This window comes from Cupressus sempervirens, chromosome 2 (assembly GCF_028749045.1).
Source record: "Cupressus sempervirens isolate cs-2001-9-10 chromosome 2, ASM2874904v1, whole genome shotgun sequence".
NCBI classification, from domain to species: domain Eukaryota; kingdom Viridiplantae; phylum Streptophyta; class Pinopsida; order Cupressales; family Cupressaceae; genus Cupressus; species Cupressus sempervirens.
The window spans coordinates 170,986,449-171,130,627 of record NC_143119.1 but is presented as its reverse complement, the minus strand read 5'-3'; the positions used below and the strand labels follow the sequence as shown (position 1 = coordinate 171,130,627).

General features: G+C 33.7%; 1 pseudogene; it reads left to right on the top strand.

Annotated features, from left to right (window-relative positions):
- The first annotated feature begins 39,779 nt into the window (after nucleotides 1-39,779).
- Nucleotides 39,780-100,096, top strand: LOC149571609 (serine/threonine-protein kinase Aurora-2-like; annotated as a pseudogene).
- Nucleotides 100,097-144,179: the final 44,083 nt, after the last annotated feature.

The window sequence follows — 144,179 nt, the reverse complement described above, 5'->3', positions numbered from 1 at the left end:
TCCTTCAACATATTATGCATTATCACATAAAATTTTTTCTGTAAGCTTCATGGAACCTTTTCCTTTGATTAGACATGGAGCATCATTTCCAAATATAACACTATTTCTATCATATTGAGTTAAGGTAACAAACTTAGTTTTATCTCATGTCATGTGATATGAGCACCCACTATCTATGATCCACCTGTCATTTTTGTTTACACAAGTTACTAGTGTTGTTAGCTCATCTTCATCTAACTCATCCTTCATGGTTACATAGACTACCTCATCATCATTTTTCTCTTCAACAATGTAGCACATTTTTCCTTTGTCTTTTTAGTCTCTGCTATCATCTTCTCTTTTGATTTTTTACTTGTTGCCTACTCTATAGTTATTTTCCTATGTGCACCTTGCATCAATATGTCCTACTTCATTGCAATAAAAACAAATGATAGGTAGCTTACCTTTGAATTTACCTTTACCTCTGTGAAATCTTCTAGCCAAAAATGCTTCCAATTTTTCCACATCTTCTTCACCTATGCTATTATCACTGGATGCATATTTTATCTTTCTTTTCTTCTTCTTTGATTTCACCTCTTCAATGTCTTTCAATAATAGCTTGGCCTTGAAAGTAGATTCAAGATTCTCATGTTTGTAGTTATCAAAGTTGGATAACTCAAATGTAGTAAGTCTTCCCACTGTATCCTTACGAGTTAGTCTATTTCCTATTGTCCATCTCAATTCTTGGATGGCTGATACTCTAATAGCATAAATGGGAACAAAGTTTCTTAAGACTTTGCTAATAATAATTTAATCATCTAAATGAGCATCTGAACTTCTAATTACACTTACTACTTCCTTTATTTTAGAGGCATATTGAGAAATGTTCTCACCTTCCTCCATTCTCATGTCATTAAAATTTACTCTGAGGCTTTCTCTTTTTTCTCTTTGGACATTCTAATCTCCTCCATGAATATCTAACAAGGCTTTCCACATCTTGAATGTAGAGGTACATCCATTAATATCATCAAATTCAGCATAGCTAAGGGCAAAGGAAATCTCTAGCATTACCTAATTGTGCTCCTTCTTTTTCTTCATATCTTCTATAGTAGGGACACCAACTAGATCAACATGTTCCACTTCAATTGAGGTTTGTGCATGATCACCTATTGATCCAAGGTTCAAATTCATTAAACATTTCCATGCAACAAAGTTATGTTTGTTGAGCTTGGGAACTTCTCTCTTAGACATCTTAATCTTTTTTTCTTCTAACATTTAAACTAGATTATTAGATGGCTCTAATACCAATTGTTAGAAATGCTTTAGAATAACTGAGAGGGGGAGGTGAATTAGTTATTCAAGGTTTAGATGTCCTAATAGAACTTTTTCACTAAGTATAGTGAGCCCATTCAAACTAACTATGCATCCAAGCTAAAAATTCGTCATAGCAAGTTATTGATAAATCAAAATGTAGGAATAAGACATGAAAGATCAACACATAACAAAATGATTTATCTGGAAACCCAATTTGGTAAAAACCACTAGTAACATGCTACCCCATTCTCACACTTCTAAAGTGATGTCTTATGAAATAGCTGCCATGTTAAAGGCTACAAAACAAATTATTAAGAGTGACATAGTTAAGGGATTTCAACCACCCTATTAGAAGTGGTCTTGGTTAAAGAACTTTAAATCATTCACTTGGAATGTAACACTATTAAAGGATTTACAAAATGTTTGTTAAACCAATATAATTCCATAGGATTTTTCCCTAATTGATATAATTACTAGAGAGTAACAATAAGGGATTTTGATTTGATACTACTCACAACATAACTTATAGATTTTAGATCTCAATTTAGTTCAAAAATTTGCCTAGTTTTGAATATATATAGCTCTTATAGCATGTCATCATTTCAAGCTTTGTCTCCTTGAGTGTCCATGCTCATTGTGCCAATGCAATCACATGTGTGGTCACCTATCAAAGCAGAGTCTTTGTAATCTATTTCTCCATCTTGATGCCTTCTCCTTGACACCACACACTCTCTCCAACCACCCTTGCTTCTTGACCTGTAACTCCCTAAATAGAAGTTTGGAATACTTTTTGTACTCTAATCTTCCTGCTCTTATTTTGGATTTGAATGGATTAGGTAAGATACAATGTATCTTCCCCTTATCTTATTTTTTTTCTAAAAAACATCATATAGAATCCACCTGTATTTTCCTAAAAATGGTTAACATAGAATTCTGTGCCACTACTCATCATCTTTATCTTCTATTTAATTCACAAAATTCAAGGTTACAAACTTGTCAGCTTAGATCTGGCAAATCTTTGACTTTTCAAATAATGCAACATCTCAATACTATTGACTTTCTAATTCTCAACACATACTGTGTTACTTGACACCTATTGTGGATTTACTTGGCATCAATTAAGTTTTACTGATGGTTGACACCTACTGTATTTTTGTCTAGCTCGACACATGAACTTTCTCATCTCTTTCTATTTCACTTGGCACACACTACATTTTACATTTTCTCAAAACTTACTGATATTTTTCTCAACATGAACTAACTTTCTTGTCACCCATTGACGAATTTGGTCAAGCTTTGCAAAAAGTTTTGTTAGAACTTATTCTTCCATAATTTCTAAGTGTGGCCAATCTATGTGTCTTCAAGTGTATTATCAATACATCATTTTACCATTGTCCTAATAATCCTTGTACTTTATTACAAAACCATAACTCAACCTTTCCCTTAGGTACTTTTGTTACATATTGTTGATTGAATCCTCTTCATCAATCAACTAAGTGATAGAACTTGGATCTTGTAAGAAATTGTCATTCTAGCAAATAGAAAGTTTGACATTAGTGACAAAACAATGATTGAAAACATTCTTTATCAAAAATCTCCCTTCTTCAATAATGATTTTTTCAATTAGATTTCAATAGAGCACTAGTGGCAGAGCATTAATTCTTGGTAAAAGACTAGTGTCTTGGAAAAAAAGGAAGCATAATTGTATTTCTTAGTCTACAATAGAAGTAGAGTATGTTGCAGTAATAGTCAATTGTTCCAATATTTTTTCTTTCAAGCATTTGTTGGTAGGCATTAAGGTAGATATCAAGAATCCAATGGTTATCTTCTATGATAACACTAGTACAATTAATATATCAAATATTTATATAGTGCATACCAAGACAAAGCACATTGCAATAAATATCATTTTTTAGAGAATTGGTGCAAGATAAAGATGTAAGATTGAAATATGTGAATACCAAATAGCAAATTGCTGACATACTCACTAAGCCATTACCTAAGGATGCATTTTTGTTATTAAAAGATTTAAATTTGTTGATAAAAGATTTAAGAGTTCATGTTTTATAATGATGAATAGTTTTGTAATTTTATAGTTTAAACTATTAAGATTTAATTAATAGTTTAAGATTACAAAATATATAAAGTATATGGAAATTAAAGTTGGTGGAAACATTATCTAAATATTATAATTGGAAATTGAAGTTTACAGGGAACTTTTAATCTATTCAAAAATAGTACATGGGGAAAAACGTACATAAGGGATTCTTTAAATTCATTCTCTAAACTTGGAAACATAAACTGAAATTTGGAATTTGAATTTAAATTTGAAAACTTAGCAAAACCAAAACATGTGTTTACATTGTGTATTCCTTATGTTAATGTTTTGGGTTTTGGGTTGACCAGTGTTGACCAGTTATAGGATGTCTACCAGAGGCTTGGGGGTTATGTGATTGTGATGTCATGATGATGTTTTATTTCTCGATCTTTATAAACCCAACCATGATTATGTGATGGAATGCTCTATGTATTGGTTGTGTATACTGATTGTTATAGTTGAGAATCTTATGTTTGAGACCCTTGACTTAACCATTATTTTTGGTCATCGATCAGTTATCCTTGGATATATTCTAGTCGCCATGATGGGACTGATATGTGGATTTATTCTTGATGATGTCATGTTGTGACATGTATGACTCAAGCATTTTGGATTCTTCGATCAGTATGTTCTGAGATATTCTTGGTTGCTTGTTGAGAACCAATGGATATGATGATCTATTTTGAGATATATTCTGGTTATTAAGAACCAATGGATACTTTGATTATCAGTGATACTTCAGTTGCCAATAGAGAGCTGTTGTAGTCATGATTTTCTATGGATATTGCTCATGGAGACTTGATGCTTTTATGCATATATGATGATTTTATCATGGATATTTGATGATTTTTATTGTGGATATTTGATGATTTTATGGACTTTCTTTATGATTATGATACCATGAGCATTAGGGTAGGATATCTACATGTAGTGTCAGGAAGTGGCTTGCAATGGGGGCTGGGGCCCTAAGAGGTTGCCAGGGTAACTCATTGTAAGTTGGATTAATAAGTGATAACATTCACACTTAATACTAACTAAATGAACCTAAAAAGATAAGAGTTTTGGTTCTCGCCCATGCCTTGAGTGTGTGTATAGGCTAGGATGGGAGTAGAGAGAATGCATGGTTGCGACCTTGCATTCCATAGTATGCCTTGTCAGTATGAAAGGATACTAGTGGCCACATGAGATCTGTATGGACCCGTGGAGTTTAGCTAACTGCCAGGGTAACTTGTACGAGATAAATGTGATGACACTTTCCCGCTTGCATAGTAGGTTCCTACATGTCATTGTGTGCCTCTGGGAAGTAGATGTCTATTTCGTGATTGGAACCTTTGAGTTAGTATACCTGTACTTTAGAGACTTGTGCTATGGGATTTTTGATAGCCTATTTGGGACTTGAGATTATCTCCTCAGCACGGTGGGAGTGGACCACTTAGGTACCACGCGGTCGGGTGGTAGTGTATTTTTCACTCTTATCATTTGAGATTCATTGAGACTTCGTGGCTGATATGTCCTTCATGATGGTGGATATGTATCCTTTCATTGATGATTAGTATATGTTAGATGATGTTATCTTATGCTTATATCTGCATGTTAGATTACTTTCTACATATGATGATGTTTTATTAGGAGTGACATTCCTACTATGTTAATACCGATGATCTCTTCGGTGATTTGGGATGTTACAAACAGAGGGATGGCTAGGGCCCACGATGGTCTAATGATGCTATTAATGGTTGGGAGGAACTGTGCACTTAGTTTATTTTATTTGATCTTTATGATGGATGTAAATGACTTTTATGATGATGTATCATGAGTATCATGTGATTATCTTTACTTTGATGTATCATGGATTAGAATAGGATGATGGACCTTATTCTACATATGTATATTCTTTTAAGCCTTCATACCCTGTGACATGTACAATGGATGAATGAGTAGTTGGATATGTAATAATTGAACATTGGACTTATCATTATTATTTCATGTGGATGTTGTAATCATGTATGCAATTCACGTTAAGGGATCTTAAAGAATGTAACCTTCTGTGCATATCATGTTTACTCTTTAGATGGACATTGTTGTTGCTTCTGTTAATGTGAATAAGTTTTATGTGGTATTTACTTTCAAAAAAAAAAAAATGTTACCAAACTTAGTGAAATTCTAGGTTAATTCTTTGGATCCCTTGGCGGGGCATTACAAGGGGACTGAATTTCAAACCCTTCTTTTCACCACTGAACCAATCTAGATTTAGGGTACTTTCACTGCCAAGAGTATTTAGAAAGCCTATGAAGTGGTTAAGCCCAAGCTTTGTTGGGATGGTAATGGCTTTAGAGATGGGTTCTCCATGAACCAACATAATCTCTGGTGGTCCCCTCTCTTTTCTATCCAAGATGTTCCCCTAACTAAAGTGCATTGGGCCAATGCTCTCCATTTTTTCAAACATGGCATATGGAACCTTAAAGATATTTTCTCTAGGGTTACTATGAGTTTACGGTCATGGGAGGACATGGAAGTACAATTCTAGCTTTCTCATCCAAATCACCAAACTGTTGATCTTCTAATTTCTATGGTACCTCCACATTTATTACACAAAGTGGACATTTAGTCTTCTCACCCTTGGTGGCAAGACTAGAATTGGTATCTAGACACCCCAATAACCAGCTATAAACCTTGACTGGGCTACAAATGGCTAGTTCCTCACTTGCCCATAGTTGTATTTCTTAACCAACATTGCCATTTGCAATCTTCTCAACACACTTGGGCTTATAGATTCTCCACTATCTAGTCTACCATTACTAAGCCCAAAATTACTCATTTTATTGAGTCTATTCTTTTCTAGGGCTTGCCTTTGGGCCCTCATTTATGGCACTTTGGATTTTTTGACCCTTGATGCCCTTTCTACGGTCAACCAAAGACTTTTTTGTATATTTTTTGGTTTTGTAGGTGGGCTCAGTGTTTTTGGCAATGGATCCATGATCTTTTTTGCCCCTTCCACATAGAACCCTTATCTTGGCATATGGTTGTTTTGGGTGATAATACTCTGATACCTTTCAAGTACACCTAGATTTGGCATGATTTTAGATTTTAAATCTTATTTACTATTTGGAAAAATCATAATTTAGTTATTTATGCTCCTAATATGCTTGACATTAATGTAACCATGTACATTAAAGCATGTATTTATAATAATGTCATGTTGCAGATTCAAGTACAAACTGATAAGGTTGCTTTGGAGGTTGCTCACCTTCAAGAGCTTTTTTCTCCTTGGGGAAATTCTTCCTATATAGTTTATCATGTTCCACCAGAGTTGGCTTCTAGAGACTATACTCCTCCTCATGGTCACTATCGAGGATGTAGCAATTCTATCTATCACTGACACACACCTCACTCTAAGCCTCACCACTCTTCCAATGGTGGTGCTTTTGGTTGGCACCGCTCTTCTAGAGGTTATGGTGGATGGCACTACTTCGCTTTTCCTCCTTGGTAGGCTAGTTAGGGGTGGTTCCTAATGGCTCCTCCTTTTGCTCCTACTTTTGGTTGGCCCTTTGAGCATTCAGACCCAAAGTTGGTGTTTCCTCGATTGGACTTAGTTATATCCCCTCCCAGGCCTGAGGGTGAGAAATGTAAAGATAATGTTGATGTTGATGATGGTTGGGCTCCTCCTGAGAAATCTACTCACCCATCCCTTGGTTGGGGTTCCGATGATAAAGATCATCCTTGCTCCACTCGTGCTACGCAAGATGCTTGAGGATTTTTTGTATTTTCTATACATGTTTTTTATGCTTATTTGATTTTTGGCATGTGGCCATCCAAACTCATGGGGTGATCCTATTTCCCATGACTTGTTTCCTGTGAATATGTAACATTTTTGTATTTAATATAAGGAAGGGACTATTCATTAAAAAAAAAGATTGTCATCTAGATTTTTATCAAGCAAATAATTGTATTAAATTATAATCTATCATTATAGAATTTCAATATATATTACTTATTTATGTATTATTTTTATAATATTAAAATATTTAAAATAATTATTTTGTTTATTTTTAATGAGAATATACATTCTTTTTAAAAAGTTATTAGTAGCTATGAATAGTTTAGAGAAAAAGAAATTAGGCTTCAAGTTTGAAACAATTACCTTTTTGTTTGTAAATTAATCAATTACAAAAGACAACATTTTTTTATTTATTTTACTCATATTAGGATCATAATTAATCAAGCTCACTTTTGATCATTTTGGTTATTTAAACACAAAATTTCACCTAAATTTTTAGTTTGTGTAATTAAGAGATCACATAAATGTTACTTTTCTTGTTCGCAAGCATTTTTATCATTTAGTGTGACAATTCATTGCATTGCTATCCTATAAAAGGACTACATGCACATGTATCACCTAAAATCAAATCAATGTTTCTCATACAAATAATTGTGTTTTAATACTATAAGTATTCAATGGTCATCCAAGGTAAACTTTTGAACATTTAGGTGACTCAATGAGAACTTAGGCCATGTAAATAACTTCAAACTTCTATTCTTAGACATTCATTGTTATAATGATATAGGAGAAACTTAACTTTAAAAACTACTAAATCATACAGAAATATAGTGTAAAATATTTATTGAAATTTTCAACATTTTTCTTTGTTTCCATATACTTACTTTTCATGGTGTAGATTTATTTTATGTACCATCTCCAAATAAAGATATATAATCAGTTATTCAATCATGCAATAGTACATATTCTTTGTATTTAGTTTTCATAATTGTTAGCATCGTGAGCATATCAATATGTGCAAATCATTTTTCAAAATTTAATTTTCATTGAATCATATGTACCTTGAAATATTTGAACTATATGCCAAACATGAGATTAATTGTTTTATTATTGCAACAAAATGTCAAACAGACTGAAAGAGAATCTTGATGGAAAATGCAAGATTTCCAAGAACATAAGATGCTCTTGTATTAGACAACTAGTTTTAATAAAAAAGTGAACCTTGTACTTTTGTGAACCAAAGAATTCCTCAAAATTCATTTTGACCTTCAATTTTCTAACCCTTATGTGGTTAAGAACATAATCTTGTAGAACACAACTCTCTCACTTCTACAATATGATATGTACAAGCTTTGTATAGAAAATATTGTAGCATATCATATTATTTATTTTATATTTATTACCATTATTTATTAAATCCTATTTCAAAAGGTGACATACTTTCTATAATATTGTCTTTTGAAATTCATTTTATTTATTTATTCATTCATTGTAAGGTAGTATTATTTAATTATTATTTAGTTTTAAATTTTATTTTATTGATAATATACCATATCATAGTTTTTCTATTAAAAATATAAGGTTAAGTTATATTACCATCAGGTTACAGTCTATGAAGGATCAAAACTAAGGAATGAACAAGTAATAGATCTATGGTTTGTACATATATTCATCAAACCAATTTATAAAAAAATAAAAAATAACTTAATGTTTATTGAATACAAGTTAAAAACCATTCTTTCTACAACCTATCACCTTTAACTCTTCATCCAAACCATCCAAGGTAATAGCACATTTGACCACTTGAACCTCATAGCTCCATCACTAATCATTGTGTTTGAATCTCTCATAATCTGTTGCCAAGGTAATGCTAGTGCATGGGGAGGTGCACTAATCAAGAGGGATGGATTTCTATGCTCATTGAATTCATCTTTGTTTTCTATAAAAATGAAAATTTTTGAGGCATCACAACATTTAGCAATTCTATTTATCATTCTACATAACCTAGTTTTCCTAGGGATTGGACTAGTAACAACATCGTTATAACTTGCTTGACCTCCACTATCTCCATCTCCTTCTATATTTTCAATAACCTTCCTTAGCTTGATTTTCTCCATGATTTTTTTGAGAGTACCCTTGAAAATTTTTGGATCGTAAGTCTCAACCTCTGCATCAAATTGCATTCCTCCATCTTTCAATATTATAGAGCATGTATTGGTTATCTTTTTTTGCCAAGTTTTGGTCTTACCCCTTTGAAAGCTTGAAGTCTTCGGCATGGAATTGAGGGTATTTTAAGTATGGTCTCTAAGTGTCTATAAGTAACTTATATCTCATCTTTCCCAAGGAACTCTACTTTCTTTGTTTGTCAATTTCCCTTTGCATTACCTTTACCCATCGCCTAAGCCAGTTTCCTTTTCTCCAATACATGCAAGGTCTACATGATCTAGGCATCAATGGGATGTGTTTTGGTGTCCTCTATATGCAAAGTGATTTTGGTCACACCTCATTATCTATTATCTTGCCCTAATATTCCATGTCCCATAGATTCCTAGATTTTGAGCTAATTTTCCCCTTGAGCAAACTGCATCGAGTGTAAATCTGATGGATGAAGCCATGACAATGATTAATAGGATGTGAATATATTTTTTCTAATTGCCAAAGGCCTAAAAAGCTTTGGGTAAAGGCCACAGTGTGTCTCATTCAAATTTGTGGAGATATAAAGTATTATGAGGGAACACAAGTCTATGTTTTTTATTTTGTATATTCATGGAAATGAAGTTGTTTAGTTCTATTTTTTAAGTTGTGTGGATGTAACCCAAATCTCAGCTACAATGATGAAATAGTGTGAGCACAATATTGAAAGAACTGTTTAAAGGCTCATAACTAGTAAGGCATGCTTGAGTTTTAACATTGAGGCTATCAAATTGAAGTGAAAGGTTAAATGTTGTTTGTTGTGTTTTAGTCTAGGAAATATTTTTCAGAGGGGTTTTTTGTTCCAAGGCAATGACAAAGGCCACTTCTTTGGATGTTTCAAGAATAGAGAGTCAAGTCACTCTAAAATACAAATATTCTTCAAAGATTCTTGAAAGATACTTTTAGAGATGTTAGTGATGAAAGTATGACCCTGATATAATGGAAATACAATATTAAATTCCTTAGGTAGAAAGTGGAAGAATGGAGTGCACAAGCTAGTAAAAGGATTACTACCCATTTTGCAATTCTAGATAGAAGGAACATGTATTTGTCGAAAACATAAGCTTCCCTCTCCCACTTATCTTGACATTATCATGTATATCAAAATTCCAAAATCTAAAGCAAAATAAGGCACTTCCTATAAAGCTAAGCATTTATATTGTTTAGTGATTCTTAGTCATATAACTTTACTTTAGTTAAAGTAAGAGATATTCTAATAACTTAGTATGTTATGTGCAAATGAATGAAAAGTTTAAATAGAAATTACTGATGGAACTAAATGAAAATCTTGTCATTATAATCATTGACCAAACTTAGTTTCATTCATGTGACATCAATGTTCTAATTCTTAAAGCTATTTCATTGAAGTTGCATGCAATTGGTTTATTTAAGTATATTTAAATATCTATTTATCAAAAACTACATCATGTTCAATCATAGTGTGTGGTAATCAGAGCTACTAGTTATGATAGGCTAATTGGCCTAGAGAGTGATTTAAAAGAGCTTATAGACACATCCTTCAAATTCTATAATTTGGGTGATCTCTATAAGAGACTTAATTCTTAACCCATTCACCCAATAATTCAGAAACTCAAAGATAGTAGAGAGGTTGAAGTAGCTAGTTTTCCTATGGATGTGCATGCACCTAAGGCCATAAGGGAATACATAGAAAGATACAACACAGAAATAAAGAAGATTTTATTTCCTAACCAATATATTCTCATATCAATCAACAATGAACTAATGCAGTCCACATTTGGGATTTGTATGAAGGAGAAAAATTGTGATATAGATTATAGGACTTCTATTTCCATATTCAATGAAAAGAAAACCCTTAATGATGTATCAACTTGTAGGAGCCATAACTTTTGACTCAAATATGGGTTTTGGCTAAAAATTTATAGGCAGATGTGTGAGAAGGAGTTATTTGGATTTCAGATCTAGCTTAGCTCAATAGGTGGCTATTTGGACATATTTTTGGGAGCCTTAAATTTCATCTTGCCCTTTCAAATGGAGTTCTTGTGTTTTTTTCCAATTTTTTAAAAAGTTATTTTTTTAATAAATCTGAAATCATGTTCTTGATTTCGTTGATTAGTTGGGAATTCATCTTGCCTTAGTTGGGGGCTTTTCTTGGAAAAAAATGAGATTCATAGGATGGATTTTTGAAATTACCAAAAATGGAATTTATTTTCTTCCAAAAATCTACCAAATATGGTAATTTTTAGAATTGTAATCAGCAGGCATTTTCTTTCATTGTAAGGTATAATAGAGTTGGAGAAGTTGAATGAATAATCTTGTGTTCTAAAAATCTGTGGTGTTATTATTTTCTACTATTATTTTAAAAGGTGTTTGGGCTGCATCATTTGGTATCAAAGTAGGAAGATGGCTGGGAGAGGAAGAGGAAGAGGAAGATGAGGTGTCACTCCAATGCAAATATTTATGTTGGATATGAAGAGTTATATTGAATGGCTAAATGAGAGAATGGATAATCAAGGAATACCAACAACACAAGGAGAGGATGGATCAGATGAAGACATAAATCAAAGAGGTGTTAATCTAACTGAAGAAAATGAAGAGGAACCTTGGAAGAGTTGATGTATGAAGATAGAGTGGTTTGGGCTTTAGAAGGAAAAAATGAAGGGATCAAGATCAAAGTCTCGCACTATTTTGGTAGTCTTTAGCCAGAAGAGCTAATAGACTAGCTAAATGAGATGGGTAATTTTTTTGAATGGAAGCCTATGGCAAAGGGAAAGAAGATGAAGTTTTCCTACAAAAAATTAAAGGGACAAGCAATGATATGGTGGGATCATCTCTAGAAGGAACGAACTAGAAAACAAAAGGAAAAGATCAAAACATGGAGAAAGATGGAGAAAAATATTTGGGAAATGTCCTTACCATTAGACTACTCATAGACCCTATTTTTTAAGTCCCAAAATTTGAAGAAAAATTTATCTTTTGTACAAGAGTAAAAAAATGAATTTTATAAGTTATCCATGAGGATAGAGCATCAAGAAGATGATGATTAGGTGGCTATTAAATATATGAATGGCCTTAAATTTTATATCTAAGATGAACTCAGCATGCATCATGTTAAGAATATAGAGGAAGCCTACCAATCAACTCTAAAGGTTGAAGAAAAGTATAATCAATAGTATAATCAAATGAATAAAGGAGTTTCTAACTATGACTGAGGAGAATCCTCCCAAGGATTCAAAAGAAATAAAAACTCCAAACAAGATCTTGCAAAATAGGAAAGAGGAAGGGGATTTCAGTGAGAAAAAGGTTATGGTAGTGGAGGAGGATGGGAAACCCAATGAAGGCCCTTTACCTATTTCATATGTGGAGAAGAAGGAAATAGAGCCCTTGAATGCTCAAATTATAACATGCCATAAATAAATAAGGATGATAGCCTAGAGTGAATCAAGCTCAGCCAAAAGAGTAGGAGAAAGAAGTCTCACCAAATGTGGGAGAAACCCTAATGATGAGGAGTTCAATGATCATAACAAAAAAGGATGAAGTTCTTGCAAAGAACTTTGATGATTTGTGGCTTCGAACCAACATTTTTAGAACTAGATGCACTTTTGGTGGAAAGGTATGTCAAGTTATTGTTGATAGGGGTAGTTGTCAGAATATGGTGTGTAGAGAAATGGTAGAGAAATTAAATTTGCAATCTGAGAAGTACCCTCACCCTTATTGTATTTCATGGTTTAAGAAAGGAAATAAAGTAACAATTGATTAAAGATGTTTAGTCATATTTACCATAGGAAAAATTTATAAGGATTAGATATGGTGTGATGTTACCCCTATTGATGCTTTCCATATTTTTTTGGGAAGACTATGGTAGTATGATAGGAAGGTCATGCATGATGGGGAGAAAAATACTTAAATTTTTTGAAAGGATGACTCTAAAGTGGTTTTTCTATCCCTTAAGGATGAGAAGAAGAATGAAACCATGTTGCCTGCATCAGAAGTTGTCAAAGAAATGAAAGTAACATGTTGGTCTTATGCACTAGTACTAGAAAGAGGAGAAGAATAAGAAAATGTAGTACCACTTGAGGAAATGAAGGTGCTAGAGGAGTTTGTTGATGTTGCTCCTAAGGAGCTACCTAATGGTCTTCCACCCAAAAGATATATTCAACACCATCTTGATCTTATTCTTGGAGCAACTTTTCCTAATCAAGTAGCGTATCAGTTGAATCCAACAAAACATGAATTGTTGAATACATAGGTGATTGAACTAATAGAAAAGGGTCTGGTTAGGGAAAGCATGAGTCCATGTGTAGTACCTACATTGTTGACTCCAAAGAAGGATGGCACATGGATGATGTGCACTGGTAGTAGAGCAATCAATAATACTACCATTAAATACTAATTTCCTATTCCTTAGATAGAGGACATGATGGACAAATCAGTGGGGGCTAAGTACTTCATCAAGATTGATCTTCAAAGTGGCTACAACTAGATCCATATTTGAGAGGGAGATGAATGGAAGACAACATTTAAGACCAGAGATGATTTTTATGAATGGATAGTTATGCATTTTGGGCTTTTGAACACACCTAACACATTCACATGGTTGATGAATATAGTTTTGAAACCTTACATTGGTAAGTTTGTTTTAGTTTACTTTGATGATATCATGATCTATAGTAGAAGCAAGGAAGACCACTTACAACATCTGAGGATCATCTTGAGTGTCTTAAAGAAGGATAAGCTCTTTGTGAACTTGAAGAAGTGTAGGTTCATGCAAACTAGTTTGACCTTTCTAGGCTTTGTCATTTCTCAAGCTAGCATTTAGATGGATCCAAAAAAGGTAAGAGAAATCCTAGAATGGCCCAATCATGGATTGGAAACATTCTATCAAAATATTATCTAAAATTTTAGTAGTATTGTAGCGCCCATAATAGACTATACCAAGGGAAGGGAGTTTACATTGACATGAGATGCTGAAGAGAGTTTTAAGTTCTTGGGAAAAAAGGTAATAGAAGCTCCTATATTAACACTTCCAAATTTTGACAAAGTTTTCAAAGTAGAGTGTGATGCCTGACATGTTGGGATGGGTATTGTTCTTAGCCAAGTAGCTAAGCCCATGGCCTTCTTTAGCAAGAAATTGAATGAAGTAAGAAAGAATTATTCTACTTATGATTTAGAGTTTTATGTAATTGTTCAAGTATTAAGACATTGGCGGCACTATCTAGTATAGCATGAGTTTGTGTTGTTTGTTGATCATATTGCTCTAAAATATATCAACACAAAAATGAAGTTGAATAGTCAACATGCCAAGTGGGTATCTTTCTTATAGGGATAAATTTTTTTCTTGAAGCATAAGTATAGACAACAAAATGAGGTTGCTAATGCCTTGAGCAAACACACTCTGTTATTTATCATAATGGAAACCAAGGTCATTGGTTTTGATACTATTAAGACCTTGCATGAAATTGATGATGACTTTTGGGAAATTGTAGAATAGCTAAAGAATTCATCTTTGAGTAAGTTGGATCACGTGAAAGGTAACTATTTTATATAGGATGGCTACCTCTTTAAGTGTAAACAACTCTGTATACTAGGTGGGTTCATGCGAGAAAACATTATCGGTTAATTTCATAGTGATGAACTAGTTAGACACTTTGGAAATGACAAAATAATACCCTTGGGTGAAGATAAATATTATTGAGCCAAGATAAAAAGGGGCATCACCAAATATGTAGCTAGGTACAGAATCTATCAAGAGGCTAAAGGACATTCGTAGAATACAGGATTATACATGGCTTTACCAGTACCTGCCAAATTATGGACTAACACAAGTATGGATTTTGTATTAGGTCTCCCACACAATCAGTGAGGCAATGATTCTATTTTTTTCATTTTTGATCAATTTTCTAAAATGGTCCACTTTATTCCTTGTAAAAAGACCAATGATGCAACTAGAGTAGCATAAATTTTCTTCTCAGAAGTTGTTCATTTGCATGGCCTTCCAAAGACCATTACCTCTGATAGAGACACTAAGTTATTAAGTTATTTTTGGAAGGCTCTGTTGAGGAAATTAGGAACATAGTTACAATTTAGTAGTGCTTATCATCCTCAAATGGATGGACAAATAGAGGTAGTCAATTGCAGTTTGGGAAATCCATTACACTACATTATGGGGGAGAAGCCTAAATAGTGGGACATGGCATTTCCCTAGGCAAAATTTTCCTATAATAGTTGCATTAATAGATCCACTGGAAAATCTCCATTTTAAATTTTCTTTGACCAAAATCCTCAAGGTATTCTAGATCTTGTGTCACTTCCCTTGGGAGACAGAACTAGTGATGATGGAGTTGCCTTTGTTGAACACCTTCACCAGCTCCAACAAGATGTTAGAAAAAAGTTATAGGATAGTAATGTGAATTACAAGATTTCTACAGATGCTAATTGAAGACAAAAACATTCAATTTTGGTGACTTGGTGATGGTTTATTTGAGGAGATAATTGTTTCATATTGGTACCTATCATAAATTGAAATATAAAAATATTTAGCCTTGCAAAATCATCAAAAATATTAATGATAACACTTACGAGTTCAGCTTACCATCAAATCTTGACATTTCCCCTATTTCTAATGTTTCTAATTTATACACATTCCATGGAGATGTTCCCAATATAGATGAGGTCTAGGGAGTGGATTGGCAACATCACCTCCCCAATAAGAAGGAAAAGATTGCCGAAATTCTTGACAAGCAAACTACATCCACAAGGCATGGTCATCATAATTGATACCTCATACAGTGGAATAGGTTACCTAAAATAGAGAGTAGTACATGGTTATCTAAGTGGGTAGTCATGTAGTTGGATCCAATAAAATTGTAGCAATTTATAGATAGTCACTTGCAGGAGTTGTGTTTCTTTCAAGAAGGGGAGAATAATGTATCAACTTTTGGGAGTCATAACTTTTGACTCAGATATGGGTTTTGGCCAAAATTTCACATGCAATCATGTGAAAATTATTCGGATTTCTGGTCAAAGGTTAATAGGTGGTCATTTCTACATTTTTTTAGAAGCCTAAAATTTCATCTTGACCTCTAAAATTGAGTTCTCATGTTTTTATTTTCCAATTTTTTAGAAAGTTGTTTTTCTAATAAATCCAAAATCATACTCTTGATTTCATAGATTAGTTGGCAATTCATCTTTCCTTAGTTGGGGGTTTTTCTTGGAAAAAATTGGGACTCATAGGATGGATTTTTCAAATTACCAAAAATGGAAAATTCTATTTTTTTGAGAATCTACCAAATATGGTAATTTTTAGAATTGTAATAAGTAGGCATTTTCTTTAATTGTAAGGTAGAATAGAGTTGGAGAAGTTGAATTAAGAATCTAGTGTTCTTAAAATCTGTGGTGCTATTATTTTCTAAGTATTATTTTAAAAGGAGTTTGGGCCACATCATTTTGTATTAGAGTAGGAAGATGGCTGGGAGAGGATGAGTATGAGGAAGATGAGGTGTCAATTGAATGCAAAGATTTATGTTTGATATATAGAGGCAAATTGAATGGCTAAATAAGAGAATGGATAATCAAGGAATACTAGTAGCACAAGGAGAGGATAGATCAGATGAAGAGGGAAATCAAATAGATATTGATCAAAATGAAGAAAATGAAGAAGACCCCTTGGAAGAGTTGAGCTACAAAGATAGAATTCGTCAAGCTTTAGAAGGAAAAAATGAAGGAATCAAGATTGAAGTCTTAGACTATCTTGGTGGTCTTAAGCCAAAAGAGTTGATAGATTGGCATAATGAGATGGGTAAATTTTTTGAATCAAAGCCTATGGTAGAGGGAAAGAAGAAGAATTTTTCCTATATAACATTGAAGGGATATGTGATTATATGGTGGGATCTTCTCCAAAAAGAACCAATAGAAAGGAAAAGTAAAAGATTGAAACGTGGAGCAAAATTGAGAAAAAGCTCCAGGAAAAGTTCTTACCGTTAGACTACTCATGAACCCTATTTTGTAAGTTCCAAAATTTGAAGCAAAATCTATCTTTTGTATAAGAGTACACAAATGAATTCTATAATTTATCCATAAGTATAGAGCATCAAGAAGATGATAAGTAGTTGGCTGCTAGATATATGAATGGCCTTAAATTTTCTATCCAAGATAAATTGAGTATGCATCATGTTAACAATATGGAGGAAGCCTATCAATTATCTCTAAAGGATGAGAAAAAGAAGAATCAACAGTACAATCAGAGGAATAGAGGAGGAAGAAGGGTTTTCTTGACACCATTTTGAGGAGGTTATATCTATGACTAAGCAGAATCCTTCACTGGATTTGAAAGAAATCAAGAATCCAGAAAAGATCCCACAAAATAGTAAAGAGGAAGTGGATTTCAGCAAGGATGAGGTTACGGTAGTGGAAGAGGATGGGAAACCTGACAGAGGCCCTTTGCATATTTTAGATGTGGAGAAGAAGGACATAGAGACTTTGAATGCTCAAATTATAACATGCTAGAAATAAATCTAGGAGGATAGCCTAGAGTGAACCAAACTCAACTAGAAGAGGAGGAGCAACAAGTCTCACCAAATGTGGGAGAGAAACCCTTACGATGAGGAGATCAATGATCACCCCAAAAAAAGATGAAGTTCTTGCAAAAGAACTCTGATGATTTGTGACTTTAGACCAACATTTTTAGAACTAGATTCACTTATGGTGGAAAGGTATGTCAAGTTATTATTGATGGGGGTAATTGTGAGAATATGGTGTCTAGAGAAATGGTAGAGAAATTAAATTTACAATATGAGAAACACTCTATCCCTTATTGTATTGCATGGTTTAAGAAATGAAATGAAGTAACAATTAATAAAAGATGTTTACTCAAATTTACCATAGGAAAATTTTATAAGGATGAGATATGGTGTGATGTTATCCATATGGATGCTTGCCATATTTTTTAGGGTAGTCCATGGTACTATAATAGGAAGGTCATGCATGATGATGAGAAAAATACTTAACATTTTGGAAGGATGGCTTTAAAGTGGTTTTGTTGCCCCTTAAGGATGAAAAGAAGAATAAAACCATGTTGTCTACATGAGAAGTTGTCAAACAAATGAAAGTAACAAGTTGTTTTTATATACTAGTACTAAAAAGAGGAGAAGAACAAGAAAATGTGGTATCACCTAAGGAAACAAAGGTACTAGAGGAGTTTTTTGATGTTGCTGCTGAGGAGCTACTAGATGGTCTTCCACCTAAAAGAGATATTCAACACCATCTTGATCTTATTCCTAGAGAAACATTGCCTAATCAAGTAGCCTATTAGTTGAATCCACCACCACATGTAGATTTGAATAAACAAGTGACAAAACTAATGCAAAAGGGTATGGTTAGGGAAAGCATGAGTCTATGTGCAGTACCTACATTGTTGACTCCAAAGAAGGATGGAACATGAAGGATGTGCACTGATAGAAGAGAAATCAATAAGATTATCATTAAGTACCAATTTCCTATTCCTCAGATAGAGGGCATGATGGATAATTTTGTGGGGGCTAAGTACTTCAACAAGATTGATCTCCGAAGTGGCTACCACCAAATTTTCATTCAAGAGGGAGATGAATGGAAGACAAAATTTAAGACTAGAGATGGTTCATAAAAATGAATGATTATTCCATTTAGGCTTTTACATGCACTTAGAACCTTCATGCTATTGATGAATACAATGTTGCAACCTTACATTGCTAAGTTTGTTGTAGTTTACTTTGATGATACTTTGATCTATAGTAGAACCAAGAAATACCACTTACAACATTTGAGGATCATCTTGAGTGTCTTAAGGAAGGATAATCTCTTTGTGAACTTGAAGAAGTGTAGGTTCATGCAAACTAGTTTGACCTTTCTAGGTTTTATCATTTCTCAAGCTAGTGTTCAGATGGATCCAAAAAAAGTAAGATCAATCCTAGAATGGCCTAGTCCTTCTAGTATAATAGGAGTATGAAGTTTTCATGGATTGAAAACATTCTATTAAAAGTTTATCTAAAATTTTAGTAGTATTATAGCACCCATAATAGATTGTACCAAGGGAAGGGAGTTTACATGGACACTATATGCTAAAAAGAGTTTTAAGTTCTTGAAAAAAATGGTAACTAAAGCTCCTTTATTGACACTTCAAAATTTTGACAAACTTTCTGAAGTAGAGTGTGATGCCTCACATGTTGGGATAGGCCCTATTCTTAGCCAAGAAAGTAAGCCTATGGCCTTCTTTAGTGAGAAATTTAATGAAGTGAGAAAGAATTATTCTACTTATGATTTGGAGTTTTATGCAATTGTTCAAGAATTAAGACATTGGTGACACTATTTGGTCCCACATGAGTTTGTGTTGTTTACTAATTATATTGCTTTGAAAGATCTCAACACACAAAAGAAGTTGAATAGTCAACATGACAAGTGGGTATCTTTCTAACATAGATAAAAATTTATCTTGAAGCATAAGTGTGTAAAACAAAATTAGGTTATTGATGCCTTGAGTAGGTGCACTACGCTATTAATCACAATGCAAAATGAGGTCACTAATTTTGATGCTATTAAAACCTTGGATGAAACTAATGATGATTTTTGGGAAATTGTAGAATAGCTAGAGACTTCATCTTCCAATAAGTTGGATCATGTGAAAGGTGACTATTTTATGTAGGATGGCTACCTCTTTAAGGGTAAAAAACTATGTATACTAGGTGCGTCCATCTAAGAAAACATTTTTTTGGAATTTCACAATGATCAACTGGTTGGACACTTTAGAAAGGACCAAACAATACACTTGGTTGAAGATAAATATTATTGGCCCAAGATAAAGAGGGACATCACCAAATATGTAGCAAGGTGCAGAATCTATTAAGTGGCTAAAAGACATTCACAAAATACTAGATTATACATGCCTTTACCAGTACCAAGCAAACCATGCACTAACATAAGTATGGATTTTGTATTAGGCCTACCACAAAGTCAGCGAGGTAATGATTCTATTTTTGTGTGTGTTGATCAATTTTTAGAAAATGGTCCACTTTATTGCTTGTAAAAGGACCAATGATGCGACTAGAGTAGAAGAGCTTTTCTTCTTTGATGTTGTTCATTTGCATGGCCTTCCAAAGACCATTACCTTTGATAGAGACACTAAGTTCTTGAGCTATTTTTGGAGGACTCTCTAGAGGAAATTAGGAATATAGTTATAGTTTAGTAGTGATTATCTTCCTCAAATGGATGGAAAAATAGAGGTAGTCAATCAGAGTTTGGGAAATTTGTTATGTTGCATTTTGGGAGAAAAGCCTAAACAAGGGGACCTTGCATTGCCTCAAGAAAAATTTTACTATAACAATTATTTTAATAGATCCATCAAAACATCTAAATTTCAAATTTTCTATAATCAAAGCCATCAAGGTGTTATAGATCTTGTTTCACTTCCCTTGGGAGATAGAACTAGTGATGATGGAGTTACTTTTGTTGAACACCTTAACCAGTTCCAACAATATGTCAAACAAAAGTTAGAGGATACTAATGTGAATTACAAGATTTTTGTACATGCTAGTCAAAGAAAACAAATATTTGATGTTGGTGACTTCATGATGGTTTGCATGATGCATGAACAGTTTCCTATAAGAACCTATCACAAATTGAAGTATAAAAAGATTGGGCTTTGCAAAATCATTAGAAAGATTGATGTTAATTCTTATGAGGTCAACTTGCCATCAAATATTGAGATTTATAATATTTTTAATGCTTCTAATTTATATACTTTTCATGGAGATGTTCCCAATAAAGATGAGAGCTAGGGAGTGGATTGGTAGCATCACCTCTCCAATAAGAAGAAGGAAAAGCTTGCCAAAATTCTTGACAAGAAAACTACCTCCACAAGGCATGGTCATCAAAATAGATACCTCATACAATGGTATGTGTTACTTGAAACAAAGAGTACATGGCTATCTGAGTGGTTAGTCATGTAGTTGGATCCAATAAAATTGTAGCAATTCATAGACAGTCACTTGTAGTAGTTGATTTTCTTTTAATTTGGAGAGAATGATGTGTCAACTTTCGAGAGTCATCAATTTTGACTTAGATATAGGTTTTGCCTGAAATTTTATAGGTAGTTGCATGAGGAGTTATTTGGATTACCAATGGAGCCTAGCTCCATAGATGGCCATTTCAACATTTTTTTAGAAGCCTAAAATTTCATCTTGACCTTTGAAATTGAGTTCTCGTGTTTTTTTCTAGTTTTTTAGAAATTTATTTTTTTAATAAATCTAAAATCATACTCTTGACTTCATAGATTAGTTGGCAATTCATATTGCCTTAGTTGGGGGATTTTCTTGGAAAAAATTAGGATTCATAGGTGTTGAACCTAAGACTAGGTTTTGACTATTTCATGTGAACACACTTAAGATTTTTACTAAGTTCATGTCGAGCTAGTAACACATGCCAAGTAAAATATGTATAGATGCCCAATAAATAATTGATGTCTGTCATGTCCCCTTTTCAAATAATTAAAAATAATAATCTTTGCTAAGGCACGCAAGCCCAAAAAGGTGAAGTTTCAGAAAAAGGGGATAATCTTTGGAAGCTAATGGAATAATAAATGAAATTATTTTTAAAATATGTTTTATTAACCCCTCTTGGACGTGAGTTAGGGTTATGCCCTCTTTTAAGGGGTTTGGAGGCATTTTGGGCTCATTCCAGAACTTGATTTTTGCGCATTGCTTTGTTGTTCTTCAGAGGCTGCCAAACCTGTGGAGAAGGAGACCCAAGAATGGGAGTTTGAAATTTTCTAGGAAGGCTAAGGATAGGAGTTTGAAGCCATTCCATGAGAATGCTCATGCAGAGTTTGCCTTTGTGTTGAACAGTGTAGATTTGTGGGCTTTCGGGTGTGTTTTTTGTAAGAGTTTGGTGTTTCCAGTTGAGTATTTCATATCAGTTTGGGTTTTTTTTTATTTCAGAATTTTAGATGTTAAAATATATTTGAACATATTTATTTTGATATGATTATACTTTTGTGATAGATTATTAAGTTTTTGTGGTGATTCCAGGCTATTTTGTGCTATTTTCGGGAGCCCGATGAGCATTGTTTTGTCCTTCGTTTGGGAGCTATTGTGTGCATGTTATAAAGATCTAGAAATGTTATTTTATATGCTTTTATGCTGCTCAAATTTCTATAAAAATTTCCACTTTCAGATTTATTAATAATAGGTGAAGCTGTGAAGCTTTTGGTACTATTTCTGGCATACCCGATTTGGGGTTATTTGAGAAATTGGTGGATCTTTGAAATATTGGTTGTTTGATTTTAAAGATCTGATTTGAGGCTTGAAATATCATATAAAATCAGAAAAGGGAAATCTCAGTGGTATCAAAGCTATGATCTTGTCAGCTTGAGGGTTTGTAGAAGTTTGCATGTCAGTTTTGACAACTACCCAAATCTTGCATGTCAAAATTTATGGTTGCATGCTACTTCTAATCATTTGCATGTTAGTTCTTGGTGAATTTGGTGGTTCAATGTTGCTTCTAATCAGCTGCATATCAAAATATATGGTTGCATGCTACTTCTAACCATTTGCATGTTAGTTCTTGGTGAATTTGGTGGTTGCATGTTGCTTCTAATCAACTGAAGGTCAAAATCTATGGTTGCATGCTACTTCTAATCAATTGCATGTCAGTTCTTAGTGTTTGAAGAATTTATAACCTATTGGGGTTACACTCTAATTTATCCAGAATGGAAAGGTATAGTACAGAGTCTCAGAGGACATGATCTTGGACAATTGATATTCAAAGTCAGAATAGTAGAAAGGATGGTTATTTAGACATTCGAGATAAGCTTAGGAAAATAAGCCATGACATGTTTGAACAGTTGGTTGAGCACCACCGTATAATGAATTACATGTTGCTCGACCCAGCTAAGGTGGATAAGTTGACTGGATTTCTATTTCATAGATTTTCTCATAGGGCAGATGACACAATTATCAAGAACTTGCATGAGGAGTTTGGGAAACTAGCTTATAGCCAGGCTGATGTCTCAGATTCTACTCTGCCACAAGAGGTAGTGAGAAAGGATATTACATAGATTGATAGTAATGGTCAACTTGATACTCAAATTGAGACAATTGTATACAGGTCATCAAAGGGTGATGTCATAGGTATTCAGGATGGTATAGTTACAACAGGTAGTGACTACAACGTAGTGGGTTCAGATAATGATTATGAGGATGTTGTTGTGAATGATGGTGAGATACTTGGTAGAGATGAGCAAACATTGAGCATTCATGACTTTGCTAAGAAAGAGTACCAGGCATAGTTAGATGCTTCGACACATGAGGTTGAGGCTAGTAGTGCTTCACATGATTTGTCTAGCTAGTTGGAAGTGAACAAAGATAGTATTGTGACTTCATTATCTCATCATGATAGGTATGTGGAGTTAGTTGGTATTGGTCATATTACTCAGGTGAGGAGTTTTCTTGAGTTACCAGCTGATTCTAGTTTACAGATATGGACTCAAGATTGTTAGATTGGCATTTGGGATTTAGTTGACTGGAGATATTTAACACTTTTTGGTAGTAGTGTTTGTTTGGGTGCTATCATGGATTTGATTAGTAGATTGCACGGTGTTGTCTTTTCTTGTGCCATCAGCTTGTCCAATGCTGGTATTAGTTTTTATACAACGGTGTTGGGCTTTGTTCATATATCCAGTCGACCATACTTGCTGGAATGTGTTTATGATCTTTCATATTTGGTAGTGTGTACAAATGAGTCCCAGGATCATATTGGCATTGATGACATCCAAGAGGATGCAGTGGGTAGTTTTGAAGACTTAGTTTCCTTGGCAGTTTCTTTTGGTACAAAGGAGTTAGACATCAGTGCTACAGTTTTTGATACTCCATATGTTGATATGAGCTTTGGAGTTGATTCACAGAATATGGATGGTAATACTCTAGAGAATAGTAATTTTGAGGATACTCCTTTAGAGAGTGTATCAGAGGAGTTTTATAGGAGACAGTCTAGCCAGTGCCATCATGTGTCTAATCAGTTGAGAGTTAGTGAGCGAGACATTACTATCGCTTGCCAACATTTTGATGCTGCTCATCAGTTGTTAGCCATTTATGGATGGGGTTCTCCTACTAGTGATGAGCAAGGAGGCAGTTATCTTTCCTTGATAGAGTTCCACTCTTTATGGGAGGTTATCTAGATTCTGAGATAGGATTATATGTAGTTGGTAGCCGATAGAGATTATCTTATGGAGTGGGGTAGTACAACATATGATGCATTATTGGCCAAGGAAGATGAAGTGAGTGAGCTTACTCAGTAGCTTGAGGTGACTTCTGAGATTCTTGAGAGTACATAGTTGGATTTCAAGGAGTCATAGTTTCATTTGGCTAAGGTGACCATGGAGTTAGAGCAACTACAGTCTTTACTAGATTCTATATAGTCACAAGCTATGTTGTCTGGTGATCCGAGGATGTCCATGGTTGAGATTGTCAAAGATAGTGGAGATGGGGATGCATCCATCCTTGATACTAACATTGGCATATCAGGTTTATCCCCACTAGAGTCAGGTTCAGTTAAGTTAGGTGCTGCAACAGATTGTTGTGGTATGCCTGACATGGTGGTGACCTACTACTAATGGCACGAAGACTACAAATGATGTATCAAAGACCATGTGTGATGTTGGTGAGCCGACAGTTGGCATGGTTCCTGTTAGTAATACTACTCTCTTGGTGATGTCTTTAGAGGTAGTATTCAGTTCCAACTTGGTTAGTGATCAATTGTAGTTAGTTACATCTTGATTGTAGTCTAAGCAACTGACTGAGATTGGCGTATTCTATCGACATTACATTGTGAGGTATGATCATCAATTCACCTTTGATGACCATGTTGATGAGATGATGATATAGAGATGTACTTTGGTTCCTAGTGCTTATCATCAGTTATGGGATAGTTTGATGCCTCGAGATGAGAGTTGTGATGGGCATGACATGGTGATAGGTCATACAGTTGATAGCTTGATAATACATGACTTAGAGTAGGAGTTTTGGAGTGATGCTTCAGCAGGTGTTGTTATTGATTCTACTCCTTTGGCTATGACATCTCCTGAATTAGCTGGTGATCAGTCATAGTGGGTTGTATCACTTGTTCATGGTCAGTTTTTGACTAAGGTTGGGTTTTTTTTTCAACATTATATTGCAAGGTATGTACATCAATTAGCATTTGATCCTTGTGCTGAGGAGTTGATGGAAGACAAACTTGGTTTGGGTTCCATTTCTTGCTATTTATCTTGTGATGGCTTTTCACCATTAGGGGTGCATGGGAGTTATGGTTATGAGATAGTGGCCGAGTATCTATAGAGTTTTGTTGATTGTAGGAGTTGAACAGTGTGTGGATTCTCCATACTTGGTACAATTTCATTCGGGAGCGTTCACCATTGTTGCAGAGTTGGATTGTACATTCAGTATAGGCTAGTGGGATGCATTGATGGTATTTACTATATTGGCAATTTGATTTTTCCACTTTACTTGAGTTTTGATGTTCTAAGAGTTTGTGTCTCGTGGGTTTTTGACTGTGGAAGTTGTGACTTTGGAGTTTTGTTGAGCAGTAATTGTTAGTTTGATTATGGATTCCTCTTGGTTATATTGCAGAGGATATTGCAGGAGCCTGTGTTAATTGAAAATAGTATAGTTCATGACTACATTTGGGATCTAGGTCGATTGATTGGTCTATTTTTCAGCCATTTCTTGAGGACAAACAATATTTGGAAGGGGAGGACTTGTCATGTCCCCTTTTCAAATAATAAAAAATAATAATCTTTGCTAAGGCAGGCAGGCCCAAAAAGGTGAAGTTTTAGAAAAAGGGTATAATCTTTGGAAGATAATGGACTAATAAATGAAAATTATTATTAAAATATATTTTATTAACCACTCTTGGACCTGAATTAGGGTTATGCCCTCTTTTAAGGGGTTTGGAGGCATTTTGGGCTCATTCTAGAACTTGATTATTGCGCATTGCTTTGTTGTTCTTTAGAGGCTGCCAAACTTGTGGAGAAGGAGACCCAAGAATGGGAGTTTATAGATTTTTAGGAAGGCTAAAGATAGGATTTTGAAACCATTCCATGTGCATGCTCATGCAGAGTTTGCCTTTGTGCTAAACAGTTCAGATTTGTGGGTTTTTGGGTGTGTTTTTTGTAAGAGTTTGGTGTTTCCAATTGAGTATTTCATATCAGTTTGGGTTGCTGTTTTATTTTAGAATTTTAGATGGTAAAATAGAGCTGAATGTATGTATTTGGATATGATTATACTTTTGTGATAGATTATTAAGTTTTTGTGGTGATTTCGGGCTATTTTGTGCTATTTTTGGGAGCTCGATGAGCATTGTTTTGTCCTCCGTTTGGGGGCTATTATGTGCATGTTATACAGATCTAGAAATGTCATTTTATAGGCTTTTATGCTGCTCAAATTTTTTTAAAAATTTCCACTTTTAGATTTATTAATAATAGGTGAAGTGATGAAGCTTTTGGTACTATTTCTGGCATACCCAATTCGGAGTTATTTGAGAAATTGGTGGAATTTTGATATATTGGTTGTTTGATTTTAAAGATCTGATTTGAGGCTTGAAATATCATATAAAATCAGAAAAGGTACACTTCAATGTCAAGCTACAATGTGTGCCAATCTAGAAAGAACTTTAGGTCATAAGCAATCTTCAGGTGCCGAGTAAAGATTCAAGTGCCAAGAAAAGTATAGGTGCCAAGTGACTATAGAAGCCAAGTGGAATAGAATTGCTATAGGAGCTGAGTGAGCTAGCTTTTCTATATGTGTTGAGCATCAAAGGTAGCAAGTGCTGAGTAACACAGAAATCAATATATGATTTTTTGCCTTCACAAACTCAAATGCAAATAATTTTTTGAGCTAACATAGAAGAATCTTGAAGGATATTAAGGATAAAAATGAATCTCTTGCATTACCTATGCAATCATCATGCAACCAATAAGAAAAGTACATGAATTGAGAAAGAAATAAAGATTTAATATCGATTATAGATTCATACCTAACCCTAAGTCTTTGAAATCTTTAAAAGGATGATGAAACCCCATTGAATGTGTTGATGAATGAAGTGTATGGGTGAACTATAGTGTAATTCACAAGGGTTAGAGACTTAGTGAAGAACAAAGCAACATTGTAGCATCTAATTGTTGAAGAATAGAGTATCAAAACATAACAAAGTGACATATCAAATCAAGCAAGGATCAAGTTAGTTAGAGTGTAACAAAGATCTCAAATTAGTAATTGAAGATTGCAAAGTTATTAGGTCCAAGATTTTCTAATATTTTATAGCAATTGTATTAGATATGGAAATCCTATGGACTTAGGTTGGCCTAACAGCCATTTGTAAATCCTTTAATAGGGTGGCACTCCAAGTGAATGTATAGAAACTTCCTTTAACCAAGCCTACTTTTAGCAGGGTAGTGAAATACTTTAACCAAATGTAAAATTCTTTAACAAGATAGGGCTTTCACAGGGCAGACCATTGGAAGTGGTCAAACATTGTAACATTGAATAGTTAAATATTGTTGTAGTGATATTTTATTGGTGTCATCCACCCCTAGTTTTACCTTCTCATTTTAGAGGGTTTCTGGGTTACCAAATTTGTGTGTTATCTATTTTCATGCATGTATTTAATTTCATGTTTATTAGATGGATTGGATGCATGTGAATGATTTTAGTTAAAGGAATTTAAAAGGGTTAAGGTGAGTTACTTCTGATTCACCCCCCTCCTAGAAGTTTATCTTTTGACTTATTAATTCCAACAATTGGTATCATAACCTAGTTCTCACAAAAAAGAGCCTTATAGCTTCGAGAAAAGATCTATAAATGGAAGTATACAAACTAGGGAAGATCTTAGAGAATCAAGCAATTGATATACAACTTTCTTTACATGCTCTGGAAGAAGCTAGAGGAGAATTAAGAAAATCCTTAAAAAGAGGAAAAGAAATTGTAATAGCTGAAAATGACACAAGTACAAGGAGATTGACAGCTCAAAACTATTTTTAAATGGAGATTCCAAAGAGTTTGATGTAGAAATAGCAGACCTAATGGAGAAGAATAGAGCTTAAGAAAAATAAATTAGAATAGTCAAGCTTGAACAAGAATCACAAGCCATAATGCTTTGTGAGGTAACTAAATAGAAGGAAAGAGCCATAGAAGAAAAAGCCATGATAGAAGATGAAAAGAGAAATCATACCAATAGACTAGAGGAAAAGACAATTGAGTCTGAAAGAATTTCTAACATGTAGCTAGGCACCTTAAGCTAGATGATGAATGCACATCATGAGCTAAATATGAAAGATATTGAGACCTCTACACTAAAAATGAAAAATGAACAACTACAAAATGACTTGAAAAGAGAAAAGGAAGTTGTAGAGAGGTTCAAAAAACCTAATGAGGCAATCAAGTACTTTGTGTAGCTATTGAAATCACCCAAGGCAAGCAATGATACTTCAAGACTTTATTACACCAACACTAAACAAGGAGAGTCCTTCAAGACTACATAAGAAAGGAATAACAAAGGTTAGAAAATTAAACCCACTTGTCATTTCTATGGTAAAAAGGGACATACCTCTAATGTATGTAGGATTAAGAATGCCTATAACCACAAAAAACCTAAGAATACAAGTAATTGTCATAAGTGCAAAAATCAAGGACATCAAGCATATAATTGCAGCACTAGAACTATTAGGACACCAACATTTGAAGGTCACTACTAAAATTGTAAGAAGTATGGGCATAGAGTTTTTGAGTGTAGATCAAAGCCTAAATGGACACCTAATCATCCTAAAAAGGGAAAAAACCATTGACATCACTACAATTGGGATTACAACACAAGATATAGTTGTCATTACTATCAGGAATATGAACATCTTCCTGAAAATTGAATAAGGATACATTTTAGAAGGAATTACAATAGATGGTTGAGTCAAAACAAATGTTTCGGTTGCTTGAAGACTAGACATATGAGTAGAAATTTCCAAACAAATATCAAAGGCACCCAAGTTAGAAGTCAATAGAGGAAAAGATAAGGTAGATGTTGAACACATCAAAGGAGAAATAAACAAGACATGGAAGAAGAAAGATGAGGTTAGCACATCAAATGAAGGGATCACTTTACCTAATAGGTCAAGTGATCATACTTCATCAAACTAAGAAAGTGAAGGCATAAGGGATTGATTTACAAAGTTTCATCATGAATCAATTCCTAGAAAAGATAATACTAAAAAGAAGAGATCAACATGATTAGAGATGCAAAGTTAAAACTCTAGTTTTTACCAATGTTGTTGACCTGTCCTTAGATGTTGAGTGAATTTTAGTAAATGTTGAGCTAATAGTAGGAGTTGACTAATTGGTCACAATTGAGTTGGAAATGGGAGCCAAGTAAAGAGGAAATCTAGTTGGAGTTGAGTGATGAGAAGTCAATGGAAGTTGAGTTATGCTAAAATCCTTAAGGAGCTAAGTGTACAACTATATACACAATAAGCATATAATGCTATGTTTTGAAGAGTATAAGGTCAATTTTTGATCATTTCTCATCATTCAAATGTAGAGCACATAAGTGATTGACAAATAATAATTGAATCTTTTTCATAGATTTTGAAAAAGATCAAGCACCATTTTTATTGATCTAAGGTATTCCTCAAGTGTCGAGTTGCACAATTATAAAGTTTAATATCTTTTGAAACCCTAGGTTTGCAATATGGCCTCAAGTTATAAAAACCCTAAGGAAAAGGAATTTTTTTAGGATTAGTTAGTTAGAAATGAGGTTAAACAACCAAATTTTAGGCTGATTCCAAAAGTTGCATATAAAAATGACCTTACTGGTAGACTATCCATTATTCCACCCAAATTTGTAATGGCGCAAGATGCTAGGAAATGTTACAATTGAAAGGTAGGAGCAGTAGCAGACATGGAGATTCATCAAGCATATGATAAACTATGTGAAAATAGAGTATTAAAGGAAGAATTCCATATAGTTGAAAGAAAGGGCTTAACCCATGCCCTAGATTTCCACAAAGTATTCAAAATATAATGCATAAGAATTTTCCTAAGTAGGATACATGATGGTTGTTTATGGTTAGAAGGAGAACCTATCAAGATAACAAAGAGAATCATGCATAGGGTTATAGGTTTTCCAACCCTAGATCAGTGCAAGACCCTATGAAGTGATTCTAAGGAAGCTATTGAAAAAAAACAAAAGGGGCATGACTATTGATAAAATAATGGATCCCCTTTAGGACTTTGCAGTAAGAATCATATCTCACAAGTTCTATCAATCAAGAAGATTGAATAGTGTTTTGTGCATTTTCATGGATGTGGCTTACAAAATTGTCAAGAAGGATCATACATATGATCTAGCAAAAATGCTAGTACAACAAATCATGGAGAATAAAGGAGCAATAAGAAGATCAAAAGGTGCTCAATTTAAGGTTGGATCAGTTCTGACCTATATATTTTTCTATGTTATGGAAGAATTTCCCTCTTTTGGAAAAGTAAACTAGAAATCGAATAAGTTAGCTATTACTCAAATCAATGAGTACATTGAGAAAATGGGAGACAATTTTGAATTTTAATGACTAATTACTTTGAGGATTTCAAGAAATCTATGAAGTAAAGACTAAGGATACTAGTTTCCCTAGTGGAATAGAACATCAATGATATTTTTTTCTTAGTTGATTTTGATTGTACTTATATCCAACCAATAGTTCCATGGGATAGATGGATAAGATGATTAGGATATGAGATTAACATTTATGAAGCATCAGTAGCAATCACACCATTTCTTACAAAGGAAATTGATAAGAGTGCCCAACCTTTTGGAACATATGATGTGGTGCAATCCAAAGTGGATATGGAATTGAAGACTACTTCCACTATAAAGAAGAAAGACAAGCTTCTAAAGAAGCTCAAAGAAAAGTTTGGAGAAGGCACTACAAAAGAAGTAGAAGAAGAGGATGCTAATGCTAAAGAAGATGATGATGATAATGAAGAGGAACATCAACCTCTTGCACTAACACAAGGCTTAGGTGAGGATGAAGAAAATGAAGAAGGTGCAAAGGAAGAAGACATCAAGAAAGCACCAGCTCAAGTCGAGCCTAAGAAGATAAAGGCCAAAACTCAGCCTACAGCCTAGCCTAAAGAAAAGAAGGTTCCAAAGATAACCCAAGCCAAGCCAACTCTACCAAAAACAAGAGCCACCAAAAGTTCCTCAACTCAAAAGGTCAAGGAATAAGACAAAGAAAAGAAGGCTACTGAGTAGACTAGTCCTATGCAGAAGAAACTAAGGAGAAAATATGTTGCACAAATAGAGTCAGATGATGAGGAAAAGATAGAATCTAAAGATATCAGCCAATTTAGAGTGGTAATCCATGCTTCTAAGTCAAATGTGGATAAAATTTGTGATAATATTAGAAAGAATGCAAATTTTTCTAAGTTGAAAAATATTTATTTTAATAAATTAATTACAGAAGATTATAATAAAGTTGAAGAATCAATATATGCCATGATGGCAGAATTCAAGAACACTCCTCTTGAATTAGATAATACAATACCTAAGGAGTTTTATGAAATTGTTTAAAATAAGTGGCATTATTGTTTAAAAATGGAAAAAGAAATTAGAGAATCCACATTGGCATAGGTAATGCCAAAATTGAATAAAGATCAAATAACTAAGGAAAACAAAAAAACATGGGAGAAAGTTTGCACCAAAATATAGAGCCTTCAACATCTTGTAGAATAAAAATGAAAAAGTTGTCAATAAATCAATAAGAATGTGGAAGTTGATATATGAGTTGACTATGATCAAGGATGGAGAAGAGGATTTCTTTAAGGGACATAAAACTGAAAAGGATAAAGATGCAAATAAGGATGAGGCCAGTAAGAAACAAGAATAAAGAGAACAAGAAAAGGATGAAGGATAAAAAGAGCCAAAAAAAGAAATAGTGGAGGATGAAATAGAAAATGAAAATGAAATGGCAATAGCTAAAGAGGAGTAGCAAACTGAACAAGATGTACAAGATACAAAATTGCCACCTCCTAGTCCTCCACATAGAACACCATCAGTTACAGTCATTGTAAATGATGTTCCTAACACTTCTACTTAGAATATCAACCCTTTAACTATAGAGGATCTCAAGAAGATCCTTTACCAATCAACACTACAAGCACAACTATACACAAATCTATTATTGGTGAGTGTTGATGAACTACAAAAAGCTATAGTAGAAATAACAAGGAAGAAGGAAACTAGACAAGAACAATCCTCACAACCTCCCAAAACTATAGTAGATAAACCTAAAGAGCAAGAGGCACAAGAAATAATTGCTAAGGTTGATTCTACAATAAAGGTGATAACTACTACCGAGGATCCTACAAAGGAAGCAACAAGACAAGATGTTCTTGTAGCACAAACCCTATGTGCACCTCCTCAAATTATCATAATTGACCAAGGTAGTAGAAAAGAGGAGAAAGAAGTGGAGAGAATCCTTAAGGAGCGGGAGGAAATACAAATGTTGGTGAACTTGCCTATCTTGGGGACACCTCAGAAGTAGTCAAGCACTAATGCAATGCCACTGCAAATCTCTACACCAGGCTCAAGCTCTACTAAGGTTAAAAAGGTACTTCGCTATGGAGATCCTACATTAGAGGAAGAAATAGTCATACCAAGCTATGACTCAAGGACAATGAACCTACCATAGATATTTGAAGTGCAAGAGGCAATAGAAAAGAGGAAAAAGACTAGATACTAAGAAATGAGTATAAGTAGAAACAAGCACTAGTAGAAATAAAAGAAATATTTCTTGATTCATTCAACTTGTAGACACCTAATGAAACCAATCCTATATTGGAACAACTAATAGGTATTTTAGAATAGATGACTAATGAGGACCAAGAAACCAATGTGAAACTCATGGAATGGTTTGAGAGGAAATTTTGAGGAAAAGTAAATGAAAAGATATCAAGTGAAATAGCACTGGCATAGGTTGAGTTGGTGAAAAATATTGAAAAAGTGAAAAAGGTACTTGAGGATGTATTTTCATTGTACAAAAAGTAGTGTGATTTTTCATATTTCACATAGGAGACAAGCCAAAGAATAATGAGCTTGGAGAAAAATCTAAATATTTCAAACACTCAACTCCCAAAAGATCAAGCTTAAAGTGAGATGCATTTTGCTCAAACACTTCACACATAGAAAGAATTAATAGTGTTGATAGCTGAAAAGGCCAATATCTAGGGCAAATTGATGCAAATACAGTCTTCCAGAGTCCCACATCTATAAGTGCTACATAAGGAGTAGGCATATGCAAAAAAGTGTTGAAGAAAGGTCCAAATCTTTCTACTTTATAAGGCCTTGTTCATCTTGCAACAGAGACAGCTATCCAACATAAATTATTGAAAATTTCTTTAGACATTTTGGATGCATCTCTCAAGATGATTATGGAGGTCAATAAAACATTTTTGGCAAAATATGGTCTTAGCCCTTAGAACTCTTTGACATAAGTGTCAAAAAGTGGGAGATATAGCAAAGGGGGAGAAATAATTAAGAGGAAGATATATTGTTTTGGGAGAGTTGTAAATGAGAATGGAAGATAATATAGATATAGAATACATGAAGTAGAGTATAGGGTACATAGATACATCAGCTTAGGGGGGGTTACAAAACTTTTGAGCAATATATATATATATATATATATAGGTTTTTACAGAAGTTTTGAAGTTTTGTATAGAAGTTTCGTATATATGCTAAATTGTATGCATATTTTACTTGAGGAGATTAGACTTTGATATACAACTAAGTGTTTTTGACACTAATGTCAAAGGGGGAGATTGTTGAATCTAAGACTAGGTTTTTGACTATTTCATGTCAACACACTTAAGATGTTTACTAAGTTCATGTTGAGCTAGTAACACATGCCATCTAAAATATGTATAGATGTTGAGTAAAGAGTTGATGTCGAGCTACAATGTATGCCAAGACAAACAAAACTTTAGGTGCTAAGCAATCTTCAAGTGTTGAGTAAAGATCAAGTGCTGAGAAAAGTATAGGTGCTGAGTCACTATAGAAGCCAAGTGCAACATAATTGCTATAGGAGTTGAGTGAGATAGTTTTTCTATATGTGCTGAACATAAGAGGTAACACGTGCTAAGTAACACAAAAATAAACATATGATTTTGTGCCTTCACAAACTTAGATGTAAACTATTTTCTAAGCTGACATAAAAGAATCTCAAATAATATTAAGGATAAGAATGAATCTTTTGCATTACCTATGCAATCAGCATGTAGCCAATAAGAAAAATGGAGAAGGCATGCAACCAAAAAGAAAGGTACATGAATTGAGTGGGAAATAAATATTTAATATGGATTGTAGATTCATACCTAACCCTAAGTCTTTGAAATCTTTAAAAGCAGGATGAAACCACATTGAATGTATGGATGAATTAAGTGTATGGGTGAACTATAGAAAAATTCATAGAGTTAGAGACTTAGTGAAGAATACAACAGCATTGTAGCATTTAGTTGTTGAATAATAGAGTACTAGAACATTGCAAAGTGACATATTAGATCAAGCAAGGCTTAGGTCAGTCAAAGAAAAACAAGGACCTAGAATTAGCAATTAAAGATTACAAAGTTATTAGGTCAAAGATTTTCTAATACTCTCTAGAAATTGTATTAGATATGGAAATCCTATGGACTTAGGTTGGCCTAGCAGCCATTTGTAAATCTTTTTATATGGTGGCATTCCAAATGAATGTACTGAAGTCCTTTAGCTAGGCCTACTTTTAGCACAGTAGTGAAATCCTTTAACCAGGTTAGTTTTGACAGAGTGTAAAAGTCTTTAACAAGATAGGCCTTTCATAGTGTAGACCATTGGAAGTGGTCAAACATTGTAACCTTGAATAGTTACACATTGCCATAGTGATATTTTTTTGGTGTCATCCCCACCCCAATTCTACCTTCTCATTTTGGAGGGTTTCTAGTTTACTAAATTTGTGTGTTATCTATTTTCATGCATGTCTTTACTTTCATGTTTATTAGATAGATTGGATGCATGTAAATGGTTTTAGTTAAAGGAATTTAAAAGGGTTCAGGTGAGTTACTTCTGATTCACCCCCACCCCCCTACCAACCTTAGAAGTGCATCTCCCCACTTGTTAATTCCAACAGTAGGAAGGATTTTGGAAATCACCAAAAATGGAAAATTCTATTTTTTCCCAAAAATCTACCAAATATGGTAATTTTCAAAATTCTAGTAAGTAGGCCTTTTATTTCATTGTAAGGTAGAAGAGAGTTGGAGAAGTTGAATGAAGAATTTGGTGTTTTAAAATTTTGTGGTGTTATAATATTTGGAATATTATTTTTAAAGGGGTTTGGGCTACATCACTTAGACAAGAAGACATGTAGAGTGTTAGTCTAAATTTTTGCATAGTAAAATTCCTTTGTCTAGGTATAAAAAATTCATATTAGGATTCATTAATGATGAGTGGGGTTTCTAGCTAAGTCATCCTTTTGTTAGCCTTTGAAAAATCTTTGTTAAAACCCTATGTCTTGTTCCTTTTTAAATTTTCCTTGGCACGAAAGTTTTAAAAAAAGATAAGCAAATATTCTTTTCCCTCCCATGTTGAGGTCATTGTTCAGTCCTTATGAAAGAAGTTTTATCCCACCATTAGATCTTATTTGAATCTACGGTTGTTGGATATTCGCTAAAGCAAGATGCTCGAATGTTATGCCTAGCGAGGTAGCGACCATCAGATAATTGTGACTGTGTCTGAAAAATGAAGTTCAGTGTTGAGAATTGTGACATTATGACCACATGTTATGTCCCATGGTTGCTAGTTTTTAGAAGAAATGCATGTGTAGAAACCTATATATGGTGTTACTGGCATCCAAGTTTCTCTAACAATTCACTAAGTCACTATCAAAAAATCCATGTGACTTGTCAGTGGTGACATAGTGAATTCCTAGTTTTTTCAAAAGGCCATGTTATTTTAAAGATTGATGTGATAGTGGAAATTCCCTTGTGGTCTTATAAATGTGCATGACCATCTTCTCTGACACCAGCATTAATTGGTAGGTTTTTCATCAATGTGTTTTTTGTTATATCACTAACTAGAATAACATCATTTTTTCTAGTAGCGACATGGCGAGAGCTCGATTATTGCAAAAGATGGTGTTCTTTTAAAAATTAGAAAATGATTGTGAGGGTCCCGAAGAAAATATGGTGCAAGCTCTACTTTTATTTTTGTGCAAGTTGTGTTTTATTTCCTAGTGTCAGTTTTGATGTTTACCAAGAGATTGCTATATTCTTAGCTAGATAGTTGGTATTTTCAGTGGTAGCGATGTGGCGATTGGTTAGAAAGTGGTGATGTAACAGAAAGTTCTCAAAGGTGGAACCTAAATGAGTGACATGATAAAGATGAGTTGTGTAGATAAAATTGCAAAGTGGCATCCTACTAAGTATTTTTTTAAGTTGGAAAATTTTTATTCATTGAAACTCGCCATATTGCTAGCCATATAGTTTCTATTTTCACCGGTAGCAATGTGGTGGCCCACATGTGGTGTCTTTAAGAGATTAAAAATATATATGTGTGCCAACATGTTGAGCTAGCTCAGCAATAGTAGTATCCTGGGCCCATACCCCCCCATGTATAAAACCTGTGAAGAATTTTGATCGTTAGATCAAACTAGGATCAATAATGATTGCTACCTCACTATGGAAAAGTGCTTGGAAGTTAGGTATAGCGAGTTAGAGAATAAAGGCCCAATACAGTTGTAGTAATACGTTATCCACAAGATCAAGTATGGATCAACGATGCTTGTTAATTTGCTATGGAAAGATGTGAAAAGATTAGGTATAGTGAGTTAGTGAGCGAGGGACCCACCATTGTCTTCTTAAAAATTATTTTAAATATCTGCCACACGATCAGAGCAAAATCAGTGGTTATCACTAGCTCAGTTTGGAAAAGTGCTTGAAAGTTATGTATAGCGAGTTAGTGAGTTGATGACACATGTCCTTGGTAATCTATGGGCCTAGTTTGAAATGCCAACATTGAAGGAAAGGTATAGATGTAGGCAGTTTATTGGTTTGACTACCAGCGTGCTAAGAAGAAAATTGAGTTAGCCTAGTTTTCATTCTTGGATCATAGGATTTTTCAAGGATCAATGGCACAAATTTAAAAGAAAGTTTGATGCTACTCTATTTTTCTATTTTGTGCATTTATGATGAATGAAAGGTTCACGTGTGTGAGAAATAGAGTATAATACAAAAGATTTTCATTCATTCTAGTCCCATGCAAACAAACATTTCATGTTTTCTGAGCACAAGAACATGTTCATCACATTGTGTAAAGCTTGGTAAAGATGTGAAGTTATTCCTCATCTATTTGAAAGCAACTGCAAAAGTTTGAAGAAAAACAAGTCAGGCAAGTCAAGTAAGTACTCATATATAACCTCTGTGACATTTTAGTTCCTATTGTTATGATCAAGATGCCTCCTAAGAAAGAATTCTTTGGGCAAGTTAATTATATGGATAGGAATGTCCACGATGATTTGTTAGAATTACTCCTAGAATCCACTACAGAGCCTGCACAAGTTAAAAGGTTAACTTCCTTAAATCCTAGGCTAAAAATTGTTGATGGCTTATATGACAAGGGGAACTAGGTTAGCGATGCAATAATTACTCAAACTGGCCTTGTTTTGTTTAAAAAGTGGTTTTTAGAAAGGAAGTTGTTTTCTCCTCATGCTAATATTTGGAATTTTGATTTGGGAAAGCTAGTAGTTCCAAGTGTTTTCATGGATTATGATTTGCTAGAACCCATTGCCATGAATTATGACCAAGCTATTAGGGTTGTGTGAAGAAATGATGGTGTGCCTCTGGTCTCAATTAGCCTTGAAGAAATTAGAGAGGTTTTTCACTTAGAACCATTGTTAGAAACATTGGTACTATAGGAACTCTGCCAGTAATTATTGCAGCCTATAAAGAACCTTTCAAGAAGATTCTTTTCACTTCTTAGGCTATAGAGATATACAGGACCCTGTGCCATGTTTTTGGTGAAGATGAGCAGGATTTTATGCCCATTGGCCTTATGTATATGATGGTTCAAATGGCTTCTTTTAGTGTAGATTTTATCTTTGATTTCGCTTCCTTTTTGGCTAAAGAAATTCATATTAGATTAGTTGAAATTGCAAAGGGCAAAGTGGAGAAGACTTTTGGCCACTATTCTCTATTAATGCATATGTTCTTGTTCAAGGGGGTGACTTATTTTGGTAATGAGATAGAATTGAACAGAGATGAAGATGGGGAAGTACTGCCAGTCTAGTTGTGGAGGGAAGATATGACCTGGGATGTAAATAATTCTAGTTTTTTTAGATTTGATAGATATTTTGCTTCTAAGTTCAGATGCCTCATATTGAGTGACAATCCCAGAATCCATAAGGTACTGATGAGTCTCATCAAGCCTATGGATAGCCCCCATGATTTGAAAGTTTCACATAATTAGGGAGATATCATTCCTTACTATGTTTCCACTATTTTCAAAATTTATGGTTTTAAAGGGAGTCCTCATCTCTTGCCTTACCAAGTACTTTTCATGTTAGGAATGGCTAAAGTTTTATGGAAACTATGAGGAGTAGAGGAAATGTTTTTGTTGAAGAGGCAACTATGATCAATTTTTCCTACCCACATAGTGGCCCATCAATTTGTGATTACAAAATGGGGTTGGCTCTTTTTGCATAAAATTTTGGATCAGTATATGATGGCTGTCTCTCATCCCTATTTTTGTGATTTTGAGGGATTTTTCAATCAGACCTTGAGGCATAGGATTAAGCTAGAATAAGTCAAACATGATTCATATTATCTAGAGAACATTATAAGGAATGAATTCTCATTGTAGGAACAAGAAACTAAAAAATAAAAATGTTGAGTTTACTCCAGCATCCTAGAATTCATTCATTATTTTGATAAAAAATATAGTCCTTTAGATAATGCTAATACAAAGGCTGACAGAATAAATAAGCTAATGAGCAACTTCCCTAAAATGATGGAAGCTATGAATGAGAAGAATTTTTTTTTTATTGATTCTTATCCTGATAAGGCTAGAGAAGTCACAAGGAGGTTGGCTTTCACTCCTAATATAGGAGCTAGTCAAATAATTGTATAAAAGAAGCTTGGTTACACTATAATTCAAAATCAAAGGGCTCTTATAGATAAGGGCAAAAAAATAATGGGATCCACCAGTACAACCCTGGAGGAGATGCCTAATGAGCCTAGTCCCAAGAGACAGAAGGTAATGAAAGAAGAGAGGCCTCAAGTTGAGGAATATTCGTCCACTCGATCCTTTTTGAGGATTGGAGATGAATATCTTACAGGTGAGAAAATTGAGGAGATGGGATCACGGGGAGGTATTTTTGTTACTCAAGAAGAATTGGATGAAGGTAATCGTCTAGAACCTCCCCTCCCAAGTCTGGACCTAATAATAGCTGAGTATAGAGGCAACGAATTGGACCTTGTTTTAGAACAGGCAAGTCATCAATTTTTAGCTGATGACAATTTTGTGAAATCCAAGGCTTTTTAGAAGTTTGCCTGGAGGGAAAAGATGAATATGTTTGAGGGAAAATGTAAAAAGTTGAAAATAGAGCATCCAAAAATGGATGAAGCCTCCATCCAAAAACAAATAAAGGAACAAATGATGAAAGAGTTCTAGAACATTACCTGTGAAGAGGGAAGGCAAATGGTAAAGACATCTAACATTTTATTATTACGTAATTGGGATATTGTAGATCCATTGATTTTCAATTATGTTTCTAATAAATTGGTGTTGCAAGACCAAAATAAAGGGGATTTCCAAGGCACTGCATTCATTGAGGATCAAGCTGCATTGGTAAGTTGGTCATTGAGAAGAGGATGTAGAGCTCCATCATCACAGCTAGATGAGTCTGGATTGATGGGAAGCATAATTGTAAGAAGAGTTGCTAATACCTCACATTTGTAGGCAGCACATTGGAATGTGGATTCTTCCAAATTTCTTTTGGCCACTACTAAAAAGGATGAATAGGCTATGTTTGAGTTATAGAATAAATATGAGATAGTTGTGTATGCCTACAATAAAGAGGTAAAAAGGAGATTTGAGCTTGAGAACAAGCTATTGCGAAAATTCACTAGGCCAAGAATAACATACCCTTGCCCCCCAGTTGAGCCCTTCAAATTCACCCCCCTCATAGAAATTCCAGATACACCCCAAAGGCCATAGTACTACACTACTGAGGATTTTGAATAAAAAAAAGGGTAAACTATGGGCCTTACATGTAGAGCTGGAGTCAAAATATGAAGATAAACTAAGAAAAGTTCTCACATATTTGGGGGACAAAGTTGAATGACCACTAATTCATGATCAATTGGCCAAGGTTATTAGTATCTGGGAGGAGTTGAAAGCCAATGATGAGGCTTTAAAGCTTGTCATGAATAAATGGGTAAGAAGGGAGAAAAAAATGACATTTTTGTGTTTCTCTATCATTAATAATTCTTGTGATCAAATTGAAAAAACCTTTGATATTGTTTTTGATCTTGCTAATTTTGACAACAAAAGGATTCATTTACAAAGAATAATAGTAGGCTACTTGAACAAATATAAGAGCCAAAAATTTAGTTTTTTTCGTCGTGCCCTGGACAAGAAAAATAATTTAAAAAACAAAGATGAATGGGCAAAGTATCTTGATGATTTATTCTATTTAAGAATGGATCAAGTCATAAATGAAATAGGGCAATCATGGTGGGCTGCCACAATAGAAGAAATGGTGAAGGCCCAGATATTCTTTGATTCTTTAAAACATGATTTTGTTGATATTGATAATAAGGCTGAGTATATATTAAATAGATAGAAGGATATTTTGCAATTCAATTGGCCAGATGATACATTGTTTGACAAGTGGATGGCATAAATAGCTCTTGATGAACATTTTGGTGAAGATGAAACTAATAGTGATGAGGTGCAGGGTGAGGAGATCCAAATCATTGACACCATCACTACTCAAGCCCAACTAGAAGAAGAAGACAAGAATATTCGGTCACTTTTAGTTGCAAGCCTAAGAACACAGGATGTTGATACAATTGAAGAAGAGAAAAAGGTAGAAGTTACTCCCACCATATAGGATAAAGAAGATGAAAACCCAGAGGTGGAGGTTAATATACCATCATCAGAACAGACTTCATCATTGGCTAATTTGGCTATTACATACAAAGTAGGATCAAAATAGTAGCCAACTTAGCAGCGTTGGAAGATGTGATAGAAGTTGACCCACCAAAAGGAATGTTTTGATTTGGACATCTTCTATTACCCACATTTTTGTCTTTTTGTGATGGGTCTATATAAATATTTCTTGTAAAGGACACCTATCACTTTCTCTTAGCCTGAAGCTTGTTTGATCTCACACAATATAAGTGGGATTCCAGGGCTAGAGAAAGGGTCTAATTTCTATTGTGTCTAGGTGATATACTTATTTTTGTTCTTGATGCAATTTTTGGAGAAAATTTGTGGTGTATGTTCTCTGCCAGTTCTTGAGAATATATGAATATAGAATGATCTCTATGTTTCTTCTTGAGGTCATTTTGAGTTTACTAATAATGTATACAAATTTTCAAGGAAAATGAATACAAATTATGAGCTGTCCCCATATTAGTTCTTTTTGAACTATCTCCTTTTGATTACTTGGTTACCTTGATGTTGTATGAGTAAAGGCTTGTGCAATTGAATCTAATCCAGTTAGGTTGTATATCTATTCATCATTGTTATTAATTCAATGGATTAATTAAAAGCTTTGATGAATTTAATAAGGTTTCTATTGTAGTAGAAAGGATTATGAATGATGAATTCTGATAAGAATTTATGATAATATTTGTTGTAAGGCAACAAATTAGATCTAAGGATTTGTTGTAGACTCTAAACCCCAATGGATTAGGCATTATCAAATTAATTTATTTTAAGGAGAAATATGTCATAAATGGTTTTGAAATGTACAATTATAATCAATTTTAATTTTATTTTTATTAGATCCTCAAAGGTAGCCAATAATTGTTTGCATGGAATGTTTTAGCTTCATTTAGTTACTATTGCTGAGAACCTATGCAGACTTATAGAAGATTTTTGGCCAAATATGTTATATGAGATGTGTTTATCATAATGTCATGAATTATGCATGTATTTGAGGATTTGAGATGAGAATTAGAATGAAACTAAAATAATACTCATATAGTGTTTCCCAGTCTTGAATCATCCCTGGGTATACCCACCCTGGTTTTGCAGAGCCTAAAGAGTAGAAAACCACCCTTGGTTTTGTTAAAGTTGGGTCCAAATGGTTTGGACTCATAATTTTTGAAAGGAACTGGATAATCCTTAGATTATGTTAGTGATGTCATTATGGTATTGAGCATTTTCTTGTTTAGTAGTTTGTCAAAACACCAACATAGAGGACCTACTTCTAGACTACCTGCTTAAAGAAGAGAAAAATATTCCAAAGACTCCATTTGGCACAAATCTAAAACAATAGACTGTGGATATCCTTTCTCTTCTCCTTATACCAAAGGGAAAAGAGGAGATTTTGGAGTTCATTGAGCACCATTTCTTCCTAGTACAAGTAACCTATGTTGAGGATAAACAAATCAACTAGGTACAGATAATGTATGATGAGCTCACATTATGGTTGAATTCAACCAAAAGATTTAAGCAATTCTACATGTCCTCTTATCTGATCTATGCTTTTGTAACTCACAACTTGTGGCCTGGCCTCCCTAGCATACCAAATTATTATGAGCACAAAAAAGCCTATGACTGCTACCCACATCTATAGTTGGAAAGAAGCTATGAGGAGTACACATTTTTCAATGATGCTTTCAAAATGAGCTATGCAAATAATTGCAAGGATGACCTTAAAGGAGATTCCTACTAGAGGTAATTTTGACCATAAGCCAATGCAAGTGCTCATTCATCTAGTTTCTTCCTATTTGCAAATAGGATCTTATGATGGATTTCCTAAGAGGATTTTGAGGTATCCTGGATGCATGGCGGTCCTCGTCAAACTATGTCTACAAATCCTAGAAGTGAATACCTTGTGCTTCAACATAAAGAAGATAGAAAAGATTCCCTTCCCTATAGTGGTTGGCCTATATTTATGTGCTTCCAGATTTAATGCTCAAAATTTGGTGAAGAGATTTGAGAGCAAGATTAATTTGTTAGACTATGAGGTGTTTAGGCCTCAATATGATCTAGTTAACTTTGTAAGGGATCATTTGATGTTGGGATATGCCTACAAGCATGTTGTAAACATTGGTGACTTCTAGTCTAGGTGTACTAATGAGTACCAAACTTGGGAGATATTTTGTTCATGGCTAACCATTGATGAGATAAAATTATATAATGATTATGTTGATGTTTCTAACCTCGTAGATGATGGACACTACATGCACCCCACATTTGACAAGAAGATCAAGGGAACAAAAACATTGTCTGCCCCACCTACAGATCTAGTTATTGACACTATGGAGGTTCTCATGCAAGGGATAATAAAAAGAATAGAAAAATGGGTGGAGTGGACTTGAGAAAGGAAGAAAAGGACCAAGAGCACTAGTTCCACAAGTGTAGTATCAGTTGAAATAGCCTAGTACCTAGTAGAAACAACCACTATATCCACTACATCAACATCTATATGGCCATTATAGTCCATTGGCCAAGGTGGAGACTAGCCTTAGGAAAAGAATGTACTACTCACCCCTATCTATGGAGTTGGCCCTATTCTAAATATTAGGATGACTAGGGAGACAGAAGATGATAAGGACAAGGGGAAGGAACAAGAAAACATAGTGGCCAAAGCATCTTCCACTATTTAAGTCATTAATTTGGATGGTAACACTAATCCCATGGATGGTATAGAACAAGAAGCCTCTTAGAGAGGGGATACTTTATCCCTTTTAGTAACCAAGGTATCTATCTTCCATATTGTTCCCAAAGCAAGCCAACTCCATTAATCCCAAGGAAGTTGTTTGACCCCATTATATTGCAATCTACCATCAATGTAATCTCTATAGATTCATGTCTCGAAGAGACCATTGATAAGAATAATAGAAGATATGGGGATGCAACCCCATCAAAGGACATGATCATAGAAGTCACCTCCTCTTATCCATCCAAGAAGAAAAATAAAAAGAAGACTATTGTTGCACTATCTATGGATTCAACAACTAGTCACATGCTAGTTGAGATTATTGAGCCATAGAAAAAGGGCAGATTTCATGAACTCTTAAAATATGATTTCCAAATTAGGATAGTTAATCTTGGCATCCTAGTTCATGAGGAGAACAAGAACTTACTCCTAATGGTGTAATAAGAAAGACAATGCATGTAGATAGGCTGAGCATGGTTAGATCAGATGAAGGCTCAAGGTCCCCCATCGGTTGAAAACTTGGGAATCCTAGTATTGAATGCTCACATGCCTAGGGAAGTGGCTTATAATCATAAGAAAACCATACAAAAGTTAGAAGATAAGATGATAGACGAATTGACCCTTCTATAGGAAGTGATAACATGAATCCAAATGTGGTCATTGCTCACAGGATCCTTAAGACTAGTAATGACTCACTATTTAACTAGAAGAAATCCTTGGACTTTGTCATAGGAAGCTCCATGAGATCCAAAAATGAGCTCAAGCATGTGTAATATGTATTTCAAAAGATCATTGAAAATTTATTTCAATATTTGAAGATCTTGCACAGAGTACATCAAATCTACTAATGACATGTTTGTGGACATTGAAAGAATAAAATCAAAGTTCTTGACAATTGTTGATAAAACTATTGAACTCTCGACTTCCAAGTGTCCAAGATGTAGGAACTCTTAGCAATGGTTGCAATCATAAGGAGAGAAATGGAGAAATTATAGTCAAGGGTGGCCAAAATATATGAGTTGATAGAGATACATGACAACTAGATCATCTAAGCCAACAATATCATCATTCTAGGTGTCAAAGAGTTTGACAAAGTAACTGAAGCCATGAAAGCTTACTGAGCTAAATTAGTTACTTCTAAAAAGGCATGATGATTTTGATGCTTTTTTAGAGATATTTCATTCTCCTTCTTCTATTCTCAAATTTTATTCATTCTTCAAATTTTGTCAATCTCTATAAGGTAAAATGATTAAAGCTTTCCCTATTCTTAGCCTTTTTGTTTAGACATGCTCTGTAAAGCAATAATCCATGTAACTAGCAATTTTGAGAAGGCCTATAAATACAATCTTTGATGAAGTTAATAAGGTTGGAAAAAATTACTTTGGGAAAACCCCTATAGCTAGGACTGCTATGTGTGACTCCAAGTCTATTTTAAGCTTTCTTGTTCATTTTGTTTAAAGTAGAGTATATGGAATGAATTTATTAATTTTGAAAGATGAATAAATGTGAATGAACTTTGTTTTTTTTTCCCTTTGTTTGATAGATTGTATATGATACTTTCTACAACATTAGCATGTATTTTGTTTATCTCTCTTGTATGCCTTTGTTCATGTGTTTAAATGCATAAGGAATCCTAAAATTGGTATGTGGAGTAGATGTGAGATAGAAATTTTGGATATTATCAAATCATTAGCTAATTATGTAATCAGGGAATTACTTATTTCACCATCTTTTCTTTTTTTCTTGATGTGTTAGCTAGTTATACATATTTCCATTCATTGCATACTAGGTCATAATAGATTGCATTTTGTGAGTTAATACCACTTCATTTCCCTAGGTTGTTTAAAGTGTTGAGAAACTTGGTTTTTGTATCTTCTGCTCTTTAGCTAAGAGCATACCCTCAAAATCCAAAAGGCAAAATTCATTACATATCTTACATTCATAAGGGAGATGTACTTTTCAATTTAGGGGTCTGATAGATTACTACATCGAACCATTTTGTTGTTAACTTCTTTGTTTTCCATAAGCCATTGGGTAGTCAAAGAGTGAAGGTATAAATCAAAATATCAAGGAAGACAAATGGGTAACCAATAATTTTTGGAAATACTACTGGGGAATTACTCATACATACTAAGTTCTCTAAATTAAGTTTGTGTATGGCTTTACTAAGAAACCTAGAGATTATCTTTGTGGAACTCAAATAGTTGAGTTATGTATAGCAACTCTTAAGGAGAAATTTTATTGCCTAATGAGGGACAAATCCCAATAGTGCAACCTAATCTTAGTTTCCAAGATGAACAAGATGATATCATAAATTAGTAGAATACCCTCACCTAGAAAAGTTGAAAGTCCCTTGACTAGTATACAAGAGTAAACTTCACCCTCAAAAGAGAAGAAGCCAATGTTGAATATTGGGAGGAAGTTTTATAGGAAAGAATATTAAGAGAATCACATTCATTGTAAGCAAAGATAGTTCACCAAGGATTCTACATATACCTGCAACACTGATGGTAAAGGGAAAGTCGATGATATCCTCAAAGGATTATAGAAAGTAGAGATCCCTATATTAGAAGATCCTATAGGAAGAGGGAGAACATGCTCTAAGGATCCAATATATCAAGGTATGAGTGGTTATCCTTTTAAACCACCTCTGCCTATTGCCTGGATACATAGCCATTAATCTTTGCCTCCTTTTTTCCACACTCAAATCCCATAAAAGTGCAATGCCCTCACTCTTTATGGAGTCATTACCCCTACTACTATCACTTTTTAGGCTATACCAATAATCCTCACTACCTCAATGGCCTTTCCCTAGGGTAATGCTATTGTTCCTTTATGCCTTGCTACCATTAATGACTTTCCTAGAGCTTCTAGAAATAATTTCCAAAAATTCAATGGTGATGGGAAGGTCTCTACTGATGAGCACATTAAAGCTTTGTTTATTGCATGGAGTGTCATTTTTCCTTAGCATGAGGATGTAGCAGTGATGATATTTATTGAAACCTTTGTTGACAATGCAACTAACTAGTTTTAAAACCTTCTAGTAGGATGTATCACAACTTGGGATGACATGAAAAAACAATTTGAATCACACTATAGGAGTACAAAGGATGAGCATATTCTTTTGACTCAACTTACATAGATAAAGAAAAAATTCAATGTTCATGTGAGAGAACTGATTTCCAAATTCAATAAGTTGGTCAATAGGATCTCTACTAAAATAAGGTCTCCTACTAATAACTAGGAGATGTTCTTCATTAGCTCCATGTTGCTTTACATAACTTTTCAAATAAGATATACACAAGTCACTGATCTATTGGCTTCTTAGACCTTGGCAATCAAATTGGAGGATAACTTAAGTAGCTAGGAAGTGAAAAAGAGAGATTTAGAGTGGAGCATCTACAAGCTCTACCCTTGGTGTAACTAATAGTACTAAAGCAATGCTTCAAAAGCTCTCTCATAAAATGATTTCCATGAAGAGACAAATGGGAAAACCTAACTCTTCACTCCAGGAACCATCTCAAGATATTCCTCGAAGGCAACATAAAGGAAAACCATTATAATTGCCTTCTACTTAGCAAAAGCATTCTATTGAGGCACCTCCCACGAAGAAAAATATGTGCATATTTCATCTACAAGCTAATCATGATGGTGATTCCTACCCATAAATGAATAGATATAAGTAGCTAACTACTACTAATGATCTAACCATCAAGTATCCTGAAAGTGAAGATGATTCTAATCTCCATGATGACTCTTGAACATTATTTTTATAGTATGAATTAGATTTAGAGCTTGGAGGTGACATCTTCATCACCTTAGATAGGATTTAGATGACTATAGATACAAGAAATTAGAGAGATAAAAACCTAGTGAAATTTGTTACTTCTTGGAACTTAGCCACTTGCCCTTCACTAGCTGTAGTTGGAGCATCCTCTTCCTTGTTATAGAGGAAAGAGTAGTCAAGGTTTGATCCAGATGGTAAACCTCATTCCTAATTTGATATTATAAAATATTTTAAGGATGATCATATCTAAGTGTCTCCCCTTGACTATCTAAAAACTCATCTTGCTAAATTACAAAAAGCTAGTAGATTATTGTAAAAGTGATCGCAATGCCAAAATCTAGCCCAATATCAACTCTACCATTAGAAATGACCAGCCCTAGTTGGATAGTGGACCACTAGCTAATGAAGAGTTTGTTTTTCCTATTCTCTTCAAAGAAGAGGTGTCACTTTTGGTTACCTCCTCTGGTCAGATGCCAGACCCACTCTATGTGTCCTTATAAGTAAACTTGCATAAGCTTAGTAACTATATTGTTGATTCTAGAGCATCTAATAATGTCATGCCCTCTTCAATTGCATATTCTTTTGGATTAACCCTTACCAAAACCTATGGACATTTTAATTCCATGGATTCAAAGAAGGTGCCTCTAATAGCTCAAGTGAAAGATACAAAAGTAGCATTGGATGCTCACCCTACAAAGAGAATGAAACTAACCATCCTAGTAGTAGATATTCTGGCTAGCTATAGAATACATTTGAGTAGAAGATTTTATAGAGACATGAGAGGTAGAATTAATATGGATTGGTCTCATGCTATTATTCCTATGGGGAATAAGTTAATCAAACTAGAACTTGAGATAAAGGTCGAATTCATAGTTTTAATAAAATTTTGATAATCCTAAGTCACAAATCCTATATCAAGAAATGGAGTTCAAAAATTATGTGATGTTTTCTAACTTTGATTATTTAGAAGAACAACTAGATCATTGTAGTGATCTAGGGATCTAGACACTGGAGTTTGATGGCAGTTGTGCTATTCTCAGGTCTAGAGGTGATGCAGGGCTAGTATCTCCAAATCAAGATGTGACTCAAGTTGCATACAAGCTACAATTCAAAAAAACCAATAATAAAATAGAGTATGAATTCTTGTTGTTGGGTATCACCATTGTAAAGTAGAGAGGAGTTAACATCTTAAGATATCAAGGAGACATAGAGCTTATAATGAAGAAAGTTAGAGCTCAATACACTATAAAGAATGCTAGACTCGAGAATTAACGAAATGGGGTTTGGGATGAGATTGAGCACCTCTACACTGTCTCAATTCAAGCTATTCCAATAGAAAAATATGCAAGGGTGGACATGTTAAACACATCCGCCATGTTGCTACTACCACATCTAGGTTTCAAAAACAATCAATAGGATGTTGAAGTCTTGTTTAGGCTGAACATACCTAACAACATTGTGACTAGGAAAGTGTTCAATGATAAGAAAATATAGTCTTTCATAGAAGGATCTGAATGACATTCAATGAACAATACTTTGAAGGGAGTGAAAAGCCTATAAGGATTTCTCCCCTAACACCAAGAAAGATTTGGAGCTTAGAGATGAACAACTCAAAGGTAACAAGATCCCTCAACACCAATTTCACTTGAGAAACTATTTGATAAGCAGGATGCATTTATCAAAAGGGAGAAGGGAAGAAGGTCAAACTTATGGGGAATACAAAGGGATGAATATTGGAATTGAATATAAACCAAAGCTAGTTAATATTGGTCATAGTTTCTCAAAAGAAGAAAGGGAAAAAGAATTTTTTATGTTGACACAATACCAAGATGTATTTTCATGGGGATATGAGGACCTAAAGACCTTTAGGAATGGTGAATTCAAGCACAAAATTCCCCTCAAGCTTGAGGCAACTCCCTTTAGACAAAACTAGTGTAACTACAACCCTATGGTTTTAGATGCCATCTTTAGGGAGATAGCCAATATTTTGGAAGCTAAAACTATTTACCCTATACATCATTCGATGTGGATAGCTAAAATTGTCCCAATCCAAAAAAGGAGTTGGGAGATTAGAATTTGCATGGATTTTATGAATTTAAATTAGGCATCCCTAAAAGACAACTACACCTTTCCTAATATGGATAATTTACTACGAATAGTTGAGGGCTCCAAAATGATGTCCATGGTAGATGAATTTTTAGGTTTCAACCAAATTGAGGTAAAATTGGAAGATTAGTTCAAGACTATGTTCACTCCTTGGGGAATGTTTTCATATAACAAAATGCTCTCTAGGATCATTAATGTTGGCACCACCTTTCAATAGGCTATGACTTTCCCCTTCATTGATCTAAAGGATAAGATTAGTGTTATCTACTTGGATGATCTGACAGTCTTCTCCAAGAAAATAGAAAATCATCTAGGAGATTTGTAGAAAGAATTGGAAAGATGTAGAGAGCATGGGATTTCACTCAATCCCAAGAAATCAATCTTGTGTATTAGAGAAGGAAAACTACTTGGTAACATAGTTTTCAAGGAAGGGATTAGGATTGACATAGAACATGTCATACCCATCATGCAACTAAATCTTTTAGGAAGCAAATCTAGAGTCAAATCTTTCTTTGGATAGGTAACCTTTCTAAGATGTTTCATCCATGATTTTTTGGAAATCACCAAATGCATTGTTGATATGATGAAAGGGAGTCAAAATTTCAATTGGAATGATTCTATAAGAAAGGATTTTGATCAAATTAAATATGCCATATCCAAAGCACTCATGTTGGTCCATCTAGATTACACCATGGAGTTCATATTGTTCTACTATGCCTTAGCTCATACACTATCTACCATACTCATTCAAGAAAACAAGGAAGGTATCCAAGCACTAATTTATTTCATGACACTAGTACATTTGACCCCATTTTTAGACCAAAATATTTGAGCATCTTTTGAAATGTTTTAGATTGGTTGAATTTGGCCATTGTGAGCAGTATTTGGTACATCAATTTTCTTACTATTTTATTTGTCACTGTTCGCATGATTTTGATGAATTTTTATAATTTATGGCCTATTATTTTATGATGAATAGATGACCTTGGTCACTTGTATAACCCTATCAATCATGATGATTTATCTTTCTTCCAGGCTCTATGATTTAAGCGTAATAAGCAATGCTATTGTATATTCAACATTCAATATTTATGAAAAGGATTGAGGAATTCATGTATAATTTATGAGTTAATTCATTGAATTTTATGGATTTCATAGCAATACCCTATATAATTTAATGTGTATTCAACTCAAGGGTTTGTAGTTTTGGTGTTAAGTTTAGATTTGTGGGTCAATGTTTCATCTATGAATTTTATTGATGGTCCTATGTGTGCACATGCCTCTAGGGTTTAAGCTTCAATTAAAATATGTTTGAATCACCCCTACATTTGAAGGAGCAACTAGCAGATTCAATGAGCTTCTTGAAAGGGGAAAATATTTGAAGATGGAAAAATGAGTTAATGCATTCAACTTTTTGTTGTGCTCTTCATTCTTCAATGCAAAAATTCTAATCCATGACTCAATGTGCTTTCAATCTTCCATCTTCGAGGCTAATAAGGTCATGCTCCTTTCATTGCCATTGATATCCCATTTGGAGATGACAAAAACTCTTTTTTTAATGCTTATCAGGACAATAGCAAAATCTCTAACTTCTCTAATTTGCATATGAATGGTTGGGCAAGCAACATTAGCTAGTATAATAAAAAAACCCTAAAATGATTTATCACTTTCTTCCCATTTGTGTTCCACTATTAATCATTTTACATTGATGCATACAATGATATCTTTCTTGAGTCCTTGTTCTTTATGAAATAATGACATCAACTGCAAATTCACATTCACCAGGATTGCATAACAAAAAAAACTCCATCTTAAAAGACATGTGTGACAATCTATTCTTTGTAATGTTCTACAATATAACTTTCTCCTAGCTTTTACATCAATGGTTTAGCTATATTCTCAAGTTGGCAGTAGCATTTTTGGCAATTTTGGTTTTTTCTTTGATGAGGCGGCCTCGAATCTATTGCAACCACCCATACCAAGTCCCATATGGACTCCCCATGTGAATTTTGCACAATTTTTATATCTACAACCTTCATTCCAATTTTTTTAAACTCACACATGGGCCTTGGTTCTCCTACTATGTTGTTCAAGGCCCACTCACATGCCCTAGTTTTGTGGAGTAATTTGGAGCCTTCTAAGTCTTGTCCACATGGATTTTATACTTTGAACAGTATGCCTTGTGTTATCTCTCATACATGCAAGCTTGTTTATGCTCTCCTAGTGATTGTTGGAGGTTACCAATTGTTTGGAGGTTAGTATTCCTTATGATCTAGAATTTTTTCTTTTGCACTCCCATGCACACATGTCCTTAGAGACCATCATCTTTGTTCCTTTCTTGGACTAGGATTTGTGCAAAACCTTGGGATTCGAGAGCCATATCAGTAATAATATGTTCTTATTGGATATTGGTGATGATTTCCTTATTTATAGTGATGATTATGCCATGTTCATTAATGAATGCATTATTTTGGGGCTGACTGTGTCTTTGACAGTGCACAAATTTTATGGTTTTATTGCATCATGCCACCCCCATTTTTGGGATTGATATCCACTTATTTTGTGGGGGCACACCACTCATGGCCTTGGGAAGGCCATGTGGGAGCACCTTTTTTGTGGTCCACACTCTCCTTTTATTGTCATTTTTTGATTGGTGGTGGCAATTTTCATAAATTAAATTTATTTCCCATTTAAATTCCCTTGAGCAGCTGGGAATTTTGACATTTCTTGATTCCAAAGAGAAGCAACTTGGAGATTCATTTCCTTCCACTATTTAGACAACCATCTTCTCTGTTTTAGTCCATGTAGGCATCATTTCCAAGCAATATGCAAACTCACCTTGGTGTTTGGATGAGCTACTTCTCATGCAAGAAAGTGAGGCAAAAATTATCCCTGTGTTCTACCAAGTTAAATGTTCTAATCTCCACTACATAGAAATAGGAATAAATGTTAAACTTTCATTAAATATAAATAGAAGGGAAGATACCTTGAGAAGGTTTACCAATGGAAGGAATCCCTTTGATCTCTTTCACTTACAGCAAAGGAAGAGATGAACTAGCAATATTTTTACAATTAATATAGTCTCCTAAATTTCAACAACAAAATCTCCAAAAAAACATTTTTGCATTCATTTTTAAATCTTCTATGGAATCATATTTAAACATGAAGAAAAATATCGTAATTGTCTTTGTCACATTTAAAAGTCAAAAAAATGATTATAGAAATCAAGGCAAGCCTTACAAATCTCATCAGAATCATAAGACACTCCACCACCACTCTTAATTTCTTCAATCTTCTACAATTTCTACTTATTTCTGATTAGATTGAAAAAATAGTCGGTTCCTCTATCTCTCTCTTTTAACAAATTCATCTCAACCCTAATTCTTTGCCCTTTAAGTTTGAAGTTTGGAACCTTTCTGAGCTCCCCTCTAGTCTTTCAAAGCTAATTCTTTATCAGAGTATCATGTCTATCATCTTACAAAAAGGCCTTTAATTTGTATAAATTCCCTTGAAATGCTCTATCTTCCTATCACCCACAAATTAAAACATCTTCTTTCACACCAAAAATTAAGAAAACATTTTATTGTAGAAGTTAGTCATGAAAATGGCTACCTTGATAATATCTACATCATCCTCATCTTTAAGCAAGGAAGAATTCAATTAATTGCTTCCCCCAACCATCAGAGAAAATAGAGACACAATTTATACTGATATGAGCATAATAGGGAGTGTTTGGATATGGAAATATTAGCACTTATTTATCATTAGGTGTTTTTTTTCTTCCAACTTGAAATATGGCAATATTAGCACTCATTTATCAATGGGTGTTTTTTTTCTAGTTTTCATAAAGTTTTGTTAAAGCATTATGGAATCTCCCCTCCATTTCTATGAATGGTTTTAGTCTCCATTCGATTGTGAGAGAAGTTGCCTATCATCAATTTTTATTTTTTCCTTAACACTTCCAGCTAGAAATGAATCCTTTATTAATTTTGTCTCTGTCATTCTTAGTTCATTATTAATTGTGACTATTGTCTTATAATATCCTCATTGTTTTTTACTTAAAATAAATTTTACAAATTTTTGGTTAAGTTTCTTATGTAATTTTGTTGTTTTAGTAATAGTGGCCAAGGCCAAATTTTGAGCTTTAAGCCTTTTCTAAGCATTGGCATCATTAGGGGTTTCTTGGTGATTAAACTATCAATTTCAACTTTGTATCTCATTATGAATTTCAAAACTTTTGTACACAATTTTCCCAAAATGTTATTAGGACAATGCTTAAGTTATAAGTTATTATAAATAGTACATTAACATAAAAATTTGGTAGTGTTGGTGTTCTAATATATTATAATAGTAATGTGTTAGTGTTCTTAAGATAGTTTTAAGTTTTAGCCTCTCAATGAACAAATCAAGAAAAAAATAAACCTAGTGCTAAAATTTTACAACCTCACTTTTTAACATTGAAAACTAAATAGGAAAGTTAGTACATTAAGATGAAGTTATCCAACTGTTGCATTTGATGTTGTAATCCTTTACTTCTAGATGTGATAAAATTATGATAATAGTTGGTGGAAAGAATATATGGAAGAATAGAATGGATTTGAATTTTTCTATTTATTTTAAAAAATTAACCCTTCTTATTGGTATAAATTTATAAAATAGTGAGAGTGGCTCAATGATTTCCCTTTAATTTTCTTAATACAATCCCGAATATTGATTCATGCAAGGTTAATTGATCATTACATGCTAGGAGGCACTTTGGTCTTTCAAAGGCATTAGGCAACCCACTATCTAATAAAAGATAAAATAAAGATAACAATCTTGAGTATTAGACTACACTAAATATAAAAAGTCGTACTTAAGATGGCCAATAAAAACACAAGTAAAAAAATACCCAGATTTTAAGTATTAATTAAGCTACTTGTGGTAAATATGGAAATTGGGGATGAATTTAATTGCATATGAATGAGCAGAAAGGCACAAGAGGCTAAACCAAAACATTAGATTTTTGAATAGTTATTCTCATATTCTCTACATTCGGTTCTTTATAGAGAGCTCAAAAATTCTACTTTATAAATAGTTCAGCCTACAAAACTTAGGAGAATAACCATCATGAAACCACCTCTAGTTAGACTTATGAACATCATTACAATGGATACATGATTATATTAAAATCTTGTTTGCTTAACTGTTGAGCCTATTTAGCAATAAGCTTATTTTTTTCTTGATTTGTTCATTGAGAGGCTAAAACTTAAAATTATCTTAAGAACACTAACATGTTATTATTATAATATATTAGAACACTAACACTACCAAATTTTTATGCTAATGTATTATTTATAATAACTTATAACTTAAGTGCTGTCCTAATGTCATTTTGGGAAAATTGTGTACAAAAGTTTTGAAATTTATAATGAGATGCAAAGTTGAAATATCAGTTCCTTTCAAGCATCTATGCTAAAGACCACTTATACAAATCAAGAGTCAACTTCAACATTCACTTATTTAGAAGCCACCTCCTCACTAGAAGTCAACTATGTAGAACCTGGAGTAGCAACTTAATATTCAATATTATATGACCTTTTGGAAGTTAAATGATGCTAGAATAAATACCACTCCCAATTTGGACCTTCAATCTCAAACACAAACACAAAATATTGGAAAAACTTCTCAGCTTGCACCCAATACTCAAAAAACATAATTACACATCTAAAATCTATCAAATTATGCTAGACAATTCGGGCCTTTTCATCAGCCTTGCCTCTTCACAACAATACTATAAAAAAAAATACAATTCTAATCTTTTACAACTACTGACACACTAGAGGTTGACATAATGATGTTGACATCAATGACAATGACAACCATCAACCTCACATTCTACCAAAGCTAAACCACCTCACTAATTAAACAATACACTCCAATAATTTGTTTTCTAATTCTCTGGTTGAAATTGGTAGATGAGGGAATGCATTGGATGATTTATGAACCAACTGTTAGGAAAATATCCATTAATTCTACATTAGCTTGTATATTTTTGCTCTAGGCTATTTAGATGTTGTGCATTATTGCTCAACCACCTGTCTATTTGTTGGGGTAATTTCACCTCATCCAATGACCATTGTTAAATTGGTGTAAGCGATTCTTGTCTTATCATTTTTGGTAATTAACCTTTTTGCATTGCTACAAATCTTTGAGGAGTTCCATATTTGCAAGGAACATTTACCAATCATGACCTTGGTCACATTGATATGGGCCCCTATACAACCAAGGACTTGATTTTGGAAGAAGGGAGTTATAAGGGGCCATTTTTCTTCCTCAAAATCATGCTGTAGTTAGTTGCATCCAAATCTTGGAATTGATGCTTGGCATTGCAAATGTCCTTTGGATTTTTATTTCAACTCGATGGACACATTTAAAAATAACATGGTTAAACATTTAGGAGAACACATTTGACTTTTCCTTGCATCTTATTTGAAGCAAAAAAACCAAGTATTCTACTATATTTGGCAATTTATATCAATGGGAAATATTATTTTCTCTATCTATATAGAATTTGTGGACATCTTCTAGATAGGCATATGTGGTTTATCTCACACAAACATTGTAGTAGTCTTGAATATGTGACTAGGTCAGGTCTTTTACCTTCATCCCCATGTCATGTTCATGGTTTTTGCTTATATTTCACTGGCTACAACGTGAGTGTTTTAACTTGAGTCTCATTATTGGTATGTAATTAGATTCTTTTAATGAATTTGCTAATGTCCACTCCTCTTTTGAAGCATTTTTTTTAGGAGGCCTACAAACATTGTGTTTCATAGAGGCCTCGATCTTCTAGCTATGAGGATTACATATGTTACCACTTACATATGAATAATAGTTAAAAGTATGATCAAAACCACTAGCTATTTTGCAGAGGGCATCTAGGTTCTTATCAGCACAAATGACATTAACCATTGGCTAAGGAGGCTATAGAGTGAGAAATGCAAAAGATTAAGGGCATCCTCAGTGTCTTGTATGCATTCTCTAGGTATTTTAATATTATGGTTTTCAATCTAAATACCTCTCTCTGTCTCTAGGGTTTACGGTTTCCTTGACCTATGGCTTCTTTTGTACTTATCACATTGCTTTACCATTGGTTCGAGTTTGGGGTGTGATATGAGTTCTATAAGTGATACACGAAAATAATAAAATAGAGAGTAGTAGTCTTTTCCAATTTAAGAGGAAGTTCATCAGCAATAGGGTAGCATTATAAAAAATGATTAGTTTGAAGTCAGTTAATAAATGATTAGGAGCCTAGTGTTGGGATTGACACTAACTTCGTCACTTTAGGTTTTGGCATGACAAGTTAAAAACTATATTTAAAGATAAATTATTTTTTCATAATTTTCAATTCAAAATTATATCAAAAATATGAATAAAAAATGTAATTCTTCTCGAGAATCTAGAGCAAGTTGCAATTTTTTATTTTTCAATGGACTAGTTGTCGTGTTGCACTTAGGAAGATAATTCAAGAATTGCTTGTAATACAATGAATTTGACATCATTTATAGATTAGGGATTGGCACTAATTTGGTCACTTTAGGCTTTGACATGACAAGTTAAAATCTATATTTCAAGATAAGTTGGATTTTGATAATTTTCCAATTGAAAATAACATCAGTAATATGAATAAAGAATGCAAATCTTCTCAAAAATCTATAGCAAGTTGCAACTTTTTAAATTTCAATGGACTAGTTGAGTTGCACTTAGGAGATACTGAATTAGAGAATTTCTTGTGATACAATATATTTGACATCATTCATAGTTCAAAAAATTTACAGAGAATATAAAGAAGCTGCTACTGAATAAATAACCATTGATGATGAAGATGAGTGTTGTAAGTTTTTTGTGTTTTGGAATTTTATTTTTAATAATGTCTTGAGCTACTAAAGCAAGTTTAGTCGAAGATTAATAGAGTCTCAGACAAGTTTGACCAGAAGAGGCAAAAATTTAGAAGCCTTTGTAGGTTTTTGAATTAATATAGCAAAACTTTGGCTACTACATCAGATCAGGTCTTTTCAAGTCTACCACAAATTTTAATAGTGTTTCTTTGAGTTTTGGAGATAGACAGATTGGTTTTAGACATCAAAATATTTTCTAGATTTATAGATGGATGTAAAAATAAGCTATGAAGATTAATCATTGATTTTTGAGAAAATTCATTACAAAAACTAGTGAAAGAGCCACGATCTATGATTTATTTATGTCCACACTTTGAATAAAAAAAGCTAAAATTTGTATGTTGTACTTGTGTATAGAATTCTTGATCATAGACAAAATCTTAATGCTTTAATCATCTTAATATGGAATTTTACCATTAATCCAATTTTTTTTATGTTGCCACACCCCAGAAGTCAAATTCTAATGAATGACCCACAAACCCTAGGGATGTGTGCTTATTGTACACATGTTTAAGAACACTACAATTTTGATAGCTAATGCATCTATGACAATACTTATCACCCAATGTACTACCTCTTTGTAATATCTTGTGGCAAGATTCTACAAACTCTTTCCTAGTGTTACACAAGTATGTAGTGCACACTTATATTCATCTGACAGTCAAAGCCATTTTCATTCTTTGTTATCATATAGTCAAAAAAATTTAAACATGATTAGCTAATAGGCTTTCCTCTAATATTTTCCTTACATACATAAGTAGTAAGCCTGACATCAATTGTCTCATGCCTACTCCCATGGCTTTTGAAAACATTTCACGGTATTAGAAATGGCCTAGGACTTTACAAAACAAGCCCCCATTGTTCACAATCAGTGAAGTCAATGAATTCAAACAACACCTTACTTGAGTTTCTAGCATTGAGGATATAAAGGGTAAGACTCTATCTAATAGAAATAGGTGTCAAATAATTTATTTTAATAAAATATATTCTACTTGTATTTATCAATAGGTATATACTATTTGATACACCAAAAGTTTCATATCATCTTGAGAGATTAATTTTCACCAATTAGTAGTCAAGTATTTCATTTGACTTAAGCCACCATTTAAAAAGTAAAATTGGAAATAGTACCACATTTTAAATCTTTTTCCTCCAACTTGTCAACAATTTTATAATAGTAGTTCTTTCAATTGAGAGTGTAAGCAAGAAAGAAATATAATTAAATACTAATTAATCTTATATACAATATGAATAGAAAATATATTCTCCTCATTCTCAAATAAAATATGATATACACACAAAAGTTTTCCAAATGCTTCAACCTATCCTTTATACTATATACAAAATTATCCTTGTGTTTAAGCCTTAATCTAGTGAGAATGATGAAAATAAAAGTTTTAAATTCAATTTTACAATTTATCTAATACAAACATTATACAATTGCATGTATAATAAATCTTGTCAACTAAAATAAAAGTAAACCCTTATTCTATTGTAATTTCTATTCTTTTATTAAGATTTTCGTGTGTCCTAAAATCTACAGATTTTGTATTTCATTTATTGTAATTCAGTAGTGTGACTACCTTAAGACTCATTTGCATTGGTCCATGTAGTAGCACATATTCAAAATAGCCTTGCAAAGGTTAAAGAGAGGCCAAATATAGGCAAGGTATATCTCCCTGTCTAGCTAAATATACTTATGTTTAAATGGTGCATGCTATTTGCTTTCCAATTCATTCCTATTAGAAATTCAGTATTCTAGACTTCACTCTAGCTTTCTCTTGAACTTCTTTTGTTTTTGCAATTCATTATATATAGTCTACTATCATATTTTTATATAAAACTCACACATAATCATTGATCAAAAATTAATATGTATCTTTTTGTTATATGCTACCAGCACAATTCATAGTTGAAAAAAATGCATAAAGAGCTAATTAGAGATAGTGAATCAAACTCTATAGACCGTGTACTAGCTAGATATCATAGATTATTGAATTTTACTTTATTTCATCTATTCTTGTAATTCAATTGAACTTTCTAGTCTAGTTAGAAACATTATTTTCTATTAATATTTCCAAGCAAAGATTTGTCGCAACATTTGGTGTTTGGAAACTTTGCAACAAGAAGATATTACATTTGCATAATTAGAAGATACTACAGGTACATAGTTAGAAGATACTGAGCACTCTATTTCTTTTCTAGTCTAAAAGTACTAGCATCAAATAGAATCTTAAGTTCAAAGAAAATTATTACTTTTTGTAATCAGGATTAGTCAAGGCATGTTGTTGATAGCACCTAAGAAACATTCACCTCGTGACATCTCTTCAAGGCATTTTGCAAACATCGAGGCCTTCTAGAAATTATAGGATTATTTTAGTTACATTTGAAAACATTAAACAATTTCCATATGTGCAGATATAAACATTAACTACAACATATCCAATTTATTTGTAGATATATTTTCCTGTGAAGATAAATTATGCTTGACAATATGAACCCAAGACAAAATAATGATGCAATGGTTGCATTGTGTGCTCAGTTCTGAAGAAAGCCTAATAAATGGTATTGTCCTTGCAAAAAGTGTAAGGGCTTGAAGAATCAAAGAATTATAATCACAACAACCCAGAGTCATTGTAGGCAACATGGTCACATTGAAGGGGGCCACAATTTTTGTCCATTGTTGAATGTGGATTTCTTACTAGAGGAACATGGAGGTGTGAATATCCAAGCTAAGGATAACACTCCCATAAAATAAGATGATAATGTGCCAAAGGACATGATTGAAGAAGATTTTATTGGGGCAGGTGATGAAGAGGCTCATAATGATGGTACTAATGATTCTATTAATGATGATAACGATTGTCTTGATATACCTTTACTTGAGAAGGCACATGACCCCTTATACAAAGGCTCCCAAACAACTCTACTCTTGGCTATAGTGTTGTTGGTGAACTTAAAGATTATGAATGGTATATCTAATGTAGCAATGCCACATATGCTAAGGTATTCCATTTTTGTCATCTTTAATGTTAGCATACAATTACTACTCATTATATTAACAATGCATATTTGTTGTTGTAGGTTGATTAGTGAGTTTTTGTTACCACCATTAAAATTTTTGCCTTTTTTCTACCGAGAATTATCTAATATTATGAATTATATTGGAATGAAGTACCAGACAATAGATGCATGTCCCAATGATCACATTCTATATCATAACCAACATGAATTTGAAACAGAATTCCCTAATTGTCATATTAATAGATATCAGTCAGATCAAATAACAAAAAAGCTGCCTCATAATGTTCTTTGATACATTCTCATTATTCCACATCTTCAACGATTATTCAGCTGTGCTAGCTTGGCACAATTTATGGATTACTATGCATGCAATAGAAATCAAGATGACATTATGAAAATGCTTGCTAATAGTTCTCCATTTAAAGAGATAGAAGAAACATGGTCACACTTTAAAGAAAAACCTCATAATCTGAAGCTTTGATTGGCAGCATATGGTATGAATCCATATGGAGATATGAGATTTTTTTACTCAGTGTGGCCTATTTTTGTTATTAAAAGTAACATTCCTTCTTGGTTGTCCATAAAGAGGGAGCACATAATGTTGTCAATGATTGTGCCAAGTAATTTTTCATTTTATAGTTATCTAAATTAATTTATAAATAGTGCATGAAAATGGTCACAATAATTATATAATGTTTATGTTCATTCAATTACTAGTTAAGTACCAAGTTAAAGATATGAATGTGTATATTGAGCCCATAATTGATGAGTTGTTGAAGTTATGAAATGGTGTCACTATGTATGACATCTATAGATTGATAGGACACTGACAATTTCAATTCCATGCAATGCTTGTATGGACAATACATGATGCCATTGGGCTAACTCATTTTTGTGATATGTTATATTGTTAAGACAACATATTTTTTGTCTGTTATAGTGTTTATACATTACTATTGTATGCTTAAGTTGTGCATGATAATTTTAAATGATCTTTTAGGTCTTTAGACAAAGGGAAAATTTGTATGTCCAATTTGTGGTTCAAAGATGAAATCTTGTCATTCGAGAAGTTTAGGAAACTAGGTGTTGGTGTTTGAAAACGTTACCCATTTCCAATTACCCTGATGAGAATATGACACATATAGGGGTAGCTAACTCCCATTATCAACACATCCATTCAGACACCAGGCCAACTATAAGGCATGACCCTTCTTTTTCTTCAGTCTCTGCAAAACCTAGGCGGGTGGACCTATAGATTCTTTATATGGTACTAGTTGTCAAGGCATACACTGAATCTATTAAGAAGCAGATAAAACCCTTATTTCTCTTGATAAATCATGAAGTGACATCAATCTACAGTAGCTAAATGTAGATCTAGGAACCTCATAAGCTGAGTGAGGGCATTCTATTATAGCTCTTCAACATGAAAGGGAAATTCATTTGATTAAAGATGTTGATTCAACAAAACCTCAAAAATGCAACAGTATAACCAGTGATCCTATAACTGATCAGTGCCTAATCCATTGGGCGATTCCATGAATTCAAAACATACATCTATGACATCAAGATGTATCTCATATACCCAGACATCAGATCTATCCAACCACCTTGTGATTTAGACATCAGTGCTCATTCAGGTCTCATTCTCACAAAATATCCTTCTCAAACAACCAGTAACCTTGTTTAAACATATCGAGCATTTACTTGGCCCTATGGTCCAATAGAAAAATACATCAAACATACAACCTGAAAGGGATGCAAATTGGTCTCAAATCTTTATTTCAAAACCACATAAGACTTACAGATTACTGAGACAGGAGACAAGAACCAGAACAAAACTAGTGAAATTGTTGTTCATATGTATTCATTTGCTTGAAACTATACATTCAAATGCATAAAATTAAAACATGAAACAACCTAATATCTCAAAACTATCCATATTATCTTTACAATGTTGTTCACATGAGAGTTCTACTGAAGAAAATGGTGTCATAGTCATGGAAACATGTCAAAATACTGGAACCAATGGTCTCACAGTGCAAAAACTGGAATCCCAAATGGTATCACAGCAAAATGAATTTTTTCGTTTTAGAAACTGGAACCAATAAATGACAGAAAGAAAGAAAGATATAGACAAGAAAGAAATCCTAGATCTATTCTGAAGACGACAAGTGTCCACTTGAAATTCAATCCTATGCAACTGTGTAGCCTCTTTCTTCTTTCATCCCATCTAATCTTCTAATTCATCATTAGATTGTAACTGATTTTTGCTCCTAAACTGAAAACACGGTAAAAATTGAAAAAACCAGTTACCAAGTAATTTCTAAAACCATGAACGTTTTAGAGTCTATTTTCTCAATATCCAAACTTCACCAAGTATTGAGATCTGCTCTATAACCACCGTTGATGACTCATGATCAGATTTGCTCACTGTACTGAGAAAACCCCAAAAACTATTAAACTGCTTATAACTTGAACCACTACAATGCTGTGCAAAATCTGACCCTGTATTCGGAAAACTCTGGCACTCCCAATTCCAACGGTATATTGGAGTGCCTATTTTGGATTAAAATAGCACCAGATATGGTCGTTTGAAAATTAGGCCTCTGCTCATGGCTTTGGACATATTTTGCCAAAAATTAAACTTTACATATAGTTCAAACTATACTAAAGTTTAGACTTTATTTAAAAAGTTATTGACGTGAGTTTTTTGAGGAAAAAACAATAAAATATTAAAATTTTGTAAGCTCACAAATTCCCCACCACTTTCTATCTGCGTCAAACCATATTGACCACTCTTGACATGTGTCAGCTTCTCATTGGTTCATCTCACTGCCATGTCAGCACACTACATGGATGCCATGTCACACTCACTACTTCGCTATATTAATCGGTGAGAAAATTTGCTTTAGCGAGGTAATGAAGACCGTCGGTTGTGCCATGTGGTGCAATCTGGTGTGTTCCTAATAGTTGCTCGCCACATCACAATCCAGTCACTCTGTCGTCACCACTTGTCACCATCCCATTAGCTGTTGTCTCCAGACAGGACCCGCTTGGCATTCTAACTCTTGTCGAATTTTGGAGATTTTCTGGCGACCTCGCTATCTTGCTAGCCTGATTTTTCAAGATTTTTAAGCTAGCGAGGTAGCAACCGCAAGATTCTTGGGTTTTTCGACAACTTACCCTGCTGATGTCATCACCTTTTTTGCATGCATTTCTCCAAAATTTAGAATTTTCTAGCTGACTTGGTCAGATTGGTGGGCCTACCTACCACATGCATTCGCCTTCACAAAAGGCCTGTGTCTTATGACACTACATAATGCGAATAGAAACATATTTAAAGAATATTAAAAGTCACCCAAGGACAATGTGGGATTATAGATTTTGAAAAACCTTTGCTTTGCGATAACATTTTCTTTTCAACGTTGCTGGTTACCACCATTTTAAAAAATGTGGATGCTACTCCTACATTTTCTCCATATCCACAGGCTGACGTTTCTTTGCACTTGCATAGGTCTGCTCTTTTTTAATTACGTGGACTCCCTTTAATGTGTGGATTTGCTTGCAGATGTGGGTGTTTCTTTTCAGTATGGTGTTGCTTCAACTGCCGTGGACTTCTTTGTTTGCAGGTGTTACTCTTGGTCATGCCCTATACGTGAGCATCCTGTTCATTGGCTTCTCTTTTGTTTTAACGTGGTTTTTACTTTTAATTGCACTTTCTTCCCTTTTCATTACCTACAGCTTGGTCTTCAATTATCTTTGACTGCATTTTGCTTTATACATTGCATCCTCCATTCTTAAAAATGTGGATTGCCTTTTAATGCATGAGGATTCATTTTTATTTTTGGCTGCTCTGTATCTCCAGCTTGCTTCATTTCTTTTTTGTTTTTTAAAAAAAAATATGATTCTTCTTTTAAATGTGCTGACTCTACTATTTGCCCCTCACGTGGACCTCTGATTTCTTCTTTTATACATTGACATTCTACTCTCCAACTGATAGATCTGCTCTTCTAAAACATGGGCTTCCTATTTATGTTCTGCACCTTTTGGAACGTTTAAAACTAAGCACTTCCTTACATATCAATGATAAACCTTTACTTTGTTGAGTCGGCATTTTATTCTTCCTTTCCTCACATTTTATGTTTCTCTATTGTGTGTTTTAATGAAAAGCTTGTATAATCTACTTGTGAGGTGATATTCAATTGCCAAATGGTGAGAAATGCATGGAGAAGATATTCACAATTCTACCCCTATTGTTCCATTTAATATAACCCATTCCTATAGCAGATGGAGTGGAGAAGACATTGCCCAATATATGGAAAAAAATCCCTAGTAGAAAAGGCTTCTTACTGTATATGTTGAATGTTTATTTATCATAAACATTAGCACATTTAAAAAAAAAAAAAATTATTTGGATAATTTGGGTACTTTAAGAAATGATGGCTTCATTGTGCTTAAAACACATAATGTGCTACTTAAAATGATAAGCTCTTAAAACTTTCTAGCATTAGAAACTGTCTTCAAAATCCCATCAACATATATTGTGCCTTAAAATGAAAATGCGATTTCTTGAAAGCACTGCATATCATGCCATATGAGAGCTCAATCACCCATGCCTGAAGAATTTAGTCGGACTCCGAAGCGGGTCTGGCTAAAAAAAATTTTAGCCTTTCAAACAACTGGCATCCTCATATTTATCCCATGACTCCATTGCAATGACTGGAATTAAAAAAATCATAGGAACATTACTTTAAAACTCCATTTTAATCATTTCGGCACCATTGTGAAAATTGTGTCAGGAGGCCTGCCAGGCGGCCATAAAAACTAACTCAATCCAGTAACCAGGCCATAAAAATTGGCATGAGTGTCCAATCCTGCATACTTTACCACACTGCAAATTTTTAGCCCATTACGAATCTCTAGTCAAAAGATTTTAATTGCCGAACATCCATACTTCAATTACCCTGCAGGCGAACAATGTTAAAAACATAAACTAGGCCTGGGTTCGGCATTATAAATTGAGTTATTGATCACTTGGGGTTCTAAAAATTAGGATATAAGTTCGTTTCAATGAAGAGAATATAATTCCATGTTTTGGGCTCATGACGAATCACGGGGCACATTTGGCGAATTTCCGAAAATAGGCACTTGGAAATTTTAACTGAGAAGTATCAAAAAGTATTTTTTAGCAAATGTACGTACATAATAAAGTATGCAGATGGATTCATGATGACATAAGAACTGGCATACTTCAAGGATTTTCAAGACAATGAACAATGGTACAATCAGTTTAGGCTTACCAAGTGCAGGATCAAAGTTATAACGTGTCGAATAGGGGTATGGATCAATCTGAATACCTTAGCCATAACAAAACCACATAAACTGGGTTTTTAATCATGTTAGCGAACTGACCGAATGGATTCGTCATGATCTCAAAACTAGAACATATTAAGTGTCTGACCTCTAGAACATGATGAAAAAGGAAATTTTTCATTTGGGTCAACTGGGTCAAAGATATGATTAGTCAAACAGGGCTTCCAAGAATTGTGTACAATTAGTTAAATTCACAAAACAGTAAATGACCAACTTTGTGGGGTGCAAAACCTAGTCAAATGAATTTGAAATGACTTGAAAATTAAAACATAGGTTCTTTGTTATGCATAGTAAACATCGCCAAAGTAGCTAGTAATGACACATTCCTGGGTAAAAAATATTCAGATGCAAAATGGGCCTCTGATCGCTATTTGACACTTGGGCAAAATTTCAAATTTTGACACTAGCTCAAAATGGGACTTCGCAGAATGGTTCAGAAACTCAATTTAACTTCACAAAATGCTTAGGCATGCTGAATGAAAGGTGCTAGAAGCATGAAACACCTTAGGGGTCTCAACTGGACAGCTGGGTACAACCAGGCACATATGCATTTTAAAAGCGTTTAAGGGCTTGATTTTTTCAATGGTGCTCAAAATCGGGAAGGCAATTTTGAGTGCCAACACTAGGTGTTCAATGAGTTAAGACACTTTCTCCACAATAATCATAGGTATCAAATTTTCAAAAAACATCTTTTTAGTGGGAAAGAAGAGACATCATCAAGACCACAAAGAATGACACCTCATCTATGGAAGTTGGAATATGATCAACTAAATTTTGAAGATAATGTCCAATTTGTTGTCCGAAGTTTATAATTTATATTTTGATATTTTCTTATATTTACTAATTCTATAATTGGTTTTTGTGAAGGTCATCAAGGCATCAATGACCAACTTCCTAAAGGAATGAAAATTTATCCTACTCAATTTAGTAGGTTACCATACTACAAGGATCTCCCAATCGTGCATTTGTTTGATGCTATGCATATTGGAAATAATGTAATAGAGACACTATGAAAAATATTAGATGGAAGGCATGATAGAGAAAAAATTTCTATAATTTGTACTGACATTCATGAATCCAATCACGAACTAAAAGATTTCATTGAATCAAATAGCAATGGAGACCTAATAAATACAAGTGCCCTTCTTTGGTTATTAATGGAGCAATAAAGTGATGCATTAAAATAAGTCATACATAAAGAAAAATTTCCAATGGGATTTACTACAAAAATAAGCAATCTTCTATCAAAAAAAGGTGATTTTGGGCCAGGGTTAAAAACACATGATTGGCATACCTTTGTTAAGGTAAGTTATGTTCTTTATTTATAGTATATTTGTACAATTGAATCCACTACCTATTGCATTATTTAATAGTATTTTGAAATGATCATTTTTTAATGATTGTAGTACATCCTACCTCTATCCCTTCCACACCAATTTGAAAATAGTATTAAAAAAGTTATATATGATCTTAGAAAATACATGAGGCTAGAAGTGTTTTTTCTTAGATCTAAAATCTATTGTACAAATTTATTTGAAATCTTGTCTATGTATCTCTATCTGTTGAATCTCTTTTAAGTGGTTATCATCTAAAGAAATTGATAAAAAAAGATATAAAATATTGGAAGAGAAAAATTCCACAACTTATGTGTGAAACGCAAAAGTGTTTACCTCCTACCTTTTTCAATGCTCAAGAACACTACCTCATACATCAAGTTGAGGAGATTGAATTGTGTGGACCTATACAAACTAAGTTAATATGGATGGTTGAGAGGCACTTGAAATTTACGAAGGGCTTGGTTCAACAAAGAGCATGTCTTGAGGGTTCTATCGTAGAGGGATATATGCTATACCAAAGCATGGTGTACATTAGTGAATATCTTCTAAAGTTTGTAGTAAATATCCATGTAGATCGCATTTGGGACCCCAACTCTAATGGTAAATTCAAAGTGGAGTACTTGGTGGGGAAAGGTAGATTGAGGAGGGTGAGGTAATTAGAAGTTTTTTTTTTAGTTTAATAATTCTTATCTATCATCAATATATATAAGTTGTTTCTAACTAATGTAATTGTCTTCCTGATAGTTGGTCATGAGTGGGATGCATTTCATTTGTATATTGCAAATGATCTTGACTGGATGATGGTATGGATTGAATAGTCTCAAGAAAATGGTTGCTCATTAATATGGGATGGTGTTGCATTGTTGGTTAAAGAAGCTCATCATAATGGAGATCCAAATGTTACACCAATGGTACTTGATCTAGTATATAGCTTAAGAGATACAAAGGTATGCATAAGATTGCTAATCATGAGACATAAGTTTAATATAACCTCATAGATCAATGCAAATAATCTTGACATGTTTGAATAATTGTAGGTCAAACACCACAAAGCTATGTACTACCATGGCTATAAATTGTGCACAAAAAATTTAAATGAAACAAAGAAAATGTGTGATTCCAAGATAAGTGTTGTCTTCATGGTCACCAATATTTCATCTAGAACTAACATACATCCTCAACAATCTAAAAGTCAATACTATGGCATTTTAGATAATATACTTGAGTGTGACATTAATTCATTCAAAAAAGTTCTATTTGTTATAAAATGGTTTAGGCTAGACTAAATCAAAATGATCTTGATAGGATTTTTATTAAACATGATAATGGATTTACTATGATTAATACAAGATCGTTTGATCCAGTCAGAGATGAGCCATATGTTATTCCAAGCCAATGCGAGCAATTGTTTTACTTTGGTGTTCAACACAAAGTAGGTTGATCATTTGTTGTTAGACATGACCCAAGATGAGGGACAATAAAGTATAATGTGATGGAAGAAGAAGATATTGGAGAAGCACAAGACAATGTATATGATTATCATGAATGACATTTACCCAGTGATGAAGAAGAAGATGATGATGATGATTTGGGTCATGCTGATGGTAATGGTGATAATGATGATGATGATGTTGATGATGATCATGATCATGGTGATGATGGTCATGATGATGATGGTAATGAAAATGATGATGATGGTGATGAAGATGGTGGTGGTGATGATGATGATGATGATGATGAAATGGATGAAGATCATGATGATTAATGAAATGTCTAGGTAGGATCAATGTCAACTATGATGGGATCATGTATGACAAAAATTTTCTTTCCAAACCATGTGTAGATATAAACATTAAATAGAACATGTAAAATATATATTTTAGATATACACATTAGTTACACCAAATTTTTGGCTAACTTAAGACAAATGATTTACATATACAATCTACTTTACTATTAAGATTTTTTTTGATAACTCTATTACTTTAATTTCGCTGCTGATTTCTAAGACTTATTAATGTTTTTCACAGGGTGACATCGATGCACCATCTTAGACACCTTCAGTGGAGATAAAAATTAATTATGGTAATTTATAATGTTAATATAGAAACAAATATTGTATTATTATGTTCTTTTCTTAATGGCTTTGGAGTTATTTTGATGAAATTTTACTAATATTTGATGTCACAAATGACAGGAAAAAGCTAGAATGATTGCTGATCAAATGTGATCTAAAATATGAGTGTCATTTTTACATAACATCACCCTTGGTGCTGACCTTTTGTTCATCACGCAAAAAATTAAACATACATTGATGAACTTGTTAAAATTATCATCGAGGTGACAAAAGTGAGGAGAAAGAGGCAGTGAGAAAAAAATTGAATCGTAGAATCCAATCTTTGAAGGTAAGCAATAATTCGACTAAAGCAATAATAGAAGTTCAATAGATTTTAATATTCTATAGTATCTTATGGATCATGATCTCTAATTTTATGTGTTCTTGTATAGACATATGTGCTAGTTGTGATGTCACATGGTGAACATGGTGAGGGTTGTAGCGCACAACCTTTGTGGAAGTAACACTTTCTTTGTTTTTTTCATCAACATTATAACACTTACCTTTTTTTTTGTGGACACTTATAGATAGTATCACATTTGATCTTTATCCATTGCAAATGTCTTTGCTAATAATATTGTATTCTTCAGCTCATGATGAAGTGTGCACTCCTCCTTCAGTTGGTAGTCCAGTATTGCTTGGTGCATTGTTGGCAATAAGGACCATGCAAACATCCTTGTCTACGCCCACTAGAACTAGTCGAACCTTTAAGGTAAGCTATAAGTAACTCCCCTTGAAAAAGAGATATAAAAATATTGGCCAATCTTACATTATTTTGAAAAAAAAAAAAATTTCTATTATTAATTGGTGAATCTCTAACTATTTAAATATTTTTTATAACTAGATTTAATAAAAACATGGGGATTGTAAATATTTTTAAGAACTAAATTATTAGCCACAATTTCCCAAAATTAGCCAATTAGCAAATATTAGCCACTAAAAAATACCTTAAAAACCTTGTTTTGCTATATTTTGTAATGTATTTCCACAAGTTGATGAACAATAAAGTAGCATATCGGTGCTTAAATGATGTCTATAGAAGCCTGCATACACACAAACACATGCATACATACATACATACATACATACATACATACATACATACATACATACATACATACATACATACATACATACATACATACATACATACATACATACATACATACATACATATATATATATATATATATATAGATATATACCCACACATGGAGAGACATGGAGATAGGCAGAGAGGTATTTCTACAAGTTGATGAACAACGAACTAACATATCAATGCTTAAATGATGTCTACAGAAGCATGCATGCCAACCACATTCCAAAAAGACATTGTTTATTTACACTTCACATCCAATACCACACTCTACCAAAGTATGGCTAATGCACCATTACTTTCTTTTTCAACTAAATAATGATGGACTCCAATCATATTAAGAATTTTGAAGTCTAAAACCTTTATGAAAAGTAAGACAATAAATACAAAATTATTGTCGTGTTAACTATCGTATCATCAACTATGAATCTAAATCACAATTTTTACTTCTATTTTAGTATAGTCTATTGATGTCACCCCCATAAAGATTGATGTTATTGCTGTTGTACTGCTATTTTCTATTGTGATATATTTATTGTTGCTTTTATTATGCCATCATGTTATAATGTTGTCAAAATGTTGTCATGATATATTTGAGAGTGCTCTTAGCTCTATTTATTATTATCAATTAGTTTTTTCAAAATATTAAGCCACCTCAGGGATGGCCAGGCATCCTTTGACAACTTCCTAACATACCCTAATGAGATATGTTTCTCTAACATTTGATGAATTTTTTGGTTGGGGGAGACACCCAAAGGGCATCCTCTACCATCCTTAAATTGTTGTAGATGGGGACAAAGGTTTAAGGGATGGGGAGATGTCTCTGTCTAACACAATTTTTTGCTAGTTCAAGAAATTTCTCTGAGCCTACTATTATTTTTCATTCAATTCCATAATAATGTCGGTATGTGCAAGATCATGGTCAACCAAACTATGACCTTAAGTGGCAATAGAAAATCAGAAAATCAGGGTTATGTCAACTTGACGTGCAATTTTCTACTTGTTATTAACATTATGTCAAAAAGTTGAGAGAAAAGAATCTCTAGAAAATTGAATCTAGTTTCTAAACTACTAGGATTTATCTCAAAAAAATAAAAATTGTTTGGTCAAAATTTTGAATTTTAATGCAATATTACAAAAAATTTAGAACAAAAATAAGAAGTACATGTATGTCTGACCACCTTAATCAAAATCAAATGATAATATTTTTTAACAATATTTTAGATATAAGTAGCAGACTTGTGCCTAGATGTGACACATATTTTTGGGTATTTTTATTCTAAATAAATAATAATTAATTAATTTTTTACTTTAGTATTTTTGGAATATAAAAAATCGCGTGTTTGACCACCTTAACTAATTCAAAACTCTGTAAAATTGAATTCTTCATTTATTTTTCTTATAGTAGAAGAAACATAGAATGTGATGCATCTTTTGGATTTAAAAAATGTTGTACCATTTGAAAGTTATAATTTTTTTTCAAGTAGTGTGTCAGTCAGCACTTTATACGTAACTCCATTAGAAAATAAGAAATAATTACTTACTAAACTCATAATTTGACAAAACTTACATTTATGGAGAGCTAAGAAAATTTTTAAGAAACCCTTTTCAGTTCATCAAATTTTGGTGTAAAAAATGTCGTCAGCTACATGTTTGAAGTAAAAATCACATAAAAATAGGCCGAAAGCACATTTTTAGGGTGTTTCTAAAGTTGACCATATAGGTTTGGTATCAAAAAATATAATAGGCCTTGTAAAGATATTAATTGTTTTCATTTAGTATCAAGGTGGGTTGGAATAGATGTTGAAATGGTTTGAGATATTTCAGAACTACAGATTTTTCAGATTGCCACTTTTTGGCACACCATGATCTTGCACATACCCATGTAGTATATTTTTACAATTCTTTTCATGTGAATAAAGTAATTAACTCTCTGAGTAATGCTAATACTACCTATCTATGATTTTCATCAAAAACATCATGTCAAGTCCATAACCATTCCCAGATCTAAATTTTGAAGAGTTCCTGCATAATCATGCAAGTTGAAGCAACATCCCTTGTTAAGAATATTGCATCACAGATGCACAAAATAATAATGTTGTAGGATTATTATGGGTTATTGTAGATTACTGTATTATTGGTGTGAATGTTTTAAGTTGTTCAAACAAAAAATAAAATTGGAGAAGCTATTCAAAAATTTTCTATAGTATAGACGGTTAATCTCCTATATAAGTGTACTATAATTAATTGGAAAATAACGACATATTATGTGTATAAAATTTTATGTAGAAATTATTCCTCAAACTTCTACCCCTAATTCTACTATGGTATTAGAGCAAGAGATTAGGGATGAAGTGGAGAAGTGTGTGTTGGAGGATATGAAGGCACCTATGGAAGTGTTGGACCAATTCTTTTGCTGAGGCCACTGAGTTATTAGGTTGGATTTAAAATTTTTTACAAAGTATCTAAGAAGATTAAACATTGAATCTCTCATCTATTCTCTATCACATGTCTAAGATTTACAAAGTAGTGTTGTAGGTAGTATACTAGATAAAAGGTTTCTCTCAGGCAAAGTCTGTGATATTGCTTGATTGTTTAATTAAGTGAGAGAATCTTACAAACCCACTAATCTATTCCCAGGCTTAGAACTCAACTAAACTTTCAAAGTGAGATTTGTACTTGTGTGGTGGACTAACTGAAGTGAATCCTCTAGAGAAATAGGGGCCATGCAAAAACCCTTCAGTGCCACCAAATTACAATATCAAATACTAGAAATCACATGTACCTCATGCACAAAACTTGCAACACCCACTGGACTATAATTCTTGAACCTCTTCACAACAACAACTGATCCAGCTAACAAAACCCCCTTGTAAACATTCCCAAACCCCCCAACACCAATAATATTATCTCTAAGAAAATTCTTCATGGCTACCTTGATGTCCTCAATGTTAAAATGAACAAGAGTATTGTTAGGGTGCATGGAGGATTGCTTAGCAAATTGAATATGAATATCCTCCACTAAGGCTCTCCTTTTCATTGCTCTACTTATTAAAAAATTTCCTAACTATACTAGTGATTAACTATTAATATTTTAGCATCAATAAAAGTAAAACATTGATTATTTGATATATTAATCTATGTTTATGTTTTTCAGATAAACTGTTATTGGTGATTCTTATATATATATATATATATATATATATATATATATATATATATATATATATATATATATATATATATATATATATATATATATATATATATATATATATATATATATATATATATATATATACATATATAAATACATATACATACATATATATATACGTATATACATATATATACATACATATATATATACATATAGATATATATATACATACATATATATATACATGTATGTATATATATATATATATATGTATGTATATATATATATATATGTATCTACATATATATATATACATATATAGATACATATATATATATATAGATACATATATATATATATATATATATATATATATATATACATGTATATATATATGTATCTATGTATGTATGTATGTATGTATGTATGTATGTATGTATTATGCATTATATATTGTTATTTAGTAGTATATTAATATTATATTATATTAAATAGATGGTTAATATATTAATATTATATATAAGATGAGTTATGCATATAGTTATTTATAAACTAAATTGTGATTAACTATAGAGACGTGTCTCCTCCTCTCATATTATACATATATGAGATCCAAATTTGCATTTGGAAATCATCAATTACAATGGAAATGAAAAATACATTTGTAGAAATGATCTCAGTTACTTTAACATTAACAAATTATATTAATAAAGCATTGAAAATAAAGTCTCCCAGAACTTTGAAAATTAGGCCTCACAATCAAAAATCAACATTAGTAGCCCCATTCAATTTCATGATATTCACTGCATAGATTTGTTTTTACTTGTATTCATTATTGTTGTGAATGTTGAACATTAATTGTTGTACTAAACTTATGATTCTTTCCATCACATAGATGTTGATTATTTTTGTTGCAATGTTATTTCCTTTTTTTTTCATTAGTGTTCTCTATTTCTCAATAAATGTTCTTTTCTACTATGAATGTAATAAAACATAAAATTCATCATTTAGTACATCTAGATTATAGTTTTGATAAAAGTGTGACTGGTGGTGTCTCTTTGTCTTTCATTTCATTTGGTGTCTACTTTAATTGTCATGATGTTTCAATTGATAGAGTAATAGAGAGTAGTATTTTTGAAGTTGATCCATTTCTTGGAGTAGTCCATGTGATAAGTACTAGTTCATATGTAGACTATGTTTCTATTAAAACAAAACAAAAGCATCAAGGTGCTTTAAAAAATTTATTATTTAAAATGTAAATTTGGTTTACTTTTATAGTACTCATTTTGGACTGATAGCCCCTTTATATTTATGTAGGTAATAATGCCTTCTTTGATCATCATTTTCATATGACATTGAGACTATTTGGATCCACCATATGTAAAAGGTATGTAGTTTCATATCATTGCTACATAATTTTTCTTTTCTTCCATTTACTGTACTATATTAAAGTTATTGATTGAAATGTCCCTTTACTGGTTTTTTATGATATTTCATGCCTCTAATCAGATTTTCAAGATCAAACAACTAATAACACAAAGATCCACCAAATTTCTCAAGAAACCCCAAATCGGGTATGCTGAAAATAGTGCCAAAAGCTTCACAACTTCACAAATTATTAATAAATCTGAAAATGGACATTTTTACAGAAATTTCAGCAGAATAAAAGCCTACAAAATGACATTTCCAGATCTGTATAGCCTTTACACAACAGTTCACAAATGTAGGACAAAAACTATGCTCATCGGGCTCTCGAAATTAACACAAAAATGCTCGGAAACACCACAAAAACTTAATAATCTATCTCAGAAGTTTAATCACGTCCCAATATATATATTCAGCTCTATTTTAACACCTTAAAATCTGAAATACAGTAGCAACTCAAACTGATATGAAATAATCAACTGAAAACACCGAACTCATACAAAAAACACACCCGAAAACCCACAAATCTGCACTGTTCAGCACAAAGGAAAACTATGTATGAGCATGCACATAGAATGGCTTCAAAATCCCATCCTTAGCCTTCCTAAAAACTTCCAAACTCCCGTTCTTGAGTCTCCTTGGAAACCTAAAAACTCCCGTTCTTGGATCTCCTTCTCCACAGGTTTGGTAGCCTCTGAAGAATAACAAAGAATGAGCAAAAATCAAGTTCTGGAATCAGCCCAAAATCCCTCCAAACCCCTTAAAAGAGGGCATAACCATAACTCAAATCCAAGAGAGGTTAATGAAATAATTTTAATAATAATTTTTATTTATTAGTCCAACGATTTCCAAAGATTAACCCCCTTTTTTTGAAACTTCACTTTCTTTGGCCTGCCTGCCTTAGCAAAGATTATTATTTTTTAATTATTTGAAAAGGGGACATAAAAATTCCTCCCCTCCCAAACATTTCTTGTCCTCAAGAAATGGCTGAACAATAAACCAATCAATCCACCTAGATCCCAAATGTAGTCATGAACTATACTACTACCAATTAACACAGGCTCCTGCAATATCCTATGCAATATGACCAAGAGGAATCCATAATCAAAATAACAATTATAGCTCAACCAAACTCCAAAATTACCACTACCACAATCAAAAACCCATGAGACACAAACTCTTAGAACATCAGAACCCAAGTAAAGTGGACAAATCAAACTACCAACACAGTAAATACCATCAACGCAACCCACTGGCCTATACAGAATGTACAATCCAACTTTGCAACAATGGTGAACACTCTCGAATGAAACTGTACCAAGTATGGAGAATCCACACACTATACAACTCCTGTAGTCAACACAACTCTGCAAATCATCGGCCACTATCTCATAACCATAACTCCCATGCACTGCTGATGGTGAAAAGACATTACAAGATAAAGAGTAAGAAATGGAATCCAAACCAAATTTTCCCACCATCAACTCCTTAAAACAAGGATCAAATGCTAACTGATGTATGTACCCTGCAATATAATGTTGATTAAAAAAACCAACCTCAGTCAACAACTCACCATGAACAAGTGATACAACCCACTGTGACTGATCACTAGCCAAGTCAAGAGATGTCATAGCCAAAGCAGTAGAATCAATAACAACACCCACTAAAGTATCACTTCCAAACTCCTCCTCTAAGTTAGATATTATCAAGTTGTCAACAACAGAACCTATCACCATGTCATGCCCATCACAACTCTTATCTTGAGGCATCGAACTGTCCCATTACTAATGATAAGCACTAGGAACCAAAGTACATCTCTATATCATCATCTCATCAAGATGGTCATCAAAGGTAAATTGATGAGTGTACCTCATAGGGTAATGCCAATAGAATTTACCAATCTTAGTCAGTGGCTCAGACTGTAATCTAGATGAAACTAATTGCAATTGATCATTAACCATGTTGGAACTGACTACTACCTTCGAAGATATCACCAAGGGAGTAGTATTACTAGCAAGAACCATGCCAACTGCCGACTCACCAACATCACACATAGTCTTTGATACATCTCTAGTCTCTGTGCCATCAGTACTAGAGGCCACCACCATGTCAGGCATACAACAATCTGCTACAACACCCAACTCAACTAAACTTGACTCTAGTGGCAATGAACCTAATATGCCAATGTTAGTATCAAGGATGGATGCATCCCCATCTCCATTGTCTCTAACTATCTCGGCCATGGACATCCTCGGATCACCAAACACCATAGCTTGTGACTGTATAGAATCAGGTAAAGACTATAGTCACTCTAACTCCATGGTCACCTTAGCCAAATGAAACTGTGACTCCTTAAAATCCAACAGTGTACTCTCAAGAATCTCAGAAGTCACCTCAAGCTGCTGAGCAAGCTCACTCACCTCATCTTCCTTGGCCAACAATGCATCATATGTTGTACTACCCCACTCCATAAGATAATCTCTATCAGCTACCAACTGCATATAATCCTATCTCAAAATTCGGATAGCCTCCCATAAAGATTGGAACTCTGTCAAGGAAATATAATTGCCTTCCTACTCATCACTAGTAGGAGAAGCCCATCCATAAACTACTAACAACTGAAGAGTAGTATCGAAATGCTGGCAAGTGATAGAAATGTCTTGGTCACTAACTCTCAACTGATTAGACACATGATGGCACTGGGTTGATTCTCTCCTACAAACCTCCTCTGATGCACTGTCTAAAGGAGTATCCTCAAAGTCACTAGTCTCTAGAGTATTACCATCCATGTCCTGTGAATCAACTCTAAAGCTCATATCAACATACAGAGTATCAAAAATTGTAGCACTACTGTCCAACTCCTCTGTACCCAAAGAAACTAAGTCTTCAAAACTGCCCACTGCATCCTCCTGGATGCCATCAAAGCCAATATGATCCTGGGACTCATCTGTACACACTGCCAAATATGAAAGATCATCAACACATTCCAGCAAGTATGGTTGATTGGATATATGAAAAAAGCCCAACACCAATGTATAAAACTAATACCAACATCGGACAAGCTGCTAGCACAAGAAAAGACAACACCGTGCAATCTGCTAATCAAATCCATGATAGCACCCAAACAAACATTGCTACCAAAAAGTGTTAAAGATCTCCAGTCAACTGAATCCCAAATACCAATATAAGAATCTTGAGTCCATATCTGTAAACTAGAATCAGCTAGTAACTGAAGAAAAATCCTCACTTGAGTAATATGACCAATACCAACTAACTCCACATACCTATCATGATGAGATAATGAAGTCAAAATATTGTCTTCACTCACCTTCAGCTAGCGGGATAAATCATGTGAAGTACTACTAGCCTCAACCTCATGTGACGAAGCATCTAACTGTGCCCGGTACTCTCTCTCAGAAAAGTCATGAATGCTCAATGTCTGTTCATCTCCACCAGATATCTCACCATCATGCACAAGAACATCCTCATAATCATCATCCTTGAGGTCAAATCTATCTTTCACTCTTTGACTAAAATCATCAAATGTAGTTACCTGATCATGACCTTGAGTAGTCATTCCATGATACCACCAATCATAGGCTACATCTTCCAAGTGTAAACTTGCAATTTGAACAGCATCACTCTCCTTCATGGGGTTAAGTGTGAAGAAGGTCTGTAATTTTTGTAGCCATGCTCTAGCTGAAATTTTATTTGTTCCATCAAAAGTAGGTGCTATAAACTTGCTTATTTTATTTTTGAGCTCTCTTCCACATATGTCATGCTCCCTTCTGTACTCTTTCTTGGGCATCAAAGTGTTCGTCATATCCACATATTCTCTAAAAGGAACCGAACTATGAAAGTCATCATCTAAGTCATTGTAAGTAGCACTTAATGTAATCAAGTTACCTGTAACCTCTTCCACAGGATTAATGGCTGGATTTGGTACTGGTGGCTCATCTATAGGCAAGAAAATAGTTTTGGTTGATTTAGATGATGTGGATTTTAGATTTCTTGGCTCCTCTAAAGTGCTCCCTTTCTCATTAATAGATGCAACTCCTTGTAGTTTTTCTATCAATATTCGCAAAGCCTCTCTAGTTTCTGTCAAACTATCCACTGTTTGCTTTTGAGTATTTTGGATGTCTTGGAAGAATTTCTTTGCCATCTCATCTAGATCAGCCATACTTTTTCCTTCCTTGGATTTTATACTCTTACTTTCAACTGGAGGTTTGGTCAAAATTTCTTTATTCTTTTCTCACTGTAAATATCTCTTTTCTCTTTCACTTAGTTGCATGCAACCATAAATTTTGACATGTAGCTGATTAGAAGCAACATGCAACCACCAAATTCACCAAGAACTGACATGCAAATGATTAGAAGTAGAATGCAAACATAAATTTTGACATCCAGCTGATTGGAAGCAACATGCAACTATAAATTATGACATGCAAGATTTGGGTAGTTATCAAAACTGACATGCAAGATCTGGGTAGTTGTCAAAACTGACATACAAGATCTGGGTAGTGTCAAAACTAACATGCAAGATCTAGGTAGTTGTCAAAACTGACATGCAAGATCTGGGTACTTGTCAAAGTTGACATGCAAGATCTGGGTAGTTGTAAAAAACTGACATGCAAACTTCTACAAACCCTCAGGCTGGCAAGATCATGGCTCTGATACTACTGAAATGGCCCTTTCTCTAGTTTTGTATGATATTTCATGCCTCTAATCAGATTTTCAAGATCAAACAACTAATATCACAAAGATCCACCAAATTTCTCAAGAAACCCCAAATCGGGTATGCTGAAAATAGTGCCAAAAGCTTCACAACTTCACAAATTATTAATAAATCTGAAAATGGACATTTTTATAGAAATTTCAGTAGCATAACAGCTTAGAAAATGACATTTCTAGATCCGTATAGCCTTTACACAACAGTTCACAAATGTAGGATAAAAACTATGCTCATCGAGCTCCCGAAATTAACACAAAAATGCCCAGAAACACCACAAAAACTTAATAATCTATCTCAAAATTTTAATCACATCCCAATATATATATTCAGCTCTATTTTAACACCTTAAAGTCTGAAATATAGCAGCAACCCAAACTGATATGAAATACTCAACTGAAAACACCAAACTCATACAAAAAACACACCCGAAAACCCACAAATTTGCACTGTTCAGCACAAAGGCAAACTATGTATGAGCATGCACATGGAATGGCTTCAAACTCCCATCCTTAGCCTTCCTAGAAACTTACAAAATCCCATTCTTGGGTCTCCCTGGAAACCTACAAACTCTCGTTCTTGGGTCTCCTTCTCCACAGGTTTGGTAGCCTCTGAAGAATAACAAAGAATGAGCAAAAATCAAGTTCTGGAATCAACCCAAAATCCCTCCAAACCCTTTAAAAGAGGGCATAACCATAACTCACGTCCAAGAGAGGTTAATGAAACATATTTTAATAATAATTTCCATTTATTAGTTCAACGATTTCCAAAGATTAACCCCCTTTTTCTGAAACTTCACTTTCTTGGGCCTGCCTACCTTAGCAAAGATTATTATTTTTTAAATATTTGAAAAGGGGACATAACATTGATCTAACAATCTAATTATTTTTCTAAAGGTGGAATTCACAAGTTATGGAATTAAAAAATCAGCTAATTACATCTTTTCAAGAGAAATTTGGAAGAAAAACATTTTTGACACTGACCTACTTCTCAAAAGAGCTTCAAAGCATATAGAGAGTATGAGGAATCAATATAGAAGGGCTCTTAAGGATAACCCAAAGTACGACCATCCTCCTATGATTCCATCAATGTAGTGGAATGAAATAATAAAAGATGTAAAGGAGAAAAGGCTATGTGAAAATAGAGTAAATGAAGTAGCACAAGGCTAAAAAAAGTATGTCATGGTAGTATTAAGTACATTGTAATCATGCACTAATTATTGATATATGTAAATATATAATCTAAGATTTTGAAATTGTTCATAGATTGCAGGACACATTTGTGGCTACAAAAGCAATACTAGAAATGTTTGGCCAACACAAACTTGGCTCTGGTGGCTATATGAATCTCGAGTCTCCACTTGTAAGTAGGAGCAATGAAATTTCATATTAATTTTTTTATTTAATGTTGAAAACAATTTTTTTTATTGAAACCATACATGAATTTAACTGATGATATTAAGCAAAAAATATAGGGCACAAAATTCAATGTGGAGCTCATAGGTGAAGATATAAAAATTGCCTTGAAGGAAAGTGTGATGTCCCCATTTTGGCAAGTAATTTAAATAATAATAATAAATATTTAATATAAAGTAATATTAATAAATATTATTAAAATAATAATATTACGCTATAAGTAATATTATAATAATTATATTATGTCGTATTATAATAGTAATATGAATGAAATAATAAATAATGATATAGCAATACTATATTAGTAAAAGTATTATACTAATATTATTTATAAGTAATACTATTATAATCCTATAATACTTTATAATCATATTAGACTTATAAATTCAATATTATATTATAATCATATAATAATGTCATATTATGTATATCATATTATAGTATAATCAATGAAATAATAATAATATAATATAATGATATTATGATTACTAAGATATATTTCAATGTGACAATACTATATTAATAATGAATTATAATAATGTATAGTTGATATATTATTAAATTAATATATATTACAATATAATTATTAATATAATATATTAACTAAAGCTTATTAATATAAATATATTATTAATATTATATTATCATTATTATAAAAAGATGTGTCTTTTACTATTAAAATGTATATATGTGGAATAGTAACTTTGGAAGGGTATCATATGGAATCAGATAGAAATTATCCAAACCATCCGGAGAAAAATAAGAAAAAATAATTTATAGAAAAGGAAAGACATAGATAAATGATGAACCGCCAATTTGGGTTCATTACAAATGATATCAGAACTATGCATACTGCCAGCCTGTGATGTTTCACAAGAATCAGGGAAAAACATCAACCAAGTGATATAAGGATTGGGCATCGAAATTCATTTTTTCTTCAAAATGAAGGTGCACCGAGTAAAAGTATCCCAAAGTACAGTGGACCTATCTTCAATAGTGGCCAAAGTAATTCAATGAAAATTATATTATATCTGTCCATAGCACCTTGCTATTCTAAAATTGGCATAAATTTGTGACAGAAAACATTTGAAATTATTTATTACCAAAAAAATCAAGACAAAGATTTACATCGATAATTTGCAATGGTTTTTACATCATCAAGGGACTTCACATCATCTATTTAGAAGCAAAATTAAGTGGAAATCCAATTTTATAATGTTTGATAAACATTAATAAAAGATAAAACTTTGGGTATCTATATGTTGTTGTGGTTATTGTCAACCTCATTGAGGTTTTTTTTTGGAAACAATTGCCCTATTAATACTTGAGCTTCTTCTAAGTTTGATAAAATAAATATTTTTGGCAAACATTGAAATATCAAACCTGTGGGAGATTGAATAAATACCCTCGTTACTGTTAAGTCCTCTACCATGAGAATATAGTTTGAGGCATTAATTTTTGGCAACCATGGGAATATTGGTATTGACAGTGAATTGTTTGAGAAAAGATAGGAATTGATTGCATTTAGAATAGGATGTTGGGAGAACTCTCTTTTGCTAATCTAGAAGATATTTCATTGGCATTGGGTGATAGATAGATGTTTCAAACATATCTAGAGGCATCATCTACTATACAACAATCTACATGCTAGCCTTGAAGGAAGAACATTGCATCCATAGTGAATATATATATTACTGGTGTGAAATGACAATAGTTGCTGTGTCAATGAGAGTTGTGTACAATAGTGATAGGTTGTGCTCAAATGACTCATATCTATAGTTTATTCTACCATATTTTTGCATATTCTATCCTAGTATTTGAGGCAAAAAGTTTTTAAAGAGAAAAACTATGCCAACTAGATTGCCTGGGCATGATAGAAGTGGGAACCATAAGAATCCATAGACCTTTAAAAGAGGTGATGCAAATAAAAGAATGATGAACAATTAACTTAGCAAATGGATGAGCATGAGTAGCTTCTCGTAGTTTAAGAAGAGTTTGACTAGACATTTCACTTTGCTTGCGCTGGAATATCACAGCCCATAAATTTCCTACAGCGGCCCATCACTAGTGATACACATTATGAAGGGATCATTCTTATTTTCCAAATCAAGGAACATTGTTTGATTAAATTTTTTGATATTTACCCTTAAATATAGAGTTCGCATTACTAGAAATCTTTGAGGAGACTTGCTTTGATAGAAGCCCAAAGATGGTTTGAAGAATGTAGCACAAGAGACTTAGTATCGTAAATCAATAGAAGCAACATTAAATTTTATACACGAGAATTCTTGTTGTGATTAGTATTGAAGTTTTGAGATGTTCATAAGACTGGGGCTTTAACATTTCTCTTGAAATTAACATCAAGAGCCAGCTGTTTGTCCTCGAGCCCCACACCGATCTACCTTGTCAGTACCGTAGGCATTTATGGACAACAGGCATTCATTTTTGGTAGGTAAGAGTTTGAAATTTGAACGTTGAGAGGGAAAATGAAATATGATAAAAGGAATGTTTCAACATTCATTCAATAGAGAGAAGATCAAGCAGATTAGATTAGAAGTTGCAGAGAAGAGCAGTGGAAGAAGATCAACACATTTAGTTGTCAGAGTGCAGAGAAGGAGTTTTTTTATTTCATGCCTGTAGTTGCACATCTTCTCTCTGATCATTCTGTAAGTTTATTATTCATTGGATTTGACCTGTGAAGCAGTGATTGCTCAAGGCATTTTTTGTATGCAACCATTAGAGCTGCAAGTTTAAATTTTGAAGTATTGAAGCTATTTGAAGTTTTAGGGTAAATTTAGGGTTTTCTAGTTGAAGCCGAATGCTCTCAAATCATGTATTTTTTTAAATCAAAGTTAAATACTAAGCAAGCAGGCATACTTGAATCTATTGTTCTTACTCTTCTATTCATTGCATTTGACAAGTTTGGTTGAAAGCTTAAAGTTTTGGCTTTCTAGTTTTAATGGTGAAAGCATTCATGCTGAAATATTTCCTAAGTTATATTTCTTAAGTTTGAAATAGAACACTCGATATCTTCTTTCTCAGTTGGAGCCGAGCTCACTCAACATCCATTGGTGCTGAGCAATTATTGTGTGCCGAGCTCTTCTTGTTCCAAGCTCACTCGGCACCTCTTGCTTGTCACTCGGCACCAAGCAAGTGTCGAGCTATCTGACACTCGGCACCTTCATGTCCAGAGTAAAACTGGCACTTGGCACCTTCAAGTGCCGAGCAATTTTTTCAAAGTGCCGAGTATAATTTTTAGGTTTAAGATTGTGAGTTTAAATTTTTGATTTGTATTTCTCACATGGTATCAGAGCTTTGAGGCCCCATGTCCAAAGTGAGTTAGGGCATTTTTTTCTTGGGATATTTATTATGGCAGGAGATGCAGGAAAGATATGGCAGCAACCACCATCATTTAATGGACAAAATTATGATACATTTGCAAAGAAGATAAAAATCATTATGGTTGCAAATGATTTGTGGGACTTTGTGGTCAATGGATTCAATGATGTGACTGATCCAACTCAGTATGCTACTCCCACAAATGCACATAAGACTCATTTGAAAGAGTCAAGGAGGAAGGATGCTAAGGCATTAAGTTTGATTGAAGCAGCAATGACAGAGATACTATTCCCAAAGATTGCAGCAGCAAATTATGCAAAGGAAGCATGGGATATCCTTGAGACAAACTTCAAGGGGACTGATAAAGTTTGTGCTGTAAAGCTATAGAATATAAAGAGGGAGTTTTAGAACCTTCAGATGAAGGAGAATGAATCAGTTGCAGACTTCAGTTCAAGAACCTCTAATGTAATTAACCAGCTGAAGTCAAATGGAGAAGACTATCAAGAGCAAATGATAATGGAGAAGATATTGAGGAGTTTACCTCATAAATATGACCATTTGGTCATGACCATAGAAGAGGCAAAAGACCTTACTATTTTGGCAATGGATGAGTTGATGGGTTCTAACCCATGAGTATAGGATCAATAGATCCACATCTTCTTCTACCCAAGACCAAGCATTCAAGGCTCAGTCAAATCCAAGAGGAAAGGGGAGAGGAAGAAATGGCTCAGGCAAAAACTCTAGAGGCAGAGGCCGAGGAAATGGAGGACAAAGAAATGTTGTAGTAGAAAGCACAGGAAGAGCAGATGTAGCAAGTAGCTCACAAAATACTTCAAGAGGAGGTAAGAAAAACTACAACTCAAATAAGAGTAATGTAGAATGCTACTACTGTCATAAATATGGGCATTATGCAAATGAAAGTTGGAAGAAGCAGAATGATGAGTCAGGACAAGCAAATGTGGCTGATGTGAACATGAGAAGTGGACCCAATGCTGCTACCTTCATCATGTGTAATGTTGGTGAAGAAGGAAGCCCTAAGGTTTGGTACCTTGATAGTGGATGTAGCAACCACATGAGTGGTAATGAAACCTTGTTTTCATTCATTGACAAGAGTTTCAAATCAGAGATTAAAATGAGTAAAAATGGAACCCTACCAGTTGTGGCAAAAGGATCTATTATGGTCTGCACCAAGAAAGGTGAGAAAAGAGAAATAAAAAATGTGTATTTCATCCCTGGTATGAAGCACAATTTGATGAGCATTGGTCAGCTCATTCAAAATGGATACAAAATGCTGATGGAAAATGACATGTGTGTCATTCAAGAAAAGGACGGGAGCAAGAACCTACTTGCAGTAGTTCAAATGATAAAGAACAGAATGTTTCCCTTAAGGATTGAGACATGTTTCTCATCTCAAGTTAGTGTTGCACCTCCCACACAATTAGCTCTAAGGAGTGTGATTGAAGACCCCTCATGGCTATGGCACCTTAGGTATGGTCATCTTAGATATGCTAGTTTAAATTTATTGTCAAATAAAAGAATGGTAGAAGGTTTGCCACATGTAGGAAATTCTTGTGACAAATGTGAGGCTTGTATTTTGGGTAAGCAACATAGGCTTCCCTTTAATTCTGAAAATTATAGGAGGGCTAGATATCCATTAGAATTAGTGCATACTGACCTAGTCGGTCCTATGCAAGTTACTTCCATTGCGGGGAGTACTTATTTTATGATATTCATTGATGATTCAGTCATAGGACATGGGTGTATTTCTTAAAGAACAAATTTGAAGCATTTGATAAATTTGTAGAATTTAAAGCCTAGGTTGAAAGAGAATGTGGACACTATATCAAGGTCCTAAGATCAGATAGAGGAGGGGAGTATACCTCCAATTCTTTTGTAAATTTTTGCAGGAAACATGGAATAAGGAAAGAGCTCATAGCCAGCTATACACCACAGCAGAATGGAGTGGCTGAAAGAAAGAACAGGACCATTGTTGAAATGACAAGGAGCATGATGAAAGAGAAAGGTATTCCAATTGAATTTTGGGGAGAGGCTGTGGCAATAGAAGTTTACCTAATTAATAGGTGTCCTATAAAGGTAGTCCACGAAAAAATTCCAATGGAAGCTTGGTAACGAATAAGATGGACAGTTGAACACCTAAGGTTGTTTGGATGTGTTGTATATGCACATGTACCTAAAGAGCAAAGGCAAAAATTTGATGACAAAGGTGTGAAATGCATTTTCACAGGGTACAACCCAGAATCAAAGGCATACAGATTGTATGACCCACTGAACAACAAGATGATGCTTTCAAGAGATGTGGAATTTCTTGACAATTAGTCTTGGTATGGTTCAACAGATGAGTCATCAAGAACTTCAAGTAAAGTTCCAATTATGAGTGAAGAAGATGCTGATGAACAAAAAGAAGAAGGAGAAAATAGAAGAAAAGGCAAGCATATTCAGACATTGTCAAGCTCCTCTAGGCATGACCAAGTGTCAGTGTTGAGTACCAGTGAAGACCGAGTTAGTCAGCAAAGCAACAACAATGAAGATTATGATGAGAGTGTTAATTTTGCATTATTTTCTCATAGTGATCCAATATATTTTGAAGAAGCTATTAAGGAGAAGAAATGGTGTAAGGCCATGGATGAGGAAATAAATGCCATAGAAAGGAATGAGACATGGGAGCTAACTGATTTGCCTCCCAAGATGCAAGTGATTGGAGTGAAATGGGTCTATAAGACCAAATGCAATGATGAAGGCAAGATTGATAGGCATAAGGCAAGGCTAGTTGTCAAGGGCTACAAATAGCAGTATGGAAGAGATTATGATGAGACTTATGCCCCTATTGCAAGAATGGAAACCATGTGTGTTGTCATAGAAATTGCAGCTCAGCACAAGTGGAAGGTATTTTAAATGGATGTGAAGTCTGCCTTCCTAAATGGTGTATTGAAAGAAGAAGTGTATGTGGAGCAACCACCTGGTTATGAATTTGCAGGTGAAGAGAACAAAGTATATGGATTGAAGAAATCCCTCTATGAGCTCAAGAAAGCTCCACGGGCATGGTATAGTAGGTTTGACTCATATTTGATGAGCAATGACTTTAGCAAAAGCACTGGTGAGCCCACTCTTTACATCAAGGCAGCAGATGGTAATGTATTGATTGTTGTCTTGTATGTAGATGATTTAATTTTTATTGGTAATAATAAGGCTCTAATTGGTGAGTTCCAAGAAGTCATGAAAAGTGAATTTGAAATGACAAACCTAGGTCTCTTGAAATACTTTCTAGGCATAGAAGTAAAAAAAATGCATGATGATATCTTGATCTCTCAAGAAAAGTATGCAAGGCAGATCTTGGAGAGATTTAAAATGCAGAATAGTAAGGCAACCCCCACACCAACAGCAGTAGGTCTGAAGTTGAGCAAGGAAGACTCTAGCAAGAGAGTGGATCCAACACTATACAAGAGTATGGTTGGAAGTCTAATATATTTGGATGCAACTCAGCCAGACCTAATGCATGCAGTAAGTTTGATTTCCAGATTTATGGAAACACCAAAGGATTCCCATTGGCAAGTGAGGAAAAGGATCCTAAGGTATGTGAAAGGTACCAAGGGATTTGGAATTTGGTATGCTGCATCAAATGAATTCAAGTTGGTTGGCTATACTAATAGTGATTGGGCTAAAATTTTAGATGATAAGAAGAGCATTTTCGGATACATGTTTCATATGGGATCGGGTGCGATTTCATGGACATCCAAGAAGCAACCTGTTGTTGCTCAATCTACATCAGAGGCTGAATACATTGCAGAAAATGTAGCAGCACGTCAAGTAATTTCGCTAAGGAGGATCTTGACAAATTTGAATGAAAGGTAAGAGGATGGAACCATAATTTATTGTGACAACATCTCTTCAATTGCATTTTCAAAGAATCCAATATTCCATGGGAGAAGCAAACATATAGAGATCAAATATCACTTCATCAAAGAGTTTGTGGAGAATGAAGATATCAAAATTGAATTTTGCAAGTCAGAGCAACTGCTAGCAGATATTTTTACCAAGCCATTAGGCATTGGAACTTTTGTGCACCTAAGACAAAGTCTTGGTGTAGTTGATTTGGATCAGCAGTGATCCTTGTTTGTGGGTCTCAGAACAAAGTGGGAGTGTTGGAAATTAATGTCAAGAGCCAGTTGTTTGTCCTCGAGCCCCACACCCATCTACCCTATCAGCACCATAGGCATTTATGGACGACAAGCATTCATTCTTGGTAGGTGAGAGTTTGAAATTTGAACGTTGAGAGGGAAAATGAAATATGATAAAAGGAATGTTTCAACATTCATTCAATAGAGAGTAGATCAAGTAGATCAGATTAGAAGTTGTAGAGAAGAGAAATGGAAGAAGGTTAGCACATCTAGTCGTTAGAGTGCAGAGAAGGAGTTTGTTTATTTCATGCCTACAGTTGCACGTCTTCTCTCAGATCATTCTGTAAGTTTATTGTTCATTGGATTTGACCTGTGAAGCAGTGATTGCTCTAGGCTTTTTTGTATGCAACCATTAGAGCTGCAAGTTTAAAGTTTGAAGTATTGAAGCCATTTGAAGTTTTAGGGTAAATTTAGGGTTTTCTAGTTGAAGCCAAATGCTCCTAGATCTTGTATTGTTTTAAATCAAAGTTAAATACTAAGCAAGCAGGCATACTCGAATCTATTGTTCTTACTCTTCTATTCATTGCATTTGACAAGTTTGGTTGAAAGCTTAAAGTTTTGGCTTTCTAGTTTTAATGGTGAAAGCATTCACGTTGAAATATTTCCTAAGTTATATTTTTTAAGTTTGAAATAGAACACTCGGCATCTTCTTTCTCAGTTGGAGTCGAGCTCACTCAGCATCCATTGGTGCCGAGCAATTATTGTGTGCTGAGCTCTTCTTCTGCCAAGCTCACTCGGCACCAAGTAAGTGCTGAGCTATCTGACACTCAGCACCTTCATGTGCTGAGTAAAACTAGCACTCGACACCTTCAAGTGCCAAGCAATTTTTTCAAAGTGCCGATTATAATTTTTAGGTTTAGGGTTGTGTATTTAAATTTTTGATTTGTATTTCTCACAACAAATTGTTAAAGAAGCATTTAGTATGGCAGAGAGGAAGACAATGCTACTTGGAAGACTAGAGGAAGTAATGAATGTGTCTAAAGTAGCAATTAGTGGAAGGGCCAATAAATAGCACAAGCATTAGCAACAACATTATATTGCCTTTGTACTATTGACTATAGTCACAATAAAAGTTCGAATGTTAGAAATTATTTATAGTGAATGGAACGAGGTCAAAGTCATTAAGTGATGAAATACATCTACGACGAATACAAGAAAGAAATAAAAGGAAAGCTATCCCATGCAATAGCAACCTGTATATGCAGATATCGTTAACATTAGAATACTCAAATATGAACAATGATAGGATGGCTCAATAGTTTTATGAAGAAATTGATTCCAAACCAAGGAAACCCAGCAAAGCATGCCATCAAATCTTACCCAGTAATGAATAAAATCTGCAATAAACACTAGTTGAGACTCATCAACACCTTACTAAGGAAAATACAACAGTTTTCATAATCGGCATTAATTTATAAATATTGATTTTCAAAAAGAGGTATCAATGTGATCGATAACAAATAATAATATCAGTGATCACCATATAAACCATAAACATCAACATTAGTTACTAATTTACTTAATGAGGAAAATTAGTTGTTGACAAATACAATTTAAATGAACTGATCACCTAGGAGAAGCATTAAGTAATAAAATGAATGGTCTTGAGAAGGCAAGAAAATGAGAATAGCCAGTTGAGACCAAATTACACACCAGTTATAGTCGGAGATAATTATTAAGGGACATACAAAAACCTACCACAAAATATGCCTCATCACTGAAAGAATATGTAAATAAGAAATCATTTCAAATCATCCATTGAAGACATCAGATTATAACTTATTTCCTCTTAAGCTATTTGGGATCTACATTGATTGAGTATGAGGCTGGAGTTGTTTGAGCCATATGTCCTAGTCTGATTGCACAACTTGTTCAAGTTTGGAAACCACCTTAGAAAACACATGAACCATATAAAGGAATGCATGGATGTCATGATCCGTCAGCTAGAAAACTGCCACCAAGAAAACAACAAATATTATTAACTCACATATCAGGAGGAATGGTAAGTGTTAGGGTACCGATTCCTCTAAGGATGTTAATGTGGAATATGAGAGGCAAAATTATTATGAAAGTCCACATCATCACCCTATCACACGAGGTGTGAGGTAAGTTATAGATTTTCTTTATATTGTTATTTTGAAAAAAGTTATTAATATGAAATGTTGCAATGAAGTTTATAATACACAAGGAAAGCCACAAAAGGAAAGATTCTATTAAGACATGCATCTTTGAAGGTAAGTATGAATATTTAATTGAAATGATTTATTTATAATTTTACTCAATGCTAATGATAATATTAATTGGAACAAAATTCTAATAATATTATTAGGTATATGAAATAATTCATTATGCTCAATATTGAATATAGATGTTATTTCATATAATAAGAATAAGTCCATTATATTGGTTAATGATAGTGATGAAATTTTTTGTTTCATATATTCAAGAGAAAAGTCTAATTCCAAATTTTGTTAGCATAAGAGGATGTGCAACAATCTCTTAAGAATATAGGTGATTATAGATTTGGAAATTGATTGCCTTAGAAAATAATGTGTTCAAATATAGAATAAAAATATATACTTAGAAGATTGAATGCTTATATGCATATATGTTTAAAGTATATATTTCAATTAGATTATTATATATATTGGAATTATTTATTGTGCAAAATTATTCATTCTTGAGTATGATATACATCTAATATTTTGAGAGAAGAAAGATGGCAATATTTTGATGTTAAATATGGTGAGACATCCAACACATTTCAAGCAATAAAATCCTCAAAAGAAAAAAGGTATGGAACTTAGGTGATGATTATTATGTGCTTTCAAATTGCTACTCCATTTTAGAAAGGGAAGGAGGTAACTTATATATATTCTTCATATTTTGTTATCATATGAAAAATTGTTAACATAAGATATAGTTTTTAGTATCTTTTTTATTATTGACACATTTGTTATTGTGAAGAATATTGAATAATCAATCAATGATACTAGTTACAAAGAAATGAAATTAGAATATATGAAAATAGAAAAAATATATATGAAAAAAATAAATTAAAAAAAATTAAATATAAATATGTTGATTTAAAGAAAACATAGTAATTAGAATACATTTCAATTATAGTACAGAGAGTCTATCTCTCATCCAAATTACGTAATCTTAGATAGGGAGTTGGTGGGGGAAAAGGAGGAGTAATTCTGAGCACTTGTCAGATATGCTTGGAGCTTGTTTCATGTGCCCTCTGCACTGTCATTCTACCATCAAGATGATCGTAACAAGGAGAGAGAAAGTTGTTTGTGTACTATAAGAAAAAATCTTTCAAATGAACTAAGTAAATTAAATTTAATACTCATCTTCTCATCCACATTATGATATCCTAAGGTAGGGAGTTGGTGGAGGGAGAGGCGGAGTAATTTCGAGCACTTGTCGGATACGCTTGGAGGTTGTTTCACGTGCCCTCTTCACTATAAATCTACCATCTTATGATGATCGTAATAAGGAAAGGGAGAAATATTCCTTCCAAAGGATTATGTAAATAAGAAAAGGGAACCCTACCACTTTCCTATGGAGTCTGCAATTAGGAGAAAGTACCCTATTGTAGTGCTAGTTAATGGAAAGATAGTAATGGCTACTATTCACAAGAACCTTTCTAGCCAAACATGTAATCCACTAAGTAGACCACCTCATGTGGATGCCTAACACCCACCACCGGGGCCAAGGGGGCTAGAGTTCTGCTCTTGGGCTTAGTATGGAACTGGCTTGGATTAGCTAATTATTATTCAAATTTATTTGAAGTTTATATATATTTATATACATGTACTGATGCTTATTTTGTGGTTGCAAGGTTCATAAGCCTAATGAAGAAGTATAGTCATTACGCATTGTTAATTTTAGGATCTAATCAAGGTTATGTATGATGTGTTTGCATCATGTTTGCTTTGTGTCTTCATCTGTCTACATTGTGTCTACTTCGTGTTTTCATCTATCTACATCGTGTATGCTTTTTGTTTTCATTCATGTATATTTCATAAATCTCTCGTCTTTTGTATGCAAATATGTTTGTATCTATGATTGATTTTGCTTGAGGATAAGAAAATTCGAGAGGGGAGCACTATGATGTCCCCATTTTGGCAAGTAATTCAAATAATAATAATAAATGTTGTACATAAAGTAATATTAATAAATAATCTTAAAATAATAATATTATGCTATAAGTAATATTATAATATTATTATTTATAAGTAATACTATTAAAATCCTATAATACTTTATAATCATATTAGACTTATAAATTCTATATTATATTATAATCATATAATAATGTCATATTATGTATAATGTATTATAATATAATCAATGAAATAATAATAATATAATATAATGATATTATGATTACTAAGATATATTTCAATGTGACAATACTATATTAATAATGAATTATAATAATGTATAGTTGATATATTATTAAATTAATATATATTACAATATAATTATTAATATAATATATTAACTAAAGCTTATTAATATAAATATATTATTAATATAATATAATTATTATTATGAAAACACGTGTCTTTTACTATTAAAATGTATATATGTGGAATAGTAACTTTGAAAGGGTATCATACGGAATCATATAGAAATTATCCAAAGCATCCAGAGAAAAATAGGGCAAATTAATTTATAGAAAAGGAAAGACATAGATAAATGATGGACCCCCAATTTGGGTTCATTACAAAAAGCTATAAAGTCATGGCTACATGCCTATGCAAAGAATCTAAAAGCCTTGCCTAAGAATCCAATGCACCAAATGATATCTCACAGGTAAATTGGTCAGATGAAAAGTAAATGAAATTGAATAGTTGAGAAGATTCCTTTTTGGTATTAGATTTGTACGTAAATTGACTGCATAACAATGTGCATAACATTTTACTACAGCCTCCATGTCCTATCAAAGAACCTACTCATGACGAAGGCCATGATGTGCATTATAGTGGTGGAGATATTAATTTTCTATTGGAAATTATTTATGCAATTATGGATACAATTTAACATCTTCAATTGCAATTTAACATGTATCCTCTTTTTGAATATTTCAAAGCATGTTGAACATCATGGTGAAGGAGTGGAGCATGTTCCGAGTGTTCAACATGTTGATGTGGTGGCTGATCAAAATGTTAATGTACATGATGTGGCATTTTTTAGCTAATAAAAATGCATGTTATGTTGTACTAGTACTTACTTATAGACTTGTAATAGTTTAAAAAAGAAAAAGAGTGTGCCAATTTATCCTGTTTACTTTTTCTTGCAACATAGCCCTCCTTTAGTGCAACAACTTCTTGCTCCTCCAAAGAGAAGGAGCCATCATAATTTGAAATTACACATGCTAGAAGAGGAGGATAACGACGTAGATATGGATGCTCCTATGAGCACTTTTCTTAAGAGAGCTAAGAAAAATAAAAAGAAAAAATGATGTTTTAAAAATGCTCTTTGATAAACCTTGTTGCATAATGAAAGAATTTTGTTTGAAGTAATTATCTATGAATGATGCATATTAATACTGATTTTTATTTTTTGTTAATCAATATTTTTATGTGTTAATGAAGTCCTAATTAGTATTGTGTATTAATGAATTTTATATCATATTAATGAATGTTATGTGATTGTATTGATTGAATGTTATAGTTCATAAATGGATGAATGAATTAAGGAAGTATGTAGTTAGATGATAATGAGTAATTTAGAGTTGTGTTAGGGGGAGGGGAGTGAAGCTAGATGAGCTTCCACCTTCACCTGGTTGCCCTTGATAAGTAGAGAATATTATAGTATTCTTGAAACCAAGTGAAGCTCAAACTAACATACCCTTCGTGACATATCCATTCTAAGGATGTTATCTTGGAATCTTAACATTGTAAGGTAAGGACCACATTATATCTCAAATTTAACAATTTATTTGCATTTATTTAGATTGAATGCATTGTTTTTCAATGCCAATAATTCCTCCATGTTTATTTACATTGCATGCATTATTTGTCAATGACAATAACTCCTGTGTATTTTTTTACATTGCATTTATTGGTCTTCTCATTTTGGCTAGTTAAAACAATTATGCAAGTTGTTTGATGTCCATCACATGAAATGCAATGATATTAGACTCTTCATTTGTTTGGTATTTGAATACATGGATTGTGATCTCAAGAATTACATTGACAAACTATCCAAGGAAAAAATACCTCATAATATTATTAAGGTATTTTTCTATGCTAAGAAATAATGTTTCAACTTTTACATATAAATTAAAGTTTCCGATGAGTTAAGGTAGATACCAAGTGTTGCATTTGATTCAAATTCTTTATAATTTCTTTTGTAATAAATCAATGTTGGTGTATAATCTTATGTTCTAAGGTTCCTTAAGAACTAAGAAAACTCTTGAGGTGAATTATGGTAGTTTCATTTAGATTATCCATATGAATCACTGCCTCTTTGGTCTAGTCGATGGTATTTAATTCTACCTTGCTTTAGTCCCCAACCCCCTTCTTATTAAGAATTTATTATGCTGCAAAGCTTCATGTACCAGTTGTTGAAGGGAGTTTCTTATTGCCATGGTCATGGTGTAATGCACACGTGCTTCTCTTTATTTCACATGCATTGTGTTATGGGTCAATTTTGATTTTCTTCTTTGATAAATTAGCGATGAAGAAACTTCATGATGCACTTTGGGCTGATATAATCACTTAAAAAAGTACTATTGGTATGTCTCCCTTCCAATTGATATATGATGTAGATGCAACCATTCATTTCCTTTAGAACTCATTCCTTGAATCTGTAAAAGGAAATAAAAGATGAAATATTGGAATGGATATTGGCACTATACAGAATAGCTCATCCATTAAATTACCAAGCATGTGTCATCAGAATAGTTGTTCATCATAATTATCTAAGACAAACCTATTTATGGTTTGAAATTAGGTAGATTCAGGAGAAATAACAAAAAATAATTTTGTTTCTTTTTGCAATTTTAGTATTAGAAGGCAGCAGGTTACCCACTTCAACCTCTCTTTATATGAATCAGGCTTGTTGAATTACTTCCATCAAGCCTCTCCTAACATTGATAGGTGGTGATCATTTAAATGAAGAGAGAAACTAAAAATACACTACTCCAATCAAAAGAGTCAGTTAGGTCATGCATGTGGAAGTTACAACATTTTTTCATTCTATGTCTATCCAAAGTTTTTTGCATGCATGCTTCATACTCAATTATCATTACTTTTTATGTGTTTTTATCCTCAAAACTAGTTACCTCATTAGCTGATCTACATATCTGTGATAACTTAGTGAAAAAGTCAAGAATTAATATAGGTTGTCCCTTCATCTATGACTCCTTTTACATGTCATTTATTATTAATGTTCGAGTCTAAGAATGGTTGAAAATGAATTTATGTACTTATTTCCAATTTCAGTTCATCCATCTTTAATTGGTATGATGTTGCATTTCTAGGGAAGAGATATGTTTATGCTCATCAATTTTTTTTTTATGGCATATAGCTCTTTTGTATTTATTTTCTTAAGAGAATAACTTTTGTAGCTTTATGTGTGTCAAATGGTAATCATCGTCTTATTTTGCAAAGCTTTGGGAAAAAAGGTTTACTTAAATAGGTTGCTTTGGTCATATTTGTATGTGGACAATTATCTAAGAATAGTTCTATACAACACTTGTGATGAAAATGTTAAGTGAGCATGTAAGTTTGGAAGTATGTTACTATTCAGTTCATTGATGAAAGAGCTTTAACATATTTAACTTTTCCATTTAAGATTCCACAGTGTTTGTCGAAGTGCAATGAAATTTTTAGATCCAAATGCTAAGATACTTAATGTTGTTATTTTATTTAAGATGTGTCATGTTGGTTGAATGTCAATTATTTAGCTACACATATATAACCCTATTCGTGATCTATATGCTTTTTTTTGTGATTGATTTTAATAATATAAGCTTATTTATGATTGATAACCAAGTTTTCCACATTGTGACTTAAAAATTAAATGTTATGTGTGCAATAGTATTCTTGACTCTTGAGGAATAATTTATTTGGTTTTAGTTTGATGTTTATTTAGTGTTTTCAAGCAACATTATTGTTAAAATCCCATCTCTAAATTGTAATTGATACAATTCCTTTCAATTTTATTTGTTGTCTAGACCTTTTAGTATGCTTGGTCATCTTTCTAGAAATTTGATATTTTTCTGATATCAAAAGCTGAGAAAATGTGTTAACATTTCAACCTATCCATGCATATGAGATTTTTGTGCCGATGGGTCACATAACACCTGTATGGCAAGTTTGTAGAGCTTTTCCTAGTCACTATTTTCTCTAACCATTCTCTAGCATATAATGAGAGCAGCAATTGCCACTTATTTTCCTTTGGTATTAAGCTTTTTTTTGTGTTCCTCCTAACTTAAAATTTGTTTTATTTCTTGGTCAACATTAGTTTCTTTTTACTTTTTGACCAAGAAAGTCTCCTATATTCTATCTTTTTCTATCATTGCAATTCACTCACAAGTGCCATTGATAATAATCTTTTTTTCCCCTTTTGATGCAATATGCCCATTTATTATCATGTAGTAAATAAGGCACAATTGAATTAGAAGGTGATTTTCAGAAGAGAGATCAAGAAATTCTCCATGATGACTTTCTATTTAGTGGCAGCTTCCATCCTTTTGCCAATGATACCAAATGTTTTTTCCTTTTCGTTTGTTTATGGGAACATTGGCTTTATCTCAAAAGAACATTAGTGTTTAGATAAAGAAAGAAAGCAAGGAAGCCAAAGCCTCAAACAAAAAACCAACTAAAAGACTATTGCTAGAGCTTTATAAAGGAGGACTAGGACTCAAAGGAAAAAACCAAATAAAACACTATGCAAAATTGAGAAAGGAACCAAAACAACACAACACTTCCTATAAAGAAGATCCAAAGATGATATTAGTAGCCAAAAGAAAGAAAAATGAAACCCAAAAAGTACTACTCCATTGGCATGTTGTGGATTCATCATACCTCAAGTTCCAATGTCACTCAATTTGTCCACCTCAAAAACAAATCTAACAATTAAGGACACACCAACAATGTCTCTACTCTAGAGCATGACACTGACATCCCTATAGCTTAGATCCTAGCCTTAGGGTTATATTTTCTCTCTTGTATCCATAAAAAATGTTTTCTTATATTTTCTTTAAACATAAATAGTAAGATTTTTGTTTACAACTAAGGGACATGATAAGTTTAATGCATGATTCCCATTTATCATATGGTAAGAGAAGTAAGATTTTGAATGGCATAATTTTTTTTAGTGAAGGACTATCACATAATGATTCACCATCTATTTTCACTTGTGTGAATAGAGAAAATTTGATGTGGCTTTAATAGCTCTATTCAAAAACCAACTACAATAGTCACAGGTAGAGCACCGGTTGCATAGGAAGATTGAAACTCAGAGTCACCTTCACCATCGAAATATACTTCAATTGTTTGGATACTTTTATGATCAGGTGCATATCCTGCAATGTTCTAATCTTTTGTGTGACATTTAGTTTTCATCAAAGCCTTCTCTAGTATTTCTTTAATTGATTCTTTGATTCATCAATTTATTCAGAGTAGGGTCTATCTTATTCTTGAATATGCTACAAAAGGTGACCTCTACAAAGAGCTCCAATGTTGTAAATCCTTTAGTGAAAGGTGATTAGCTACTATAAGTACAATTGGTAATGGCTTATAATCTATTTTTCTTTTTTTTTTGTATGGAAACTATTGACACTTTTTTTGTACAATACATTGTGCCTCTTGAAAAAACTTTGATACATTGCCATGAAAAGCATGTCATACAATGAGATATAAAGCCTAAGAACTTGGTAATTGGCATACAGGTAAGTGCTAAGGATGAATATATTTCTAATGATACTCAGTTTAAACTTGCAAGGATGTCTTTTTTATCATTACATTATTAACAAATTCACTTGTCAGGGTGAGCTGAAAATTGGCAATTTTCATTGGTCTATGCACACTCTTGATAGAAAGTGAACAATGTGTGGAACCTTCAATTACTTACCTCCTAAAATGGGTATGTTAGTGTGTAATATTTACTTTTCTCTTCATTGTCACCTTCTAGATTATTTACATATTTACAAATTTTTATTCTAGTGGAAAATAGGGAGCATGATTCTAGGGTAGACACATGGAGTTTGGGGATCTTGTGTTATGAGGTTCTTAATGGGGTTCCTCCTTTTGAAGCAAAGGAGCATTTAGACACTTACAAAAGCTCTTTGAAGCCATACTATGTTTCAGTTCTTAGTATATATATATTTTTGTTTCAGGCCCTATACTTAAAGGGTTCTTATATTTTCTTATTTCAAGCATGGATTTGACCATGGCTAGCTTTTTTATGTAGGATCATGAAAGTGGATTTGAAATTTCCTTTAAAGCCACTTGTTTTTGTTGTAGCTAAAGATCTAATATCTCAAGTTAGTATATGTTGCCTTCATATTTTGAAATTTTTTTTGCTAAATATGTATGTCTCACTACTTACACAAATTTTTACTTATCATGGTAAGACTTTATCATGGTTACGTAGCTACTACAGAAGGATTCGTCAAAGAGGCTACCTTTACACAAGCTTTTACAACATCCATGGATTGTTCAAAATGTTGATCCTGATGGTATCTATAGACCATTCAATTGAACTATTTATTTTTTGTAGCCTTCCTCTAGGAGGAGGATTCAATTGGACTATTCATCTAGGAATTCAATTGAACTATGTACTTGTAGCCTTGCTCTTGGAGGATTCTTGTAAATTAGTATTGATTTGCAATAATCATTTTTTGACCATCCCTAGATATGTATAGAGAGTTTATTGCCAGTCTGAAAACATGTAACATGTTTACAAATCTAGGTTTTTTCTTTGATTTCTAGTGTCTCCTTCCTATATTGCTGCCACTCATGCAATTTATTAATTTCCCAAACTCTCTCTTTTTCTCCTCCTCTCTAAAATCTACTAATTGGGTACAAAAAAAAACCAAGATCCAAATCTATTTCAACATGTGTTTTCCTTTTAATCAAAACATCTAGAAGTTTTTAAACATGTGAACTAAATATGAGTTGACATTTTCTATGAACACAAATTTTAGAGATATAGGGTATGTAGGCAATCTATAGTTATAAATGATGTTCCCAATGGTACCTGAGTATCTTGAATATAGCTAAGAGTGATAACATTATATTGTTAATGAAAATAATTATAACCAGCAATGTCCAACATGCCTTGATACTTATGAAGGTACTTGTACCTACCCAAAAGCGTAAAAGCCAAGGAGGGTCCCATGACTTAAATGTGACAATTGTGAAGTTCTTAGATGAACACTCATGTCTTATCATGGAAAAAACATACAAACATAAATATCCTTATGATTGGAAGACAAAAAAGCCTATAATATTTAGGGAAATAGAATAGTCCCTTGTAATTATTTCAATATTCTTAGCTTCTTTGAGGCATTATATAAAATAGTTCACATACCTTGCCTGTGATTTGATGTTTTGCATGCATCATCCACTCTCTCATCTTGATCATGGATTACAGAGAGTGATCTAAAATGATGAAGCTAAAAAGTGAACTTGCATTACAAATGGATTATCGAAATCTGCATTTTAGATCACTCTCTATAATCCATCATTAGGATGAGAGAGTGTAGGATGCATGCAAAATGTCAAATCATAGGCAAGGCATGTGAACTATTTTATGCAATGCCTCAAAAAATATTGACCAATGCCTGGTAGAAAACCACCAGGTATTGGTCAAAATTTTGAGCAATACCTGAAAGTTTTCTACCAGACATTGGGAAAAATTTTGACCAATTCTTGGAAGTTTTCTACCAAGTGTTGGTCAAAATTTTGACCAATACTTAGAAGTTTTCTACTAGGTATTGGTCAAAATTTTTTACCACTGCCTATAGTTTTCAACCAAGCATTGATCAAAAATTTGACAAACGCATGGTGTAGACTGCACTAAGACTCTAGGATATTTTTGACCAATGTATTGGTCAAAATTTTGACCAACCAATAATATGGTTGAAATTGTGATGGGAAAAAACTGACCAATAGTTTGGTCCAAATTTTGAACAACCTAGGTTGAAATTTTGACCAAATTGGTCAAAAAAAGGGGTCAAATGTACTAGTGTGATAGCCCCCTTAAGGAGCATGAGATGAGATACTCTCAAAAGGAAAAAGTATGCCTTTTTAGTGGTAAGATCACTCAAAAAATTTAGATTATATATATTGCACTCTCATTCTATTGTGCTTGTACTCGATTTGGGTGTCAAAAGCATATTGACCCAACAAGCGATAGGTTGCAACAATAAAGATACATGGATATATAAGGTCCAAGAGTATGATATCAACCTGAAGTGAACAAAATTAGTGTGAGGAAATGGGTTGTGCAAGATAATTGTAGAAAATTAGGACTTGGGACAAGAAGGATGAATCTTCAAGGGCACTAATGGTTAATCTCCATGATCCTTGGTTCTCAAATATTGCCCACTTTCTAACTTACGGGGATTGCCCTGATGGACTAACATACAAGAAAAAAATAGACTTCAAAATCAAATCATCTAAGTATGTGATATGTGACAACCAATAATACAAGAGGTGATCAATGTGACCTTCCTGAGATGTGTGGATAAACCTGAATATGAAAGATTGCCTTATAGTTTTCATAATGCAGCCTATGGTGGTCATTTTTCATCAACAGTCACAACATACAATATTTTGAGTTAATTATATTACTAGCATGGCATGTTCAAGGAAACTTATAAGTGGGTAGCCAAGTGCAACAAGTATAGGATGATCTCTATCAAGCCTCAATTATCTAATCTATCCCTAAAGGCAGTTGTAATTGAAGGCCTCTTTCAACAATGGGGAATTGATTTCATTGGACCAATTAGTTTGCCCTTATGTGCTAGTCATTTATATGTTATTATGCTTCTATGGACTACTTCACAAAATGGGTGGAGACCAAACCAACTAAGAAGACTACTTCTATGGCCATTTGCAAGTTCATTAAAGATAACATCTTGATAAGGTTTGGAGTGCCAACAAAGCTTGTCATGGATAACACTTTTTATTTTTCTTCTACAAAAATTACAAAATTTTACTATGACAATAGCATACACCTAAGTCATTCATTAAATTACTTCCCTCAAGGATATGATCAATTAGAATCAAGTAATAAAAACTTGATCAATATCATGACAAAATCAATCTCTGAGAACCAGAAGAACTAGCACAAGAAATTGTATGAAGCACTTTGGTTGGAAAGAGTTACATCTAAGAAGGCAGTCAGGATTTCCCCATTTGAGCTATTACATAGAGTTGAAGCTAGTCTTCCTCTTCCACTAGAGTTATCCATTTTTAGACAAAAACAAGTGATTGAGGATGCAAAATTCCAATACAGAATAGAGAAGCATATTATATATCTAACTAGTCTAGAAGAAGAACATGAAAGGATATTTGATTATATTACAGAAAACTAGAAGTGTGTGAGGACATCCTTTGATAAGAAAGCTAGATAGAGTAAGTTCATGGAGGTTGACTTGGTCCTACTATGGGATAGAAGGTACAAGCCCAAAGGTATGCATCACAAGTTTGACTCCCTTTGGAACGGCCCTTTCAAGGTTATGCAAGAAAACTAGAACAACTCTTTCATTTTGGCATATCCTTCTGGGTAGTTTCTGCCATCTTCTTACAATAGATAGTATCTAATGTCATATCAAATTCATAATTTAAATTAGGTAAACCCTAAAATTAGTTTTAGTCTAGGTATGTTTCTTTGCAAATTTCCTTGCTTTGTTTTTCTTACTTTCCTAGATTATTTTTCCTTTCTATTATTGCTTAGTTTAATTTCCCACAGTAGTTTGCTAAGTGAAACCAAAGATTTTGGGTAGTTAGAGTCATTTTTTGCCAAGTTTTAGTCTTACCTCTTTAAAATCTCAAATAATTTGGAATGGAAGTGTGTATCCAATTATGGTGTCATATTTCCCAAAGAACTCTACTTTCTTTGTTTGTCAATTTCTTTTTAAATTGCTTTTGCCCATCACCTAAGTGGGTTTCCTATTGTTTTGGTACATGTAGGGACTATGTGATCTAGGCATGGTTGGGATGTGTTATGGCATCCTCTAGATGAGAAGTGATTTTTTCGACACCTCATTATCTTTTATCTTGGCCTAAAATTCTAGGTCCCATAGATTTTGAGCTTTGAACTTGATTTTACCCTTAAGAGATCTCAATCAAGTGTGAATCCAAAGGATGAAGCCATAAAATTGATTAATAGGTTGTGAATATGTTTTTTTCAATGCCACAAGGCATACAAAGTTGTGGATAGAGGCTAGAGTGTGTCTCATTAAAATTTGTGGAGATATGATCAAGTACTATTAGGGAACATGTGTCTATGGTTTTTCTATTGCATATTCATGGAAATGAATTTGTTTAGTTCTATTTATGAAGCTGTGTGAAATTAAACACAATCTCAACCCAAATTATCAAATAGTGTGAGCACAATGTTGAAAGAACCATTTAAAGACTCATAACCAGTATGTCACGCTCAAGTTTTAGGATTGACGCCATTAGATTGGAGTGAAAGGTTGAATATTGTTTGTTATCATTTAGTATAAGACATATTTTTGAGAGAGGGTTTTGTGGCCCAAGGCAATGAAAAAGGTTAGCTGTCTAGATGTTCAAGAATAGAAAGTCAAGTCACTCTAAAATTTGAATATTTTTTGGAAATGCCTAAAATGTACTTCAATAGAAGTTAGTTATCAAAGTGTGACCTCAATATAATGGAAATGTAGTATTAAAAGCCTTAGGCAGGAAGTAGAAGAACATAGTGCATAAGAAAGAAAAAGGATTGCTCCTTGTGTTGCGATTCTAGATAAAAGTAAAATGGATTTGAAGAAAAGCTAAGATTCTCTCTCTCAAGTTTATGTTAACATTATCAAGTACATCTACATTCCCAATTTTGACGCAAAGTAAGCTACTTCCTAAAAAGCTAAGCATTTATGTTGTTTAGTGATTCTTAGCCATATCACTTTACTTTAGGTAAAGTAAGAGATCTTTTAGGAACTTAGTATTTTATGTGTAAATAAATGGAAAGATTAAATATTTATTACTCATAAAATTTAATGAAAAACATGCAATTATAATTGTTGGCTAAACTTAATTTTTTTTTGTGTGGCACCAACATTCTAATTCCTAAAGCTATTTCATTAGAATTGCATCTAATTTGTTTCTTCAAGTATATTGAAATGACTCTTTATTGAGAACTACATCCAATGAAATCATAGTGAATTTTAATCAGAGCTACTATTTATGACAAGCTAATTTCCCTAGAGAGTGAGTTAAAAGAGCTTACAAACACATCCTTCAAATTCTACAATTTTGGCGAGGTTTATAGGAGACTTAATTGTCAATCCATTTACCCAATCACTTAAAAACTCAAAGAGAGAAGACTAATTGAAGTGGCTTGTTTCCCTATAATAGTGCATGCACTTGAGCTTGTGAGGGAATGGATAGAAATATATAACCCAAAAACAAAGAAGATTAATCTATTCTCATATCAATCAACAAGGCAATGATACAGTTGTCATTTGGCATTCCCATGAAGAAGCAGTATTGTGATGTATATTTCAAGTCTTCCCGATCCATGTTCAATGAAAATAAGACCCTTAAAGGGGAAGACATGTAGAGCACCTACTTCTAGACTGTCCACTCAAATAAGAGAAAAATGAAGACTCTATTTGGCATAAATCTGAAACAAGAGATTGTGGATATCCTCGCACTCCTCCTTAGACATAAAGGAAAAGAGGGGATTTTCAATTTCATAAAGAACCATTTATTCCTAGTACAAGGAATCTTTGCAGAGGATATGCAAATTAATTCAACACTAATAATCTATGATGAGCTCACCTCTTGGTTTAATTTAACCAGAGGATTCAAGTAATTCTACATGTCCTCTTACCTAATCTATGCTTTGACAACCCACCACTTTTGGCCCAACCTCCCTAGCATCCTAATTTATGACAAGTACACAATATTTTATGAATTTTACCCACATCTATAGCTACAAAGAAGCTAAGAGAAGTGTGTACTTGTCAATGATTCTTTCACAATGAGGCTATGGCAAGAATTGCAAGGATACCCTAATAAGAGATTCTCGCTAGAGGCAATTTCAACCATAAGCCAATTTCAATTATCATTCATCTAGTTTTTGACTTACTCCTATATGTGAATAAGATCTTATGATGGATTTCCTAAGATTTTTCTAAGGTATCTTGAAGATATGGTTGTCCTAGTCAAACTATGTCGACAAATCTTGAAAGTGAATACCCTATGCTCTAAGGTAATGAAGATAGTTTGAATTCCCTTCTATATAGTGCCTGGCCTATATTTATGTGCCTCTAGATTAGATGTTTATAATTTGGTAAAGACCTTTGAGAGAAACATTACGTTATTAGACTATGAGCTACTTATTCCTTAATATGATCCAATGAGCTTTGTAAGGGACCATTTGAAGTTGTGAAATGCCTACAGGCATGTTCTAGACATTGAGGACTTCTGGTTTGGGTATCTTAATGAGTACCAAACTTGGGAGAGATTTGTATAACAACTAACCATTGATGAGATAAAATTATATAATAATTTTTTTGATGTTTATGACCTTGCAAATGATGGAGCCTACATGCACCCCACATCTTACGAGAAGATCAAGGGCACACCAATCTTGTTTAAGCCACCTACAAATCCATTCATTGACACAATGGATGTTTTCATCTAAGGGATAATCAAGAGAACAAAAAAAATGGGTGGATTGGACCCAAGAAAGGAAGAAAATGATGCAAAGAGGGTAGGGAAAACTAGGGCCAAAGGCACACCCAGTAATCTGAACCAACCTTGTAGAGTTAACAGAATGAAAGAAAACACAAAAAGAGAACAACATGGAGAGAGAGAGAGAGAGAGAGAGAGAGAGAGAGAGAGAGAGAGAGAGAGAGAGAGAGAGAGAGAGAGAGAGAATAAAACACTTTATTGATTCATGAAAATATTAACATACATGCCCTACTATAAGGCCTTTGGGTTATGACCAGATACACGTACATTCAAGATCAAAGATCCAGCACCAAATTTCAAAACTATAGCATTTTTCTCTAAACTCCCTTGAAAACTTGTACTCTAAGCCGACATTTTCTATCTATACTTTCAAAAATGTCATAAAGAAAATTCTAGAACATTACATAATAGAGAGGCTGACCAAACAATGGCCTAAACACATCCCAAGGAAAGATCTTACCATAAATGTCACAGTCAAAATAAATCCTTCAAGTCAACTCGTATGAAAAACATAGAAATTAACATCAATAGGATAACTTTTCACATGAAGAGTCACTCAGAATACACTAGGTAACTTAGCACATAAAGAATAGCTTGACACATGCTCTAAAGTGAGATGGGACAACATGCTAACCTGAGTGTTAACATGATATGGGATAACCTCAAATTAGTTTAAATTCCAAAATTACTAGAATTTGATAATTACTACAACTTAGAAATGACTAAAACTCAACAACAACTAACAAAATGAATAAAAATGAGTAGGGTAACATGTTAACCCAAGATGCTCCTACATCAAAAAACCAAGGTAGAAAGAAATGATTCTCCTAAATCATGCAAGTGTCATAACTTGAGTTGAATCCAACTCAAATTGAGAAATCCATGTAGGATCTTCAACTAATCTATTTTTCTACTTCACCAAATATTCATAGTAGTCTTTTCCTCTTGTGCTTTTACTATCTCTCTAATCCAATATCTGTTCAACCTCTCCAATCTACTTCTTAGAATAATCATTAGGTACAACAACTTCATCATCTGACTCATGATACTTATACATATCAGCAACATTGGACATAGGAGATATATCCATGTCATCAAGTAACTAAACTTCATGAGCATTTCTAGTGTTAAAATTCTTCAAGATCTTACAAGGTCCAAACGTCTTCATCTTTAGCTTACTATATGTTCCAACCAAAAATCTTCCTTTCTTCAAATAAACCATCACCTCATCACCAACTTAAAAATCATGATGTCTTCTAGACTTAACAACATTCTCTTTGTACTTTTGATTACTATGTTCCAACTTTAGCTTCACTTCATTATGCAAACACTTCATTAAATTAGAAAATGCTTCTCCTACAACACTTTTTCTCTCTTCACTAGCAACATCTCTTAAATCTGATATTCCTCTAGGCTTCATTCTAGTAGCAATCTCAAAATGTGTCCTCCCTATACTCCTACTAGTAGAATTATTATATGCAAACTTAGCTTGTGCCAATACCATCTCCCAATTATGTGTTTCTATAAAAATTTTACTTAGGGAAATATTCTACCAAGATCAAGAGGCTCAAACACAAGCACACAAAAAGACCAAAGTATGATCATTACAATAATGAGAATGATCTCTACTATACAAAATACACTAGGAGTGTTCTTATATAAAGGCCTTTGAGATGCATCTAGAATGTTTCTAGAAGGAACTAGGAGGTAAGCATGGCAACTAAGCACATGTCCTCCATTTTCCATGAATTTATGTGTATCAATGAGAGGATAACTATGTCAAGGTGTATCTCATGTAGAGATGTTGTATACACCATGCGCTTAATTATAGTACTAACTCCTATGTTGTAGACACCATGTGCATAAATGAGGTGCAAACTCTTACATTGTCAACATGACAACTCACAAGAGTATGCATACTCCTAAGTGACTAACTAAAAATTATAAAATACGAATTAACCTAAGTAAACTTATGTAAAGTTTAAATAGTGAATACTTATTTACACAAACACCACCCCCCCCCCCCCCCCCCCCCCCCCCCAAATTGCAACTTAGGGGAATGTACTTAAGGTTATGAATGCATGATGGTTCCTAGCTACAAGGCCATGTTAGGTACCCATGTAAAAAAGAAATACTTTACATAAAATGATGCAATGAAATCTCTCATAAAGTGGAGAACGAGGAAAAACATCATGGGAAAAACCATCCTCCAAAAATAGAGATATGTACAACAAAGAAGATGAGAGAGAACAGAAGACCTCAAATGAGGAAAAGATCTCTCCTAGAAGAAAGAAGAAAGAAGTCAAGGGAATCTCCATTCTACAACATCTTGCACCCCCAAGAGATCTTGCAAATGAGTATACTTGACCACAATGAAGGGTTTGGTGAAGATATCTATGACTTGATCTACTATAGGACAATATTTTAATGCAATGATATGCTCCTATATTAGCTCTTTGATGTATTGCATATGAACCTCAATGTGTTTGGTCTATTGATACTAAAGTGGATGCTTAGAGATATCAATAGTACTCTGATTGTCATAATGTATGACTATATGTTTAGGTATATCAAATCCAAACCCCTCTAGTATGTGTTGTAACCAAAGAGCCTCTATAGCTACATTGATAGCTCCTCAATACTTAGCCTTAGTTGAAGAAAGAGCAACATTATTTTGCTTCTTACTTTGCCAAAAAATAGGGTTAGAACCAAGGTGAAACATGTAACCTAAAGTAGACTTGCAAGAATCATGGTCTCCTACATAGTTTAAGTCTATAAATCCAACCAACTGAAGTCCTATACCTATTGCATAGTGTATCCCATGTGTATGTGTACCCTATATTTAGTGCAAGATATTCTTGGAAGCCTTCCAATGAAGCTCATGTGGCTCTTGCATGAAGAGAGAAACATGAAAACTCCAAAAGCTATATCAAGGTGTGCATGTGTTAAGTAGATAAGGCTCCCAACTAACTATTTGTACAATGTAGCATCAACAAGTGGAGTGGTGCACTTGGCCTTTATCTTGACACCTGAAAGAAAGAAAGTAGGAGAAGGCTTGTAGTCACTCATGTGAAATTGAGAAAGCAAGTCAAGAGCATACTTGCGTTGTGAAAGTGTGATCCATACTAAAGACTATGTGATCTCAATACCAAGGAAATAATGTAGAAAACCCAAGTCTGTCATAGAAAATCTATCCTACAAAAAGATCTTAACACTAACAATGATGGATGAATTGCTACTTTTAATGATCAAATCACCTACATAAAGTACAAGTATAAAGTGTGAGTCATCCTTCTAAAAAACGTAGACATTTGAATCAAAATGACACCTAGTGAATCCTGCTAAGAGTGGGAAGGAATCCATCTTGGTATACCAAGCTCGAGGAGCCTACTTAAGACCTAGATAGACTTCTTCAATCACCAAACCATAATAGAATCATGTACAAACCCATGGCTACTCCATATAAATATCTTCATAAAGATCACCATTAAAAAATGCACTCTTTATATCCATCTAATGTACAACCCAACCATGAGTTGCAATAATAGCTAGTGTCAATTAAATGGAGTCCATCTTGGCAACTATTAAAAAAATATTTGTATAGCCAATACTTGGAACCTAGGAGAAACCTTTGGCAACTAGTTTTCCCTTATGCTTATCCACACTTCCATATATTGCAAATTTGGTTTGATAGATCCACTTCCATCAAACTAGCTTTCTTCCTTTAGGAAGGGGAGCTAAGTCCCAAGTGTTATTTTTCATCAGAGTTATATTCGTCCTCCATAGCCTTGTCCCATTCTGGAATCCCTAATGCTTCCTTAAATGACTATGAATCTGAAGGAATGGCAATATAATTATGTGGAAATGATTTGTATTGTGGCCTAGTCCTCTGAGTTTCTTAAGGATTCCCTGCCAATGAACTTGTTGAATCAAGGGTTTGTTGTGCCCAACGAGGTTTAGTGGAAGAAGGAGTGTGCTCAACTATTTTTGGACCCTAAAAGGGTGGTCTCCTAAAATTCAAAGTTGAAGGAATCTCATCTTCTAATCATCACTATGATCACTATCCATGAAGTACAAAGAAGGAGGAGTTGAAGAAGCCAAACTTGGACAAGTTTCTTCAAAGTGAACACTCCTCTCATAAAATACTTCATGAATCTCTAGATCCATAAATTTGTATGCCTTAAGATAGTTAGGATATCCAACAAATATGCATGGTTTGGTGTGAGGTTCTAATGCCTTTCATTTTTGCAGAGGTATCCCTACCAATTTTTGACAACCAAAAACTTTGAAGTGTTGTACACTTGGTTTTCTACCACACCATGCCTTAAAAGGTATAATTTCATCTAAGGCCTTATGGGGACTTTTGTTTTGGATTTAACTGGCACAACACATGGCTTCTACCCAAAACACTTGATCTAGAAACTTATGTTGAAGCATACAAGTGGTCATTTCCTTAAAGGTTCTATTCTTCCTTTCAGAAATACCATTCTTCTATGGTTTATATGAAACTAAATTTAAAGATCAGTACCCTCATGAGTGCAAAAGTCTATAATCTTGGAGTTGACATATTCCCTATCATTATCTATTCATAGAATCTTGATGGCTTTCCATATTTTTTCTCAACTTGATCTTTTAAGGTGATGAAATTATCACATACTTTACTCTTATGAGCAAGAGAAAAGACCCAAGTGTATCATGAAAATTCATCAATAAGGTTGAGAACATAACGAGCTTTAATAAAAGATGGTAGTAGAAATGGGTCAGCTACATTGAACTATGAACCAATTCAAGAACACTAGTTGCCTTCCAAGATTTCCCCTTATCATATTTCTCTTTAGGATTCTTGACTACTTCACAACCTAACATAAAGCCTCTGAATACTTGACTTGAGGTAGACCAATGACCATATCCTTCCTGCTGAGTTATTAAAGATATCAATAATTGAGATGTCCAAATCTCTCATGCCATAGTTTACTTTGTGTATTTGAATGAGTCAACAATGCAAGGGAAGTGGACTTAGGTGCAAAATGTGAAAAAGAATAAAGTCTTGTCTAATGATTATCCTTGCTAATCACCACCATAGAATCATCTTTGAGATTTTTCACCATAACTCTATTAGGAGGAAATCTACATTGTTGCCACATCCATGGTCAGTTATCTAGTAGATGGAGAGAAGGTTGGTGCTAAGGTTAGGAACATGTAGAACATCCTTGAAGATGAAATTTTCCAACTCAACATTCCCTTTCCCATCAACTTTCACTTGAGTATCATTGCTCATATATATGTAAGGTACATTTGATGGTTTCAAAGAGGAAAACTACTCCCTCGAAGCACCCATATTTTGTTTTGCTCTAGAATCAAGAACCCATTCCCTGGCATTATTTTTGCTTGCACCCAAAGATTTTCCCTTACCTTTTGAAGTGGTTAAATATCCCTTATCCTTATAGTAATTTGGTACATCAATTTTTTTTTCCTCATTAGGTTGACCAACTCATCAATCTACTTATCCTTACACTCATGTTCATCATGACCATTCTTCTTATGATCGGAACAAGTTTTCTTCTCCTTTTTGTTGGAATTGTTCCCCTTTTGGTTATTTTAGGAGGAAGACTTACCTTGTTGTGAAGAATATTGTTGAGTGGAAGAAGATTGATGTGAGGAAGATTATTGTTTTGAGGAGGATTGTTGTGTGTCATCTTGTGGCTTAGCCTTCCACTGCTTCTGCTTCTTGTTGGAGTATTTACCACTTGAATTTCCTTCATTTTCTACCATGGCTTTGGTCTTGTAAGATTGGAAAATTCCTATACTCACCAAATTATCATGTTCTAAGACCAACATTTCTAAAATTTTCTAAAATGAAGGCTTTATGAAGGCACTACCCATGGTTAATTTGTGAGTATTATAACTAGAAACAAAAGGAGCATATTCAAGTGGAAGATGAGTCATGATATGTTTGATCATCTTTCCATCCTTGATTGGTTCACCACAATCCTTAAGTTGTGCCCTATACATGTCTACTTGGGTAAGATAATCTTTGATGGTGTCAAAATTCCTAGGATCCAACATGAGAAGTTTTTCCTCAATGGTGTAAGCCATGTCTTCATCTACTATCCCATATAAAGCTTCAAGTTTAGCCCATACCTCTATTGGATTGCTAATCTTCCTAATGTGATATTTGACAGGATCAAAGATATTTTTCAGCAAGGTTCCTAAAGCCATCTCTTGTTTGGATTCTCAGTCTTCTTTATGAGCTTCATTAGCATCAGTAGGAGGTTTCTTTGTTGCACCAGTTAAATAACACAATAAACCTTTTTCTACTGATGGTTCCTTTATGTTTTATTTCCAAGTAGCATAATTATGTGGAGTTAACTTTGAAATAAACCTATAATGCAAGAGCACAAGATCAAGGAGACACACAACATAGTACACATACCCACTTTTCATTCAATTAAAATTCCAGCCCAAATGAATGATTTTGACACTTTATATGTAGTGTGTTTTACAATAGGTCACCTGTCAAAATGGATAAAGTGGACTTCTATTTTTTTTTATTACAACCTTCTTTTAGAGTACAAATCTAGAACTTTAAAATGTAGCTCAAAAATACAACAATTGTGAAGCAATACAATGTAAAATATGACCTATTTTTGAAAGTGGTATTTTTGTCCACAGAAGCCTACAATCTAATCCCAGATCTATAAAGTAGATGAAAAATATGCACTTTCAAAAAAATGGAACTTGTTTTTGAGTCCAAATGAGCCTGTATGAAGTGCTTTAAGTTGCAAGATGTAGGATTGGATAGGTATAGTCACCAAAAAACCCAATTTTCTAACAAATCCATGCACCTAAATTAGAAAATATTTGCACCACTAAATTTTTTATGAAATTATACTCAAAATTAAAAAATTGCACCTGATTTGGAGTTTGGATGACTAAGTTCCAACTTTTTAAAGTTGGGCTATCAAATCAAAACTACATCTGAATAGGAGTCTAGAGAGGAAAATATGAAGGTAAATTTGATGGTTAAACAACATTCATAGTATTTCAAATTTTCCTCCAAATGATGGTCAAATAGCTATCAAATTCAAGAGAGTGAATTATTGACATAAGTGAAAATGTAGGCCCTTCCTGACACAACAATGATGTCACGATGATATTAGCAGTGTATGATAGTGTATGAGCAATACACATGGCAGTCTAGTTGGTGTTGACCTATCATTATAGATTGTATAGTGTGGTAGTCCACATGTCTATTGATTGGGTTCTATGTGGTGTTGTTGATGTTGTACTGACTGAGTTGTTGGCTAACATCATACCTACACATAGCATGATGTGGGCCATTATTGATGTGGAGTATTGTTAGTAGGCCATATGGTTGATAAAGAAGCTAAGCTAGCCTATTCAATTATAGACATGGTGGGGTCTCCATTGAGTTAGGTTTTACATCTGTTAGAAATTAGAGAGTTAGCTAGAAGGTAGTTCATGGCATCATAGCAAACTCTAGTGCTAGAGTTTTTCTTTATGGTGCTAGTAAGGAGAATATGACATTAGTGAATTGAGTCTATAGGTTCCATGACTGGTAAAATAATATCAATGTCGAAGGTTAGAAAGTCACCATAGACTTATGAATACTTAGTCCCACATGCAATGGGAGGAACCTTCACAAGGTTTTTAAAATAGAAAATTTTAGGTATGTGAATAAAGAAGCATGCTGGTGTTCAGGCCAGAATGTATAGTGTCGTAGCATGTCCTCATCAGATTTGATAGTTGTCTTGCTAAATATAAAAGTGGAATATACCATCAAATTTCCAATAAAAGGAATAAAATTTTGTGCAAGGCTAAGGTGTGATTTCTCAGTGCCTATACAAAAGAAATTTCTCTACATGCCCAAAAAATTTCTATACAAAAATTCTCCAAAAAATGTAGAGAGAAAATAACAGATCTGAAAATCAATTAAATAGATAGATAATTACTGTACTAGTGTTGCAAATCAGGCCATTGTGTTTGAATTTGTAAAAACAATTTGCCTCAAAATAGACTATGGCCAAAAATAGGCAAATTTATGGTCGATTTTCACTGAATTGACACTTCAGACACAATGGTGAGGTTTATTTTAGCTCTAAACACTCCCAATTGCTACAAATGTTCTAGATTTGAATCGGCTTCCTTAGAGAGAAGAAGTAAAAAGGTCTCTAATGGCTCTATGATTAGAATCTCCCCCAGCTCTAATACCATGTAAGAATTCTCCTTAGGGCAATATTCTCCCAAGATCAAGAGGCTCAAACACAAGCACAAAAAAGGACCAAAGTATGATCACTATAATAATGAGAATCCTCTCTATTATAAAATACACACTAGGAGTGCTCATATATAAAGATCTCTAAGATGCATCTAGAATGTGTCTAAAAGGAACTAGGAGATAAGCATGACAACTAAGCACACACCCTCTATTGTGCATGAATGTACATGCATCTATGAGAGGATAACTATGTCATCATGTATCTTATGTGGAGATTTTGTAGACACCATATGCTTAATAAGAGTTCTAACTTTTGTGTTTTAAACACCATGTGCATAAATGAGGTGCTAACTCATGTGTTGTCAACATGACAACTCACAAGAGTATGCATACTCCTAGGAGACCAACCAAAAATAATAAAATATGCATTACACTTAGTAAAATTAAGTAAATTATAAATAGTGAATACTTATTTGCACCAACAATTTCATCTCCAACTAAGCATCTCAAAAAATTACCCAAGCTTCTATTCACAACCTTTGCCTATCCATTAGTCTATAGATGGAATGTAGAACTAAACTTCATCTCAGTACACATCTTCTTCCACAAAGTTCTTCAAAAATAACCAACAAATTTATTATCTCTATCAGAAATAATGCTTCTTGGTAATCCATGCACTCTAACAATCTCTTTGAAGAAAAGTTTAGCAACATGCTCAGCATCTAATGTCTTCTTAGATGGTATAAAATGAGCCATTTTAGAAAATCTATCCACAACAACAAATACAGAATCATACCCCTTTGATATTTAGGCAATCCAAGAAAAAAATCCATGCTAATGTCACTCCAAGGTTTCTCAGGAATTAAAAATAGGTGTATAAAATCCAGCATTTTGACTTATTCCTTTTGCATCTTGACAAACTATGTAAATTTCCAAAAAAAAATTGAACATCCTTATACATCTAGACCAATAATAGTTCTCTTTCAAAAAATTCAATGTCTTATCAATTCCAAAATGTCCAACAAATCCACCACTATGCTTTTCCTTAGTAAAATTCAACCTCATAGAACTTCTAGGGATATATAACTAAATACCTACAAACAACATACCTTCATGAGTAAAATATTCATCATACTTACTCATGTTATATGTTATATTTGGTGCTCTATAGTTTCTCCATGCCTTAGAAAAATTAGGATCATCATATAACTCTTTCATTTCATCAAAACTAAGAACTTCAACCTTAATTTCAATCAACAAAGAATGTCTTCTACTCAGTGCATGAACAACTCTCTTAATAGCTCCACTCTTATGCTTAATTACAAATGTAAAACTCTATAAATAATCTACCCACTTCATATGTCTTTGGTTCAATCTATGTTGACTTCCCAAGTACTATAAAGCTTTATGATCAGTATGTGAAACAAACTCCTTAGGAATCAAATAATGTCTCCACTTTTTCAAGGCTTTAAAAATAGATAAAACTCTTGATCATACACAAAATACTTCCTTCTAGCATCATTCAACTTCTCACTAAAGAAAGTGATAGGTTTACCTTCTTGACTTAATAAAACTCCTATTGCACTAACACTTGCATCACATTCAACTTGAAATATCTTATTGAAATCAGGAAAAGCCAATACAAGTACCTCAACAACCTTTTGTTTCAAACTCTAAAAAATCTTATTAGCTATATGTTTCCACTTGAATTCCTTTTTATCTCCCCTCATTGTCTTAGTCATAGCATTAAAAACAACACTAAAACTCTTTATAGATATTCTATAAAAAACTAGCCAAACCATGAAATGATCTTACTTCACCCACATTCTTAGGTGTAGGCCATTCCAAATTTGCTTTAACCTTCTTTGAATCCATTCTCAATCCATAAGCTGAAATCAAAAATTCTAAATACACAATCTCTTCTTGCATAAAAGAACACTTTTTCAGATTAATCAGCAACTTTTCCTCCTTCAACCTCTTCAATACTTGTCCAACATGCTCAATATGTTCTTCCTTAGTCTTTCTGAATAACTAAATATCATCCAAAAAAAAATCACAAACTTAAAAAAGAATCTTTTCAGATTTTTATTCATTAACCTCATGGAAGTATTAGGTGCATTAGTCAAACCAAAAGGCATTACCAACCATTCATAAAAACCATCTTTTCACTTGAAATTAGTCTTCCATTCATCACCTTCTCTAATTCAAATATGATGATAGCCACTCTTCAAATCAGTCTTGCTAAAATACTTTGTTCCACTCAATCAATCCATTATTTCATCCATTCTTGAAATAGAAAACCTATATTTCACTATAATCTTGCTAATAGCTCTAGAGTTAGTACACATTCTCCATTATCCTTTATTCTTAGGTGCTAACAAATTAGGTCCAACACATGGACACAAACTTTCTTTGATTAATTGCTTTTGTAGCAATTCATGAACTTGTTTAGTAAGTTCTTCATTCTCTGTAGGTATTAATTTATATGGTGCTTTTTTTGGCAAAATAGCTCCAAGAATTAGATCCATACAATGACTTATACTTCTTACTAGTGGTAAACCATCAGTAATATTTTCAGCAACAATATCCTTATATGCATTTAAAAATTCTATAATTTCTTCTCATACTCAACTACCACTATCTGTTTTCAGTCGATCATTAACAACTTCTATTGTTTGGTCATTACTTCCAACACTCAGTCCTCTAGGAACTATGGAAAAATAGACTTGATTCTTCTTTACTTCTTTTTCAAATTGTTTCCTATTTACCATGCAAACTTTTATTGTAGTACAACTAACGTCATATGGAATTTCAATCAATGGCAACAATAGTTTCCTCTTCTCATTTATCCAAGTAATATATTGATTCAATCTTCCATCATGTACAACATATCTATCATATTTCCACGGTCTACTCAACAAAATCTGACAACAATCCATAGGAATAATATCACATAGAACTTCATCAAAATAATTTCTAATCTTGAACTTCACAACACATTGCTCACTTACCAAGATCTTACACTCATCTTTGATCCATGAAACATGATAAGATTTGGGATGTCTAAGCCTCTACAACTATAGCTTTTTAACTAGCTCTTCTAATGCCAAATTTGTTGAACTTCCAATATCAATGATCACCTTGCAATATTTTCTAGCCATCTTACATCTGGTCTTGAAAAGACTTCTTCTTAAAATAGTTTCCTCATTACTTCCCTTAATACATAAGGTTCTTCTCACCATTAGATTTTCTCTAGCCTTAGGTCCACTTGGTGAATTCTCAATGTCTTCTTGAATCAAAACATTTCTATTATTTTGCCCACTTTCAGAAGATCTACAATCAAAAGATCAATGTCCTTCTTTAACAAATCTAAAACAATTACCACAAAAACTACCTCTAGGATAAGAATTACCTCTTCCTCAGTAAGAACTAGTACCTCCTTGGTATCAACTACCACCTTTTCACTTGGTTTTGTCTTTCTCATCATTTTTCCATTTAGATTTTCCTTTATCTTGCATCAACTATCAGATCTATCATTGTCACCATAAGATCTACCTCTGCCTCTCTAGAATCTACCACCTCTACCTCTTTGTCTTTGTTCATGCATCTTTGTCAAGATCTCCTTAGCTTTTAATGCACATTGATATGCTTCTTCTACACTTTCCAATTTCACAAAACTTATCTCATCTTGAATTCTAGATTTCAATCCATTTATCTACCTTGCAATTTTCTCAACATCATCATCCACATGTCCACATGACTTTTTGTTTGAAATTTTGCATCTTTCTCAACAAGCTAACATGGTATTGGCAAGAAGGAATTTTTTCTTTACCTTGCTCACCATTTACACCCAAGTTTTTATTTTCTCCTTTCCTCTTCTTTGTCTGAGTTTGTAAATGCTCCCATCACTGTGAAGCATCACCTTTCAGCCTAGTAAATGAAATCTTCACCTTCCTATTATCTAGAGTGTTGTCATACTCAAAGAACTTCTCTATATCAGAGATCTAATCCAACACAACATTAGTGTCCAACATTCCATCATAAGGAACAACTTCTATGACAGGCTTTGAATTTTCCCTAGGTAATACTCTCAACAATGTTTCTTCATCTTGATCTCCTTCTAGTTTTAGGTTAGGGTTTGGTGCTATCACTTCATCATCACTCACATCCTCAAGATGTGCTCCTCTCCTCTGGGCTATCTCCATAGCATCTAATTTGGCTACAATTTGTCTGAATTAATCCAATATAGTAGTATCAACATTTCCTCTACCATGAACCATATTTATAAATTAGGTTCATAGAAGATCATAACCCTTTGCAAGCTATAGGTCAAGTCCACAAATCTAAAATAGAGTTCTACATGATCCAAGGTCCTAATAAAAACTACCTCACACTTCCACAATTTGCTTGCACACTCAGGAACAATTGTACTCTCATACCACCTGATGCAAGGAAGGTAGGAAAAACTAGGGCTAAAGGCACACCCAACAATCCAAACCAACCTTGTGGATTTTACACAATAGAAGAAAACATTAAAAGAGAATAGCACCATGGAGAGAGAGAACAAAACATTTTATTGATTCATGAAAATATCAACCCATGTGCCTAGCTATAAAGCCTTCTAGGTTATGGCTAGATACAAATACATTCAAGATCAATGATCCAACACTAAATTCTCAAACTTTCTCATTCTACCCTAAAATCCCCCAAAAAATTTCTCAAATCTTAGTATAAGCACTCTATTTATACTTGCCAAAACTATGTATAGAACATTCTTAAACATTACATAATAGAGAGGTTGACCCAACAATGGCCTTGACACATCCCAAGAAAATATCTTAACATAAATATCACAATTGAAATAAATCCCACAAGTCATCTTGCACCAAAAACAAAGAAATCATGTCCAAAATATTGATGCTCAACATCAATAGGATAACTCAACACATGAAGAGTCACTCGACATATACTACGTAACTCAACACATGAAGAATAACTCAGCACACATTGTGGAACTCAACATATGCTACAAAGTGAGATGGGATAACATGCTAACCCAAGTGTTAATATGATGCAAGATATCCACAATTCAGCTTAAACTACAAAATTACTAGCACTTGACAATCGTTTTAACTCAGTAATGAGTGAAAGTTAGCAATAACTAGAAGAATATATAGAAATGAGTAGGATAACATGTCAACATAATTGGTTCCATGGGTGGAGTATTAGGTGGAGTAGCCTAGTCAACTACAATAATAACAACTATAGCCAATACATCAACACTTTTAGGGCCACCACAATCTAGTAGCCAAGGCAGAGATCATCCTCTAGAAAAGAGTGTACTACTCACACCTACCTATGGAGCTAGCCCTCTTCCCAATATTAGGAAGACTAGGGATAAGGAAGATGGAAAGGACAAGGGGAAGGAACAAGGAGAATCAATGGCCATGTCATCTTTCCTTGTTCAAGTCATTAATTTGGATGGTGAAACTAAAACCATGGATGGCTAGGAATGGGGAGCATCTCTACCATGGGATACTTTATCACTTTTCATAACCAAGTTACCTACCTTCCCTATTACTTCCCAAAGAAATCCAAATCAATTAACACTTAGGAAGTTGTTTGACCCCATTACATTGTAGTCCACTATAAATATGCTCTCTGCATAGTCATGGCTCAAAGTGACCATTGATAGAAAGAAGAGGAGATACAAGTATGTATCCCCATCAAAGGACTTTATCACACAAGTCACCTCATCATAACCATCCAAGATGATGAAGAAACAAAATACTATTGCTAACTAGCTATAGATTCAACAACTAGCCTCATGCTAGTTGAGATTGTTGAGCCACAAAAAGAGGGCATATTTCATGAGCTCTCAAAAAATGATTTCTAGAATAGGATAGTTAATCTTGGCATCCTAGTTTATGACTCCATGGTGAACATGTCAAATTCAACTAATGAGAAAATCAAGGATAAGTTGGAAGAGCTGAGAGCTAAGAAGGAGATATTGAAAGTCTCAAACAAGGAGTTAGTGGTAAAAATACAACAATAAATATAATTCATATAGGTAGGTCAAGCATGGGTAGATTAGATGAAGGCTAAAGGTCCCTCACTAGTTGAAAACTTTGGAAGCCTAGTATTTGATATTCACAAACTCAAGGAAGTGGCTTCAAATCATCAGACAACCATACATATGTCAAAAAATAGGTTGATAGAGCAATTGGCCCTTCTATAGGAAGTGATGGAAATTAAGACAAATGTGGCCATTGCTCATAGGATTTTGAAGATTTCCAAGAAGTCACTATTTCACTAGAAGCAATCCTTGGATTTTTTCATAGAAAGCTCCATGAGATAAGCAAACAAGCTCAAGGATGTCCTCAACCTTGTCAAAAAAATCATTGAAAAGTTGTTTTAGTATTTGAAGATCTTGCACAAAAATTCATTTATGTCTACTAATGGAAAGTTTGTGGATATTGAAAGAATGAAATGAAAGCTCTTGGCGTTTTTCAACAAATTTGTTAACTTGCTCAACTTCCAAGTGTCCAAGATCTAGGAAATTTTTGAAGAGGATGCAACCATAAGGAGGTAAATGGAGAAATTCTAGTCAAAGGTGGCTAGAATATATGAGTTAAGAAATATTCATGACTACTAGATGGTCCAAGCCAAAAATTGTATCACCTAAATTAGTTAGTGTAAAAGGAATACTAATACTAAAAAATCATTCACAATAACCAATTAAGTAAATACTTATGATAGGACCAAAGAAGACACCATGGAAGAAAGTAGACAAAACATGGTAAGCTCCTCAAGTGTTTTCCATGATGACGAAGCTATGTCCCTAATGGATAGCAAATGTATGCTCACATTGTGCTCAAGATTTCAATGAGTGGGGGGGGGGGGGGGTTATCAAGTGTGTGTATGGATGAGGGTTTCAACAATGGAGGTACAAATATATTTCAACATTATGAGGGTATTTTGGTAGTTTTTAGGCTATCAAAATAGCATTATAAGTTTGCATAAAAGTGGATTGATGGATTGTGAGAGAGAAGGGCTTAATTTGTAGGCCAAGGTGTAGTGAAATGGAGGGTCAGGATGCAAGGATGGAAGAATGTTGAGGGAGGGCTAAGATGCTTTGAAATAGAAGCACATGGATTGTGCTTATTTGGAGCCAATAGGGAAGTGACACTTCTCACAAGGAGGATGAGTGTGAGGGGATGGGATAAATTTTTTTCAAAGGGAGTATTGAGGGAGGATTAGTGTGTAAGAGGGATGTAAGAATCATAAATAAGGATGTAAGAGACATTAATGGCATGTAAGAGCCATTAACGCTCTTGGATAGTGATGGAAGAGGATATGGGAGACTTGTTGACTTTTCTTGCATTAGCAAGTCTTAACCCTTTCTTAAAGTTGTGGGGGATTAGACTTAGCTTAGGAAGGGGGTTATGGGGAAAGCAACTTAGCTTTGATGGGATGGGTTAGTTAAGACACTAAGTGAGATTTGTATGGCTGAATCAATTGGATTAGGGGTAAAGGTAGGTCTTAGGGATGTTTTAATGATTTGGATATTTTATTAAATTATTTATTTAATAAATAAGGGATATGAGATTAAATTAAATATATTTGAGGATTTATTTAATTTCATAGAGAAATAGGGATTTAATTGATAAGTTGATTTTGGGTTATTATTTGATTTTATCAATTGGACTATAGTTAATTAAATAAATTAATTAACTAGGGGATGAAGATTAGTTAATTAAATAATAAATATTTAATCACTAATATCCTAGGAGATGACTAAATATTATTATCTAGTGATGTAATTAGATTTAGGTGTCTACAACAATATCATCATTCTAGATGTTGAAGAGTTAGACAAAGTAAATGAAGCCATGAAAGCTTATAGAGCCAACTCAGTTACTTCTAAAAAGATGTGATGATTTTGATGCTTTTCTAGGCATCTATCATTCTAATTCTTCTATTTTCTAATTTTATCCATTCTTTGAATTTTGTTAGTCTTTGTAATGGATAATGATTGAAGCTTGTCCTATTCTAGTATTTAAATTTAGAGATGCTTTGCAAATAAATCATCCATGTAACTTACCATTTTGAGAAGGCCTATAAATGTAATCTTTGATGAAGTTAATAAGATCAAAAAAAATTACTTTGGGAAAACCCCTATAGCTAGGACTACTATGTGTGACTCTAAGTCCACTTTAAGCTTTGTTGTTCATTTAGTTTAAAGTAGAGTATATGTAATGAATGTGTTAATGTTGAAAGCTGAACAAATGTGAATGAACTTGGTTCTGTTTCCTTAATTTGATAGATTGTACTTATTACTTTCTTTAGCATAAGCATGTCCTATGATCTCTCTAATGTATTTCTTAGTACATTTTTTTTAGATGCATAAGGAAGCTAGAGACTAGTGTGTGAAGTAGTTTTGAGATAGACAAGTTGGGTATTGTCAAATCATTAGCTAACATTGTAATCCAAGAATTACTTATTTCACCATCTCTTCTTTTCTTCCTGTTGTCTTAGTTGGTTATGCATATTTCCATTCACTTCATTATATGTCTAAATAAATTATATCTTGTGATTTAATCCACTTTCATTAGCCTAGGTTGTTTAAAGTGTTGAGCAACATGGTTTTTGCCTCTTCTACTCTCTAGTTAAGAGCATTCCCTCAAAACCTGAAAGACAAAATTTATTCAATATCTTGTATTCACAAGGGTGCTATACCTTTCAATTTAGGGATGTTTGATAGATCACTAAAACAACCCATTCTATTGTTAACTTCTTTTTTTTCCATAAGCCATTGGATAGTCAAATAGTCAAAACCAAAATATCAAGGAAGACAAACTGTTAACCAAAATCTTCATTGTTTGTTTCTCTTTCACTTTATAACTAAGGATGACCTACTAATCTAGATGGATCCTGAAGGCCTAAAATTTTTAATCTCAAAATCTCTTAGATTCAACATGACTACAAAGAAATTAGAAAACTGAATTTGGTACAACTTGAACGAGTGAAAAAAGAGTTTGTATGCAAAAGTTATACTTGGTCAAAGTTGAGGTCAAATAGGTGAACCAAGGGTTGACTTCATAAAAAAATGAGATGAAATTCATCCATCTCAAAAGTGGGCAACAATGGGGTTTAAATTAAAGAGCTCGTCGAGAGATTTCCAATAGTGTTCATTTTGTTGATAACTGAGGCCATATGCGAAAGTTATCATCATTTGAAGTCGGATGGAAAACATAAATATGGTGACATCAGCATGATGTCAGAAATGCATTTTGAACCAATTAAAAAGTGACACATGACATAATGCCATGGAACATAGTTGATGATGTGACATCTTTATAGAGTTATCTATTGACACAGAATAATAGCATGTTGACATGTGTCAACTAGGCAAGTAAAATAGTGCCATGTGGCACTACATGGCAATCTGGGCATATTTGTTAAAAAGTTTATTTCAAAGGGTTTGAAGCTGCAATATCTCCCTTCCATGGAAATTTTCATGATGCTATGCCAAACATATCATTTGTAATTTTATTTAGCAATTATGTCTTTTAATTTGTAAATATTGATTACAACTTGCTCTAAAAATAAATGCATACATGGGGCCCAAGCCATCCCACTGTCTACAAGGAAAATATCATCGATAACCTAATTAATGACATTCATAAGAAATTTTTTTAAAGTTTGTTTAACCTATATCTTAAATAACAAACTCCTCATTGCTAAGCTTGAATGTTATGGTGATGAGTTGTTTTAAATGCCAAGCATTACTTGGGAGATTATTGAGTATGGTATTTTACATTATTAGGTTTATTTTTTGTATTTGTATGGTTTATAACTATGCAAGTTAGAAAGGAAGGTTTGCATTTGTTAATTTGTTATGGTAAAATAGGAAAAATTTTCTACTGTGGTTATTTGGTTTAAGATCAAATATGACTAATTTTTTTGTATAAAAGTGGAGTTGTCCTTCTTTAGAAGAAAATTGAATCTTTGGGAAAAAAATTGTCTTAGAGGAGAAAATTGTTGTGATAGATTGTTAGGAGGGAATTTTTGAATTCTTTGGAGAGATTTTACAAGGTGTTATTCTACACCAAAAATTGTAAAATGGCAAAGAGACTATGAAATCTTGGAGTTTGTAATTTGTACCAAAGCAACTTCAGTTGGCAAATTTAATAAAATGGTCCCCAGATTGAGAAGCAGACCTAGAAACATAGTCCTACATGGGAAAACTTTGTTATCAATGTGTTTTGCATCTATTTATTATCTCTTTCTATTAGGATTAACCTTAGATAGAAATAAAAGTTTCATGCAAATATAATCAGTACTAGAAAATAGTAGATCACATAATAGAGAACACAAGCCACCAAGATTTAGCATGTTTCACCCAATCCTTGGACTATGTCCACCAACAACAAGACCAATATTCCTATTATCTAATGATTACAATCTACAATCCCTTACAACTTAATACTACAAAAAGAAGCTACAATATCACCATTACATTATGAAATAAATAACCCTAAGCATTTTTATAAAAGCTTTTATTACTTACAAAATTTGGGCTAGAATAAGTCATGCAATAGGAATAATAGAAGTCAATATCTTTTACAATATCCCATAGGGGCATTTCCATTTGACCCCACTCTATACTACGACAAGGAGCACACCTAGCTCATTGTCCTAGGAACTCGCAAGGGTACTGCCCCTTGACCCCATCTTGCAGGTACTACCCCCAAACCCTGATAGAAATAATATGGGGATAAAATCATGCTTAATAAACCCTCAAGTCTAATTAGGCTCCACATCACAACACTTTCTAATTCTTTCTATTCTTTCAATTCTATTATTTTCTCTATTACACAAGTAATTACATAGTTAAATTAAGTGTTTAATTCCTAAATAGTGTAATTTCAATGGTTAAGAATACATAGCCACATAATTAATACCTAGATTAGGGATTGAATTTCTATTTGGATTAAAGTTATAAAATTTTCAAATCCTAGTTTATATAGATCATGAGTACACATAGTTTATGCAAAATGAGTCTCCTCAAAGACTCATTAAGGATTCTACCCCTATCCTTAAATACATCATCATTCCTAATCAACTAAATAGGAAAAATAAACACGAGAAAAAAATAGCCTAGAAAACATTCAATTGTTTGGGAAGACTAGGCATATTTCCATAGATAGCAAAGAGAAGGAGGATCTCAATATTACTGGGGATGTCAAACTAGTTCCAAATTTCTTTGGTGAGAACACATTCTAAGAATAGGTGAGATATGCTCTTAGGTTTGGAACAAAAGGAAGAGGTGAATGGTAGACCATCAACATTCTTTAAAGGGAATTAATGAAGAAGAGCTTTCCATACAAAATATTGCACCTTAGGTTCCACTCTATTGTGTCAAATAGAGGAAAGATGTTTGGTCCAAGATTTCCAATCTAAGTTGTAGTGCCACTTAGTATTGAGATACTCAAATATCTCATCATTATTGTGAAGCATAAAATACAGGTACTTATCTCTCATGGAAAAGAGTTTAGTGTCATTGGATTAGGCCAAAAAAGAAAGTTTATCAATCTCATTGCCACAAACTTGGGGAAGTTTGTCTTTTGTCCAAGGTTCCTTAATCATTGTATATGTTCTCTTTTGAGATTGAGGGAGGTGAAACTTAGATGCTAGATTCTCCCAAGATATCAATTTTAGTAATAGATAATACTGAGAGGTGTTGGAAAGAGGGGGTGAATTAGTATTCTATGAATTTTTTCCTACAACTAGATATTATTAATTGTTTAAATACAACACGCATATGTAAGTAGACCAATAATGTTGAACACAAAAGAAAACCATACACATAGAGAACTCATAAAACCATTATTTTTTATTAGGCAAACCTTGGCCAAGGGAAAACCTCAATGGAGATGGTACTCACAAGATGATCTACTAAAAAATAATCTTTTTAAGGATATTGACCATGTTAGGAGTCTATCAAGTAAATATAGTGTCCCAAGTCATTGTTAGAGGACTAAGCCTTGATAAAAGCCTCAACCATATTAGGAGTTCCTTCAACTCTATTAGGAGCTGGTAAAATAATTACAATGTATGCAAGAAGAGCCCACTGTCCGAATGTACAATATACAAATAAGAATCTTCATCAAGTATAGATATACATACAATATTTTCTTACTCTCATACTTTGCACTAGCTCCAGTCATACATCATATTTCACATCACATAAGTCTCACATATCACATATGTTTCCTTTACAATAGTTCACACCACATTTAACAACATCAACTTCACTTAGCTATGCAATATATGATCTTTACTTATATACTACTAATTATTAGAACTCTTGATCAGTATGCCTTGGATCTTCCACATGTTGTAAAATAGCTTCGAGAGTAATATCTAGGAAATCATCCCATCATGGTTAAGTAAGTTTTTTTCCTACCGAAATAATTCATTAAATTGTAAAATTTATTTTATTGTACTGCTCTATTCTGCTCTATTAATTATTTGTACTTGTAATTTTTTTGTAACTTACATTGCATTGTTTGTATAGATCTTTACACTAACATACATCATCATGCCACTATTAACTATCAATCCTCAACTATACATGTGTGAACTTAAAATTTTTCATCCATACATATTGAATCTATCTATGTGTTTCTATAAATTGTCTAGTACTACAAAAATATAGATAGGTACTACTAAAAACAAGGCCTTAAGAACTTCAAAATTTTATTCATGTTTTGATGGATCCATTCCTTAAATATCCTTTTACAATTATTTCCTACATACATAACTAAGCTCCCCCTTACATATATGTGCATTCTTCTATACAATTTTTCTTAAATACTTCTCTCCCTTTGACATCAATGACAAAGCTGTCTATATACAAGATAATATTGTGTTACATTCTATTGATCAAATTGACATTCTAGATATACAATTTGTAAGACTAACTTTTAGTTTTTGGATTCTTCTTCTAGTTCTCTTTAACTATATCTAAAATACTTAAGAGTGTACAATGTTCATAGGATGCAACTTCAACTATGCTCAAGTTAGTATAGTAAAATTTTTCATAGGATGTCTTAGCTGCAAGACAATTCTGAAATTGACTCTACAAAATGATAAATTTAGTAGATAAATGTTCTCTAAGGACAAAGAACCTATTTATAAACTTCTCCTTTTCAAATTCAATTCCTTTGATAGAAATGTTAATTGACTCCATATCAACTTCAGTGACGTCAATACTTAGATCAGGCTATTGTAAACTAATTATGAGTGTTTGAAGCTCACTCAATCTTCCTTTGATTAGGACATCAAATTATGACATTGAAAAATCGTATGATAATATGCATTGTGTCTTTATGATTTCTTCCCTTTGTCTAAGCTCATTCTTGTCAATTTTATGAAAACATTCAAAGTCTACATGCCATTCCTTGACATTAGTGCATACTATGTCAAATAGTGATACATCATGCCTAGTTTGTGCCTGTATTGAAGCAATATTAGACAATGTGGTGAACTCTGCATCAAATGATCTAACCATTTCTTTTTCCTTTTCTTGAATATGTGGTTATGTAATAGTGGTTAGTACTATATTATGCATTTTTTCTAAAACTTCTGCTATCAATCTCTCCAAAGTCTTTACCAACTTATTCTTCTCAAGTAGCTTACTTAGGGTGCTCATTAGACCTTTCTAATCATCATCCTCATCAGATATTGTTTACAATATAGAAACTATTGTTGCTACTATTGGGGTAGCTACTAGAATATATGAGACTTCTTTTAGTTTAGTAATTTTCTTCTCTTCCTCTTATCTCTTCTCCTCCTCTTCTTCCTTGGCTTTCTTTCTCTCTTCCTCTTTTCTTTTCTCATCTTCAATTATTTTTATTTCTTTCTCTTCTTTTCTCTTTTCTTCTTTCTTTCTTTCCTCTTCATCTATCTTTTCTTTACTACACTTCTCTTTTCTTCTTCATCATCAACTTCATTTGATCTAGAATAAGCACTAATATTACCAATAATATTGATCCCATATTATACAAAAGGGTTCTCTTTAGCATCTATAGTTATATGCATACTATCCACATGAATGGATTCAATACCAATAACTATCTAAGGATGCAAGTTAATTTTTTGAGTTTCCTCAACTTCTTCTTTATCATCAATGAGAGTACTAGCTTAAACATATATAGGACTAGCTATCTCTTAATGCACACATTCCTTAGTGGTTGTTGGTGCCCAAATTAGTAGATTAGGTTTCAAGTGGAATAATTATTTCCATGACCTTTTAAATTTTTTTGTCTTTATGACACTTTGCTATATGTTCAAGAAGTGTTTCCACCTCTTCCTATTCCTCATCAATGTCATGGTCTTTTTCTTTGTCATTCCTAGGTTGGTCATCATTTCTACTATGATTATCATGTTCAAGTTCATAATCAACCATTGTAGGAATGTGTTTAGTTTTAGTATGTTGTGATTGGAAAGGTCATTTGAAAAAGAATCCAGATGCTTTGTTCAAAGATGTGGGACCTTTGCTAGTCTTAGGGTCATCTTGATACAAGGGGTTCTTGGTTTGTTGTAAGTTTATGGAGAATGTTCATTGGACTCAAGGTGATTTGACAAGTGAAGGAAATCATGAAGATTCCTCACTAGATGAAATGGATGCAGATTGTATATAAAATGGAAGGTGACCTCTATTGCAATTATGACCCCTAGCTCAACTTCACTTAAGTCTAAGGGTATAAAACTTGTTTCCACTTCTTGTTGAAATATTCATAGACAAGGATAAGAAGCAAAAACCAAGACATGGATCACACTAAAATGTAGTCTCAAAAAGAAAAGGGAAGAGTGTTGTGTACTAAAGTATGAGTAGTTTGAGTGAAGGCTAGAATACCAAAAGATTGTGACTATCATGACATAGAGTATAATGAACACTTGAGGATGAGAATAAGATAAATTAGAGACAAAACTAGTTAAAGTATAGTTCATGAGTCATCAACTAAGCATGTTGCCATTTTTTGGGACTATTTACAGATAGAGAAGAGGTAAACTGATGCAGGAAGCAGACTAGACATAGAGCACAAATAACTCTACTAGATTGATTGGGTAATTTTTAACTCAAGATCATACATGAAGATCCTCTAGGAGGTGTGAAAGAAGGTACATAGTCATAGGAAAAATATTAGAATAGCAATATAAACTCACATGAGGATGTGCTACAAGTTGCACAAAGAAGTGCTAGGATTTGGCAAGAAAAATATAATGTTTTCAGCAAGATCCCATGTGAGGATGTGCAAGTGCTCACTCAAGGATCTGGACATAACCATGCAAAGAAGTGGTAAGACATAAAGTACTCATGAAAAATGTTACAAACTATGAATGAAAATTGAGTCCAGACTAACAACTGAACTAGATTTTGAAAATTTTAGACTATTTCAAATAGGTTGTGGGTCAATTTGATACATTTTAGACAAACACCAAGGTTGACTTTCATGTTGGGAAATAGAATTAGGTTTTGAATAAGATGAAGCATTTTCAACAATACATGGGAAGCAATTAGTATTCGAATACAATCCAACTAAGGACAAAGCAACTCAGAGGGACAGGTGAGTCTTGACTTTTAGATTGTTTAGGTAGGTTTGGACATTTTCAAGACTCAATAAAAAATGCATTTTATACCTAAAAACCAAAAATGGTAGAGAAGGCAAAACCTTTGTCCCATAACTTATGTGTATGCATGCACCTCACATAGTCATGCCACCCCTTAGAGGCTACCCTTGTTTTTGGTGTTTTCAAAGGCTCAATAATATATATGCTGAATGAAAGCCATTGTGGAAGGGGTAAAGCACATATACCATCTTCAAACAGCTAGTAGCATGCCTATGGTGAGTTCTATAGAAGAGATTCTACCCCCTTCTTGCACAAAGATTATGCTTCTTTTTGAAGGTGAACCGAGTAGCCTCTAATAAATTTGTTTACTTGGCTTCCATTTGTATTAATCTATAGTAGCTCTAAAAGAAGAGTTGATACTAGAAGCCCACACTAGCATTGAAAGTGCACACACTTGCTTAAAAAGACTAGGGCCAACATTGGCTAGTGCAATAGACAAAGCTTCTCCTTGATATGTGATATCAGGAATGAAGGAGAGGAAATTAATATGGCTTTGGAGTCTTTTTCTCTACAAAACTTATTTATTATAGTGAGTTGGAATATCTAGTGAAAGGAGTATGCTCACTTGGGTTGTTCCTAGAGGTTGGATCACTCTAGAAGTGCCCTCTAAAGGATTGACTCAGACTGGTTGTTTGAATATAAGGGTCAAAGTTTTTGATTCCCCCAAGGGGAAAGAGAATGCTCCTCTACCTTATTTCCTCACCCAAACACACAAAACACATTAATCATGGACTTAGCTTAATCAATATAGACTTATCCTTTCTAAAGATTCTAATCCCCTAAAAGGAAATTATTGTCCCATCATAGAAGAGGATTTTCACTAGAGAACCACTAAGTTGCTTGCCTCCCTTGGATATCATCTTTTAGAGGATTCTATATTTCTAATTCACCCTTGGTCATGACTTCCAAGTGGTGAAGAGCATAGTCCCATATACCTCTATCTTATACCCTACAATGTTCGCAAGCCCTAATTAGACTATGTTTGGAAAGAAAGAAATAGACACATTATTTTAGTGTGTTTTAAGGTTGGTCTTTGACAATCGTATCTTTGACAACATCCTTCAAACACATAGTTAGTTCATGTTTGGGAAAGTTTGTGTAAAGGAGTCTTCATCAAACATCCTACAAATAACTATTAGGTTACAAAAAATTAGATAAACAAAAATAAAGATGCTTCAAAGAAGACACATTAGTGAAAAATGATAAACAACATACTAAAAAATTGCATCTTAACTGTGTTGCTTCAAGATTTTGTATAGGTCCATGCAAAGTCTTTCACTTACATGCACAACAAAATTAAGTGCCACATGAGAATCCATGCAATAGGGAACTTTTTCATGTGAGAAAGTGGAGAGACATAGGCAAAACCCTCAAATCTCTGGGCCAAAACAATGAAAACATGACCTTGGATCTTTCACCTGCACTTCAACATAGTCATTATACATGGATTTATCCTAGAATAAACATGGAGTCATTTATCCAAGAGGCCCAAAAATGTGACATGTTTTCTTCTAACGAGAATGATTATGCCTATATACTCTCAGAACAAGAAGGAGGCAATTGGACCTTTCTAGAATGAAGGATTTTATGCAAAGCATTATTGTGCAATTAATCTATATGAAATGCAAGCATTAATATAAGAAATAGAAGATATTAAGCTAAATTTATTGATTCTAATCTAAATGATAGTTTAAGTTGATAATAATGTGAAACATAGAAAGAAAATGAACAATTAGTTTGACACAAATTCAATACAATTCAAAATCTAACCTTTGGTATGAGATATTAGGAATCCCTTAAATAGAATCCAAGGATTGATCAATGGTCAAGATCAATTTGGATGGATGATTAAGATCAAAGGGAAGATTAAGTTGAAATGGAAACTTCCTTGTGTAGGTGAAGTTAACTAAGTTTTTCATGAGTGTGAGAACATATTAACTAAATTAATTCCAATTTGAGAGATAGTTCACTCAGAGTATCCATTTTGGAACTAAAGAGAAGATTTTGAAGAGATTATTTAATTTAATAAGGTGAGAAATGACCTCTCAAATGCCTATTTCATTTAATTTAATAATCACATTCAATTAATCAAAGTGAGCATAATTATTAAATTAAATATTTTTAATTCTTTAGTACATTAGCCTTAGAGGGAAATTTAATATAATTAAACTATAAATACTTCAAATTAAATTATATCTTAATCAATAGGTTTAATGTGAGTAATGCAATTCAATACTTTAGAAATTAAATAAGTAACATGATTAATGTAGATTAGGATTTTTTGCATTTGACAATTAAGTCAAGTAGCAAAAATCAGAATAAGAATTTCCTATTAAAATAGGACGTAGGAGTTGATCAAAATATACTAGAATTGGTTGACATGAGAATGAGCCAATTTTGGGTTATTACATTTTCCCCCTCTTTGAATGAATGTGTGAGCAACACATTCAATTTAAAGAAAATTAGAAAGCATGATCCACAAATTAAGAAATGAGATTATTTTTGCAATTTGCTGACACAAAAACCAATCTATAAGATTTTAAAGGTTATCTCTAGAATAGAGCTTAATCTTAAGGAATCCAAATAGAACACCTAGAAACCTAAAGTTGACATGATTGGTTCTGAAATTGATGACACAGAGACCAATTGATAAGCTTTTAAAGGGTATCTCTAGAACAAAGCTTAACCTTAAGGGATCTAGATAGAACACCTAAATACCTAGATTGACAATCTTTTAAAGATTATCTCCAGAATAAAGCTTAATCTTAAGTGATCTAGATAGAACACCTAGATAACTAGATTGACAAGCTTTTAAAGATTATCTCCAGAATAGAGCTGAATCTTAAGGGATTCAGATATGACACCTAGATACCTAAACTGACAAGCTTTTAATAATTATCTCTAGAATGGAGCTTAATCTTAAGGGATCCAAATAGAACACCTAGATACCTAGATTGACAAGCTTTTAAAGATTATCTCTAGAATAGAGCTTAACCTTAAGGGATCTAGATAGAACACCTAGATATGTAAATTGACAAGCCTTTAAATATTATCTCCAAAACAGAGCTTAATCTTGAGGGATCTAGATAAAACACTTAGATACCTAGATATAAAAGATAACAAGATCCAATCATGAGCCATAGAATCATCCCCAAAATGAGGGTTGATCCTTAGGAGTTAGGGTTTAGTCTATCCCAATACTTATCCATTAAACTCTAACCCAAAGTGTTATAAGGTTGATCAACAGATCAAAAGATGAGATAGATGACAAAGATGCCAGATAGAGGGGAATAGGATGCCCCTAGTGATGAGATATCCTAAGTCATGAAGACATAAAATGGGAACAAGATGCCTTGAGCAATAAAGATTCAGATTAATTTGAAATTTAGATTCAATGATGTAATCATCCTACCCTCTTGGGAGAAAAAATGAAAGATGACACACTAGAAAGATGATATAAAGTTGTGTATGGAGAGATACAAAATAAATTCAAGAGTCAGAAAAATATAGAAGAGATTAGAATGATCAAAAGAAAATTTGGAGTCAATTCAACATGACTTCAAGGTCTAGAAGATCAAGTTTGACCAAAAATTGACCATAGTTGACTAGAGTTGACTTTTTAGAATTAATTTTAAAACTTTGAAGAATTTTGAGTTAAAAAGATTTCAAGACTCAAAAAGTTTCAAAAAAATTTGGACTGCACAAGCTTTCGATCGCATCAGTCCTAAAATTTTAAAATACATTTTGAGCTACTTAGGTTTGTTAGATTTCAAATTCAATCCTAAAAATGGATTCAGAGCAGTCAAATTAGCTAGGGGGTGATTTTTGTACAAATTGGAGCACATTGAAAAATTAGGTCAAAACCTATATAAGGGCCCAAAGGGTCATTTTCAAATCATTTTTGCTTATTTTCTTCAGTGAAGAAGAGAGCTCTTAGAGGAAGATGGTAGTTCCCTTGCATACACATCATTTTGAGTTCTTCTAATGACATAATCAATCGATAGACTATAGACCTTCAGTGAGTAATTGATAATCCCTCTTCGCATTTAATTTTTTATGCATTTTGAGGTGTTTTTGTATTTTTTAGCATGTTTTTAGGTTAGGTCTCTCGGTTCTTGCATGAGGGTTTCATTTCTCAAATGGACCCAATCTATCTTCATGAGAAGATTGACCAGCTCAGTGTTTCTTTACATGCGCTAGTGGGGAATCTTGCTTAGGAGATACCCACCTCTCATGTGAGATGCATGGAATATTAGGCGCATCTCACCTATTGTCTCATTATTTGTCCCACAAGAATGCCCTTTCTCACACAAAAAAACTAGCATCTTTGGCAAAATTGAACATTAAATGTTTTATTCTTAATCACAATTTTGCATTTCATTTTGTCATCATTTTGAATTTTCAAGTGGTTGTTGACTACTTGCATGTTGTTTTTGCTTGTGTGTGTAGGTTGTCCTCAATGACATTGCATTTAGGTCCCATTATATACCCTATGAAGCTCTATTGTAGAGCCTCAATGATGTTGGCATGACACATATTGATAGATTAGGATTAGCATATCTATGCCAAATTCCACTAGTGCTAGTAAATCATAGCCTTTTGATAGCATTGGTGGAGCATTTCCATTCAAAGACAAACACCTTCCACTTACCCTAGTGAGAGATGACCATCACCACTGAGGACATCTACAGGATTTTGTGGATACCCTTCCATGGGCCATGAACAGTCTATGACATAGTGCCCAAAGCAAGAATAAAGGCATTACAGACAATTTTTCAGAGGGAATTAGAGATAGGGTGAGGCATTACATGGGATGAGCTCATCCATACATATGGCCCTACTCATAGGTTGGCCTCAATTTTGGTGATATTCATTAGTTTTTTCTATTACTAGATAGAGGGAATCATAGATTAGAGTGTGGTTAGGGGGTGATGTTATAGACAATACTCAATGCCCTATAAAGATTCAGGTGGGGATAGTCCATGCTCACTCATATGTATAATGAGATGCATGATATAGTCTATCATGAGTAAAGAAGCATGGCCACTGATATCTACATTTTTCAAATTTGGGCATGGGAACACTTGCTGATTACCTTACCCATTTTTGAGGATGCACGAAAGCCCCATGGAGCCTTACATATGTAGGTATAGGGTTCATCTTAACTAAGCAAGTTTCGGTAAGAATGAGCACTAGAGAACATGTCTTGATGACCTAGTATCCATCATATGGAGGCCCTAGAGAGAGACTGGGGATTGGAACAATGCTCCTTGGGAGCCTAGCTAGATGTTTGCCTCAGGATGACTATTAAGCAGAGCCACACATATTATAGAGAGATTCCCCATCACTCGGGTATGGTGATAGTATGGGTGGCCCTAGGACATCTTGCAAGAGTATTTCTCATATGCTTAGGTAAAGATCTAGATTAGGGATGGTCGATGAGGATAGACCCTAGGAGATCGATGATAGATGTGTGCAACCTAGTGGCAACATAGTGGGAATATGTCCTAGAGATAGCAGATGCAAGGATGATGCCTACCTATGAGGCATTTTTTTAAGCCATCCCTTTCCATGGTTCATGGATCCATTGGGGATGGTAGCTCCCATTCCACAGGGACCTCAGTAGGCACCCATACAAGGTCCAATTTAGCAACCAGCACAACAACTAGTGTAGAAGCCACCATAGGGTCCCACAAAGTAGGTGAGGCATAGAGTGTGATAGTTATAGATTCCCCCTAACATATAGGGTTAGATCCAAGTGCTGGTGGCAGTGGGTTAAAGTAGGTTTGATAGCAAGGACCATGTACAGAGGAACAAGCACTAGTGGAGTAGTAGGAGGAGATGTTAGAAGAGGAGATGTAGGATCAACCTATTAGTGGACCTAATGATGCTCTAAGGAGAGTGAGAGAGTAGATATGGCAAGCCTCCTAACAACTAGGAGAGCTCTAGATATAGGTGTCCATGTGGGACACACAGACAGCAAAGTGGGATCATGATATCCTTAGACTTTGAGAGTAGGTATAGGTAGCTAAGCAGAGAGCAAAGCTACTATAGGATGAGGTCTGATTATAGGTGGCCTAAGTGGCCTATTACTTTGTAGCTTACTTCATAGTGGTGCCTAATGAAGCTTATAAACTACCCAAATTTTACTAGTATGCTCGAGAGTTAGGGGTAGCACAACCACCAGCTAGGATAGACATGTTGCCACCTCCTCCTCCTCCTCCTCTAGGAGGTGATAGTACTAGATAGAGTGAGACATGATATATTTTTCCTCCAAGTTTTGATTTTATCTGTGCTTCAATTAGTGTGTGAACATCCCTTTTTGTATCATTTTTTATTGATAGCACTCAAGTAGTGTTAATTTTTGTATCAATGTATTTTTTTGATATCAATATATATATATGCGATTTTGAGTCGAGTATCATTGTCATTGTCATTGTTATGAGATGTTGTATGCTATGATTATGAGATACAAAACATGATGTGATGTATAGATGCATGATTGATTTGATTTGTATATGTAGTGGACATGAAATGAATCAAGAGTTTTTGAATGGACTAACATCTCATGTAGTGTTTCATGTTTTTGCTTGACAACGATAGGTATCTTATCAAGGACTGATGCGATCAATAACATTGGTTCTTATCCTTATTGGAAGTGAACTCTTCATGCTATAGTAAATATTGATACAAGGAAATTTCGTAATGTTGTTTGTACAAGGAAATCGAATCTTGCATGCTTTAAGCAATGAATATCTCTGTGGTGTGATGAAGAGTAACCCAGCACTAGATCCCTATTATGTGAAGGAAACATCGAAGAACATTACCCACATTTGGTGTGTAAGTGTGAAAATTACCTTATCAGGGAAATCAATGTTCATCGAGAGAAGACTCTGCATAGGTCCATCTGGTAGCTGATCCACAATTGCTTGTCCCTTGATAGCCTTTCATTTGATATACTGAATGTCAAACTCACTGAGTATCATGACCCACTTAGCCAATCTTCCTATGAGAGTCACCCTACTAAGCAAGTACTTTAGTGGATCTATCTTATCCACTAGCTGCATAATGTGGGCAAGCATGTAGTGTCTCAACTTTTGGGAAGCAAAGACAACTACCAAGAAAGCTTTCTTAATGATGTTGTAATTCATCTCATAAGAGATCAACATGTGACTCAAATAATAAATAGCTCTCTCCTTGTTATTATTGTCCTTGTGAACTAATAAGATTCCTAGAGATGTTTTTATTCATGAAATGTATAGAATCAAAGGCTTCCCATAGATAGGAGGCATCAAGATTGGCATATTAGCAAGATATTGTTTTATTTGTGTCAAGCTTTTCTCATAGTCTTGAATTCAACTATATTTTACACCCTTATGTAGACTCTTTGTAAAAGGTTGTGATCTATTCACTAGCTATGAGATGAACCTACAAATAGATTGGAGTCTTCCTTGTAGACCTCTCATCTGGCTAATGTTACAAGGTGGAGGCATATCCATAATTGCTTGAACTTTCTCTAGATCCACCTCAATTCCTTTTGTAGACACAATGTATCCTAGTAGTTTATGACACCAAATCCACATTTCTTGAGATTATGCTTGAGACTAATTTTTCCATGCAATATAGGATAGGTCCAAAATCTTGCAGATGAGTATTGTGTTTTGCACTTTTTACCAAGGTATCATCCACATAGTCCTCCTTGGTCTCATGCATCATATCATGGAAAATTGTAGTGACTACTCGCTGATAGGTTGCACCAGCATTTTTCAAACCAAATGGCATTATGTTCCAATAGAAGGATCCTCATGCACATGTAAAAGTAGTCTTTTCTTGATCTTCTAGTGCAATTTTCATCTAATTATAACTAGAAAACATGTCCATGAGTGAGTACATCTCATATCTTACTATCATGTTCACTATTATATCAATGTTGGAGAGTGGAAAATCATCCTTAGGACATGCCAAGTTGAGATCACAGAAGTCAGTAAAAACTTTGATAGATTTTTCATGTTTGGAGACTGGAACAATGTTGGATGTCCATTCAACATAATCAATAGCATAGATGAAACCAACTTTTAGGAACTTCTCCAATTGACCTTTGATGAGCAATGCAACATGAGGATACATTTTTTGAAGTTTTTGTTTAACTAGTTTAATGCCTAGTGTGATGGACAAATGATGCATAATGAGATCAAGATCTAGTCCTGACATGTCAAAATATGTCCAAGAAAAATTTATCTTCTTCTCTCAGAGGAAGGCAATGAATTTCTCTTTTTCTTTTGGAGATAGTGACTACGCTAGATGTATCATGTAAGCATGTTCTTCAATGCCCAGGTTGATTGGCTGTGTTGGCTCTATCAACACTGATGATCTCTCCTAAAAGTGACCTAAAAGTGCATCAAATATCTCATCCACAGGTACCTTAGAGAGGTTGTCACACTTTTATGCATCTTTTATTTTTACTTTTTTGGGTTTTGACATTGCCACATGGTGGTTTTCACCATCAGACCTTCTATTTTTTTTCTTTTTAATTCTATGACTGAGATATTTGATGTTAGCTTCAGTCATGTTGATGCTTTGTTCACTAGTGGAAGACATTATTAGTTTGACAACATTCAAGTAGTAGACAAGATCATAATCATTCTAGAATGTGGGGACTTGACTAGATGTATTAGGATTCTAGTCTATAAGCTCAAGATATGTGAGTGAAAGAGTAGTGGTGGGTTTGATTGCATAGAGTAGTGGTGGATTTGATTGCATTCATAGTATACTCATTAAATGCTTGGACTAGCAATTTGAGACCAAGAGAAGCTTTATCCACAAGTGTGTTTGGATTCCTTTGAATACTAACATCATAAACTGAAGATGCAAGGACACTAGTTGGATTGGACCCATCTAACCTAACCCTGGACATTTCACCCACTTAAAGTTGGTTTTCATAGACATGAACTTGGTCAATGTCATTATCTATAGTTTCTTCTAAAAGGGAATCAAAATCATATTCCTTGGAACTAGTGCTACATGGTGACAGGCTACAAAATTCACCAATAGTGATACAAAGTCATCCAACTTAGCAAAGAATTTAGCAAGATTGTGAGGAATAGGATAAGGATAAGGATAAGGATCCTTATCATCTAAATTATCTTTTTATGTATCTAACTCATCTTGTGACTCATTTTTAAATGTACCATTAGGCTCTGGTATGAATTTGTTAGCCCCTAAATGAAAGGGAACCATCTTGAAGCCTAGACCAGATGTATCCTTATTTCTTCGAGCTATTTATTTGATAAGATCAACTAGACCATTATTATTACATCCAATAGGACCCATTCCCTTATAGCCAAAGCATTTCATGAGTCTAAAACTGGGGCCATATTTCTTAGGAGTGATCTAGTGAGCTTGTTTTGTGAGATCAACTAGAGTGTCCTATTTGTAAAGCCATGCAAAAATGGCTCTAATTTCACTTTTATCCTCTAGCAGGACTGTAGTCTTGACAAAAGTGTCATTATACATGGTTTGAGGTGTCAACACAAATTGATTCTTTGCCTTCGATGTTCTCCCATAATGATGAGGAGACTTAGGAAGAGATGTTAATGAAAACACTAGTTCAATGTGGTATTCACCCATGCTAGTTTCTTTTAGCTAGAATGACTACTCAATTTGCTTCCACTTATTATCATGATAATCAATAAATTCCCTATTCGTGGGCACAAAGTTCTTAGTTGGTTTTAGCATATTGTAGGTATAGCTAGTACTGGAAGAAATAGTGACTTCAGAGCCATGAAATGGGAACTTTATCCATTGATGGTATGTGGATGGCACAATGCTCATCTCATGTATCCATGACCTTCCTAACAGAATGTTGTAAGCCAAGGGAATGTTAAGGACCTAACAAGTGGCATCCCTTTCATTAGGACTGATGTAGAGGGGCAATACTACAAGACCTAGAGACTTTTCCTTGACTTTGTCATATGCTTTGATAGTGATCTTGTGATGAGGATCAATAGAATCCTTCTAATAATTTAATTGTCTAATTAGAGTAGTAGAGAGAATATTTAGCACAGTACCTTTATTGATGAGTGCCCAACAGAAACGTTTCTAATGTATCATGATCTCAATGTGTAGAGGTTGATTGTGTAGGTGAGTACATGAATTATCATCTTCCTCAAAGAAGGACATATAGTAAGGTGAGATTAGATGACCTACCATAGGTTGAAATCACTCAAGATCAAGATCTTGAGGAAAATTTTCCTTAGCGAGAGCTTTGTCAAGAATCTACCTATAAGTAGGTTTGATTTTAAGCAGCTCAAAGATTGTGATTTGACCATTATTTTGTTTTAATTGGTCAAGAATATTGTAGCTAGTAGTGTCTAAATTTGTTTTTAGTTTTGTATCTCTACCAGATGGAACAATATTGGTTTTATCTTTGTGTTGCTCAAGATCAAGAGTAGAAGGTGTAGGGCCTTTGAGTACCAACTTTGTGTGAAAGCATGAAAGAATGATGGCACAATATTGCAAAGATGTATTGTTAGTTGTGTGGGCCGTAGGGCCCTTCAAGACAAATGGTGTCTTGGGTTTATCATTATCTTGCTTACCCTTGATGGTAAAATGTCACAATACTCAAAATCTATAGGTTTAACCATGTTGATCATGTTGCTATCATTAGAGTATGTATATTTGACCTAGTTGTTATTTTTTAGTTTTGAGCTCTCTCCTTTTTCATAAGATGAGAAGGGCTCCTTAAAAGCATTGTGATCCAAGTTTATGTTATGTCCATCTACCACAATGTCACCATCATCAATTATGTCTTGAACTTTATGATGTAGGTTTACGTAGTTACTTGTTTTCTACCCCTTATTTTGGTGGTACTCATAGAATGTGGTTTTGTTCCACTGTGGTGGGCATGGTTGAGAATTATAGGGGCAAGAGTTCTCCAATGGTAAAATGAGCTTGTTTTGTAACAAGGTCTTGTAAACCACATCTAAAGGTTCACCCAAAAGCATATAATCTCATTTAAGGTGTGTAGCCCATGCGTTTCTTGGACTATTCCTAGATGTCTTATGTTAGGAGAAAGTTTCTCAACATTCTTGGCTATGTTGAGACCATATATGAGATTAAAGGCTACCATAGTAGGTTTAACAATGACATTTTCAACAACCTCATCATGTTCCTTCTAAAGGGAAAGTTTGCCCTTGTTAGAGGTGGATCCCTATTTTGTTTCCTTCTAAAGGGAAAGTTTTCCCTTCTTGACCATGAATTCCTCTATGTGGATAGCTTTTGTGACCATGTCTTCAAAGGTGCATGGACCTTGAAGTTGAACTCTATACCCAAAATCAGGCAGGAGATTATCAGTAAAGATGTCAAGCTTTTTCATTTCAGGAGTCTTTTGTGAATATCTAGTGTAAAGTTGTCTCCACCTCTGAAGGAGTGTGAGGAAAGGTTCCTCAACCTTTTGCTTAAGGTTACACAAATCTCAAATATTAACAGGATGTTGAATGTTATGAGAATACTACTAGAGAAACAAGTTTTCAATTTCATCAAACATTTTGATACCAAGAGGCAAGTGTGAAAACCACTCCATAGCTTTACCACTTAGACTTCTTGGGAATAAATGCATGAGATTTTTTTGATTATGCATAAATTCCATAGAAAATGCACCAAATTCCTGCAAGTGATCTTGGGGATCTGTAGTTCCAAAGTATTTATCATACTTAGGTAGCTCTACTACTCTTGGAAAAGAAGGCATGTCTGGAATCTTATCAAATGGAAATGAACAAAAAGAATATAAGGTGTAATTTTTGTGGGTTTTTCTTTATCATGCATCATATGAGCTAGTTGTTCTTGCATGATTTTCAGTTGTTTTTGAAGTTTGGAAGTCTCAATTTCCTCTTCAGGCATGATGATAGTTTCCACATTGAAATGATGGGGTAGCTTAGCTCCCTCTTGGGAAAGTTTGAGAACATACATTTCTTTCTCTTTGTTGAGCAGGATTTCCATGACCTTTTGAAATTATGTCTTTATAACACTTTGCTATGTTCAGGAAGTATTTCCACCTCTTCTTGTTCCTTATCAATGTCATGGTCTTTTTTCATTGTCATTCCTAGGTTTGTTGTGGTTTTTGTTGTGATTACTGTGTTCAGGTTTGTAATCAACCATTGTAGGAATGTGCTTAGTTTCAAAATGTTGCTATTGGAAAGGTCCTTTGAAAAAGAACCCAGATGCTTTGTTCAAAGATGTGGGACCTTTGCTATTCTTAGGATCCTCTTGATACAATTGGTTCCTAGTTTGTTGTAAGTTTATGCAGAACATTTTCTAGACTTGAGGTGATTTGACAGGTAAAGGAAATTGTGAAGATTCCTCACTAGATGAATTGATGTAGATTGTATATAAAATGGAAGGTGACCTTTGCTATGATTATGACCCCAATCTCAACCTCACATAAGTCTAATGGGATAAAACATGTTTCCACTTCTTTTTGCAGAAAGCATAGACAAGAATAAGAAGCAAAATCCAAGACAAGGATGATACTAAGATGTAGTCTCAAAAAGAAAAGGGAAAAGTGTTGTATACTAAGTTATGAGTAGTCTAAGTGAAGGCTAGTACAACCAAAGATTATGACTATCATGACATAGAGTATAATGAACACTAGAGGATGAGAATAAGACAACTGAGAGATGAGACTAGTTAAAGTATAGATCATGAGTCATCAACAAAGCAAGATGCCACTATTTGGGACTGTTTACAAATAGAAAAGAGGTAAACTGATGCATGAAGTAGACTGGACACAGAGCACAAATAACTATAATAGAATTATTGGGCAGTTTTTAACTCAAGATCTTGTGTGAAGATCCTTTGGGTGGTGAGCAGAAAGGTACATAGTCACAGGCAAAATCTTAGAATATCAATATAAACTCATGCAAGGATGTGTTACAGGCCACGTGAAGAAGTCCTAGGATTTAGCAAGTGAAACACAATGTTGTTAGCAAGATCTCATGTGTGGATGTGCAAGTTCTGATGTGAGGATCTAGATAGTACCACACAAGGAAGTGATAGGACAAAAAGTACTCACACGAAATGTTGCAAACTATGCATGAAAATTTAGACCAAAATGAAAACTAAACTAGATTTTGAAGAGATTTTGAAAATTTCTAACTATTCCAAATTGATTATTGGTCAATTTGATAGATTTTAGACAAACAACAAGGTTGACTTTCAAGTTGGGAAATAATGTTGGGTTTAGAATAAGACAAAGTGTTTTGAACAAGACATGGGAAGCAAGTAGTAGTCAAATACAATCCAACTAAAGACAAAGCAACTTAGAGGGATAGGGGAGTCTTGACTTTCAGTTTGTTTAGTAGATTTGGACATGTTTAAGACTCAATGAAAAACATATTTTATCAATAAAAACCAAAAATGGTGGAGAAGGAAAAACCTTTGTCCCACAACTTATGTACATACATGCACCTCACACATCTGTGTCACCCCCTAGAGGGCACTCATTTTTTTGGTGTATTCAAAGGGCTCAATAGCATATATGTTGAATGAATACCCTTATGGTAGGGATCAAGAACATATACCACCTTCCAACATCCAATATCATGCCTATGGTGAGTTCTAAAGGAGAGATTCTTCCCCCTATTGCACAAAGATTATGCCTCCTTTCAGAGGTGAACTGGGTAGCCTCTAACTAAAACTTTTTACTTGGCTTCCATTTTTATTTATCCCTGGTGGTTTTGTGACTAGAGTTGAGACTAATAGCCCACACCATCATCTAAAAGTGCACACACTATCTTAGTAAAATTGGGGCTGGTGCCAACCAATGCAACAAACAGAGCCTCTCCTTGACATTTGATATTATGAATGATGGGGAGGAAATTTTTATGGCTTTGGAGTCTTTCCCTCTACAAAGCTTCTTTATTATAGTGATTTGGTGAAAGAAGTGTGCTCACTTGGG